Below are 143360 nucleotides of genomic sequence, written 5' to 3' on the forward strand. Positions count from 1 at the left end.
TGTCCAGTCACACCTGACTCTTAGCAGAGCTGAGGTTAGTTAGCCCAGTCTGAAACTTTCTTCTGCTCTCCTGATGGGAGGATTGACAGTGATCCGGGTACCACCAGAGCTGACACAAAAAGTGGGTCTTTTTTGTTTGGTTGGTTTTTTTTTTTTTTTGCCTCATCTCTGCCTTTGATGCTGGGGGTATTTTGAGGGTGGCAAGCCTTGTTGACTATTGGTGCTAGAAGGGGCCCTTAGCTATGGTAGTAACCGGACATACACTTATCAAGGGGCCTCTATGCATATGTAGGGACCTACTCCATGATGGGTTTTATTCTTGGGTTGATGAGATGGCTTAGCAAGTCAAGTGTTTGCTGTGTAGTCTGACAACCTGGGTTCCATTCTGGGGCGAATGAGAGTGTTTTATGACCGCCACGTGTGCACCGTGACACCTGTACTCTCCTATAAATGTCATGAATACAGAATAATAACAAAATTTTTAAAAATAGTGTTCATGGGATGAGAATATAGCTCAGTGATCGTGCTTGCTTAGCACGTATAAGGGCCTGGGTTCACTCACCAGTACTGAATGAAAGAAAGAAAGAAAGAAAGAAAGAAAGAAAGAAAGAAGGAAGGAAGGAAGGAAGGAAGGAAGGAAGGAAGGAAGGAAAGAAAGAAAGAAAGAAAGAAAGAAAGAAAGAAAGAAAGAAAGAAAGAAAGAAAGGGAGAAAGAAAATACCATTTTTATAATCCTTTGCAGTTTGGAGAAAGGCCACCCTTGTCATCACAGTGAAGGTAAAGGGGCCATGCCCAGCCATAAGTGGGGTCAAACCTAAGACATGCCCTCAGGTTCCTCAGTTGTAAGATGAAGAAACAAAGAGTCGTGGCTACTCTATTGTTGTGAGTTCCTATACAGACTCAGTACCTCTCACTTAACAAGGAGAGTGTGTAGGTCCTGGCATCATAAAGGAGCACAACCATGGAGGTAAGAGAAGGGCTGGGTTGCAACCCCAGGCTGTCCCACTCCAGAGCCCACCCTCACTATTTTACAAATGAGGAATCAATGGTGGGGGGCAGATGTGGGGACCAAGGAAGATCAACAATTTTGCTGAGTCCTGGTTTAGGGTCCAGTTCATGAAACATTGAACTTTCAGTTCCCTTGGCACTCAGATGCTGATTGAGGAGGCCCCTCAGACTCTGGACACCCTGCTGCAACCTCTGGGCATGGCCAGTGTGGACAGGGCTAACGGGCTCTAAGCTGCTCTTGCACATTGGCTGGAGTCATCTTGCAGTTAGAACCCTCCCCAACCTTCTCATTACCAGATACTTGACAACAATCAGAGTGACCAGAGGGAAATAGGAGTAAACACTTGGAGATCCTTCTTTCCTGTGATTGACACGGGCATTTTAGCAGCTTTGCATATATTCCCTTCTTTTCTAAAATTGGAGTTTCCAGCACAGGTTGGAGTCTAAGGACAGCATTGAACTTCGGCTGCCTCTACCTCCCGAATACTGGCATCACAGGTTTGTACCACCAGGCCCGGTTTATGTGATGTTTGAGAACCCGGAGCGTCATGGGTGTTAGGCAAACATTGTATCAGCGAGCTCTCTATGTCCAGCCCCTTACTGAGATATCTACTTGTTCTTTGCTACCAACTTGGTCATTACATGGAGAGACTTACTGCATCCAAAAGTTTTCTATATGCACCAATGCAGGGATTTATTGCACTTACACAAAACAAAACAAACAAACAATGACAGTTGGAGGAAACAGGGTTTAGTTAGAAACATAAAAGGGAACAACAGAGGAACATAGGTGTCTTGTTTATTCCCCCGCAGCCTCCCTCTCTCTGTCACCCAAATTTCGCTCCTTCTAGATGAATACAAATGTGTTACAACTGACCCCCAGCTTTACTCCCAGCTTAGAAAAAAAAAGAACCACAGAGGTTTGCATGAGACAAAAAGGAACAAACCAGAGCTTCACCGAAGGGAAATGATGTTTTCCAGATGGCCTGACCTCAGTCATAGAAGTCCCCATCACTGCCCTTCATTCGATACCCAGATGTTTCCCAAACTGAACAGCAGATGAAGTCTTTGGTCTAAGATGCTCCAGGAGCTGTGATGCAGACTGATGGCTATAGGCCATCTTGATGCTAAGCATTGGGTGCCTGGTAGAACCCTACCCAGGAGGTTTTGAGATGCTACTAGGTTAAGAAGATCTCTTCATTTTTGCTCCACCCCTACACACACACACACACACACACACACACACACACACACACACACACGGAGCTTCCAGCCTGGTTTATGCCATGGAGTTGATGATCATTTCTGTTGAAAACAGAAAAAGAAAAAACAAAAAGAAAAAGAAAAAAAGAAGCATGGGTCCTTCGGCTCACTGACCATGCAGAGATGGGACAGTCTGTGTCGGCTCTTGAGGGCTGGGAGGAGTTGATGCTTGTCTGAGCCTGAGGCTTTCTCTTTCAAGGGGTGTGAGCAGGTGGGAGGCTGACAGAAAAAGAGAAAGTGAAATGCAGTCCGGTGGATGAAGTCCACTTTGCCTGAGATGCAACAGAACCCAGAGGAAGCTGGGAAACAGGGAAAGACACCCAAGGCCTGGGTAAGATTCTCACCACAGTGAGGGTAGCCATGGTCCAGCAAAACTTGCACGCAGCCCAGGAGCCTCATGGGCACCTGGCTATCGCAGCCTCTGGGGCAGCCTCACTTGGACACTAGCATGTGGACAAACTCCTCATAGTTCACTTGCCCATCACCATCTGTATCTGCTGCCCGGATCATTTCCTCCACCTCCTCATCACTCAGCTTCTCCCCCAGCCTGGTCATCACGTGCCTCAGCTCAGCAGCACTGACGTAGCCGTTGCCATCCTTGTCGAACACTCGGAAGGCCTCCCGGATCTCCTCCTCACTGTCGGTGTCTTTCATCTTCCTGGACATCATGCTCAGGAACTCCGGAAAGTCTACAGTGCCGTTTCCATCCTTGTCGATTTCATTCACCATGCCCTGGAGCTCAGCCTCCGTGGGATTCTGACCCAGGGACCGCATGACAGTGCCCAGTTCCTGGGTGGTGATGCAGCCGTCCCCATCCTTGTCAAACAGGGAGAAGGCCTCCTTGAACTCAGCGATTTGCTCCTCAGTCAGCTGGTTGGCCATGCTGGCAGGCCGTGGGTGATGCGGCAGAGGTGACCAGGCCGGTCTCTGTTCCCAAGCGCTAACTGCGGGCTGGGCTCCTCTTCCCAGGCGCAGTAAAGACAGGTGGAGACTTCAAGGGGCGGCTGTCTGTCTGGCTTTCTAGCCCTGGCTTGACTGGCTGGGGTTTAAGAAGGAGCAAGGTCCTCCCCCATTGTTGGTCTGGCAGGATTGGGCTGCCATCCACAGACGCCGACGCCCCCGCCCCTGTGGTTGCCTGAAGGCCAGGTCCTGTTTAGACAAGAGTCCAAGAGCAGCATCCAGGCTGGTCTGCTAATTGAGCGGATGCCAGACCTGTGTGAAAGGCAGCTTTCCTTGTCAAACACCAACAGGGCCAGCAGCAGTCACGGCAATACCTTCCATCCAGGTATAGGGAAAACCTTTTGTAAAAAACCAACCTGGGCCTTGTGTTTCCCATCTCCCCTTCTGTTTTCTCGATTTTGCACCTGCCCCCAACCCAATCTTGTCTCTCAGTAAAATAAACATTTCCCTTTCTTTTTTTAATATTTATTTATTTGCTATGTATACAATATTCTGTGTGTATGTCTGCAAGCCAGAAGAGGACACAAAACATCACTACAGATGAGGTTGTGAGCCACCATGTGGTTGCTGGGAATTGAACTCAGGACCTTTGGAAGAGCAGGCAATGTTCTTAACCACTGAACCATCCCTCCAGCCCAACATTTTCCTTTCTTCAATGGAGCTGAAGTTTTCTGTAGAATAGAAATTGCCTGTACATTCTTTGTCTTTGATTTTCAAACCTGGTGATTTCCTTAGGTTTTCAGATAGGAATAATGGTTTTTCTTCAGGTAAAAACAGGGTTCAGTTGTCTTTGGAAATGAATGACATGAATGGAGAATTTCCTGCAATGCTTGTACCAGCTCACAGCTGTTTACTGAGTGCCTCGTGGGCAGATGTGGTTGGAGGGGAAGAATACAGAATGAATACAGCATGGAGTCCTGGTCTTCATCAAGTTCAGGCCCTGACTGTGACTGAGTTATCAAGGAAATGAACAGGTAAGCCCAAATGAGGTCACCACATATTTTTTGGCACATGCTACAAAGGAAATAAAGGCAGTGATGGAGAGGATGGAGGTAGTGGTGGGTCATGGTCAAGGACAATTCTTCTGCAGAAAGTCTCTTGGAAGTGGCATAGGGAAGAGGAGGGCAGGGTGGAACTGAGAGAAAGAAAGGTAGGCCGTCTGATTGCCGGCTAGTGAACGATGGGGAGGTGGGCATGAAAACAAAGGAGAGCTTTGCGGGACCCAGTGAGGAATTCCTCCGTTCTACTTTGGTCACAGTACCCTTGGAGGGTTTCAGCAAGCACTTACCTGAGCTCTGGAGCCAGAGCAGAAGGTGGGAGAATCTCCAGGAGGTGATAGAGTCAAGAAGGACCCCAGCTCCTTACTGTCTGGGGTGGGAGTGGAGGCTAAGGAAATGACCTCCCTAAGTAAGAGAACTCCAACCAAATCCCATTTGAGAGAGAAATACAGAATCGGCCCTTTGTTCTCTTACTGACCAGGCAGGCCCAGGGCCAGGACTGCATGGGAAGATTGTCTGCTTAGGAGGAGTTACTGAGGAGAGAATATGCCAGACCACTGCTTGGCTGTTAATTGTTCCCTCCTGGAATTTCTCTCCCTTCTCCACACTAGTATTTATAATACCAATGCAAATGCTTTCTCCATTCAAGTAGATGACAGCTTTGCTTTTGTTGTCTGGAGGGAGAGAATAGGAGTTGCCTATCTGCCAGATGGTTGACTTCCTCCTCAAAGGGTCGCACGAGGCCTAGACCTTAAATGTGTGGGAAGAATAACAAAGGAAGGTGTTCACCATGGGAGAAGAAAAAAGAGGTAACATACTTCTTCCACAAACCATAAAATGAACACCAGGACAACAGGATCTGGACATGGGGTGGCTATGGGGACCCAGGGGTGTAATGGAAGAAACAAGGTGATGGGCATCTTAGAGGCCGCTGTGTGGTCAACCACTCCATTAGCGGTCAGAAGCCACTCTCCTCTCCTCCATACTCAAGTGTTTGGTGGTACAGGAATGCGGTGCTACCTCGGAACCTCCAGGGTAAATTGTTTTCTTTCTGTATTGACAGAGAAGGGCTGAACATAAAACAGAATAGAATAAAATTCGTTTATTTAGGAACAATGAGAAGATACCACCCTTACTGATACTGATTTTCTGTATCAGTTACTCATCATTCCCATATAGCAGAATAGCTAACAAAGGTAATCTGAAGATGGCTCAGAGTTCAGATCACCAGGAACAACATGGTGGAAAGAGAAAACAATCCCACAGATGATCTCCGATCTCCACATGTGTGCTACTGTGCATGCACACACACTACCACCACAACCACCACCACCATAAACAACACCACCACCAACACTAAAACCCAAACAAACAAAACAAAAACAAAACCTCCCAAACAAAAAAAACCTCTGCCCACAAAGAAAATGTAATTATATATATATAATATATATATGCACTTTTAAATTTTTCGTTAAACCATGTGCTTCCTTTAGCAAGGGAAATTAATAAATAAGATTGAAAAGCTACTCCTAATAAACTTTTTTATTGATTTTTATTGAGCTCTACATTTTTCTCTGCTCCCCTCCCTGTCACTCACCCCCTTTAACCCCTCCCAAAGTCCCCATGCTCCCAATTTATTCAGGAGATCTTGTCTTTTTCTACTTCCCATGTAGATTAGATCCACATATGTCTCTTTTAGTGTCTTCATTGTTGTCTAGGTTCTCTGGGATTGTGATTAGTAGGCTGGTTTCCTTTGTGTTATGTTTAAAAACCTCTTTTGAGTGAGTACATATAATAATTTTTTCTGGGTCTGAGTTACCTCACTCAATATAATTTTTTCTAGTTCCATCCATTTGCCTGCAAATTCCAAAATGTCGTTATTTTTTCTGCTGTGCAGTATTCCATTGTGTAAATGTACCACATTTTTCTTATCCATTCTTCAGTCGAGGACATTTACGTTGTTTCCAGGTTCTGGCTATGACAAAGCTGCTATGAACATTGTTGAGCACATATCCTTGTGGCATGGTTGAGCATTCTTTTGATATATACTCAAAAGTGGTATTGCTGGGTCTTGAGGAAGGTTGTTTCCTAATTTTCTGAGAAATTGCCAAACTGATATCCAAAGGGGCTGTAGCAGCTTGCACTCTACCAGGAATAGAGGAGGGTTCCCTTTACCCCACAACTTCTCCAGCATAAGTTGTCATTAGTGTTTTTGATTTTGGTCATTCTTAAAGGTGTAAGATGGAATCTCAGAGTTGTTTTGATTTGCATTTCTCTGATGACAAAGGATGCTGAGCATTTCCTTAAGTGTCTTTCAGCCATTTTAGACTCCTCTGTTGAGAGTTCTCTGTTTAGGTCTATACCCCATTTTTTTTATTGGATTATTTGTTCTTTTGATAACCAATTTCTTGAGTTCTTTGTAGATTTTGGAGATCAGACCTCTGTCTGATGTAGGGTTGGTGAAGAACTTTTCCCATTCTGTCGGCTGCCATTTTGTCTTGTTGACCATGTCCTTTGCTTTACAGAAGATTTTCTGTTTCAGGAGGTCCCATTTATTGTTTCTCTCAGTGTCTGTGCTGCTGGGGTTATATTTAGGAAGTGGTCTCCTGTGCCATTGCGTTCAAGTGTACTTCCCACTTTCTCTTCTACAAGGTTCAGTGTGGCTGACTTTATGTTGAGGTCTTTGATCCATTTGTGTTGTAAGGATGAGCGGAGGGTTGCATCCCACTGTCCAGCCAGCTTAGCCCCGAAATAATTACACAGAAACTGTATTCATTTAAACACTGCCTGGCCCATTATTTCTAGCCTTTTATTGGCCAACTCTCACATCTTGATCTAACCCATTTCTAATAATCTGTGTAGCACCACAAGGTCAAGGTCGTGGCTTACTGGGAAAGGTAAGGTGTAATTCTGATAAGTCTACCTTTATATGTTACTTGGCCTTTTTTCTTTGCAGCTCTTAATATTCTTTTTTTATTCTGTATGTTTAGTGTTTTGATTATTATGTGGCAAGGGGACTTTTTTTCAGTCTGTTTGGTGTTCTGTAAGCTTCTTGTATCTTCATAGGCATATCTTTCTTTAGGTTGGGAAAGTTTTCTTCTATGATTTTGTTAAATATATTTTCTGTGCTTTTGAGTTGTACTTCTTTTCCTTCTTCTATACCTATTATTCTTAGGTTTTATTTTTTTCATGGTGTCCCATATTTCCTGGATATTTTGTGTTAAGCTTTTGTTAGACTTAATGTTTTCTTTGACTGATGAATCTATTTCCTCTATTGTATCTTCAGCACTTGAGATTCTCTCTTCCATCTCTTGTATTCTGCTGTTTATGTTTGCATTTGTGGTTCCTGATCATTCTCTCATGATTTCTGTTTCTATAATTCCCTCTGCTTGTATTTTCTTTATTGTTTCTATTTAAGTTTTCAAGTCTTGAATAGTTTCTTTCATATGTTTGCTTTTTCTTGGTTTTCTTTAAGGGATTTGCTGATGTCTTCTAATTTTTTGTCTTTTCCTTCATTTCTTTGAGGGAATTTCTCATTTCATCTTTAAGACTTTCTAACATTCCCCATGAAGTTATTTTTTAGGTCATTTTCTTCTGCTTCATCTGTATTTGGTTGTTCAAGTCTTGCTGTTGTAGGGTCTCTAGATCTAGTGTCGTGTTGCTCTTTGTGGTGTTGCATGTGTTCTTACCTTGTCTACTCATCTTTTCATCTAATCGGTGTGGTTAGGGCTGTCTGTAACTCTGGTATTTAATCTTCTAGGTGCCAGTGGATCCAAGGCTCAGATGATTGTTCCTTGTGGTACAATCAGTGCCACGGTTCTCATTGGTCACTCTGTGTTCCTGGAGGTCACTCTACACTCCTGGGGTTTGCTCTCCTCCCATGGAGTTTGCTGTCTCAGGCCTGCTCTGATCCATATTACCTGCTCAGACCTCTTTCTGTAAATGTCCCTGGTCTGGATCTGCTCCTGTGGAGGTCCCTGGCTTGGGTTTGGTCCTGCAAAGGTCTCTGGCTCTGATCTTCTCCCTTAGAGGTCTCAGCCTTGGGTGTGCCAGGACCCACAGAGGTTTCTGTTTCCTGTTTACTCCCTTGGGAGGTTCCAGACCAATGCCTGGACCCACAGAGGTCCGGGTTCAGGCCTACTCCCTCAGAGGACCCAGATTCACACCCAGACCCACAAAGGTCTCTGGCTCTAGCCCACTAGCTTGCTCAACATTTGCTCCCCTGTACCTGCTGCTGTGGAATTTGCTGTCTCAGGTCTGCTCGGGCCCAGGTCTCTGGCTCAGTCCTTCTTCCGCAAATGTCCCTGATCTGGATCTGCTCCTGTTCCCTTGGAGTTCATCATCCCGGGCCTACTCTGGCCTAAGGCACTGGATCAATCCTATTCCTGTGGAATGTGTTGCCTTAGGACCACTCTGGTCTAGTTCACTGGCTCAGGCCTGCTCCTGTGGAGTTTGGCTGTCCCAGGCCCACTCCAGTCCAGGTTGCTGACTCAGTCCTATTCTTCTCCTAATCAAATTTATATTTTGTTTTTGTTTTAATTGTTTTACTTAATTTTATCTATTTGAATTCATTGTTTGCACATTTATGTATACAGTGTGTGTGTGTGTGTGTGAGTGTGTGTGTGTGTGTGTGTGTGTGTGTGCCTGAGGAAGTCAGAAGAAGGTGTCAAATCCCTTGAAATTTAGGATCTGGAATCATGGATGGTTCAAGCTGCCATATGTGTGCTGGGACCTGAGCTCAGTGCTCTTAACTGTGAAATTATCACTCTAGCCTTATTTATTAAATTATTATTATTACTTTTATTATTGTTTGTGTGTGTATGTATGTGTGTGGGTGCACATGCTCCAGCACATGTTTACAGATGAGAGGACAACTTCATTTCTTCTCTCCTTTCACCTTTATGTGGGTTCCAGGGATCAAATTCCAGTTGCTAGGCTTGCAAAGCAATCGCCTTTATCCACTGAGTCTTATCATCCATAGACTTTGTTGAACTCTGAATATTCTCTTCTTTTTCTGAGGTTAGTTAGGAATTTGGAGCACTAGGTAATCTGAGCAACTTCCCATTCTGGAGGATATGAGAACATGGTTGGCAGTTGTTATGAAGTAGAAAAAGCAGGAAAAAAATGATAATAAGTGACCCCGCCTCCCCAGTTGATTGCCACAGCAACAATCTGCCCAGAGAGAGACTGTTGAGCATTCTCCTCCCCCATCGCTGCCTGGCTGCTGCAGACAGGACAGACTGTACCTGGATATGTGGTCAACTGCCTCCCGGAAAACCAGGGCTGACATCACCAGAAAACAATTAACCCATAGCAGACAGTTCCACAGAAGATGAGGAGTCACAGCTGGGTGAGACAATTCTGCTCCCTTCAAAAGGAGGACACAGGTAGCTGTGGGTTTTATTTTCTGGAGCATGTTTTTGTGGGTCAAACACTCAGTCTTTGCCTGATTTTTACAAAAAAGGCACATTGAAAGAGAACCCAGGAAAGACATTAAACAGAATTACTTAGTACCCATGACTCACAAAGGGCTGCCTTGTGATGGCCACACTGCTGCAATTCAAAAATTAGGAAACTATGGCAGAGGGAATGTTTCTCATTTCATGGCTTAATTCTCTCCTTGCAGCCTCTCACCCCATACACTGGCTCCTTTCTCTTCAAAAAAAAAAAAGTGTGACTCTCTAGACCAGTTGTTGTCAACCTTCCTAATGATGTAACCCTTTTATACAGTTCCTCATCTTGTGGTGACCCCCAATCACAAGATTATTTTTGTTGCTACTTCATAACTAATTTTTTAATTGTTTTTATTGAGCTATACATTTTTCTTCACATCCCCCTTTCCTCCTCTCTTCTCTCCTACCCTCTTTTGTGATCCCCACACTCCCAATTTACTCAAGAGATCTTGTCTTTTTCTCTACATATATGTAGATCCATATATGTTTCTCCTAGGGTCCTCTTTGTTGTCTAGGTTCTTTGGAGTTGCAGACTGTAGGCTGATTTTTTATTGCTTTATGTCTAAAAGCTACTTTTAAATGAGTACATATTATATTTGTCTTTCTGGGTCTGGGTTACCTCACTCAGGATGTTTTTTTCTAGTTTCAACCATTTGCATGCAAATTTCAAGATGCCATTGTTTTTACTACTGAGTAGCAGTGGAAATGTACCATATTTACTTTATTCATTCTTTTGTCGAGGGACATTTAGGTTGTTTCCAGGTTCTGGCTATTACAAACAATGCTGCTATAAACATAGTTGAGCACATGTCCTTGTGGTATGATTGAGCATCTTTTGGGTATATACCCAACAGCGGTATTGCTGGGTCTTGAGGTAGATTGTTTCCTAATTTTCTGAGAAATTGCCATACTGATTTCCAAAGTGGCTCCATCAGTTTGCATTCCCATCAGCAATGCAGGAGTGTTCCCCTTACCCCACATCCTCTCCAGCATAAGCTGTCATCAGTGTTTTTGGTCTTGGAGCAACAACTAATAAATGGGACCTCCTAAAACTGAGAAGCTTCTGTAAAGCAAAGGACATGGTCAACAAGACAAGGTGGCAGCCTACAGATTGGGAAAAGATCTTCAACAACTTCACATAGGACAGAAGACTGATCTCCAAAACTGTAATTTTGCTACTGTTATGAGTCATAATGTCAATGTCTGTGTTTTCTGATGGTCTTAGGCAAGTCTTGCGAAAGGGTTGCTTGACCCCTTTGGGGTCATGACCCACAGGTTGAGAACCACTGATCTAGACATTTAAAAGTTACTGAGAAATGTATTATATACATCCATGAAGATCTTATATTGAACCCAATTGTTGTGTATAATTGATATATAAATAAAACACTTAAAAAGGAACTGGGATGACCATTCAGTGTGTAAAGAACTTGGCATTTAAGTGTGAGGAGTTTGGATCTCCAAAACCCATGTAAAGCTAGATGCAGCGAAACAAGCCTATAATGCCTACACTCCTATGGCAAGGTGGAAGGCAGAGAGTGGAGACTCTCCAGAAGCTCAAGGGCCAACTAGCCAGTATATACCACCACAAACAACAAGAAACACCCTGTTTCGAAGAAAGTGTATGACAAGGACCAACACCTGATATTGTCCTCTGATTTGCTCATATGTTGTTGGCACATGTGAGTCTTCACTCACAATACAAGTTTACACACACACACACACATACACACACACACACTTTAAAAAAATATGTCTGTGAGCGTCTTGCCTTCATGTATGTCTGTATAGCACATTTGTGCCTGCAGGGACCAGAAGAGGTTGTTAGGTTACCCTGACACTGGAGTTACAGATGGTTGTGAGCCCCCATGTGGGTGCTGGGAATTGAACCCAGGACATATGGGAAAGCAATCAATGCTTCTAACTGCTGAGATATCTTTCCAACTCCAACAAAGATTTTTATTATAAAGTGTATTTAAAAAGTCAATAAGGACTTTGACTTGTGGCTATGTGAGGTACATGTATCCATCTTTACTGTACTTGAAGGTAAAACTGTGAAATACTTAAATATATAAACATAGGACATAGAAACTTAAAATATAATCAAAATACCATGACTTGTTCACATAAGTAATGTCTTTTTATGAAAACAAAAGCCAAAAATACTTCTTTCTCAAAGACAGAAAGTAGGGAAAGTTGTGGCACTCTCAAGAGCAGTTTTGTGGGTCTTGTCAATGCCCGGCTTTCTGAAGCAAGTGATGACCCAGCTTCACAGAGACAGTGGGGAGAGGTAAACATTTAAATGGCTTTGGGTTTCCTTTCAGAAAATTGGGTTATTCTTCTTTGATGTCATATCAAACTGTTGCTTAAACATCATTTGCAGTGTGGAATGTGAGACCGCATCTACCAAAATTCATGATCACACATAAAAATCTGTTGGTCTTGCTTGTACTCTAAAACGGTATTCATGTATGATTTTATAATGCCATGCATTTGTTGCTCAGAAAATTATGGTTCATTAGTTCTGTGGGACTTTTAAATACGAAGCCACTAAGTATATAACAACAACAACAACAAAAAACTCAGAATAATAAATACTAATACCAACCTGAATGGAAAATTCTTAAAGCATTGAAGATTCTTAAATTTACAATGGCAAATATCAACAATCCAAACTTTCAATTTTCATTTGGAAGCTCAAATTTTATTGCCAGCAAATACTGTTAAGTAAAAATAATAAGAAAAGAGACAGCTCGGCCAGTGCAAGAAATACAATTAGGTCAAATCAAACCAAATCAAAATGCCCATTGTTTTATTAAGTAAGATGCTCTCGGGTGGCCGAGTGCATGCGGGGAAACAGGAAAGTAGGGAGCCCATGCAGACCTGAAAACCATGGAGTGGTCCTGACCCTCCAGTTTTAGGCATATTTTTTCAGGTTACTCCTACTGCAAATGCCAAGACCAACCTGCAAAGCACTCCCAGGACAATGCCAAAAGCACCTGTACCAGCTCCAGGGACTTCATTGGTACCAGCTCTTCTGGATCGTGGACACCTGCCAACTAAAATCTGGTTTCCTCTGCTATTATGTCTCATCCCAAAGCTAGTCCCATTTCAAAAATCTAGTAATAACAATATTTTTTCCTTCTAGACACCTGCCCTCTTACCTCCCTCAAGAAACAAATGCCCGATGTCTCCGGAATGACAGCAGACAAGATGCCTCTTCAGCCACACCTCCCACTAAAGGTGGACCTACCAACAGCCAGCTCTCCCCTTCCCACGTTGCTCCGTGCCCAGAGGAAGTAGCCAGACTTGAGTCTATGCCCTTTTTCCAAAGAGAGCCTAAAATGTTAATCATAATTATCACTTCAATCTCCTGTCACCCCTATATCCAAAGAGTCTGGAATGTTAAGTTGGGAGCGTAGCCCCAGCCCCTAGCATCCATCCCAGCTCCTTGGCCTGGGAGTTGTATTGGTCTGGACTCCAAATCCCAGCACTCCCACAGGGTATTTAAGTGGGCTCCCAGAGGAGAAACACGTGGTTTCCGGATCTGCATGGGCTCCCTGCTTTCCTGTCTCCCTGCCATGTGCTTGGCCACCTGAATAAAACGATGGGTATTTTGATTCGGTTTGATTTGACCTATTGGATTTCTTGCGCCGGTGGAACTGCCTCTTTTCTTATTATTTTTACTTAACAAATACCACCTATTGTTTGCTTTGAAGTGATAGGCCTACTCTTATCATTTTTGAGAAAATGTCTGACAAATGTCAAATCTGGTAACCTTGCCTTGCCAGCTGCTCTTCCAATAAAAATAATTCTATGAGGGGAAAAGAAACATCACCTTGGACTCTTGCAGACAGCCACACAAATGTTCTCATGGCAACTGTCACACTCTCATGTTTAGCTGACGCTAAAAACCTGTATACAGTTGAGCATGGTGGTCCATGCCTTTAATCCTGGCACTCTGGAGGCAGAGGCAGGAGGATATCTGTGTGTTCCAAGGGCTACGTAGAAAGACCCTGTCTCAAAAAAACAAGAAAGTGTATGTAAGAACACAAAGGCACAAATGTATAGTTATCAGCTCTTCAAATAAGACTGGCTTTTCTTTTTTAATGAGACATTTAGTAGTCTAAAAGACAGTCATTTGAGTCATGCACAGAGGCTAGCATTTTCCCCATGCTTTTGACCTCAGAGTAAATGTCAAGACACTGTAAGCAGAAAGACACTAAGATTGTTAGGAAAATAGCTCTCCCTCTCTCTCTCTCTCTCTCTCTCTCTCTCTCTCTCTCTCTCTCTCTCACACACACACACACACACACACACACACACACACACAAGTCCTCTCAAAGGGTCTTCATCCCCCTGCTCTGTAAGGATCCACGGAACAAACCAGAAGAGCCACTGTCATGGAGTACTGAGGAGTAGAGGTCTGAACTGTTTGTCCATCCTCCAGGCTACAGTGACAGAAACTGAGGCTCCTGCAATCACGATGGGATGATTTTGGCCAGGTAGAGTATGATCTTGATGAAGACTGTGCGGATGCTCAATCAGAGATACTCACCTGCTGTAAATTACTTCCTTTGGAGGGTAGGGACTTTAAAAGCTAAGAGATTCAAGGAATTCTGCCTTTACAGTCTGAATTAGGATTAGAAATGACTTTTGTTAAAAAGAATGTGTTAAACACCTTGGTCAATGTAGCTCTCCCTCAGGGTGCTACAGAGGGAGGTTTGGATCAGGAATTCCCAACTTTTAGCATTCCATTCCTAACATGGAGCTGGAAGGGTGCATGGATGACTACGGGACTCTTCCTCTCTTTTCTTCTTGGTAAAACTACCCACCTGGCTAACGTTTGCTCATGGTCTTCCTTTTCCTGTAATAAAACCATAAAAACCTCTATCACGAAATACTTTCGGATTCACTTTGCCATCCCTGGAGCAATCACTTGGCTCTGCATATTGCTTTGTTTCAATATGACAGGTAAAAATTTTGAACCGAAGTCAGATAACTGGCTCAGTGAAGGCTTGCGCTGGAATCTAGACCTTCTCATTTCTACCGGCTTAGTCAGCATCCTATCCTATTTACTTTGTATTTATCACCAACTTCCGGGTGCAAACATTTTGGCCCGGGAGCTACAAAAGACATTGATAAGCCCAGCTGTCTCTGTGCAGGAAAAATGGCAGGTCATTTCTGTTAGTTCCGTATGTCTTTAGTTTACTCATCCAGCAAAGAGCAGTTACCACCTTCGTAGGTCCATTACTGTGTTTAATTAGCACCCAACAATTAATATGACCAAGGGAGAATTTGCTTCTCATTCCCCACCAGATCTGCTTCTTCTCCAATCTCCCAATCTCTCTGGAAAACAGTTCACTTAACTATTCAGAGTGAAACCCAAGAGCCATATTTAATTCTTTCCTTCCTCTACCACATCCAGTCTTTCAGCTCTTCCTCCAAGATGTGTCCCAAGGCATCCACCTCACCAAACTCATCTTGAGGCAAGACAGGTCAATACTCTTCAAGTCGGTCTCCCTTGTGTTTGGCCATTTGGTGACTATCATGTCTTTTCCTACCCTTATAAGGACATATCTTTGGCTTACCCATAAAATCCAGACTCCTGACAGTGGGTGGCTACCTTTGTCTTCCTTGACCATTTCCTGCCTTCTTATTCGTCTCCATATCACTGACCTCCATCGCTGAGTTCTAGGCGCTGGCCCGCTTTCTGTTCCTTTAACACTTCTACCCTGATTCCTACTTTGGCGTCTTTGTACAATGTGCTCCATCTGTCCCCAAACCTTAGGCAGAGGTCTCTTCATGACCCTACTTTAAACTGACCCTCTCCTAACTCATCACTTCCCCCACTCTTTTGTTTTCTTCGCATTTATCACTTCTTACTTTATATTGGTCATTTTTTTTCTTGCTTATTTTGTTTCTTCCGATAAATCTGTTGCTGGTTTCTTTTCTCCTGCTGCTCTGTGAGGTAGGACAGGACCTCTGCCTAGCAACAAGTCAGTCCGTGTTTGCTGGCGGACACAGGAAGGCTGCATCATAAACAGCTGCTTTGCTTCCAGCTACATGAGAAGGGTTGTTTCAGTCTTATCTTTGATTCAAGTTAGAGTGCAAAAAATCTCTGTGGTATGCCTCGAGTTGTCTTTCCGAAACGTCAAGTGTATTCATCTTACGAAGTCTAATAGTTTGTCCTCTTTTGTTTGTGCATTTTGTGTATGGCTCCATAGTAATGAGCGAGCTCTGTGTCAGTCCCCAGGAGCAGCTGACGATGCCCACACCTGTATACATCTGCCCCAAGGCCTTTCCGGTTACAGATTTCTGCAATGATGAAAGAAAACCCATCCCCCGTAGAACACATTGTGTCTACAGCCTAAGTTCAAGACTTGGATTTATTCTCCCAGCTTCCTGTAAGCATTCTGGTCACATGGCACTTTTATTGGCCTAGTTTTTTTATTCTGGTTCCTAACCCAAGTAATCTGGCATGGACTCTCTAGGGACAGATCAAGGACAATTGAAGTTATAACTGCTGACAGACTTATGCTTGAGGTGGGAGTTTCCTCCTTAATAAAAAAAAAATCTACAGAGATGACAGATAAGAGACTCCAGGCTCAAATTAGAATTTGAAAAACTAATGGACCAAGCAGAGTCGATGTAGAGTGCCTAGGTGGAGAGATGGCAAGGGGTTCCAGAATTGTTGGTGAAAGAACTGAGGATCTAGCCTAGTTAATACTGGTAGAGTGTTTTCCTACCATGCTTGAATCTCTGGGTTTAACTCCTAGACAATAAAACTGGGCATGGTAGTGCATGCCTCCAGCATTTGGAAGGTGGAGGCAGGGGGATCGAAAGTTCAAAACTGTCCTCAGTAACATTGTGAATTTGAGGCCAACCAGGATGCATAAAACCCTGTCTCAAGCAAAACTAAAGGAAAGCAACAACAACAACGAAAGAATTGAGTGAGGGGAAGACCTTGTGAGGCCCACAGAGCACTGGAATTCAGACTTTACCCACAGTGAGTTGGACACTCCTTGAGTGACAATGTGAGTAGAATTAAGACGGGACTTTTCTGAGTCCCTCTGTTTCTCAGTCATATGTCATAGAGCAAGTTCTTTAGTCACTTCTTGCTTGGGACTGACTTCTTACCTGGTGCAAAACACGGGGAGAGCTTGAGGATTTTTATGTTCAGTCCCCCACAGTTTTATCAGTGACTGTCCATCAGAATACCCCTATAAGTATTCCTTAAGTAATCAGGCACAGTTGAATTTGTAGGGGGTGCGTGGTTTTGGTTGTTGATCTGGGTCGTCTTTGGGTGGCTTTTCGTCTGTCTTGTGTGAATTATCACGACTCCTACGTGGCCTCATGATGGGCTAAGATGGAGACCCAGTGAGATCACTGTATGGAATTAAGTTGTGGTTGGTGTGATTGAAATTGGATAAGTAACCAGGTAGAGCATCTTTTTGGATTCAAAAGAGAATGGCTTCCCATAGCTTGAAGGCTTCTGCCTGATCGTAAGGTAGTGTTCACCAAGTGCTGAAGAACTAAACAACTGGGCTGTGTTAGGAGAATCCAGGTCTTCTGAGATTGAAGTCTGCATGTCGAGGCCTACTGTTTCCTCCAGGAGGTTGGTTTATGTTAGCACCAGGCTGCTCTGCCTAGTGCTAAGGTTACCTTCTCAGCAGTCAAGTTTATTAGGTTACTGGATTGCTGAGTGTTTAGTCGGAAGCATCACCCCAGCTCCCTAACATCCCTTTATACAAAGAATCTGGAATATTATAGTCAGGGGGCCTCATCCCAGCCCCTGGCATCCATCTTTGGAATACTGTGCAGGAACTCCATTTCAAACCCCTCCGCTGGGAGTTGCCTTAGTCCAAACTCCCCTTCTGAGAAAGTTCGCCAAATGGTGATCCCTCCCCAGGGAGGGTCAAGACCACTCCCATAGGCTATTTAAACTGCCCCCCAGAGAATGAACACATGGTCTCCCCCACCTCTCTTCCCCTCGCCATGCTTTCCCAGTGCCACTAGGGAGCATTGCGTTAAACATGGGCATCTTTTATTCAATTTAATTTGGTCTGATTGGAATTATTTGTGTAGGCGGAGAGGCTCATCTAAGACATATTCCTAACACTGAGGTGATCTCTCAGAGCACCTGAGGCACCTGTATAGGGAGTTAGAGCGGACCCCAAAGTGGGCTGTGCTTAATTTCCAAGAACAGGTTTGGATACATCAGAAATAAGTGATCTCTCCAAACAGAAGCAAACTGGTAGTAGGTTTCATTTAGAAAACAGTCAAATAAGTAAAAAGCCAATCTCAGACTTCTTACTTGCCCTGAAAGAGGCTGTCTGTTTTGTGATATTTGAACTTTTTTTTAGGGAAATTGACAAGGGCTCGCTTGCTGACTTCTTCTGTGCTGGGATGATGAGTAAAAGCTGATGGGAGAAGTGTGGACAGACAGCAGTGACGTCAGAGGAAGGAGAGGAATGGCAGGTCTTGGCAGCCGTTCCCCTGTGTGAACTACTCGCCTTTTAAAACTGACATTGGAGATTTCGAAAAAAAAAAAAGAAAAGAAAAGAAAAGAAAAAAACCAGAAATATTAAATAGGATGATATTATTGGGCCTCGGGGCTACTACAATTATCTTTTTTACCAAAGTATATTCTTTCATTCGATTCAGGGTCTCATGTAGCCCAGGCTAGTCCTGAACTCTTAATAAATTGAAGATAATCTTGAACTCCTAATTCTCTTTCCTTTAACCTTCTGATTTCTAAGATTATAGACAATGCCACATCCAGATGTTAGGGATTAACCCCAGGCCTTTCTGCATGTTAGGCAGGCACTCTACCAAGAGAGCAGCAAGCTTCTGATGCAAGCTCTTGATGCATAATTGGGATAAGTAGGATTGCCCATTGATGCAAGCCTCTGCAGCCAAAGCAAATTGCCACCAAGAAAACAAGTTGATCTTCCCTGGGGCAGACGGCTCATTAAGAGCTCTTGTTCTAAACTCCAGGTCTTTGAAGTTTGTGGTTATGATAAAAGCTTTAGCATTTAGTTCAAGAGTCTATGTGTGTATAGATGAGCATCTGTATGTGCACATGTGTGCATACGTGCATGTGTATACAATCCCGTGTGGGTCAACTATCCATTTGGGAGTATGTTTCCTAGAGGTAAACATGTTGATGAGGGCAGGAAACAGGACTGTGTGGGGCACAAACTCACTGCCTGGGTGAGGGATTTGAAGGAGGCAACATGACTCAACAAGGTGCCCCATTTTACCCGTGCTCACTGTAGCCAACTACCCAGCAGTTTTCCACCATGTCCTCTGAAATCATGGACCTCAATAGAGCTCTTTTAGTAAGGACAGGAGCCAGAGGTTCACTCTCCTCCTTCCCTCCCCCCACAGCCACCCAGGGAAGCTCTCATCTTCATGTGTGGCTCCGAACCCTCACCTAAGTAACACAGTCGGTAACAAAGGCAGCATACAGGCCCCAGGGTAATGTGTGCTGAGGCATGGAGCTCAGAAGAGCAACCGAGTCACCGGCACAGCAAGGGTTCAAGAAATGTGAACTCTTGTTTTCAAATACTAGTGATCCATTTTAACATAAAGTTAGAACCATTTTCACGGTGCCACACTTTCAAGGTCTTCCCTCATCCTAAAATGATTTCTCAAAGGACTCATTTGTGAATACCCTTAGGCATTAGGGTTTCACTGTTTGATTTCATGAGAGGTACAATCTAGTTCCTAGTGTCCATAGAAAACTCTGGAATTTCTGTATGCTTTTGTAAAGTAAAGAAAGCAGACAGTTTCTGACTTAATCTCTGAAGCAATATGGAGGTGATCGAGAAAGCCCCACCCAAGAACATTCTATTTTGACAGCAGGCCAAATTTGGTGAGTCAGAGAAAGGATGCCCCCAGGAAAGGAGGTAGTTACTCAAGTGGTGGAAAGGGCAGAGACAGGAAGGAGGGGGGAAATGGCATAAGAAAGGCTTGGAGGCAGGAGTAGGAGTGGACCCTGAGAGGAGAGGGTAAGGGGGGGGGAGGGAGGGAAGAGGATAAGGGTTCAGTTTCACTTCTTGGTGGCCCAGGGAACACAGTAAAGTAAACAAGACTAATAGAACTTGAGCAGAAATGAGGTTGTCAGGGATGCAGACACCTGAGCTGTACCCTTACTTGGTCAAGAGCATGCCATTATGTGTTTCTGCAGCAGGGGAGGTTAGGGAGGAGGGATAAGACAGAATGAGAAGGAAAAAAGGAAAGAGGAAGGGAAAAAGGGGGCAAAGTTTGTCTGAAGGAGCTATTCACACTGTCTTCTGTAATGGCTGCCTTGTGGGTCTCAGATAAGGAACAAAGAGAAATTACACACTGCTTTTCTAAGGACACGGAACTAGTGACGTGTTTCTAGAGACTCTAGCATGAGTTACACTGAGATGGGTCCAGGCCTAGACTCAGACAGCTACATTTTTGGAAAAGAGAGAGAATTTGCAAGGACAATGGAATTAGGTTGGGTAAAAGAGGACTCGATCCACCAGAACTTTGTATTAACTTAATCATTCTACCTGTCTATCCATAACCATCAGGTCACTTTGTACCGTGAGACCATCTTCATTCTTGTTCTCAGGACATTCAGACAGTTTCAACAGGCTCCCACTATCAAGGAGCTGAGGCTGGCAGCAGTTCTTAGAGTGCCCACAAAAACTGTGGCTGCACAGGAGGGGGCCTGACACTATGGAGCAGTCGAGAAAGGGAGCTCATATCTGCGCTCTGTGAAATACTCACAGATCCCCATTCTTGAGGTCTCTGTGTAAAAAGACGGACTGCATCTTCTGGAAGCTGGTATGTCTTTCCCATCAGCTCTGCAGAGCAGCCTGTGTGAGCAGCTCCTGACTTCTACACCAGACAGGAAAAAGCAGTTACCGTCTCTTCTAGAGGAAGGACTCAGAGAGAAGGTCCTGATGCAATCGTCATGAGATGCCATGGAAAATGTAGGACAGGTCAAAGCTGGATTTGAGCTCATTACGCTGCCCTTCCCTCCAAATGCCTTTCATTAAGCAAGTCGGAACCTGCAAGCCTGTAAATCCTATCTCTATAAAGGACACTTTTTGGAAGGCGTTTTCCATGCTTCGGGAAAAATACTATGGCCTAAGGAAACCGCATGACTGTGAATCCACATATTTCAAATTGATTTGGAAGATTCAAGTTGTAAAAGTTTATTCCTCTATAAATGACAATAGCTTGGAATGCATTGGCAAAGGGGGGTCGTACTGGAATGAATCATGGGGTTTATTGGGGAAAAAAGTCATGTCATGAGTAAAAACAAGACATCTGTCTGATCATGGAACATGCGTAGAAAGGAACTGATGTGTAGAGTTGATGCGAGGGTCTGTGGGGGTGGTATGGGGTTGAGGAGGATGAGAAAATTCCCATCATATTAGAAAGTTATTAAAACAGAGGATCAGTTCTTCCTGAAGGAGAACTAGGCATGACCCAGGTGGTGTAACCCATGATCCCAGCACGTGAGAACCAGAGGCTGGATCATCAAGGTTACCTGAAGCTACAGAGCAAATTCAAGGCAACCCTGGGCTATGACACCTTGTCTCAAAAAAGAAAATGGAGGAAATCTGTTGTCTTTTAAGATATAGGGATACCTTTCTTAAAGAATGAGTGCTGGGCTAGAGAGAGACGGCTCAGTGGTTAAGAGCATGTGTTACTCTTACAGAAGACTGAGGTTTGGTTCCTAGCATCCACATGGTGGCTCACAGCCATCAGGTTCCAGGGACCTGATGCCCTCTTCTGAACTCTCAAGGCACCAGGGATTTGTATACATGCAGGTAAAACACTCAAACACATCAATCAATGTAGATAAATCTAAAAGGATTTCAACCAAACAAGAAAAAGGAAATTCCAAAGCTCTTCAGGAATCGACTTATTTTCACAGGTGTCACAGCCCAGACACTGAGAAGCAAAACTGAAGAACCGGGAAAAAAAATTAAAATGAAAAGTAAACCGAGCATTGGCTAAGTTGTCAAGAGGAGAGGATCCAACAAGACTCCATGGTGTTTTCTCACAGAATGTTCTAGACTGCATACATTCAGAGATGATGATTGATGAAGTGATATTATATAAGTTTTTTTACTTCTCAAAAAAGTTGTTTTAGGAGACAGGCGCTCACTATGTAATACTGGCTGACTGGAATTCCTTATATAGACCATGTTGGCCTCAGGTCCACAGAGACATGCCTGCCTCTACTTCCCAGTGCTAGAACTACAGGCATGTGTCATGGCATCCACCCAATGATAAAGTTCTTGATGATAATGCTTCCAAAGACTTCACAGAGCTGTTTTGAGAACCTTCTACCTACGGACTATATTTACCAGATCATTGAATTTAAACTGACTCTACACAGATAAGTGCATTGCCAAAGCCCTGTATGTACTGGTCAGGAGGCAAAGCTGGGGCCACATGGCCATCTCCACATCCCAACACCTTACCATCACTCCACAACCATCTTCTAAAAGTTTCTGGTCAGTACCAGGGTCCTGATTAGAGTTATGGAAGTATATGTGACTAAGGGACAGTGACTATTATGTGTCAGGGCAGGAAGCTTTATTGCCAAGTCTTATCTTGTGTGTGTGTGTCTTGTCTCTTTCCAGCGATTTAAGAAGGAAGTTGAAGTTATAAGATGAATAGACTATGCTGCCAAGCACAGGAGACTAGATTCAGTTTCTCAGGCCACCACAGACTAGTTCTGTGACATCACTAAGCCTCAACGGCTTAGCCTGTAAAACAAGCATAAATTAGGACGACACAGTGGGGTCACATATAAAGCCCTTAGCATGGCAGCTGGCACAGAGAGAGTCTGTTCACTTCACCTCTCTCTCAGGTAAATGGGACAGCAGTGACATCAGTGTGGCCCTGCCCAGCTCAGTTAACGAGGTGTTGCCAGGCTGGAATGAATACTTCGGTAAAGGGTAAAATTGATGGCAGCTCATATTCTGGAACACAAGCTCAAAAGGTTTCCAGAAACCCCCTACAAAGGGCACCACGAACACTAGGGACCTCGTTTACGTGAGGTGCAGAGGTGCGCCGCAGGCGGTAGCGAAATGTCGCTGTCAGTCATTTACCACAAGCTAGCTAAAGTTGACCAGAAGCTCCAGAGTCACTTCCCCAGAGAAGGAAGCAGGAAGGAGCAACAGCTCTGATTGTAGCCGGCTGGGCGAAACTGGGGGGTGCCAGGGAGGCCAGGCGAGGATCCACGCAAGAACATTGAGAGTTTCATCATGTGGGAAAAGGAAAAGGGAGATCTGATCAGCTTTGCCAGTGAGGTTTAGGTTCTCCGGGCAGCAGAAAGGGGAAAATACTTGAAAGTATAAACTAGTTGAGAAGAGAAGGCAGAGTAGAAGGAGGGGAAAAGAAAACAGATGGGGTGGTGACAACAGACATTTAGATTTTTAAAAAAATTATTATTGTAGTGTGTGTGTATGTGTGTGTGTGTGTGTGTGTGTGTGTGTGTGTGTGTATGTGTGAGTGCGTGCACATATGCTCATGCTAAGAGTATTCAGGTATCAACGGCAGCCTGAAGAAAGCACTGCATCATCCCCTGGAGTTGGAGTCACAGGGGCTATGAGTTGCCTGACATCGGGGAGAGCACTCTTAACTGTGGAGCCATCTTTTCCACTGACATTTGGGTTTGTAAGAAAGTGATACAGAGCTCTTTGTAAAACTTTATGCAAGCCCCAGTCTCTGGCCTCCATCTTTGGAGGTCCCGTCCCTGTGTTGGCCGCATTTGCGGCTTCCAGGTTTCCCTTAGGGCCCACCCGAGAGCACAGGAATCCCATTAAACCTGAATATTTTTTAATTTGGCTTGTTGTGATTTGGCTTGATTGGGATTTTTGTGTCGGCAGAGAGCTTGTGTTAGGAAAATTCCTAACACTTTAGTTGTGGGTAAAAATTGGCAAACACATGGCATGGCATATTGTTTATGATTGTTTTAGTTTGATTTCTGTTTCTGTGATAAACACTGAACGAAACCACCCTGGGGAGGGAAGGTTTTATTTGGCTTAAGGGTTAGGGTTACAGTCTGTTGTCAAGGAAAACCAGGGCAGGAACTAGAGCAGAGACAACAGAGGGTGCTTCTTACTGGCTTGCGTCCCCATGGTGTGCTCAGCCAGCTTTCTTCTCCTTCCCATGACCACCAGCCCAGGGGTGACACCACCCACAGTGGCCTGGGCCCTCCCACATCAATCATTAATCAAGAAACCTCGGTATAGACACGATTACAGAACTATCTGATGGAGGCAATTCCTCAGTTCAGGTTCCCTCTCTTGGTGACTCTAGTTTGTGTCAAATTGACGAAAAGTTATCAGCACAGTTATTAAACATCTATCCAACACTGGGAAAAGTCTAAAAGCTCCGGGGAACAGAAAGATGCAAAAGATTATAATTTTCTGAAATAGTCCGTTACAGAAGTCCAAAGTAATGGCCATTAATGTGGGGAATGATGAGGTGGGGGAGATAGATGGGAGTCCAGAGAACTAGCCAATATCTGGGTAGAAACAGGAGCCATGAGCACACGAGAAAGTTATTGTACCAAATGGGGAGTTTGGTATGGGCCAAATATAAGTTTACATTATACATATGTAAATTATGGTTTCCCCATTGAGGAGTGGATTTTTGTCTCTTTGTCTCACTCTTTTTTACCTCTGCTTCCCAGTTTCTCAGTTTTTGAAGCGGGGCTAATCATGACTACTCCTGGATCTGGAGGGAAGGCTCATTCACACAGGGACATTAGGCACGTTCTTGTGAAGTGAGGGACCATACTCAAAAAACAGATTCCTCCCCTTAAACCCAGACATTGCAAAGAGTAGAGAAAGGCTGGGAGTCTCTATACACCACTGACATGGAAGGGGAACCCTTAGCTGTAAAGAAGAGGCCCATTTTCTGATGTGTTTCCTTGCAGCTAGCCCTAGAACTGCAGGCTCAATTCCACCAAGTTCAGGCACATCCAGATTCTATGAGGCTTAGGCATTTTGGCAAAGGGCTGGCTCTGCCTTGAATCTGATTAGGTTACTTGGTCAATTGACTTGATCCTCTGAAGCATCATCCGTGACAAGGCCAGCCCTAACTACATTAACAGGATTGCAAAGGTAGTGCCCATCTGTCACGAAAACCTTCCTGTGTTACTTCACACCCAAACTGATCCCCTACCGCGTGATGAACACATCCACTAACCTCTGACCTGATCTGTAGATGGATGCATTGATAGGAAATGAGGCAGAAGATGTCCAAAGAAAGGCTTGGGTAGCAGAAGTGGGGCTTCCGTTCCATCGGCTGGACAGGGAGGGGATAAAGGGAAGAGAGGCCACAGAGGGAGGAAAGGTGATGGAGAATTGGCCTTCAGAGGTAGCAGGGTTTCTTTCTTTAGGAAAGGGCTAGCCATTGTATTCCCACAGGAGTTCAGTGCCGGCTCTGTCTGAGCTAGTTGGCCTCCAGCTGGAGACCATTCTTACTCTACATCATGAATCTACAAACTTGTGGCCAGACCTGTTAACTCTCTTCATTTCTTGGTTCTGGGCTGATCTCAGAGAGGAAAAGGCCAACGCACATCCCTTCTTCTCCCTCTCCCCATTCTAGAGAAGGCTGTATCAGCAGTCTCAGGACCCGTACTTCTGAGTCCCTTAGCGAACAGCCACCCAAGTTAGGAGCATGTGGTTTCTGCTGGATGGGCTCAGAAAGTTTGCATTGGAACATTTTCTATACCCGCCCCTTCCTCTACTGTGGGTCCCCCGGTTGTAACCCCCACACAACATCCCTTCTCTGATCACATGGCCATGCCCTTTCTCATTTTCCTGAACCCGTACCAAACTTTAGGATCCGTCTCTTTTTGCTTTGCAATTGTGGAACCCAGGACCAGGCAGCGATCAATAAAGACTCTGATACATCATTCATCCACTCATGGTCAACCCCAGCTCTTCTTAGCAACTGTGGAGAGAAAGGAAGGTCTAAAGGGGTTTGATCTGCTGATGAAGATGGTAAGCCACCCTTCTACCTTTGTACCATAAATTACAGTTACAAAGTGTTGCCTTAATCACCTTTTCAATTCATTTTTCATAATGGCCCCATAATTTATAAAGGCTGAAGATTATTGGCTTCATTTTCAGTTGCCATAACTGAATGAAGTGACAAGAACTGTCATTTCTCAAAAGGCCCAAAGCTAGCAGGCCACAGGGCCAAATCATAAGCGAATCACTCTGACTCCTGGTTAGGGTCTTTCTCAGAAGCTGGGGAAATGGCTCAGTAAACTGCTTACCATAGAACATGAGGACCTGAGTTTAAAAACAAAATCCAGAGGTGGTGGCACATGCTTGTACTCCCAGCACTAGGGCAATGAAGACAGGCTGATCCTTGGTCCTAACTGAATTTGCTACGAGGCTACCCCAGGCTAATGAGAGGCCTTGCCTGTCTCAAATAACAAGGTGTGAATAGCTCCTGAGGAATAATACCTAAGATTTTCCTTACATTTGTGTACATATATGTGTACATGTACCATGCCCAACACACACGTATGTACTTGAATACACATGTAAACATACACAAAATAACAAACAAACATCTTTCCCTGGGAAAGTCTTTCGGAAGTTCAAGCAGTTTAGCTTCTTGGGTCACCTCTTCCTCTTCTTTCTCAACCTTTATTCTCTTTGGGGAAAGCCAGTAAGTACCTTTCTCCATAGCTCCTGCTATATTTCTTTGACTGTGAGTGAGTTCCTTGGTCAGAGGTAATGCTATGTGGAATAGCAAGCCGACCTGCCTTAAATCCCTGCCTTGAATTCCCCCAATGGTGTACTGCGACTCAGAACTGTAAGTTCAACAAACCCCTTCCTCCCTTCAGTTGCCCTTCAGTCAGGGAATTGAATATAGCATCAGAGATGACATGAGGAGAGATATTCTTCTGTTCTCATTTCTGGGGTGCAAGACCCTTTTCTTGTTCTTCGGAAGAGTCTCCCCTGGGTTGGGCGAGGGGTAATAGGAGGGAGGGCTGCGGGAGGGAGGACTGTGGAGAGGCTCCTCATCCACCAGTCTTCAAGCCACAGCAGCACTGAGGGTAAAGAAAGTAAACTACCACCCCCCCCCCAACTTAACTGAGTTATTTTTAATATGGAGCTTTAAACAAATGCCTCATCTCTGAGGCCCCCTCTTTTCCCCACAGCTGCTCCATACCTCAACCACACAGTCTCAGCTAAGCCTTGACTCCATCCTAGCAGATACACAGCAAAGCCAGCATGGTGCCATTTCATGGAAATTCGTGTGTTTTTCTAAGCTGGGCTCATGAATTCTGAGTCCTGGGGAATGTGACAAAATTGTGGGGTCACTGCGTTATTACAAGACAGGGAAACCAGACCACTTCCCACATGCCTGTGTAGGCTACACATAGTCTATACTTTGCTTCTTTAATAGACCAAGAATTTCCCCAAAGTGAGTATATTGCCTGACTTAACTTTTGTGGCGCTTCCATGACATGCTTTGTCTTCTAAAATATGCAATAAAATTGCTAAAATTGCCTTAGTATATATAGAGGATTGGTTCTGGGACTGTCTACCCCATGATACCGAAATACAATGATGATGATATTGCGCTATATATAAAATGGTATTGGGTGTGTATATAATTTAAGTGTGTCTCCTGTATTTTTGTTTTAGGTTTTTGAAGGCAGGGACTTCCTGTGTAGCTACAGCTGCCTTGAAACTCACTGTGGAGATCAAGCTGGCTTCAGACTTGTAGGTCCTCCTGCCTCTCCCTCAAAAGTGTGCATATCACACCAGATATGGCACTTCTATATGCTTTAAATTACTTCAGATTTACTTACTACACATAATACAATGCAAATGTACTATGAGAACCAGCTGTGTGTGGTTGAATGCATTAATAGTTGTCATCCCTCATTGTTTGGGAAATAAGGACAAGGGAAACCATCTCTAAGTGTTCAGTACAGATGTAAGTTTTAAAGAAATATTTTTTGGCCAGGGGAGGAGGTGGGGTTAAAAGAGGTCTTGTTCAGGGCTCAGCACTCAATCTTTAACTCTGTGTCTGTGTTGACTATTGTCCACAGCTTCTTATGAAGAACTAGAGCTAGTGGCATTGATAGATGCTGGGCCAAGGAAAAAACTCATCCTTCTTAAAATGTGTTCCCGCTGGCAGTTCCTGTGCTCAGTCTATGGCCCCACCCCCATGCATACATGGACAGTGCTATCTAGACTTAGTAGGTTATATTTTTTTTCAAACGCACATACACACACCCCCAAAAATATGAATTTAGAAAGGAAACCTGTTGGGGAGAATATTGAGGAACTTGGAGGAGTGGAATGGGGGTAGTAGATATGATCATATTTCATTGTGAATCTATATAGGAAATTCTCAAGAGTAAGGAAAAATTATAATTAAGAAATATTTCCTCTTGTAGTTAGTTGACTTCTTGATCATAGAAGCCACGGGTGAGGTGAGTCAATTAAGTAGGGGCAGATATTATAACCTTTGCTTTTATAACTCCTGAGTTTCTAATTACTTACATCTATTCCCTGCTTATACGTGACTTTAGGAGTCTGCCTACTTGCACCGAAGAACCTTTGCGCCTATGTCACAGTAACCAGTATGATGTGCGCATCCCCATTTTCATCCAGTGTCCTGGTCCATGGCAATCTCCATGTTTCTGAACACGATCCTGAATCCATGATCTGTTCCTAGATGATTCACAAACTGTTTACCGGAACTTTCGGTTATGCTTTGAATTTTATCATTCACAGAACCCAAGAAGACAAGGCTCACGGAGAGAAGACCACGGAAGAGGGGCAGGTGGCAACAGTCCCCTGGAAAAGCCAGTGGACTAGGACTGTTCCAGGTGTGGCCGACAGACCCTGCAGAAGTCTGTGCACGATGCTGCGGTGTGGCAGAACTGAGCATGCTTGGCTACTGTGGTGCTGATCCACCTGACTCCCTTTGAATGACAAGGAGTGAAGCACATGATCTACCCCAGAGAGTTAATCTAGATGATTAGATAAAATAGTTATTAGGAGGACGCTTAACTCGAAGCTGGGAGTGTGGCTCTGTCAGTAGAGTATTTGCCTGGCTGTCATGAGTCCCTGACTTCAGTCCTCAGCACTGGACAAACCAGATCTGGTGGTGCAGACCTAAGACTAATATTTAGACAGCAGAGGCAGGGGGATGAGAGATTCAATGCCATTCTAAATGAGTTTGAGGTTAGCCTGAGTACATTGGCTCCTGTGTCAAAAGAAATAAGTAAAATTATATAAATATACCATCAAATATATATATATGTATATATAAAAGATATCTCTAAAAACTTCTCACAGAAAGTCCTAGGGTGACTAGGGACTGTGTCTGTGGGAAGGCAGCCCATACATGAACCCTGGGTTGGGGACACAAAGCAGTGTGTGTTCTGCCAAGTTCCCAGGTATGCCACTGACGGATAGGAGCGGGAAGGACTGCTCTTACCGACTAACCCAACAAGTCCAGGCAGACCTCAAGCACGGAATAAATAGCAGCTCTGACCAGCCCAAGGCTTCTCCTCACCTCAGAGCCGTAGGCTTAAGCTCCGTGAGAGCAGGGCCTCAGCTCCCTTCCCAGGGGACTCCAGATGACACGCTGTTGTAGCCCAACTGTCACCAACAATGCAGCAGGGGACCAAACGTCTGAGTCTTCACCTTGAGATAGCTTTCTGTCACCTGTCAATTCCATTCAGCACACACACATGTGGCAGATGTTGCGAGACAGGAAACACCACCCTTAATAGCTGTAAAATCAGTGCTTAAGAACACTGATGGTGATGGAGCTAAGGAAGCTGTGCCCCATTCTCTCCCATAGATCACGTCCCAGAGAGATGAGGTGACCCCACCCAGACTCCTTAGTTCCCTGGGGGACAGCCTGTTGTGTCCACATCATGGAGGCTTAGGTGTGAGGAGGGTGAAATCAGGTTCCTGCAAGTCCCAGGTCACAGAGGAGTCTCTGCCATGGTCTGTGTTTCCCAGCCTGTTAGACCGGTTTCTTTGGGAGGGTTTCACACACAGAAGCCAACCGATCATGGAAGGATTGGGTATTCTGTGTGTCTGCTCCTAGGATAAAGCCGTGTGGATGCAGGAGTGGACTTCAACCATTTGTCCTGAGCACCTGAGCAGGAATATAGCTATTCAGACACCTCCTCCCAACACCTGTACACACAACCACACAAACAAATGCAAACATATATGTGCATGTGTAAGTATGCACACATACGTATACAAGGCACACAGATGAATACATTGCATACATACTGTTCTGCTTTGCTTTTTCTTTCTTTGATAAAGACTGTGACCAAAAATAACTTGGGAAGGAAAAGATTTATTTCAAAGTGTAGTTTCTAGACCATCTTAGAGGGAAGTCAGGGTGGTATCAAGGCAGGAACTGAAGCAGAGATCATGGATGACAGAGAGCTGCTTACCGGCTTGCTCCCAGTGGCTTGCTCAGTTTGCATTCTTATACCTCCCAGGACCTCCTGCCCAGGGGTAAAACTGCCCCCCAGTATGCTGGAACCTCTGACATCAATCATTAATTAAGAAAGGCTCACCCCCCCCCAGATTTCCCTGCAGGCCAATCTAGTGGAGGCAACACTGGGCAGGTTGTCATCTCTGCCACCTGCAGAAGCCTTCAGCTGCCTTAATGAAGGGCTCGCACTACTTAGCCAGGGCCTTAGTCATTCTCCCTAGGAAGAGTCCATGTTCTTGAGGATATAAACTGAGGGGACATGAGCTAGGACACACCCTAGGCCAGAGTCCACCTCTACTACCCAAGCCCAAAGGCTCAAGCCTGCCTGTACACCTGCTCCAGTCTCTCCTGCTAACCACAGACTTACCGCCTTCCTCACTGGCTTCCAGATGTTCCTTATCAACAAATCTCACTTGCTCAGTTTAGGTTCTCTCCCCCTTAACACACAGCCTGTGTCGCTCATGAGGGCAGCCACCTGTGTCAGTCGCCGGCTGCAGGGTCAACCACCATGCCTGGAATAGATCTGGTGCTATCTTCTCTTCTCTTAATGGTCTGTCAGAGTTTCCCTCTCACGTGTTCCCCTGCCTTGTGAAGAGGAGCAAGCCCCGTAGCCTTCAGCTGCTCATGAAGGAATAATTTCCATTGTTTCTGTATTACCTAGGAGCCTCAGGTGAGGTGCAGGTGTCATAGTTACGGGTCATCATGAAACCGTGACATTTCTAGTTCCCACTGCTCTCCCTCCTACAAAGGTCCCACCACAGAACCACGCTGGCACACTAATTCAGCTACTGAAGACTGGCCGGGATTGAAGTGGGTTTGGGCAGCAAGTGACACGGTGTCCCCTTGCTCAGCCTATAGTTTGACTCTCTGAGGTTCTTTGGAATGGCTGTCATCACTGATGACTTCCACCCTTGGAAGTTAAGCCATGCAGTTGGCAACTCACTGACTGAGGCAGGAGGCTTGGTGGGAAGGAATAAAGAAACCATTTCCATGTTCAGACACGGTGAAGCATGACCTATCAGAGGAAGCAGCGCCCACGTGGCGGGAGGAGGGAGAAGCCTTTCCTATGACTCCTAGTCGTAGGTCTTTCCTTCTGAGGATACCATTTCTTCATCTGGAATGTGGAAAGTGGGCATCACATAATGATCGCCTTTTCTGTGCTATGACATCGCTCAATGAGATTTTATGTTTTTGGTGGTAGTGGGGATGGGAATCAGGGCCTTGCACATGATAGCTTCACCCTCAGCTTTATCCACCGCTGAACTTTATCCCCAGCCCAGTTAAATTCCTTCCTTCCTTCTGCCCTGGCTGCTTCTTTCTGTGTATGTTGTTTGTGTGTGTGTGTGTCGTGTGTAGTCATTCATATGACATCCAGAGGTCGATGCCAGGTGTCTTCCTCTATCGATCTATTGCTTCCTCTGTTGTCTTATTGTTCAAGGCAGGGTCTCATGATGAACCTGGTGCTCATGGATTTAGCTCTAGCTGTTCAGAAAGCCCTAGTGAGCCTCTTATCTCTACCGCTCCAGTGGTGGGATTATAAACATGTACCTGACTTTTTACAAGGACCCTGTGCTTTCATGGTAAACACGTTGACAACAAAGCCATCTTCCCAGTTTCATAAATTCCTTTCTAAATAGAGTTGACATTTTAAATGAAATGGCATTTTTTAGCTGAGTAGTGATGGTTCACTACTTTAATCTCAGCACTCGGGAAGCAGAGGCAGGCAGATCTCTGAGTTTGAGGCCAGCCTGGTCTACAAAGCAAGTTCCAGGATAGCCAGGGCTACACAGAGAGACCCTGTCTTGAAACACACACACACACACACACACACACACCCCAAACAAACATAAACAAAACAAAAAAAGAAATGGTATTGGTTGATGTTCAAAATCTGCTAACATTCAGAGACTTGGCCTATTTGATTTATCAACAACCTCGAAGTAGATGTGATTTTTGGTGTTTCTGTTGTTGTTCAAATAAGAAAGGTATGATAATGAAAAAAAATGAGCCGTCCGTTTATGTAGATATTGTTTGAGGCTTCCACCAAAGGCAAACCAGCTTGTCCTTGAGTGTGGGGCTTAGCATATAGTAGACATATTTTCTGTTCATCTGAACTTTTTACTTTGGTCTTAATTAATCTCCTTAGATATGGTAGATATATCATCTTTGCTTAGGGATGAAAACATTGGGACATATTTGGCTGGATTAGCAACGAATCCAGAAGCAGAATGAGAGACTCTCCTAACACTGAATGAAAAGTATTACTTAACCAAAGGAACATAATAACACAGCGATTATTACGTATTTGCTTTAATCACAGGCTCTACTAAGAAGATGAGAGAAAAAAGACATTTCAAGTATAGATGTATATCTTCAAATATTCTTTAAAAAAATAAACAAAGGAGCTGGGTTGAAGCTTGTTATTAAAGGCCCCACCTTTCCTATATCTCTCACCAAGCAGGATGCTGCCTTACTCTGTTATCCGGGTTGTCATTCTCCACCCAGAACTGGCTGTCAGCTTCATTGAGAAACTGGTGACTTAATATTTATTGAGGCCGCTGTATTTTTCCAGCACAGAGATGAGACAGCACTCCTTCTTGAAGAAGTTTTTGGGAAATAAACTATCTAACTGGAGCCTTTCTCATTTCCTCTCCCTCTCCATCTGTGGCTCCCTGGACACAAGGCGGGAGTCGGGGTGGAGTGCCATAGGGTCTGAGTATTCTGAAGTGAAGTCTGGCTTCACCACAGAGATGAAGGGAATGCTCAGTCTATTTACCTGGTTGAAGCAGAAAAGATAGAATTTGTTAAGTTTCTCAGGAAGAGAATGATTAAGTTTGTTCCTATGGTTCAGGCAAGAGTGGAGGATAGAAACCCAAAGGGGGCTGACTTGAAATTCATCTTGGGCACTCCATGACAAATGTCCACTCACAGGTCCACCCACCATTGGAAAATCTTAAGACCTCATAGTGTTGAGGTCTTAGTCTAAACCCTCCTGCTGCAGGTTGTGTAGGGATAGGTTTCCTTCCAGCAGGCAGACCACACAGAAGGCCATGGGTAGGGGTGTCCCTAGTAGATTAGTATGCTTAGGGCTGACACAAAAAAATCCCCAGGTGGGCTCAAATTTTGCCGGCCACACATTGCCTTCCAGTGCCCAAGCAGCACCCAGGCAAGATGCTCCAATCTCAGCTGTTTCCCACCCTAAGCACGGAATGAATGTTTCTCATCTTCAATGGAGAACAGTCTGGAGAACACTGGACTTGGCTGTGGAATTGTAGGTCTCACTAGGAGAGATAAAAAGTCTTTCCTCTCCCCTCTAAAGTCACACTTCATATACATGTTTGTTTTTTTATAAACGATGCCTCTACAGCAGAATGCAACCCAGATCTTTCCTTTCTGGGTGCTAAAGACAGTTCTATTCTCTCTTCTTGCCCTGGGCTGCAAGTAGAATGAAGGCCATGGTTATATCCAGAAAGCCTTGGTGCTTTTACCTGCCTCTTTCCATTAACCTCACCCTTAGGTCAAGCTTGAGAGGAGAAATCCTAATTTGAATTCCCATAAGGACTGCTGAGGAGAGCCCTCAAGGCAGCTTCTTCAATACCTGTGCCTCACTCTAGTGAATCTCTGTAAAGTTGGGGAAGCACTCTTGAGACCACCAACTTGGTCAAAGCCTCTATGAAAATTAGTCACAGGGGAAATATGTCCCAGGTAGATGTTTCTGCAGTGAGGTGGTCTGCAATCATGGCCAAGAGTGGCTGGTAGTCTCTGTCCCATTGCCCCCATACCACTTCCCATCAGTTTACCCAGGATCTTCCCATCCATCCCAATTACTTCATTTCTTGTCTGCAGCTGGTCCGTCCCTCCCTGGGAGGAGTATCTTGCCTGAGGGCAGATAGAGGGTGGAGAGCCTCCTCCCTTTGCTCCAATTGCAGAAAAGGAGGGGATTCCCATGCCAGGGCAAGGCTACCTATAGCTCAGTACTCCAACAGACACAGCCTCAGAACCTAGCAGCAGCCCTGTACGCTGGACCACAAACCCGAGGAGCAGTAGATTGACATCTGGTTGACAGCACCTTCAGAAGCTCTGCGAGGTACAAGAGAACACAGTCATGTCTCACGGGTTTCCTAAAGAGCAGGTGGAAGAGTTCCATGCGGCCTTTGATAGGTTCGACAAGAATAAGGATGGCCACATCAGTGTCCAGGAACTGGGGGATGTGATGAAGCAGCTGGGCAAGAACCTCTCAGAGGAAGAGCTGAAGGCGCTCATCTCCAGAGTGGACACAGACAATGATGGCACCATCAGCTTCGACGAGTTCTTGGCAGCCATGGCCAAGTACAAGAGAGGGAGCACCGAGGAGGAGATGCGGGCTGTGTTCAGTGTCTTTGACAAGGATGGTGATGGGCACATCACTGTGGACGAGCTCAAGCAGGCCATGACTCAGCTGGGAGAGGAGATTTCGCAGGAGGAGCTGGACGGCATGATCCGTGAGGCTGATGTGGACAAGGATGGGAAGGTGGACTATAACGAGTTTGTGCGCGTGCTCAAGGAGAAGTGAGACTGCTGGGGCGCAAGCCCCATCCATCTCTATCTGCCTGACTCAGGCCCAACAGGCACTGTGCCTTCTTTCAGGGTTCCGCTTTTGTGTTGGGGTTATAAAGGAAAAGTCTGTGTTGGTGTATGGGAAACTACCTCATGAATGAGGAAGACTCTACTGGTCCTGGATGCTGTACCATCGGAGCTGCTCACTAGTCCCCTCTCTGTCTGCTGAGACTCTGGGCAAAGGATGGTATCTTTGGGCTGGTCCTTCCTCTTCCTCCTGCTGTGGATTGGGTGCTTCCTACCTCTCAGGGCTCTCATAATGGTTTAAATAAAAGGAATGCAAATTCTGTGTGCTTGGTGTTTGATTAAATAGGGAATTTCCAAGGGCTTCCAAAAATATACTCTTTGGAGCGGCAATCCCTTTCACAGAACTGGTGGAAGAGCTGATCGAGAGGCCCTTTGGTCTAGTTCTTGCCTTCCCTAGTTTCCAAGGAGAAAAGGTGAGTAGTGGTGGGGGGTGTCAGATGGAGGAATCAGGTCTTTTGAGGTTTAAGGTCTGCCTGAGCCACTGGGTACCAGTGCCTGGCCTGGGACAGGCAGAACCAACTGCATGCCCACCCAGGAAAGACACTAGCCTTCTCACATAGCCTGTTGTGCATTAACCTTGAATACAAAGGTGGTGAGAACTGTTTATATTTATGCTTTGTGCATGTCTATGTCCATCTGCATAAGCCTGTGTGTGTGAATTGTGCATGTATGCATTTGTCTATATTATCCATGTATGTCCACATGGGTTTATACATGTGTGCCTATATGTGTGTAAGTATATATGTAGATGCATGCATATGTCCTGGTGTGCATCTGTTTATGTGCATGTGATTTTGTGTGTGCATGTATTCTGTATCTGAAGTGTATCAGCCTATAGGTATTTTTTTAAAAGATGGAACCTTAGTAATGGGATCTACTTTTAAAAAGCTACAGTCGTGTAGCTGGATGAGAATTGATCAGGGCCATACATGGTGGACAGAGGGTATAGAGTGGTGCTGGAAGGAGGTGGGCAGTGACAGTTCCATGGTGAAGGCAGAAAAAGCAAGGAGGGGTTCCCCAAACCGCTAGTAGGACATTCATGTTCCCACAGGATAGAACTCTATTGGCCAAGACTGTGGCTCCCTCTTGGCCATGTTTGTGAGAATCTGATGCCCCTTTCCAGGATTCAGTCTGAGGGGTTCATCCAGGTGAAAAAGAAAGACTGAGGGCTGCAAGGGCTCCTCATCCGCGCGTTCGAGACAAACAAGGTCACTACGTGAACTTGGGTGGGGATTCCGCTGCCTAGTTTGGAACACAACACTGAGTCTTGCTTGTTGTTTAATAAACTGGGCTCTTATTTCTTCCTCCATGAAATGGGACTTCTCTCTCTCTCTCTCTCTCTCTCTCTCTTTCCCTTCCTTTCTTCATTTCTTTCTCTCTCCTCTTTTCCTCCCTCTCTCCTTCCCTCCTCCCTCCCTTCCTCCCTCCCTTCCTCCCCCCTCCCTCCCTCCCTCCCCCCTCCCTCCCTCCCTCCCTCCCTTCCTTCCTTCCTTCCTTCCTTCCTTCCTTCCTTCCTTTTTTCCTTCCTTCCTTCCCTCTCTTTCTCTCTCTTTCATTGTTTGGCTAGTGGAATTTAAGCTCAAGTTGTCTGTGACAGTTGCTCTTATCTTGTCCCAGCTGTGCCAACTCAATGGCTCTCACCCAGGGTGGGGAGAGAGACAGAGCCGGCTTCTCTGGAGAGCTATTGCAAAACACTTCAGCCGAGTCAGTCCCTCCACGCCCTCATTCTGGCACACCTGTGGTGGGTGGGTACCTGTGGAGATATGCATCTGTCGGGTGAGTGGACCAGCCTCTCTTGTCTTCTTTATCAAGGCTTGAGCACAGAGCTTAGTGGAGTGAGGAACTGTTAAGTTCACTAAGGGAAGTCTGCCGTGTCTTTGAGATAACTTTTATATCTTCCCGGGGGGGGGGGGGGGGGGGGAGGGGGGGGGTTACTCCAGTCTCTTTGGTCCTTACACACCTTGTCCCTCACCTCTCTGTCATCAGATATCTGGCCCCTTTGGATACCTTCTAGCCTGCTGGGTGGAGGCCTGGTTGGCAAAGGAGGGAAAGACCCAAGGCTGGAGTGTGGTGGTGCCCCGTGGGTAGAGTGAGCAGGGAGGTCCGAGCAGTCTCCAGGCTTGCTCACCTGTGCTTCACGTTTGGGAGGGAAACACCATGGGCAGAAGGGCGGGCAGAAGCTCTGATGGGAGGATGAAGGGATGACGCAGGGAGATTGGGGCGGGCTAGTCACAGGCTGAGTGTCTTAAGTGGGATTGCTCCACGGTCAGAGGGGAAATAGCACAAAGTTCCTGGGGAAAGAAAAAATATAGATAGACAAAATAGGCTGCAGATGTTCTTGTCAGGAAAGACCATTGTGCTGTTTGTAGGAAGCACTGGTTTCAATTCCCAGGGTTCAGTGAAATCCTGTGTGGGGATATAGGCCCGACGCTTGGGAGGCAGATGTAGGATTAGAAATTCAGTCTTCCCTGGCTACATAGTGAGTTAGAGGCCAACTTGGGCTATAGGAGACACTGTTAAAATAAACACAAGAAGCCAGAGAAAGGCTTCGACTCATTCAGCTTTTGTCTAAAACTGAGAATCTGTTATTTCTGAGCTTGCAGTGTTGGACGTCTTTGCTGTCGGGAAGCTGTCAGGATAGTAGAGGGTCATTTGGGGTTTGGGGTGTGTTTCCTGTGTCTCCAAGTCGATTTTGAATGTTACTGATCCGCGAAATCTAAACACCTGATAACTGCTTGAATCTAAGGAGGACAAGAATCAATTTTCTAAGAATCAAAGTTCCCCTTTCTCTCTCAAGTGTGAATGGTTTTGTCTAGTAGGGACAATAGACACGAAATTCAGTTGTCCCTTCTAGTGGGAGGGAGTGCCTTAGAGAAGGAATGAGAGAAGCCCCAAGGTTCTCCTTAATGCTTTTTTTTTCCTGGTCGGGGTGAAGGCTACATGGATGTCAAGTATTTTATTCTCTATACTTTTGCCTATTTTAAACTAAAAATAACACCTGCAGATTATAGAAGATTAGAAGTTACAGAGGGGCACTTAGAAGGAAATCACCCTCCAGCCTAAACCACAGCTAGAGAGAATTATGTGGCTTTCCCCCCCCCCCCAACTATCCAAGCTCTCTCTAACCCTCACAGAGGGAAAGCTAAGTTAATTCTCCTACTCTGAATCTATGACCTATTGGATACGTGGGGATAAAAGAACTTGGATTTAACCAACTAGGCATAATCTTTGAAACCTTTGTCACTAAAGAGCTGAAGGCCCAGAAATCAAGGCATTTTCTACAGCACCCTACCAACAACAGGGCTTGTGCTTCCCAGATTAAATCTACTTTTCCTTTCCAATAGTGACCCAAGGTCCAAACATTTTAACACGAAAACACATTGGAACGGAAATTCTTGGGTCTTGCAAGGGAAAGCCTTTGTCCCAGAGCCTACTCCGTGCTGGAATTGTACATGTACAACCACCAGACACCATTTCTACAATGCTATGATCAAACCCTGAGACCTGTGCATGCTCACCAGACACCCTACCTACCAACGGAGCTCTGCCCCCAGCCTTTCTACATTTTATCATGTAATCTGTGTTATGGAGAAGAAAGCCTTCCCCTTTCCAGCTTCAGAGACTGGCCTTTACAAATTAAACTGACAGAAGACAGATTGTTGGAAAGGAAATTTACTTTGCGTCTATACGAAAGAGTCACAGAAAAAAAAAAAAAAGGAAAAACCCAAAGAAATGCTTAGGCTTGAGGGTTCATATACCATCTTTTTAAAATTAACTAATTGTTTTTTTAACTGTCTTTTTTCCTTTTACATACCAAATCCAGTTCCCACTCCCTCCCTTTCTCCCCCTCCCTCCACATTTCCCCTCCATCCCACCCCTCATTCACTCCTCAGAGAGAAGTCAACAAAGTCCAGCACATTGCTTTGAGGCAGGGCCAAGGCCCTCCCCAGTATATCTAGGCCTAGCAAGGTATCCCTCCAGAAAGAATGGGTTCCGAAAAGCCAGAACAGGCAGTAGGGATAAATCCTGGCCTCACTGCCAATGGCCCCACAGTCTGCCTCAGCCATATACCAAAGGGCTGTATGTTGTGGTAAAATAAGACAAAGGAAATCAAGTTTGAACTTCTGGGGGACAGTAGAGAATGGGAAGAGTTATTTAAGGTTATTCAGGTATATTATGTCATTCAAAGCCCACTCTTAAGCGGATCTTCAGATAAGCAATGCTGAGTGTTCCTTCACAAGCCTGGAGGGGCACACAAGTGATCTCACACCATCTCTGCCTTGCAGTAAGTAGGTGCTGAGTGTTTCAGACAAGGTCCTCAATTACAATACCACCTTGGGTATGGTTAGTCAGTGTTCAGGACTGTAACAAAAGGCCTGTGACAATCAGTTTAATGGAGACAGTCAAATTAAAAGAGGTACGGTTTATTTTGGTGTATAGATTCAGAGTTTTCAGTCAATACTCTTTGGGCCACATCTCTGTGAGCCTGGAGCTGCACATTATGACAACTTACTTTACTCCAGCCTGGGAGCAAATAAGGAACTAGAGGAAGAGGTGAGGGTTCAGATATCCCCGCCAGGGGCTTATTTCCAATGATCTAACTTCCTTTCCCTAAGCCCCACCTCTTAAAGAGGCAGCTACCTTTAGGCAGTGCCTTTAGTGCATGGATGTTTGGGCATCTAAGTTCTAAACCACAAGAGTAGAAGTGGGGTGTGCATAAATCCCTGCCAGAATGTGGAGCCTTTCTTCCTTCTTTCTTTCCTTCCTTCCTTCCTTCCTTCCTTCCTTCCTTCCTTCCTTCTTTCCTTCCTTTTTTAAGTTTCTTGAGACAGGATTCTTTCTTTCTTTCTTTCTTTTATTGTTTTTATTGAGCTATGTATTTTTCTCCACTTCCCTTCCTTCCTCTTTCCTCTCCTTCTACCCTCTCCCCCATGATCCTCATGCCCCCATATTACTCAGGAGATCTTGTCTTTTTCTACTTCCCTTAGATCCAAGTATGTCTTTCTTAGGGTTCTCTTTGTTGTCTAGGTTCTCTGGGATTGTGAATTGTAGGCTGGGTTTTTTTTTCTTTATGTCTAAAAGTCACTTAGGAGTGAGTACATATGATATTTGTCTTTCTGGGTCTGGATTACCTCACTCAATATGATGTTTTCTAGATCCATCCATTTCCCTGGAAATTTCAAAATGTCATTATTTTTTCTGCTGTGTCGTACTCCATTGTGTAAATGTACCACATTTTCCTTATTCGTTTTTCGATTGAGGGGCATTTAGGTTGTTTCCAGGTTCTGGCTATGACAAACAATGTTACTTTGAACATAGTTGAGCACATGTCCTTGTGGTATGATTGAGCATCCTTTGGGTATATACCCAAAAGTGGTATTGCTGGGTTTTGAGGAAGGTTGTTTCCTAATTTTCTGAGAAATCACCATATTGAAATCCAAAGGGACCAGTTTGCACTCCCACCAGCAATGCAGAAGTGTTCCCTTTACCCCACATCCTCTCCAGCATAAGTTGTCATCAGTGTTTTTGATCTCGGTCATTCTTACATGTGTAAAATGGAATCTCAGAGTTGTTTTGATTTGCTTTTCTCCAATAGCGAAGGATGTTAAACATTTCCTAAGTGTCTTTCAGCCATTTTAGACTCCTCTGTTGAGAGTTCTCTGTTTAGGTCTGTACCCCATTTTTCTTATTAGATTATTTGTTCTTTTGATAACCAATTTCATGAGTTCTTTGTATATTTTGGAGATCAGCCCTCTGTCTCATGTGGGGTTGGTGAAGATCTTTTTCCATTCTGTAGGCTGCCATTTTGTTTTGTCAACTATGTTCTTTGCTTTACAGAAGCTTCTCAGTTTCATGAGATTCCATGAATTAATTATTTCTCTCAGTGTCTGTGCTACTGGGGTTATATTTAGGAAATGGTCTCTGAGGCAGGATTTCTTTATGCAGCACTGGCTGTTCTAGAACTCGCTCTGTAGAACAGGCTCACCTTGAACTCACAGAGATTCTCCTGCCTCTGGCTCCTGAGTCCTGGGACTAAAGGTGTGTGCCATCACCACCCAGCTCACATGGATCATTTCTTAGGAGTTAATTGGAATTCCCAGTGCCCCAGTCTTCTTCAGCCCTCTGGTACTAGAGAGGCCCAGAGGCCACATCAGGGCTGTGACCTTGCAGTTGGAGGAACTGCATTAGGGATGAGCTCCATTTACACTGGAACTGCAGTAGGGATGAGCTCCATTTACACTGGAATCCCAGCACTCAGGGGTGGAGGGAGGAGAATCAGAAGATGGATGCAATTTTTAGCTACACAGTGACTCAAAGGCCAGAAAAACAAAATCCTAAACTAGGCAGTGGTGGTGCATGCCCTTAATCCCAGCACTTGGGAGGCAGAGGTAGGTGGATGTTCAAGTTCGAGGTCAACCTGGTCTACACAGAGGCAGTTCCAGGACAGCCAGGGCTTCACAGAAGAGCCCTGCCTTGGAGGAAAAAAAAAATCTGTCTCAAAGAAAAATGAAAGAAAGAAAAAAGAAAGGAAGAAAAGAAAAAGCAAAGGAATGAAAATTCATCTTAGAGGCGTAATTTTGACAGTGTTTGTAAATTTCTTTGAAGTTTTATTTATTTGGTTTAGATTTTGGGGTGAGCTTAGTAATTATTTTAACTGTAGTCAACTCACATAACCATTGTAGCACCACCTGACTGAGATTAACGTTCTCTGGGGTTTTATTTGTTTTTGTGGTTTGGATCTATGATTTGGGGAAAGAAGAGTTGCTGGCTCATTTCGGCTGACTTGTAACCTTCCTGTCTTCGACTCCCGAACGCCGAATTGCAGGTGTGTACCAGCCTACCCGACTCTTACTGCTCCACCAGCCTACCCGACTCTTACAGCTCCTCTTAATTTGCAGGTGTTTTTTTTTTTTAAGCCTCTTTGATCAGTAGGCACTTTTCATGCATTTTAATTATTTGGTAGGTTCTCAGTGTCTGAGACAGTGAATCATGCATGCACCACTGACATTCAGCTGAGCAGAGCTGACCTGAGCGGTCTACTGGAATTGTCTCTGGTGAAACAGCTGTGGTGAAAATGAAACTAATTAAACTGAAAGAAAATTTCCCCAGATCTTCCAAGCCCCTGGTCAGTAAACTGATTTGAGAGAATCGTTCTGCATGTTTTAATTTCTGTGTATGGAATAGTATGCTGTGTTCACTGGGTTATCCTACAATTCTTTAATCCTTATTTTTAGGTTTTTCCTTTCCTTATTTCCAGGGTGTTATGTAGCCCAGGCTGCTTTCTCATGCAGTTTAATCTTCCTGCCTCTAACTCTGAAAACTAGGATTATGGGTGTGCTTCACCACACCAAGTTTATGCCGTGTTGTGACACCTCCAGGGCTTTGTGTATACGCCAGGCAAGCACTCTACCAATTAACTGAGCTCCACCCCTAGTGTCTATATCCATTATTGACAAGTCTGATGACTCAGTCCCCATCCAAAGTCCCTGTCTCGCATCTCCTCCTGGCAGCCTTTCCAAGGTGGGCCTGGCACACTTTCGGTGCTGAGTGAGGCCTCTCTGAATGAAGTCTCTTGTTCTTCGCACACTTCTTAGCCAAGTGTACCTGTTTCGTAATTCCTGGTTACGCCAAATAAAGAAAAGCTCCTCAAACCTAACCTAGACTGTGAAGTCTCTAGCATGTTTGCTGTAAAACAGCCTTCCCCGTGCACGCACTGTTACAGCAGGTCCCCCCGGGCTCCAGTACCTGCAGGCATGCTCTCTAGTCTGATAGGGATGGATTTCAGAATATTGTCAAGGTTAAAAGAGATTGTAAGACAGATGAACTCAACAAGGAGGTGAGTTTTGAGACGAGAGTGGAGAGAGGGGCTTCATTCTTGTTTTCTAGGGTTTAAGAGCCGTGACTATCACCATCCTTGTGTAAGCCTCCATTCCCAGCAGGTCACTCCTCGGTTTAGCAATGTGGAGATTCTGCGCTACGTGGGATAGATAAAACTTAGACGTCACACAGCGGGGTGTGGTTGTGCAAGCCTGAATTCTAGCACGCCGGTAGTCGAGGCAGGAGGACCGAGAGTCTGAGGTTAGCCTAAGACTACACAGAGGGAAGATCTAAGGAAATTTAAGGGGGGCAGTCAGATGGCTGAGTGGCTAGAGATGCTTGTCAGCAAGCCTGGAGACCCGAGTCAGAGCCCTGGAATCTACAGTGTGAAGTGGGTGCTGTAAACTGTCCTCTGCCTTCGTGAGCACACGCTGGGACACTGGAACACTGTTCCGATAAACATGTGAAACACAAACAGACATGATAAATCCTACAGATCGGACTGCTTGGACCCATTCATAGAATTTCAGCTGTTGTTTTTACTCCCCACCGCTGAAATTCTTTGTGTGTGTGTGTGTGTGTATAACCTATATGTTTGTCATATATGTGAATGAGTCTAAGTACCTGTGTGTTCTTGCAGAGGCCAGAGGAGGTATTAGGAACCCCCATCTATCATGTCTGTCCTGTTCTTCTGAGGTGGAGTCCCTCACTGAATGTGGAGCTTTCTTCTTTTAGCTAAGCCTGCAGCCAGCGAGTCCTCATGATCTTGTCTCCACCGTTCTCAACGCGAAGGTTGCAGGCATGAGGGGGGTGATAGTCAGCTTTCGTGTTGACTCTGGGATCCAAGCTTCGGTCTTCACATGTGGGCAGCAAGCATTATTAACTACTGAGGCGTCTCTCCATCCTCTGAATTATTTTTAAATATTTTATTTTTTATTGTGTGTGTGTGTGTGTGTGTGTGTACCAGATGTATGCAAGTGCCTGTGGGGGCCAGAAGAGGATGATGAATCCCCTGAAGATGGAGTTATAAGCCATTGTGAGCGACCGCTGTGGATGCTGGGAATTCACTTGTACTCCTCTGGAAGAGCATCAGGCGGTCTAACACTGAGTAATCGGTCCAGTTCCTCACCCCCAGCAGATGTTCCAGATTCTCAGGAACAACTGAAATAAAATATTCTCTTTTGTTTCCACTGAAATTGTAAGGTCATTAAATGTGGCTGTCGTATCCTGCATTCCCTAAGAGCAGATACAGTCATCCTGTAGGGGGCGAAGATGAAGTCTCTTCTCGCGGCTCCACCCTGCTCAGTCCACAGATGACCTCACCTTGCCCCTCCCTGGGTTTCTCTCTGTGTTGACAAAGATCTGGGAAAGGGTCCAAAGGCCACCACTTCTGCAAGCAAGTTCTTGCTTATCTACAGGTGTTTACTATCTCCAGGGATGCACAGCTGCTCCCTCATCCCAGGTGCTCCTGCCTCTACACTGGGGGTGCTTACTATCTCCAGGGATGCACAGCTGCTCCCTCACCCCAGGTCCTCCCACTGCTCCCCTTTTCAGCCCAGCCTTTCCCAGTACCCCCTGCCATTGTGCTATGCTTACTTCAAAACATCACAACAGCTTGGTGGTCAGGGGGAGAAATTGGCAATCCTACAATCTTGGTGAAGCTACTCGCTGGCTGACAGCTTTGAGTAACTCTGTGAGACTCCTGTGCCTCAGTTTACTCATCTGTTAAACAGGATAAATGTCATAGGCTTTAGTTGTGAGGACAGCCACCTGTCATTATTGAGTACATGGAAGCACCCAGAAGCTTTTAAAAATTGCCACCCGTGTGCCCACCCCTACGCTGACCACCCCCCCAACAGTGGGTATGGGAGAGGCCTGGGTGTGCTGGGTGTGGTTGTATTTTTTAACCTCCCCAGGTGCTTGCTCAGCCAAGATTAAGAAGCCAAGATTGAGACATTCTGCTCTAACTTGCCCCTGGAAACTATGACTTTACTAGGCACTCCCCCACAGCCAGCCTCTCTTTCGGTTCCCTGGGCAGGTTGCCTCCAAGGGGATGGAAAGAATCTATGGGGCAAGCGTTCAGCTGCATAGCTCTCCAGTAGTGGGAGGCCTGTGTGTTGGCCAAACAACTGCTTGACTCGCTTTGGGAGTTTGGGGTGTTAAGGATTGGTGACCTGTAGCCGATGCCCATCCACCAACCACCTGCCGACAGGTTTGTGCCTGGCATTTTCACTAATCCCAGAGTTCTGTCTTCATACCCCAGCTGACTTCCTACCGAAACGGGCATCGGCGCTCAGTGCTCTCGAAGAGCCGTATTTAGCCGTACCTTCCTTCATTATTGTAGCCTGGCTCATGGCAGCGTAGCGGAGGTGTTGGTGACCTCCATTCACTTCTTTGGTCACCCCACAAGTGACTTCTTGGGTGCTGTTCATTCTTGTGGGACTTGGAGGAAGGCAGTACACAAGCCCGTTCCCTTTGAGGGAGGTGAGATGCTTGGTAGCTATAAACGACCACATGGGGCAGGGGGGGGGGGGAGGGTTGCGCGCGCAGGCACCTGGTTCCAGAGTCCAGGGCTGGGACTAAAAGCGAACACCTTTCTAAGGGGGTTACAGATAAGGCCCAGGGTGGAAACCACTGCAGAGAGTCTCAGTGGTCAGACGCGTGGAATTCTCAAATCTTGATAAAGCCATTGACCAGCTGTGTAGCCTTAGGAAGGTCAGTGACGCTCATGTGCCTCCGTTTACTCAAAGCTTGACTTTATGCAGAGGAAATAGGCAAAGAGTGGTAAAAAAAAAAGTAAGGGTGGTGAGTGGACCTGCAGAATGCACTCTGCCATTTCTGCATGCCGTGAGAAGATGTTCAGCGAGCAAAGCGCTTGCTGCCAAGCCTGAAGATCTGATGTTCAATCCTTAAGACTCATAAGGTGGATGGAAAAAACCAACTCCTGCAGCTGTCCTACGACCTCAACACTTGCAGCACAGGGCGCGACCCCTCCCTCCACACTGTGCACCCAAAATCAATAAATAAACATGCAATGAAAATTGATAGACTGATTAAATAAGAAGCGTATCGATTACATTTCTTGTCCTTCTGACAAAATGAACAAAAAAAAGCAATATGAGGGACCAAGGATGGTTTTGGGCTCTTGCTTGTAGAGGGTTGCAGTTCATTATGGAGGGGAAGGTAAGAGAAGGCTAGGTCGTATGGTGTGCGAGCATCGGAAGCAGAGAATGCAAGTGGGAAGCGGGGCTGTGTGACCTTCCACAACCTTCAGAGTAATGCTAAGAATTGAAGACCGGGGTTCAGAACTTTAGTTCAGCTTTAGTGGGAAGTCTAGATTCAAGCTATGGTGAAACTCAGAGCCTTCTGCATGCTAGGTATGCGTATGCGTGCCTGTGTCTGAGCAGGCGAACAGCTCCTGGAGGTTAGAGGAAGTGAAATAGCATGAAGCTAGCCTGGGGGGTGGGGGGCTGCCTTAGTAACCTGTGGCCATGAGAGCTGAGAATGAGTCAGAGGTAGGGCTTCTAGGAATGGGCTGATTTAGTAACCAGCTGAGCCCAAGAGAGCCTCTGGAGTTTGGAAGGAGGCGAGTGGGGACTAGGCATTTAGGGACCAGGCTGAGCCCCACCCCAGCACCCACAAATCAGGTCAGGTGTTACTGTCACTGTTTGCTGTCCTGGCTAACAGGACACGTGGCCTCTTGCCTCACCAGAGTTCTCAGAAGCCTGTAGCCACTGAGCAGCCAATGGGTCTCTTGTCCAGTTTGTTTGTTTTTTTTTTTTTTTTTGATAGAAACAGGGCAGAACGTACTGTTTCTAAGCCTTTGAGTCAAGCCCAGGATTTCCCTGGTGCCTGGACAATGTTGGCCAAGAGCTGGGAGCGTGGGAGGCACATGTTCCTCCACTCCGTTCAGGGGAGCTGGCTATCAGGCAAGCCTGTCTCATCTCTCCCCACAAACCCAGGGTTTTCCAGCTCTCCCTCACATCCTACCCAAGACAAGTTCTGAATACCTTACTCTCTCCTTCCCCCAACTGAACATCCTTCGAAGTCAAGGGGAGTTTCTGAGCTATTGTAGCACCTGGTCTGCGGCAGGCTGACCAAGGAGAGCTAAGATTCAGGAGTTTTCCCAAACACCAGGACAGAAAGCAATGCCCAGCCCAGAGAGGCGAGCCCGTGTGGGAGGGGCAGTGAGCTCTTCCACCCCTCCCCGCTTCTCCCTCAGTCCCTTTGTTCTCCTTCTTTGCTTTTCTTCCCTCAGTAAAGACTGGCTGCAGCCGTAGAGATGGCCACCTGGGGTGGCTAGGCCCCGCAGATTCAGGAGGAACTCCCTGCAGGGGAGCTGGACACAGCACGATCGACTGGAGTTGGGCAAAACGACCAAGATAAAAGTTTCAAACTGATACTGTTGTTGAACTGTTGGAGACTTCAGGTGGTCCCAGGCTGGCGTCAAACTTGTTACGTAGCCCAGGATGACTTGGGGCTCCCCACTTCTACTGCTTAAGCGCTGGGATGAAGGTGCCACTGTGCCCAGTTTCTAGGGTCCTGGGGATTGAACCCAGAGCCTCACATTTGCTAGGTAAACACTCTAGCAACTGTACTTACTATACATCTCCAGCCCCTCGGCTAGTTCTTAAAGCATCTAACTGCTTTAGAGACCAGGTGGGCACTGCTGGCTTAGGGGAATCGGAGTCTCAAGTTTCCTAGAGACTTGGGACTGCATTGCACTCTGTTTCTATCCAGTCCCTCAGAGAAGATGGTGAGCAGAATGGTGTGACTTTGAGAAGACTCTCTGGCTGTATGTAGGTGGGAATGGGTTGCAAGGCCTTTAAGCTACCTAATCCTTTTTTTAAGCTCATTGATATCCTAGTCTGAAATAACTACCATTAATGGTATCCAGAGGGCTTGTAAAAGATGAACCTCCTTTCCAGGGTGATTATCAGGGCAGGTTTGTACCTAGTTCAGCCACACCCTTCTGGGTTGGTCTTGTTGGGAAGAGGCCAGGCAGCCTGACAATCTGGAGGACTCTTATCCAGGCTGGCCCAGAGGGTGAGCTAAATCGTCAGGAGGGGCAAGGGTGGGGTGTTCCCTGATGCCTCAGGTTCTCTGTTTTAACTGGCCTCACCACCCAGGCTCCTTCTTACCTCCCAGATCTCAGCATAAATGCCAGCCCCCCTAGGAAGAGCTGTTATCTTGTCGCTCTTTACCACAAGGCCTTCCTTAACTCTTTCTCACTCTGCTTTTCTTCTCGTTCCTCACTCAGTTTCTCAGTTCCACTAGCATGTGAATGAGCGCAGCATTGGGACAGCTGGTCTGGCTCACTCCGTTTATCTCAACACCAAAGGTTCTGCTCTGTGTGACAAAGAACTCGGAGATCTCCTTTGCTCTCAGTTCTGGGCACAAGTGAGTCTCCCAAGCCTGTCCAGTCAAGAATGACAAGAAGACCTACTGTGTGTGCAGCAGCATAGATCTGAGAGGCCATTGCACCAACACCTTTCGAGAAGACCTGCAGCACAGTAATGGAACGGATTGAAGAGCAGCTAGCTGCCTTTGAGAGCGATGCCTACCTGCTCCCAGGAGCTTGAAGGCTAAAATTAGGGCTGTGTGTGGAAGCTTCAGAATGCTGCATTCTAAGTCAGCAAGAGGTCAAGGGTATGACAGGTGGGAGAGACATGCAGAGGAGATTTCAGCCATGCCACAGAGAGACTCAACAATCTTTCCTTCTTCTGAGATTTGTAGACTATTTCAAGAGCCTTGTTTTATTGGAAATAAAGATTTTGCTCGAATTCTCAACATTGGGTAGCTGAGGATTTCCACTCATTATCGTGTCTCAAACATGGCCCTCTTTATGATTAATGGATGTTAGAAAGGGATTTTTTCTTTTTTTTAACTTTTGTAACTGAAAGCACTGCGTTCATACCTCTCAATGGATGCAAAACCAAAGTTACACACAGTCAAGAAAAGTAGAGAGTAATTTATTACCTTCAGCAGGTGAGGAAAGCATGGGGCTCATTTCCAAAACAATTTCTCTCTCCCGCCTCCACTCAGTATCATGAAGGTCAGGCTGTCCTTAAACAGTCTACGTACCTGAAGATGACCTCGAATGGTGTTCTAACCACCTCTACCTTCCTAGGAGTACAGGCACAAGTCACCATGTCTGGTTCATGTGATGGTGGGGATGGAGCCCAGCCAGGGCTTTGTTCCTGCTAGGCAAGCACTCTACCAATGGAGCGCCATTCCCAACTTGTATTCTTATTTTATAAATGAAGTATCTTGGATTACACAACAATACACTGTGTACTCTTTCCATTGGGATAGAAAAGTCCACATCAACCTTGAGAAATTTCAAGATGCCTATGAGTGGAAATTCTCATACTTGAGAATTTAACAAAACAAAACAAAAAAATCAGTTTTAAATTTGTAGGGAAGCTTTATAAAATTGATGTGTTTGTAGAAAACAATGCTAGTTATTTTTCATGTTGTTATGGTTGTTTTGTTTTTCTTTTTCCTATCATCTACTCTTCCCCTACCTAGCTGAGAAACTGAGTTAGACCTCCACCATGCATTCCTTGCCGATGTTCAAGACCAATCATATAGTCTGACCTGTTGCTCTATAGGTTCAATCTGGTGTGGGCAGGAAGATGACAGAAGTGAAGAGAAAGGAAAGTGTTGGATAGGGGATGGAATGGGATGAGGTGTCACCAGCATGTAACATGAGAGGTTGTTTGTTTGTTGGGGGTTTTTTGTCCCGTCCGGCCCCCCAGCTATTTAGTCCCAGAGAAAAATCACACACAGATCCCTTTAAGTTATAAAGCTGATTGGCCCATTAGGTCAGGTTTCTTACTGGCTAACTCTCACATCTTGATCAACCCATTTTTCTGATCTATTTTAGCCATGTGGCTCAGTACCTTTTTCAGTGGGCAGCTCACATCCTGCTGCTTTGGTGATCTGGGCAGGAGTGGGAGAAATCAACTTCCTCCTCCCCAGAATTCTCCTGCTCTCCTTGCATCATTTCCATTTCCTGTCTGGTTTTCCCACCTACACCTTCTGCCTGGCCAATCAGCGTTTATTTAAAACTTGATTGACAGAATACAGACAATTCTCCCGCACCACCAGCAGGTTTCAGTACAGGAGCGAGCTGCCCCGTGTGCTCAGGGCTTGATGTGCTCCAATAAACATTTCTAATGCAAAGATGCCCAACTGCAAATATTCCCAGACAAGGGAAGAAAAGGATGTATGTGGTGTATTATGTATGATATGCAATTCAGGGTAAACAGACGGCCAGCATGTGTGTTCTTTCCTCAGCTAGAAGACAGTTGGATCACCACCATTACTAACATGAACTCACTGGTCTTGTCATGTTAGGACTTGTTGCCTGGACCCACTCATCCAGATGAGGTGGATGTTGATAGTCTCATCTACTATGATCCATCATTCCTCTATTCTTCATGGTGAGGTCATGGATGCCAGGATAAATGTTTATTCTGAGTCCCTTTAAAAACAACCTTGGGATTCTCATCTTTCTGGTACTGACACTCCCAGGGATATAATCAGCTACATTTTAGAGAGTCTCTTTGTCCACTTGTTGCCATCATAAAATACACAAGTGGGTTCTTTATAAAGAAGAGAGGTTTCTTCCATTCATGGATTTGATGGTTGAAAAGAGGCCAAAGTCAGGCAGCCACTTCTGCTGAAGGTCTTATGCTGCATCATAGCACGATAGATGGTAGCGTGGTGGGGGCATGTGCGAAAGCATTAGTGATGCCGAAGGAAGATGCTGAGCATTTTGTGACAACCCACTCTCAGCCCTAATCCAATCCCAAGAGACGTAACCCACTCCCTTAGGATGGGCATTAATTCCTACTGAGCATGGAACCAAATCAGGCCTTAGGGAATTTTGTTTGTTTGTTTGGCTTTTTTTCATATGCATATGTGTACATTGTATATGCATACTGTACATGTGTATATGCATGTTGGCATGTATGCAAGCCCATGGGTATGCAGAGGCCTGAAGTTGATGTCAGGTGTCTTCTCCATCACTCTCTGCTGTATTTATTGAAGTAGACCTCTCACTAAACCTGGACCAGAGGTTAGCCAGCTTACCTGGGAACCCTTTGTCTCTGTTCTCCAAGTGCTGGGATGACAGGATGTCTCTGAGCCTATCTGGCTTTGTGCAGATGGTGGGTATTCAAATTCTGGTCCATTTTCACTGTCAGAGCTCTATTCACTGATCCACTTCCCCCACCATTTAAAGGGCCCATCACCTCTCCATATCATTACACGGGGGCCTTGCTTCTACCATAGTAGCTCTGGGCTATAAGCTGCATTCAAACCATAGTAGAAGGCACAGCAGCAACTTCCTGCATCCAAACAGAATTCGAGCCTGTACTGATGGAAAATTTTCACATACGGGAGCCTGGGTGGAGGCTGGTCACCTCCATTGGGGCTGCTCTGCTTCTTTCTCTGGTTTTCCATGAGGCAGAAGGGGATTTCCTATCAGGAACCACCATGGTATCTGTCTCAGCCAGCAGGAGGGGATTTTGGAAACAGGGTCCTTTATCTCTCTCAAAACACAATGCTGGTCTCTTGTTCTGTGCGCTGGCTGTGGAAAAAAAATAAAGGTTATTTAAAGCGTGCACTTGCAGACCAGGGAATTGTGTTTTTGCGTGTGTTCTAATTATTGCAGAAAGTGTCGAGAGCAGCTGGGAAGGAGTCGTGGGGTGCATAGCCAAGATGGTATCCCCAGAAAAGACGGCAGAGCTGTTCAAATGCAGTGTTTTCCTAAACTGGAGACATGTTCTCCTGGTGGCTTCTGAGATGATCTTAGGGCTTTGGTGGGCAAAGAGAAAGAGGAGCACAGGCCTTCCCTAGGAAGTCAACAAATGCAGCCTCAGATCCCATGAACACGATTTTACTTGCAGTAGCTTATTGTTACTCTTTCCTTCCATTTTCAGCAAAGGAAGCTGGTTTCCCACTTATAACAATGACGTAAGGTGCTCACTTAAAATACACTTCTTAAATACGGGAAGTGTAGATTAAAAATGTCAAGGAGATAATGTATCTTAAATGTGAAAGTGTGATTATTCAATAAATGAGCTTTGGAAAATAAGCCTAATCTCTCATGCTACTGAGAAAGGTCAAGGCCGTGGTCACAGCGGTGACTGACCAGCGTCTCCTGCAGAGCTCATAGGAGAGACAGGATGTCTGCAAACTGGAACAGCTAAGATCACAAGTTCCCCGTTTCTGTTCCTGGTCCTGCACACTATACTCTGGCTTGGCTCCAGCCACACCTCCAGCAAGGAAGTCACTCAAAGGGGACAGAATACCACTTGCTTCCCATCCGTTGCTCAAATCCAGACAAGAGGTCACGGTCTGTGTCAGAGGTGCAAGCCTGGCCCCAGCCACACCAGGGACTTCCTGAAGTTTCTATTGCAAATTTTCTGATTCATTTTACCGAAGCTTTCGCAGGATTCCTTGAGGTCTTAGAACCGCTTTCTTTGCTCATCAAAAAAGTACGGGGAGTCACTTCTTATCTGTGACCTACAGATTTTCAGCACAGCCAAGGGGAACCAGGGACAAAGGGAGACTTTGGGGACTTGACACTCTTTGACCTAACTTTAAAAATGAGAGAAAACTTTCTGTTCTTGAGATCCAGGGAAATTTGACTTGAAGTTCAGCTTAACTGAAAGAAGAACCTGGGGCCCATATTCAATAAAACTCCACAGCTAATCGAGTCATCTGGCAACGTGTGGGTTCTAAAGCCAGGTAACTGGACGAAAAGCCTCCTACAAGTCTTACTATGCCCTAGAAGTCTCTCAAGAGAGAAATGTCTGACAGAAGTGGCTGGGAGATACGTTAGTCAACAAAGTGCTGGCCATGTGGGCACAAGGACCTGAGTTCAGTCCCCAGCCGCTGTGTGGAAGGCTGGCTGTGATGCTGGGCACAAGTAACCCATGCTGGGAAGGTAGACAAGTGAATGCCTGGGACTCTTTCACAAAACAAGGTGGGTGGTAACTAAGGAACAACACCTATGACTGGTTGGTTGAACACACACACACACTCCTGTAGGAGGATGTGATTTTCTCCAAGGCCAGTCCTTCTCTCCTCTTCCCCTTTCCTGCAGGGGGAGGGGAAGGACTAATAGCCACTCAAGGTGTGAGGCCTAGTATGAGGTGGCTAAGACAGTATACCTAAATTTACGGGTTTCCCAGGTGCCTCAAGGTAACACTTGTGGAGGACTAATAACCTCTCAAGGTATGAAGCCAACACCCCTTTGAAACCTGAGCCTTGGATAGTGTTTCTCAACCTTCTTAAGGCTGCGACCCTTTAATATAGTTCCTCATGTTGGGGTAACCTCCCAACAATAAAATTATTTTGTTGCCACTTCATAACTGTAATTTTGCTGCTGTTATGAATCATAATGTAAATATGCAGGATATCTGAGACCCATGTGAAAGGGTCGTTTCACCCCCAAAGGGGTTATGACCTCAGCCTTGGCCTAGGACCAAGTGAACTGCATGCTTTCCCAGAGGGATCCTGAAGGACAGGCAAACACAGGGGCCATGACCATCCCTCGAGGCCTAGGATCTTCAGATGATAGGAGTCTATAGCCCAGTCAGTGTTTCAGGCCCATATTTAGTTGTATGGATTTCCCTCTAGGGAAAGAGGTCGCTAGGTCAGGGAGGTGGGAGCAGGAAGGGTTTGTGAGGTAGAAGGGAATCAGTGAGCCCTCTAATCAGAGAACAGAAGAAACTGAACACATCTCAGGTGAACTGGAGGGGCAAATGGACAGGAAATGGCGATCTTGCCTGAAATTCTTGCAGTCCCATCATCTCTCATATGTGACCCAAGCAGCCAAAGAATTTTGCTTAAATTTTGGTAAATTCCCTTAATTTTCTATATACAACACCCTTTTCAGATAATAAGCATCTTAACAGTGGTGAACCTTAAAAAAGTTCAAATAAGGTCTGGTGAGATAGCTCAGAGTAAAGGTACCCATTGCCAACCCTGATGATCTCAGTTCGATTCCTGGGACCTCCATGGCAGGAGGAGAGAAGCAATTCCTGCAGGCTGACCACTCATTGCATGTGCACCCTGCTTCCCTACAAGAAATAAGATATGTTTTTTTTTTTTTAAAAAATCAAACCATATGTAGAAGGACCCAGGAAAAAATGGTTAGGGATTGGCTTAAATTTATTCCTAAAATAAACACAAACTTGGAATGAGCTGGCTTCACTGACCTTTTCCATGCTAGTCATTGGATGAGGCTAAAGGATAGCTTTCAACCTGACATGCTAGAGGGAATTCAAAGTCATCCTGGCCATCCAGAGTAGAGCTCACAGCAATGGGAATTCAAATCGAAACTTAGATTGGAAGCCCTACTTTGCTATCTCTGTCTATGATATCTTGACATGTAAGTCACATGTGTCTCCATCACTGACCCTTGAGGGGGGTGAGGTATAGAGAGTCACTGTCGATCCCTTTGACACGCCCTTTAGGCACCCTCCTGGCTTCCCAAAGTGCATGTCGAGACTATTTCATTCGTGAGCTTAGGTCACATTATTCCAACACTGATTTCAAAGTTCGGAGAAAATATTAATTTTATAATAAAGACAATTATACTTAGGGATACAAGTTAGCATTTGGGCAGTGCAGAGACCTAAAATGAGAAATAATGAAAATGATCACAGGCTCCTACCCGTCACCACATCCCCAGCTTGACACCTACACTCCTCCACTACAAGTGTGTGTGTGTGTGTGTGTGTGTGTGTGTGTGTGTGTGTGTGTACGTGCGCGTGTGTGTGTGGTGATGTCCCGGCAAGCAGACACCACACGGAGGTTTTATACTTTAAAAAATCCGCGCGACCCAGGAGAGTGGCTTGCAATCTGCCGGTCCAAGACTGGTTGTGGGTCCCTGCAAGATCCCGGCAAGCAGGCCATGTGGCGGCAGGCAGACACATGGCAGGCGGGCAGTAGACAGAGATGTGGATAAACACAACATGTAGAGTGAGATTGAAATATTTATTCAGAGGGTTATGGAGGGGAAGGGGAAAATAGGGGGCAGAGAGGGGGGGGAGAGAGAGAGACAGAGAGACAGAGAGACAGAGAGACGCACAACCCCAAGAAGAGTTCCAAGATGGCGGGGAGACGGGAGAGGTGAGGGGGTCGCCAGGAGTGGGCGTGGCTTGCCCCTTAAAGGGCCAAAAGCATCACAGGTGAACACTCTGAAGACTTGGAATTGTGAGAATTTTGGGGGGGTTGGCTGCAGTAGCCACTGACCATCTCAGGCCAAGACTAGAGCAAGCAGGGCCTTGAAGAGTCTGAGATGACACTGTTGGGCCACATTTAGGGAAGCTTACGTAAATGTAGTTAACTTCCAGAGTAAACTCACAGTGGGGTGGTTAGTTTCAATTATCAACTTCCTACAGCCTAGAATCACCCAGGGATGAGTCTCCAGAGACAAAGTCCAGGGCAGGGTGACTTGTGGGCATGCCTGTGGGTGGCCTGTGGGTGGCCCGTGGGTGTGCCTGTGAGGGGGAACTGTCATGATGACTGTAATTGATGTGGGAAGACGACTCTGCAAATAGACAGCACCAGTCCCAGTTTGGGGACCTGACTGCGTAAGAGAAGAGAAAGTCAGTGGAGTACTAAGAATGCATACATTTGTTTATCTCTGTGTTTGGATGTGACGTGACTGGATTCCTCGAGTTCCCCACAATTACAGAGTATAACCTGGAATTGTAAGTCAAATAAACCTTTCTCCCCAGAGTTGCTTTTTGTTAGGGTATTTTATCGCCGCCACAGAAATGAGACTAGGACACACGGCTTAGTCAGGAGGGGGCAGGAGTTGACGACTGGGGCTTTCAGGACCTGACGATGAATGTCAAGGATGTGTCTCTGGGAAGAGCCTCTTCAGTCTTCTCACGTGGCTACGTGGCTGCCATTCACATGCTGAGAACAACTTTGTATCGCTGCTGTGCTTTGAGGGTTAGGATGACCAGACGACTCTACTTTTGGAGAGAGACAGGCAGCAAAGAAGCAGGGAGGGAGACAGAAGAATGGGGAGGCAAGGGGGAAAGAAGGTGGAGGAAAAAGAGGCTCATTGTAATAAGTACCTTCAGTCATCAACTTGACACACAATTGAGAAGTCACCTCCGTCAGACTGGCCTGCAGGTGTATCTGTGAGGCATTTCTTTCACTGTTGATTGATGTGGGAGGTCCCTGCACACTACTGGAGGTGTCATTCCTGGGCAGGTGGGCCTGGAGTAGATAAGAAAGGTAGCTGAACAAGCCAGAGGGAGCAAGTCAGTAAGTAATGTTCTTCCATGGTCTCTGCTTCAGCTCCTGTTTCTAGGTTCCTGTCTTAAGTTCCTGTCCCGACTTCCTTTCCTGATGGATTGTAAACTGTATACTGAACTAGACCTGCCTCCCCAAGTTTTCCTTGGTCATTGTGTGTAACACAGCAACAGAAAACAGACTAGGACATGCTTTCAGCAGGGACCAGAGGCAGTTCCACTGTCTCCCAGGAGCCATATGTCCAGGGACAAACTGACTCCCTTCAAGGTCTGCTCACTGTTACAAAAATGTAGACAGATTGAGTACAATTGGGAAATTTCAGGTCAGGTCAGTTGCCTGTGTCCCTGGGACATAGGATTTGGCTCCAGAGTATTTAGGCCTCAGGTTTTAGGCCATGAACAACACCTAATAGATCCCTATGTGGCCTGTTCCTCTATTTCAGGCCTCAGGAGACAAGGCCTCTGAGTCTTGTCCCGACATTTACTTCTTGTTCATTTCCTCTGGTTTGACCGGTATAGTAGGGGACGGATGCCTGGCTTTCTGTAGTTCTGCCACCACAGGTACAGCCTGGTATAGTCTTTAGGATATGAATTGTTAGCCCACACACATGTATTATAATCAACATTACAAAAGCTTCAGGGCTTAAAGCAATAATAAACACACACTTTCAAACACAGCATGGAGCAGTTCCATCTTAACAGTTTTCATGAGCAGCAGCCGAGACCCCAGAGGGTGGGGCAATACTGAAGGCTTGACTGGGCCTCCTCACCGTAGCATCTACTGGCTGGCTGCTGTGGGCCTTGGTTCCTGGCACAGACCTGTACACAGGGCAGCTTAATGTCTTCATGACATGATGGCTTGCTTCAGAGTAGAGAATTAAAGCCAGAGTGGCAGCATTTCTTTGTGACTTGGACTCAGAAATTTCACTGTCACTTCCCCACATGCTGTTGGTCTTATTCTAATGCGTTAGCCCTAGTGCATTGTGGGGATGCCCAAGTCTCTGGAGTTGGGAACCTTGGGGACCTTTGTGAAGGAAGGCTACCTAGGGTCATCTCAGGTATGGAGGGCTGCGTCTTCGATCCGCTGGCTGTTTATGATATAAACTCCTGTTAAGGCACAGCTAAAATCATGCAGCCTCTGTGGTTTGTTCACAGAAGAACTTGAAACGTATTCTCCCAGTCAGGAAAAATACTAAGGTGGAGATTCAGAAAGGCCTATAAACTTGTAGGCTAGTAGAAGCAATGCCTTGCCTGAAAAGTAAGATCACAGCAGTAGCAATGGAGACCTTGGCAGGGCGAGAAGGGGCCAGTATAGGCAGTGACCAGCTCTGCAGCTCACTCAGCGAAGGCTGCTTCCAAAGAGCAAGGGGCAGCTGGGTGCTGAGGGAGGGGCAGATCACTGGACAGTGGCAAAGAGAGAACGGGCGTGGATGACTTTCCCGGCTGGAGCCACAGAATGAGAAAAAACTCTATGACCATCACTACCCTGAGCCTGGCTGGAGTTACCAATCTCTGACTCTAGAATCATCTCACGCAATAGATTTATCATCCTGTAAACCCAGCAGCTGCTCTTGTCTGTTGTTGCAAATGAAAAACTCATCAGAAAGCTCTGGAGTGTTTCCACCGTGGCGGACCTGCCTGTCAAGTTAGAACAAAAGAGAATGTCACAAACAGTTTCCATTGTGGAAACGACAGCCCCGTGTTCCTTGGCTGGAGGCAAATGTAATTCCATAAATCCGGACCCCTCCCCGCTTGCTCTCAGAGAGGGAGTGTATATATGTGTATTTATAGGCCTCAACATTATTTTCCTTTGTTTTGGAAGAGGCCTGTACCTGCTGGGACCAGTGGAGGTCTGCAAAGAGCACGTGGGGCTCACAGGCCTGCTGGGACCGGAAAGTTTGAAAGGTGTTTTGGGTTTCTGCCACCTCAGAAGTGCACTTCTACAAGTCTTTGACTGGATAGAAAATATCATGTGCTCTCATCCCAGCGTTCAATGTGCGAGCCTGCTCAAGGCTTGCCCTGTGGCCTGCTTTGTGGCTCTCTTAGCTTGTATATTCCTCCAAGGCAGTGGCTCCACCAAACCTCTTCCCTCAGTCTTGTGTACCAAGAGCCCTTAACACACTTCTGAAAGAGATAGAAAAGGGAAAGTAAGTGCAGGCCGTGGTCTGCCTCCCCAAGCCTACTTCCCTACTGGCTGGAGTCAGCATGGCTTCACCTGCTTCCCTCTCCCTCCTGGCTTATTTACATTACTCTCCTTCTCCTTATTCTTCACAGAATCTCCATGGCCCCCAGGGTGGGGAGCTGGGGAGCTGAGAGCTGAGCTCACACCTGGCAGTCCCCCAGGATAGAGACTTGTTCAGGCCTGAGCCGTGGGTGAGGAGATGTGGAGACCAGCAGGCCTGCACTCTGTGGTTGGCAGAGGTAAACAATGTCAGATAACAGACAGCTTTTTCCAGCCCTGCAGCACTTTCAGCGTGTGCAGAGAGGCCTAGTCCTGATGCCAACCTCCCCAGTCACATTCAACTGACAGGCAAGGTTTGACGTGCCCGGCGGGAAGAGAGATGCCTGAGAGAGGCCTGGTGGGAAGAGAGGTGCATTCAACCACAGATGGTGGTCTGCTGGCTCATGACCTCACCATACATGCCTTCTACTGTGGGACAGGGGTGTGCTACTGATCTAGTCCAGTCCCAAAGGGTGTCCTTGACTTCGGTGATGTGGCTGCCTCCCTCTCCCTTCCTAGGCAGGGAAGAGAAGGGAGACACAAAAAGCAGACACAAAAGCTGCCAGAATGAGTCAGACAGAAACACAAACAGCCCAACTCCTGTTCGATTCCGCTGGGCCATGGAATCTCCTCACCCAGATGGGATGCTGTTCTGAGACTCCCAGGAAACCTGTCTCTTCCCTCTCCCCTGGTTGCTCTGTCCTCTGCCTTGTAGACTAGGTCCAGTCAGCTTCTGCACTTGGAAGGATGACCAGTGCCTACTGGTTGTTCTTTCAAAAGCTTCGCCTGGCTTAGGCCCTGGTCTTCTGGACAGAATTCCTTTGAGAGCCATGAGAGAGTGAAGGCTGAGACCCAGACCACCAGAACAGGCTCAGATCACAGTGCTGAACACTGGCATTCAGTTTCTGCCTATAGAGTTTATACAGCGTTATTACAGCTGTGGAGTTAGTTAACAGAAATTCAGACATGGCTTCTGAGTCTGGATAGTTTCTATTTGTTAAATAGAAACTGTTTTGGGGGCTGAGGAGGTGGCTCAGTGGATAAAATGCTCTTTGTGAATCATGTGAGTTTAATCCCCACACTCATGAAAAAGAGGGGTGGCCCACGTCCATAATCCCAGAACTGGAGGGGCATAGATGGGTAATGCACGGGGCTCTCTGGCCAGCCATACCAAGTCAGTGAGCTTCAGGGTCAATGAAAGACCATTTCTTAGAAAATGAGGTGGAGTGATCGAGGAAGGTACTTAGCTTTGATCTCTGGACACACACACACACACACACACACACACACACACACACGATCATGTTTCAAGAACAGGTTTATAAGCACAGCTGAGTTGTGTACCTAGTACAGGGAATTCCCATATGCCCCTGTCCACATACATGCACAGCCTCCTTGGCACTGTGGAAGTGTTTGCTTTCACACACAGACTGAGCTTATTCCATCATCGTCACCTAGAATCCATGATTTACATGAAGGTCTCCTTGGTGAAGAGTGTTCCATGTGCTTTGATCAGTGCGAGAAGTTCTATATCGACCACTGCAAGCGAATCATGTTGAACTCTGTCACTGCCCCATAAACCCCCTTTCTCTAGTCCCCCTCCCTTTCCAGACATCTGCTGATCTACTGTCTCTGTGATTTTGCCTCATCTGCTGTGTGATATAATTGCAATCTATCAGTAACCTTTTCCAGTTGACTTTGGGCCCCTGATATATCACACAATTTATGTTTCTTCGTGTGCTTTCTCATCTTGCCAGCTCATTTCTTTTTAGGGTGGAATAATATTGTCTGATACATTTACTTAACTCATTTGCACTGCGGTTACAAAATTTCAGAGACTGGATAATTTATAAAGAACACAATTTTGTTTCTTATCACTCTGGAGGCTGTCGACAAAATGCAAACAGATCTGATGCTCCAGAGGGTTGCTGTTTGCTTTCAAGATGCCTCCACATGGAGTAACTACATGGCAGGAGTGACCCTTCAAACTGTGTGTGTGTGTGTGTGTGTGTGTGTGTGTGTGTGTGTGTGTGTGTGTAGGTCAGAAGTCAACTTCAAGTGTTGTCTCTCAGGAATGCTTTACCTTTTTACAAGGTAGAATTTTTTTTTTATTGGGCTCTGAGGATCACAGTAAAACTAGGCTGGCTGATCAGTGAGCATCATGGATCCTCCTGTCTCCTCCTCCCCCATGCTCAGTGTTCACCACCACGTACAGCCTTTTTACATGGGCTCTGGTGACATGAACTCAGGTATTCATGCTTGTATGACAAGCACTTTTCTGTCTGAGCTATCTTTCCAAACTCTCTTATTACAAGCTTTCTTTCTTTCTTTCTTTCTTTCTTTCTTTCTTTCTTTCTTTCTTTCTTTCTTTCTTTCTTTTTCTTTCTTTCTTTCTTTCTTTCTCGAGACAGGGTTTCCCTGTGTAACAGTCCTAGCTGTCCTGGGACTAGCTCTTGTAGACCAGGCTGGCCTCGAACTCACAGGATTCACCTGCCTCTGCCTCCCGGGTGCTGGGATTAAAGGCGTGCACCATCACGGCCTGGCACAAGCTTCTTTTAATTGGAAACTTTAAAAGCGCTCGCAAGTGTGTGTGTGTGTGTGCTCGCGCGCGTGCATGCCTACCACTTGTGGGAGTGGGTTCTTTCTTTGACCATGATGGTCTTTGGGATCAAACTCAGGTAAAGCTTGGTAGCATGAGCTTTTGCCCACTGAGCCAGCAGACTGGCTCACAGACTTTGAAGTAATGACATGAATCACTTTGTAAAGACCTTTTTTCCTTAAGGCTATCAAACTGGCCAGTAAGTTTCATCAACTGAATACCAAGAGATAAGCTCACAAAAGGGGCTGTTCAAGAAAAGGTGCTGGGGAGGAAGGAGAACTTGGAGAATGTGCAGGCACAAAAGATAAGAAGAAAGCCTCCCACAAAGGAGTCAGGCCCCTGCTGCTGGGAGAGGAGCTGAGTAAGTGTCTTTGGAAGGTTGTAGGCTTCTGAAGAGGGAGGCATGGTGAGTTTCCACTAAGTGTAGGGGTAGCTGGACATTTGGGGCTCTTGGACACAAGTGAGAGGCAAGTGTAGTTGTGAAAGCTCAGTGGGGCTGAGGGAGAGGCACAGATTTAGAAGGCTAATCCTCAAGTCCTGAGCAGTAGCAGCAGAGGAGATCCTGGGTGGGAGGTATGCTGGTCCCTAGAGCATGTGCCAGGATGGGGCTCACCTAACAAACAGGCCATTTGCCGGCTATCTATCTGGATATAGTAGAGTAAGGTTGGGAGGACGATTCACAATGAAAACTTGCTAGACTCTACACAGCAGGACAGGTTGGGGAGAGTGAGGGTATGGATCAAACTTTGGGATCCAAATCTCGAGACAAGTTTGGTCTCCACCAGTGGCCAGTGTGTAATGGGACCAAGAAACCACCTAGCCAGCCTTGCTGACTGACAGCGAAAGACCCCGAACCTGTCAAATGGAGAGTACAAGGTTACACAGAAACCCCTCAATGTTTCAAGAATTTGATTTAGCTCCAAATAAGGCTGATTGATTGTAGTTGTTTGATGTTCCTAAAGTCTACGATTTACTGCCTACGTCCCTGTTACCCACCCACCCCATCTCTGTTTTGTTGAAGAAATTCTGATTTAGTTTTCTTGGCCTAGCAGGACTGCTTAGATGCTGCGCCCTGTTGGCCTGTGTCAGGCCCTTTATTTATAAGTTACACTGAGAACCATTATTCATGAAGGTACTAGACGGGGATATTACTTCCTCCCTTAGTCAGCTGTGCAGATCTTCTCTTCCCTTCCCATTGGATAAGTGATAGTTCACAAAGGAAAAGGCAGGAGAGATGCTCCTTTCTTTTCTTTTCCTAAACACACCTGTTTAGGAAATATTAGTGCATTGAAGTAGTCAACATGGGAGTAAAATGTTTAACTAAAATTTACATTTATTTTTATTGTGTATGTACATGTCTATATATTTGAGCACGCATCTACCATGATGCATGTGTAGAAGCCAGAGGATAACTTGTGGGAATTAGTTCTCTTCTTCGCCTCTATAGATCTTGGGGATCAAACACAGGTTGTCAGTCTTGGTGGCGGGTGCCTTTACAAACTGAGCCATTTCTTTGGCCCCACATTCGTTTTTTAAAGAATCATGAAGCTGTGGATGTTGACATGTTCTTATTCACTGTAATTTCATCCTAACTGATGCTCAGCTGTAGTCAAATGTTTGAAATCAGTTCCTGCTCTTGTGGTTGCCAGGCTGTGGCTCATTGTGGCCAGGGAGAGAATAAGGTTTTCTTCAGATCCATATTTATCACCCTCTGAGCAGTCCGTCTTCCGCAAAAGCAGAGGGCATTGGTATCAGATTCAGTTTTACAAAATAAGAAAAATGTACTTCTATTTTTATGTTATCTTGGAGAAAATCTTATCTAGGACAGTCAAATGTGTCACAAATGACTTAGAAGACCAAGTTCGATCGTGGAAGATGATAGATTTCAAACAATTATTTATGAAGTGAGGGTAGGACAATGCTTTGAGAAACTATGGGAAAGACAAATACATACTCTACAGGTTCCTAGAGTCCTACCAGGAAAGACATGGGCAGATTTGAACATGAGTTCAGAGGGATTGTGGGAAATACCCAAGGCTCTTAAGCTGTCTGTATGGTTACACGTTTTTCTGGAAACGGTCAAGATAAACAGGTCCTTAAGTGATTTTAAGTTATCACTTCATATGAGTAACCACGGGCTGGTTAGCTTCTGTCCACTTGACACAAACTAGAGTCACCGGGGAAGAAGGAACCTCAGTTGAAGAACTGCCTCCGTCGTCAGATGAGCCTGCCAGGCATTTCTTGACTAATGATTGTGGGAGGGCCCAGCCCACTGTGGGTGGCGCTACCTGAGCAGGTGGCCTGGGTTATGTAAGAAAGCAGGATGAGCAAGCCAGAAAGCAAGCAGTATTTCTCCACATCTGCTTTAGCACCTGCCTCCAGATGTGGGCTTCTGGTCTGGTTTCCCATGATGGCAGATTGTGACTTGTAAGGAGCCCCAAGGTGCTTTTGATCATGGTGCTGATCATACTGACAGAGAAGCAAACTAGAATACCATTTGCATATGAGGTCCGTGTCTTGTGGTTGGTTGGAGATGGCGTAGATGTGTGGAAATTAAAACTCTGTATTCAGAAGCTCTAGCTTCCCTCCAGATCTAGGGAGATTCATATTCTAGTGCATTCCTCTCATGGGAACGAGGTGCTCTGGACAAAGGGGCATTAGGTTTCTAGGCTGAGCTATCACCTTGCTTATATATCTGAAACTAAGTATTGTGTTGGATTTGCATACTCACAATATTAAACACAAAATAGACTTAAGTAGCACAAAAGTTGCCCATCAGGTCAGTAGGAAAGTCTTCAATGATTCCGGGGTGACTTGGGGATGCTGTGATCACAACAGCTGCTAGATAACTGGTTTCCCATTATCATTTTGTGTGCACACACCCTGACAGAGTGCTGAGCACCTAGGAAGAGATTATCCTTATAGTAAGTGAACTCACTGAGGGGAGCCAAGAAAGAAACCTCAGCTTCAACTCTAAACAAGTTAAGGTAATGTAAGAGGACAGATACATTAAGATATTATTTATCGTTCATGTATAGAGATTGACTAGGTCATCATAGTATCAGCATTACTAGGAGGAAACAATGGAAAACATACATGATCAGAGCTGCGTATGGTGGCATGTACCTGCAATCCCAGCACTTGGGAAGCAAAGGCAAGAGGCCCACAATAGCTTAAAAGTAGCATGGGCTACATAGTGAGTTCTTGGCCAGTCAGGGATCCCTTGAAAGACTGTCTTGGAAAACCATCACATATACTTGAATGAAAATGTCCTTATGTAACCAAAAAAATCCACGGCCAGCTCTCTCTTCCAGCATCTGGATCTAGTGAAATAATGTGAGTGAGGCCTGGTCACTTTTATTTCTTAAAGCATCCCTGACTGCTGGTGATGCTCAGACAAGTCTGAGGACTGAGCTGAGGTCACTGAGTGTTGCCCAATAGAGGAGCTGGTCATGAAGAATCCTCAGCTCCTGTTATTAGTGTTTATTTTCTCCCGTGAGAGAAGCAAAGCAAGACACCCTTAAATAAAACATCACTCCATTTACAACATCTGAACCACTTGCTTCCTTCTCTAACTCCGGAACTGAACAAGGCCACCGTGACAGGAGTTAAACTCCATGATACTCTAGATGGGACCAGTGCCTTGCTTTTGGGTGTTGCAGATCCCACCACAGGAATAAGAGACATATCTGAATTTGAATTTCCACAGTGAGGAGGCTGAGAAACCTAGACATCAGAATCCGGGCTTAATCAAATGAATGAAGACATTTGCTCTTGGCTTGACTACTATATCCGGAAGATGTCAGCTGTCTGCAATACAATGGTGACTTCTGATTCCACCGTGTCCTTTGAGATCACACAGCTCACAAGATTTCAGACTACTGTCCTTTCTTACTTATCAGTGAATTTCAAAAGGGTAAATTATTTGGGATTTCCTTAACCATTGTAAGGTTTGCATGACCTACCCCCCAAGCTAAATCATCAAGTTCCACTGGATGCCCCACCCCACAAATATCAACAAGAAATGTTTTGGGTTATTATGTGTGTGCTTTTTTTTTAATTATATAATTCATTTATACAAAGAAATCATTTCATCGATCTATTTACAGCCTTTTCCAATTTTCATTTCCACTGGATATATTTCACATAATGGTTAACGATGACTTGAACTGATCGCCAGTTTAAATCTGGGCTTACATGGGACCTCAGTCCTCCTCCCTCCTTTAAAGAGCATGACCACATTTATAACACAAACATTTTGCAGTGAAGAATCACCAGCTTCTTTTTTAAATGAAGAAATTCAACCAGAATTAACCTAACATGGTCAAATTTCCAACACATTTTACAGTTTCTTTTCAAATTCAGTATTTGCAGGTATGAGAAACCAAAGCAAATACAGTTCGCGCCCACTCTGGCCTTCTACAACTTCCTACACACCCTCAGTCACTTTTCCAGTCTCCGCTCTGCTCCTCCGGCCCAGCCAAATAATTTTACTTCAGACAACTCCTCTTTCCCTTCCCTTCTCTTCACTATTCCAGTCTCCTGCCTTCTCTTGCTTTCCAGACAACACAAAAACTTTCACCAAAGTCCTTCTTGTGGTTCCTCTCAGTAGTCTAGAGTACACTAAGTCATCCCATGGGTCTTTACTACCCTGACAACATGATACACTGTAAAAACTGCAGTTTTCTTAATTGGCTCAACAGTATGGCTTGGTTTCACTTAGTAAAATTAATACGATTACACACACACACACACACACACACACACACACACACACACACTTTAATCAGGAAGGAAAACTTTAAGGACATGCCAATTTTTAAAAAGGCATCAACGTAAAAAAATAAAAGCAATACTAAAACTACTTTACAATAAAAAATTAAATAGTTGGCAGAATAAATGAATGAAAACTGAGGAATGTGCAGTGAAAACCTGACACAAGGCATTCCAGTTGACAAAACGGAAAACACACCAAGTTTGATGACTGTTTTCCAAGGAAGCAGTGCTTCACTGTAAATATGGAAATATTTCAAACTCAAAAATCTTCCATGTAGATTGTCGGTGTCATTATTAAAATTTCATTCATCATTTGAGGTGTAACAAGAAACACTGATAGAATTTCAGCATTTACAAAACTAAGTTTGGCAAACACTGTAAATATCACATTTGGTTGCAATTGGGAAGTCAAGGTGAACCCAGAGTCAGGACAACACTGGTTTCATATATATTTCTTCTGATAAAAAATACCAGGTTGGTATGTTCCAAATAATCTATGAAAATACCTCTTTTTAAAGTCTGCAATTTAACAGTAATCTGTATATCTTTAGCTGCCATTAACAACAACAACAATGACAATAACAGGGGGGAGGGAGGGGGAGAGAGCAAGAGAGAGAGAATCCCAAACCATGACCACATTACAGCTGGTACAGAGTAACCCTAGGATGCTCCCATTACAAGAAAAAAACTGTACAAATTTATAAATAAACAGCCTTCCACCAGAGAACACACATTTACACCAGAGTCTCTTTCCTGTTGCCACCTGACTGAGCTTTGTCCCTTGCTCTTCGCAAGCCAGGCTGTGCTCGATGTGCCTTCCCGCTCTTGGTGTCTTCGGTCTGCACACTGGAGCCACATTCCAGTGCACTTTCACTGTCTCCCTGCACGAGCCCTGGAACCATGGACGAGCTTCGCTGGGCTTGGAGAGTCCCAGCTGGGGGGTTCTCCTCACACTCTTCATGCAGCTCTGGGGGGCTGGCAGCCCGCTGGAAAGGGGCGATGGCGGAGCGAATACAGTTGAACCATTGCTGCTTATGGAACACGTCATTGGCCTGTAGTGTGTGGGACTGGCCTGGACAGGGATCTTGGAAGCGGACTCTAAAGATATTTTTAGCTGAAGGGAGAAAAAAGGAATTAAGATTTAGAAAGTGGTCATATAATCTAAGGAAAGTTCTAGTATTTATGAGACACACACTCTTAAGATGGCCACTAGCCAGAGGTCCCCGACCAAGTTCAATTTTGTGCCAATACATAACTGGGGAATGAGTTTATTTTTATACTTCTTAAGGGTCAAGTCTAATTTCATTTAGGTACATTTGTTTCTTTCATTACTGCTGTTTTTCGAGATGGGGCTCTCACTCTATAGCCCAGAATGGCTTCAAATGTGTGGTAATTATGCTTCAACCCTTTTCTCCCCACCCAATCTGGGTCCTTTGCGAACCTATTCTAGAACTTTTATCTTACCTTTGTCTGAGTTGCCAAAAGCCCCTCGGAAGGAACCACCCATGCGCACATCTCCATCCTGCAGGTCTTCCAGCACCAGCTCCTGCACAGGGATTGGCTGCCGGTAAACCTGGTAGGAGTGACGCTCATTTCGTGTAACAGGCCGAGTCAAAACCAAGATGTCTTGAAACAGGAAAATGTACAGTTTCTGCAGAAATGAAGAAAAAATCCAAACTTCTTAAATAAGGAACTTGACTGTTAAAGAACTGGATTTGACATTTAAGAGTTCTGATTTCTCCTTTATAAATAGCATCATAAAATAGTGGTCTCAAGGCCATGTAGGTTTTACTTGGAGCATTAAACTTCAGGCTACCTAAAGTTCTTTTCTTTCATTGGGTCACAATGACCAGGTCAGGCGACAGCTGAGTAAACACGATGCATAGCCAAGACCTGCAAATCAGCAGGAACAGGTTTGAAACGCCAGTACTGTCTGCATGCTGCTTCAGTGTTCATGGTTCATCTGTCTACACAAGCCTAAGCCTGTACAGAACAACTAGGCCCTGGGACAGAAATCAGATAGGCTGGATTTCAACTTGTTCTTGTTCTTCAACAGCCCCCAACTTATACATGCAACACTGAAAAGCACTGACAAAACAAAAATACCATTCCTGACTCCTTATCCAGAAGGTTCTTTTGTAATTAATATTTAAAAAATAAAATTGCTTTATTTAATCTGATGCAGAATTTCAGTGTTGTTAAAACCACTAACATCACTATAAAAGATCCATTTCCTGAGGTGTGTGTTTATGAAACATTATGAAGCATTAACAGGAGACCCCAGCCACACACATTGTTTTACAGTTCACAACTGGATATGAACGACTACTTGCCAAGGTGTTTAAGTATTATTTTATTCTTATTTATTCAGAAACCAAATGCTTGCTTTACCAAAGCTGGTCACATAAACAATCAGCAACCTTCTTGCGAGCAGTGGGCTTATTTTGACAAACCTGCCTCATAATTTTGTGCGGAAAATAAAGCAGGCTGGGAAAAGGGAATAATGGTTTCCTTCTGGTTCGTATTCTAAGCACTCACATGGCCACTTTTGTTCTTCAGCTCCCCATGGCACAGCAGCACTTTGCTCGCTTCGATTCGGGGGTCCTTCTGCTTCTCGTCCAGGTACTCCAGCTTGTCGATGTAATACTGACACTCGGATTCACCTTTCTTCAAGTTGATGTCAGAAAGAACTCCTTGTATTATCAATACCTAAAAATGATAGAAGAAAACAAACCAGATGGAACAGCTGCTGTATGTCAACCTCCCTCCCTCCCTCCAGAGAAAATATTCACAAAGGACGGAATCTAAAGCCTGAATATCCATTCAAATATCCTAGAAATCAGTCCAGCCAGTCTCTTCATCATAAACGCAAGGGCTCAGTCCCAGCCACACTGAGTGACTACTCCACAGCCTCTGGACAGTGGAAGTAACCAGATTCAAGCCCAGTCTCATGACGACATGAGAACTGAGAGGATCCTGCTATGCTTTTCTAAGGCGATTGATGCCAAACTTGGAATACATGTTTATTACTTACTGCTTCCTCCAGCAGCTGAACATCCGGGTGGTCTTTTGCAGTGTGTCTAAGGATTTCTTTTAACAGTAAAGGGTATTTGACGAGGCGACTTCGAGGGATATCCAGGAAACTCCAAAGGTCTAGTTTTCGACTGAAGGGAGACTCCAGACAGCGCTGGAGGAAGTCCTGGACTCTTGGGTCTTGTTTCTTCTGATCCAGAAGAGCCTTGGCTGCCAGTTGGTTACTACAGTAGCCTTTGTAGGCATTCAGGCCTGGTAACTAGAGATTAAAAACAAAGCATGACACAATGCTGTTATGACTGGGTGCGTTAGCAAATGACGAGCACAAACCACAAAGATAGCACAGCTACGTGTGTGTCTCACAGGCTGTGGCCATTTTCCTGGCTCAACTGAAGACTCCTGACTTTACTTCCATGCCTCACTAAGATGTCAGCTATTTGTGCTCCCAGACACCCGAGCTGCTTCTATCACAAGCCTCACAATCCTGACACTCCATGGGCCTGCTCCTTCTCCTGTGCAGTCATAAACATAGAAACAGCCTTCATTTCTGAGTCCCCAGGAATTCTCCTTCAACAGCAGGCACTCAGGCATGTACATGAGAGACTGTAACAGCTGACACATAGCATTATGGGAATTCTGCTTAATCAAGGACATTATTTGCAAGCAGGTCTGTAACACAATCAAGCTCTGTATTTTTTACAAGATTATAAGCTCGTATCATCACAACTTTGCTGGAGATCGGTGTTCCACAGTTTTTAGAATCTAGTGGAGTAATATCCCAGGCTGCAGCACGGCCTGTTCCATATGATGACCTGATGACATACCCAGTTCACGAGAATGTGACCGATCTGTTCCACTGTCCCATCAGGCTTGGTTGCTTCTCCTATTCTTGCCAACAAATCTGAAGTGTACAAGAGCAAAAAGAGCAATGATATACTTATTGAAAAAGAACTGGTAAGTACCACATTATTAATAACTTAAAATTACATGTATTTAGTTCTATTCAGAGACAAATGGAAACTAAGAGCAAAGCTGACCTTCATGCAGAGGTATGTAAGCGTCCAAATCACCAAATATATGTGTGAGTTCCTCTTCTGACATGATAGACAACTTTAACATGGGATCATGGTAGGCCTATTAGAGAGGAAGAAAGCATCACACAAAGAATGGGCATAGAAAACACTTGAGCAACCTGTCTTTGAGTGCACCCTAGTAACTACATAGCAATGACACAGTTTTGAGAGACTTCAGTTATGTTCACCCCTAAAGGCTTACTAGAAGTCACATTTGAAAAGCTGTGTTTCAATCCCAAGTCAGAGATGTATTCAGCAGTAAAATGCCTGTACTTTCCACTTCAAAGGTTAGGAAACCACCCTCTAGAAGCCGTGCAATGTCATTTGTAAGAACTGCCACGTGTCAAGTGCCCACTGACCTTCCTAGCAAGCTTGAGGTCCTCGATTAAGTCCTGTTCGCCTCGGGACAATTCATATATTGCCTAAAAACATCCAGAAACACAATAAGTCAGAAATGAAAATGATGCAATTGATATTTACAGTGCTTGATGTTTTAAACACCTCTTTTAAGAGACCTGGTCTGAAAATTCTAGTTCAGGATGGACTCTCAAGTAAATCTGTAATTTTGTTCTATCATTTACCCACCAGAGTTCCTGAATCTGATGAGCACCACCCATTACAAATTGTTACAGACTGGGTGGCTATGAACAGTTGCTTAAATAAGAAAATTAGCTTCTATTTCTTCTGGCAAGACATGCATTTAAAAACTCTTTTCTTTCTTGGTGTAACTTAGTAAACACGGTTTGGGTACTGAGTGCTAGCATACCTCCTGACGTTTGATCTCTCGAGTGGTCAGAGACTCCTTCATACTGATGTCTAGCATCTCCGACCATAGCACACTACTTCTTCTCTTGGTGGGTGTTGGGACTGTAGACCTGCTGAATGACTTCTGGGCAGAGGCTGGGGATCTATGGTCACCACGAAGGGTAAATGACTTAAAAGAGGCAAATGAAAGAGAAAATGAGATTTGGAGGCTACAACAATTATCCTATATTAAAAAATGCATTATAACAAATTAAAACACATTTTTTGAGAATATTTCAGTATGTAAAGCAACCATTTAAGTTTTAATCTAACAGGCAAAACTACTTATCAACTCCAGTTAGTTTGGGGGAATTAAAATGGTCTAAGAGGAGCCTTTGACAAAGGATCCAAGTGAACAGAACTTATACAAACACTGCTCTGGTAAGATGTGTAACAACAGAAACATGTTTGTACAGCCCAAAGGAAAACAAATTGTAGGCGTCTATAAAAAGCGTCCTAAGCACACTCTTCCTTCTCTCCTTTTTACCTGTATGGTTTGACCAAAGCGCCTGACTGCTCCATTTCTGACGGGAGAGATTAAGTTTGCCAAGGATGTGACCCGGGCTAGAGGCCGAACTCTTTTATTGCTTGGCTCCTGGGAAAACAAAACCAGATTACAATAAATATGTGTTGAGGTGTAATGATTTCATACAAGCCCGGACAAAATTAAACCCTCTTACGAAACTGTTTGTATAAGACAGAGAGACAGGGAACTACAAAAATGACTGTTGTTCTTCATGTTAAACTAGAACAATACCAAATAACAACAGCTTAAGAAAACCAATGTCTCATCCCTGTCCCATTATTACGTGGTTCCATTCTTAACTACTTTAGCTGGAGGATCACCTTTAAATATGTCTGACGCTGATCAAAGTCAAAGAATGCTCAAGTCCAGGTAGAGGGGAGGTTCAAAGGACTCCTAGGTTTGGACAGGCCTAGAATCCTGGCTCCAGCTCTTGTAATGGCCCAGCCAGAGCCTCGCTTGTCTGGGCTAACAACCAGCAAAGCCTTTAAAATATCGCATAGCAAATATGCATTAACATTCATGGATTTCAAAACTTCACAAAGTTAGTGTGAGATACACGGGACATATCATCAGATGACTTTAGACAGTCATGGGAATAAGGAACTCCTGGTAAGGGGATCTGCAGGGGAGCAGACACTTTGCATTTGGGGCCTTTTAAGTGTCACACATGATAAAATAATTCTGATGAGAGTTCAGAAGGATAATTTAAAATTACATTAAGATCACCAAGGCTATGCATGGTGGTGTACACCTTTAATTCCAACACTTGGGAGGCAGACTCAGGTAGATCTCTTTGAGTTCAAGGCAAATTTGGTCTGCAAAGGGAGTTGTAGGCTAGCAGGGCTACAGAGACCCTGTCTCAAAATGAGACTATTATTAAATTAAAAAGTGTAAAAATAACCTTATAGTGTAAGAACGAATTGGGAGAACAGTTTGAAAGTAGGTAGGAACTTAGTGAGTCAAACAGTCCAAGCGGCATGTGGGCACACACACACACACAAAGCAACGCCAGTGACCCAAGAGACTTCAAAGGGAATTCAACTTTGGAGGCTTTAAGAGACAGAGTTGGAAACCACTCCCTCCCTCCTCCAAATACTAACTGCGAAGCAAAATGTAAACTATAAAACCACGATGAGCTGAAAAAGAAGCCTTTGAGACATGCAGTAAAATGGCACATGCTGCATGATGGAGGACATGTGTGAATGTCTTCAGCACACATCTGTGCTGACTGAGTGACACAAGCGTGTGCAGGGGCAGCTTGAGGCATTCCTTTCCATTTAGTAAAGACAGCACAAAGAGTCTCCTGTTTGAATGGAGATAGAATTACCTCACAAAGCAAGATATGCCAACATTAACCAGACACAAAGCAGCTGCCACGACTTTCTTGTGCTTTGGGAAGCAGAGGTTAGCACCTCTTCCATGTTCAAAGCATAAAAATTTCACTTCCCAGTAAATCACCAAATCTTTAATTTCCAGTGGAAGGTCCTTAGAAAGGTGCACCTCCCGGGGAGTCAGAAAGTAAAAGTCAGTGTAGCAAAGAGGAAAGGGATTTTGACATTATTGTACTAAATAAAATTACTGATAGATTCTTGTTTTTATAAGACTAGTTATTATAAAACTACTAATTTCTTAGTAATGAAAAGTTATATCATATTTAAAATGAAGGAGGCATTATTATCATTATGATTATTACTGTGCTGAGGACTAATCCAGGCCCCTGGGAGTGTCAGGCAGGCATCCTCCCACTAGAGACTTAAGCATTCAGACTTAGGTAACAACATGTTGATTGATGTAAAAACACATTTATAGTTTATACAGTTTATAATTTATACCGATTTCGCTTATGCATTTCTTTAGGCTAAACACATTCATAGTTCTTTAAAACGAACTACAATCTCTCTTCTTTACAAAGGATGCCATTATTCAGTCTGTAAAGTCTAAAATGATTTATAAGAAAGTATATTATACTTGGTGGGTCTGGACAGAGGACTGCCAGGAGTTCTAGACAACCTAGCCTAGCCTGGGTGACCTGAGAAAAAACAAAACAAAATAAAACACACAAACAAAAAATGGCAAACATGGTGGAACAACCATTTGGGGACTCCTACACAGATAAAGAAAAATTTAATGAAAGGTAAAGCGTAACACCGGCAATGGCCTACTGTTAGTTTCTGGATACAGATACTGTTTGAAGAAAAGAGCATACACAAAGTTTTTTTTGTGGAGAAGTGAAATGGATTAGGCACTCAAGAGTCACCAAAATGGCAGGGGCAAAAATCCCTATCTTTAGGAACATGGGTTGTAACGTGGGCTGTGTAAATCACAAGCAAAAGTAGTTTTTCTTCTACAGGTCCAAGTGAACCACTTTAGTTATATGGATTCATTAAGGACATGAACATCTGTATTATAACTGTTGTTAGACCCACATTCACCTCTCCCCATAGACAGGACCCAGCAGGAACATCTGGAGGTGATAAAAGTGCACACCCACAGGCACCCACACACAGGGACACAGAGACACACCCACACCCACATCTCCAAAGGCAAGGCTTAATTATATAATGGTGGTGGTGGTGGTGACTTGCTTAGAGTGCTGGAAGCTCATTACAGCAAACATAAACAGCTTAGAGACATCCACGGACACTGACACCACTCTCCCCTCAAGACAGGCAGCAAATCTGGGAACCAAAGAGTGTTAAGGAGGCTTCTCTTCAAGGAACTCCTGTAGGCAACCTTTTATGAGGGCTAAGTTCACTTGGAAGGGAAAAACACTGCCCTCAGAAGTCTATGCTGTTTACGCAGGTTAATCTTTAACCAACTATCTTGTTTTGAAAGCCAGGGCACCCATCACCTTAGGAAATCTGCCTGACCCTGGACTTTTAAGTTACTGATTTTCACAATTCACCTCCACTCACATTATGTCCTGAAATATTTTCCGAGTGTCTACAAACAGAAAATGAAGTCTCCTTTAAAGTCTGACTGGGATGTATCTCTATAAACACAGCAGCCTGGATGAAACCCTTCAGTAAAGTGGGCTTTTATAAAAGTTTTTTCCTAATGATGCCATTACTGGGCACATTTTAGAGTCAGTCAAATAAAACTTTAAAAAGAACGAGTCTCGCTTTATTCCTTTAGGATCGCTTATATATAATTTCTCATTTGGTAATAACTTTAAAACCAGAAAAAGAAGAATAAAAAAAGTTTTTGTTTTTTTTTTCCGAGAAAGACAAAGACAACATTTGATCACACAGTATTCTCTCTTTACACTCAAGTCATTAAAACTGTGTTGACAGTTCTAAAGTCTGAACCCCATCCCTGGTGATCTTAACGCTCCAATTAAAGAGGCCAGGAGAACACTGTGTCTCACTAACCAAAAGGCTCATCCTTGATGGCCCAAAAGATAACTACTTTGAGTATTTCCAGTCATGGCATTGTATGAAGCAAATTCTCTTCCAAAAAATGCTTATTCATTTTATAAAACGTAAGTACATAAGAAAATCCAAAACCAAATAACAAAACTATCAGCACCCAAATAAAGGTACATTTTCTGAAGATGGTAGTTTAATACACCAAATGTATGTATAACAAATAGCTTCCTTGAGACATGAAACAAACTGCTCACGCTTGAAACAATTACATCTATTTTGGCAAAAAAACATCACTACCATTAAGAGATTTGGTTAGTTGAACCCATAACCATTTCTACCACATAAGTGAGCAGGCAGCAGGACACTAAGAGATACAATCAACTGCTAAGATTACATAAAATGCATAAGATAACTTTTTTCATAAACGTTCACAGAGACTTTTGAAAGTCAAAATGATTTCAAAGCAAGGCAGGCTGAGCATCAGGGTTCCACTGGCTTGAATCTTCTTCCAGAAGGAAAAAGGGCACAGGGCAAACTTAACTAACTACATGTGGAAAGGAAAATGAACACGTATCCCGGGCCAGGCTTTACTCAGTTGTCCACCAGCGTTGAGAGGAAAATATTCTTATTTTACTTCCTCCCCTAAAACAGTCCCTTAGACTTAGTAATGTAAGTTAAAAACAAAGACAACCCATAAAAGTACAGCCATATCAAACATGAGAAATGTTTACTCAGCGACGCATATGTATTTTAAATCTTCTTTGTATGTAAGCTGTACACAATCTAACGATGTTACATACAAAAAAAGCTGCCTAAACTTAGACCACAGTTCCTAAACACATTTCAAGTTTGCTTAAAAAGTTACACATTTTAAGATTTAATACGATTAAAAGTTTAAAGTGAAATTTTAAAGTCTTAGAAGTTCTGCGGAGTTGGAAAACATTCCTTTGATCGATCTGTTTCTCTTACCTCCTGCTCCCTGAAGGGCTGGTTATTAACATCTAGGACTCGGATCGTCCTTTTAATGGGCAGAAGACCTCCGATCTCATCATGAGCCACCATGCTTTACAAGTGTCCCTTCAAACCTTTCGGGTTAGTCCACCTGCACGTCAGCCCCGCAGGGCAGTACCTCTAAGGCGCCCCGGCTTTTCTTTCCAGTGCTCAGCCTGGCCCGGCAGCCATGCGCCCATGCCTCCTACCCTCGGTGGAGCTCCGTGCTTCTGCTAAGGCAGCGAGCACGCACGCAGACCTCAGGACTCCGGGGCGGGGCCAGGCTCCACGTGACTCCAGATAACTGCCAGAGGGCGCACCTAGGCTGCTGCCTGAGCCGTGCAGGTTGCTCTGACTCAAAAGGGCCCTGGAACTTTTTGTACAGGAAGAGCTGAAGCCCACAGGAGGCCTGGTGAACAGAGGAATCTACCTCAGTTACTTCTCTAGCATTGTTACAGACGGGGACACTCTTCTCTAAAACTAATGCCTTGGAAAAAACTAAGAATAAGGTTAAAAAACTATGTAGCCAAGAGTTCTGGGTTTAAAAACTATGTAGTAAAGAGTCTAATTACCCAGCAGTGCAGGCATATGAACGACTGTAAAATTACCCGCTTCTTAGAACATGGGGGTAGGGAGAGAGTAATGGGAGAGGCAAGTATGAAAATATCACAGTGAATCCGTTACTTTGTGCAATGAAAGTCAACTGAAAACTAAAGTGGTTCCTGTCCCCACCCTGCCCGCCAGGGCTGACACAGGAATAAATACAGCAGACACCCCCAGTTCACTTTATTCCTGCTGGAATGCCCCGGTCCTAGGGATACTGGGTCACTTTAGATTTTCAGGTTCAGAGTGTCTGCCACAAGACATTTGCTTGTTTTAAAAATTTTAAGAACTCGGTGTGAGATTTTTACCTTTCCTAAACTTATCTTGATGTGGCTCTAATAGTGCCGAAAGAACCATTTACAAAGCCTTGCGTTTGATAAGGGCCCCCTGGAGATGATGTCACACAGGAGAGGCAAGCCTCTGACTTTACTTTATGGAAGGGCAACATTTTTTGAGGTTGGTCCTACGATGAAGGGGACTTTCTTCTGTACTTGCTTTGCAGAGCAGGCTCATCTTAACAGTGTGCTAATATCATACGGTAGTAATCTGCAAAGCTATTTTTCTTAGTATTTACAAGCATAAAATAAGCTTGTGTGAAAAAGGCACTATTCTAGATACTTGGGTGATAAAATGTAGGCTTTGTAGCTAAGATCCCACTGTGTAAAGGCAAAGGGCAGGTCACATGAAGAGGGATGGATAGAAGGAAGCTTTTGCAAGTTCCAAGAAAGCAGTGCAGCTAGCTAGCAAGCACCACTTGTGGCAACGCTCTGACCCTGACGCGTGGGTGGGAAAGCTCCCAGGGAAAAGTTGTAAGGTGGTGTTTCTGTAGGGCTTGAATGCTGTGCTGCTTCACACAGGTTTGAAAAAGAGTATAAGGATGAGGGACAGACCCTATAAGGCTATAGGTTAACGACAGACAGCAAAGTGCCTTTGCTGTGAGCCAGGTTGCTAATGTCTGTGTGACTGGTGTTGAAGGTGGCTAACGTTGACTGGGGAAACAAGGCAAAACTCAAAAGGCAGTGCCAAGACCTCTGCCTAAGGTGGGGGTACTGGGAAAGAACAGATACATGCAAGATGTCAAACAATGATTTCCCACGACAATGCTAATTTCATTTGAGACACTGCACCTAAAGAACAGTGAACACATGAGTGTTCAGAAGAATTGAAGAGCACGCAAGTGAGGCTATTCAGCCAGCATTTGGGACTGAGAAAAGAAGTTTGCATAGATTTACTTTGGAAAAGTCCGGATGAAAAGAACACATCCAAATGATATAAACACCAGAGGAATGAGCACCAAGGGAAAGAGAATTCCACAAATGGATGTGTGAGAAAGCAAGAAAGTAGGGAATAAACAGTGTTAAACCATAAGGAGGAGTTAAAGGAAGGAAGGAAAAGACCCATGGATCTTTACTGAGGATCTCAAGGGATCTGTCAATAGGGACAAGGGTAAATTCGGGGAGGTGAAGAATGAATGAGTGGCAAATAGTGAGCATTTACTTATTACTGACCAATTTACAGCCTAGTGCCACCCCATTTAGGAAGGGCCATTGCTATCCCTGAGGCTCCCAATGTGGTTTTCCTGAGACAGGGTCATACTATGGCTGGCCTGGAACATACTGTGTAGACCAGGCTCTGCCTCTGTGTCCTGAGTGAGTGCTGGATCACAGGCCTGTGCTACCATATCCAGGCAACTACGAGTTTCTCACAAGATGATGTTATCTTGTAGTTTTGAAACTTTTAAACCTTTGAGTGGTGGAGGCTGTTATAGTCTGCCATCCACTCGTTAATTGGTTATATCTGGGTGACATGTGCTTGGCTTTAAAGCTGGATGACTTTTTGTATAAGATGCTTCTATAAGCACCACTCGAAGGAGCATGGAGACTGTGGACTTTCAGGGTAAGGTCAAAGGTCTGTTTAAGTTTTTTTGGCTAATTAAATAGTATAGGCCAGGACCCACTGAGTTGTCTGGTTCTGTTAGCTTCATCAGTTAAGAAACAATGCAAGTGAGGCCAATACTATGGCCACACAGTCTCATGAGAGAGTAGAGGATGAAGTGCAGTAAGAGTTAGGAAAGAGAAGGCCATGGAGTTCTCATGGGTCTCTTACCCAATGTCTTCTCGAAACTGTTTTTCCATTGGTTCTGTCTGAAGTATGGCCAAGATAAGGAGGGGAAAGGATAGCTTTCCTTTCCTTCTTTCAGCTTGGGACTCAAGAGGCAAAGACCCAAGTCGCAAACAGAAAGTCTACATAAAGCAAATAGGATCTAGCAGTAACAGACTGGTCTAAAACCAACAACAGCAAAACCCCTTGGCTCAGTCTCATTTTAAATGTGCAAGTTTATGGTCTAACCATGAGCAAGACAACTAGGTATCATTCCCACAGGCACAATGTGGACATGCATGTGTTCACTTGGCACAGATTACTAACCCACTTTCCTCAGTTTACTCAGGGGGGAAACGGAAAAAGGGTGATGAACGGGGGGGGGGGGGGGCTTCATGGCCCTACCTTATAGCTCTATGCATGAGACTTTAGTTAATAATGCTACAAAACTCTAACCACTGCCATCATCTTAAAGACTGGGAAAATGGGAATTTTAACTTAAGAAATTTGTCCAAAGGTGTCTGGTGACTCAGTGCCTGGAAAAAGTTGATCCTGTTTGACTTTGTTATGGTGCACCTCTCAGACAAGAAAGCATACACAAAATCCTTAGCATATGTTCTTGTACCTCCAAAGTGTCCAGAAAGCATCAGCTGCAATTCAGTCCCATACTGATGTTCATTTAATAATTGCCAATACCTTACAGAGGAAGGAGCCACAGGCAAAGACCGGCACATTAAGTGATTTACAATAATAGGGCAGGCGCAGAAAATTCTAGTTGTTTAACTTTAGGAGAGGTCTTATTTCAACCAACGCTCGTGCCTTATCAGGCTGCCAATAGCAAGTATTTCATAGCTCTTGACTGATGGCACCATGGAGGTGCAAGCTGGTTGAATTTTCCTTGTATGGGAAATAAGATCAGTAAACTTAAAACTGAACATTGAGTTATCTAGAAATAACAACACAGTCTGGTGAACACGATCAAGTTTCTGATAAAATTACTGGTTTCCAAGGTTCTGATTTAGTTATAGTCTTTGTTCTGCCTGGATGGAGAGGGCAAAGAGAAAGGTCACACTGTATCTACTCTCCACAGAATGGGACAGCTAGGCTGTGCTTATATCCCTCCCACATTTAATGTTAAAAACAGAGTCAAGAAGTAAACTCAATCTTGAAAGGAACCACTACTTTTTGCTGTAGATACTGTTTCCATTTTCTTTTATCTGAAGCAAGTATGCCAAGTTGGAGGGCATGCGTCACAGTTAGCCCAAGACCAACTAAGTTATCTGCTGCCCTCTACAGGAAATACTGTGAAATGCAGAGGCAACCTGTTTTTCTGAACTTGGTAATCATGTATGAGTTGTTACACAGATGATTACATGAAACAATTTTTCTTTTGAAAAAAATATGGATATCAACTAAATTTATACCTCCATCCCTCATGTGGCTTGTATATTTATATTACTAAACAACATATATTTAAATACTGTATGGTGTATGAAATACATTCTACAGGTCACAAGAAATACTTTAGAACCTTTTCTTACTGTAGAGAACTATTTCATTTTAAAACTCTAGAGTTAAAATCACAAACATGTACCATTTATCTAGCTAAAATAGTTAAGTTAAAAATAACACTTAAAATCTTACTTAAAAAAGAAGCACCAATCAAAAAATGGGAACTTTTGAGACTAGTGTTCCAAAGTGTGAACAAGTTACAAACAAAAATGGGTAGATGAATACGAAAGAAATGAGTAATGAAGTTATTTGTGGATTAGTTTAAAAACAATCAGTGGACTAAAAAAATTGAGTGTATCCAAGCTCTAGTAAGAATGTTGCTTCAGGAAAAAGCTCAGTTAAAATTAATTAAGCGCTACTAAACAAGATAGTCCAAAACATAGTGAGTTTGTATCTTGTTCTTTGCAATGACAGCACAAACAGCAAATGAAACGGGCACATATGCTGTTAGTGGTGACTTTGTCTCACATACACAGGATAATAACAATTTCCAGTAAAATATGTCCTCTTACTCTTGTTTTGAAATCTTTTATAATTCTGTATGTATGATACTTGTATGGGTATCCCAAGTATGGGTGCAGAAGCCAGAAGACAATTTTAGGGCTTGCTTCTCTCTTTCTACCATAAGTTCAGGGGAATCAAACTCAAGTTATCTGGCTTGAGTGGCAAGTGCCTTTACTTCCTGAGTCATCTTGCTGGCCCAGTAGATCTTCTTATGCATTAAGATAATGGAATTCCTCCCATTTCCTCGGAGCCTAGCGCTAGGGCCCCAAACTGGCCCAGACTGCTGTGTCTTTAGCCTAGACTCTTCACTCTCCTCACTCCAGTTTCAGCCCTAGCTTCCTCACAGCATCAAGCCTCACCTGCATTATATACTGCTTGCGTTCACTTGTGCTTACACAATGCTGCTGTGTGCAATTTGTGCATGAGCTATGAGGAACAGATGACGCAGAGAGCATCGCTGACTAATGCACATTAGGAGCTGGTATAAGCGCTCCTCTTTAGTTCCTTGAGAAAACAATTCTGTGGTGCATCTTACATGGCTCTTCAGTGTGTCCCAGCAAGAACAATTCTGCCTAGTGTGGTCATTAGCTTAATTACACACATTGCACGTGCAGTCTCCTGCCTCACTGCCCCATCCTATTACCTGTGAACACATCTCAAGACAGACCATCTGTCAGTTGAGTGCTTATACATGGAGGGATCCCGGGTTAAGACACCTAGGGATCATTCAATGATAACAGTAGTGGTAAGGACTATAGAGATGGATCGAGATGAGGCACTACTGATGGAGAGGTGAGACCGTGTAAAAGTGGCAACAAATGAATAGAGGGGCAATGGTAGTTTTATGAGTTGCAGAACTGGTTTTTATTAATTTTTAAAAGCCCTGAATAAATATTTAGAAGATCCTTCCTAATGTTTCAGAATCATGGTGACAATAGCCAACTTCAGAGACCTTGGCACTTCAATCTCTACATTTAGACTAAAATCTGAAGCACACTAGGAATGGACACAGAGAATAGCCATTAGCTAAGGAACTGTTTTCACGGTGGTTCCCTCTATAAACAATCAACTAATACGTGCATCTTGTGGGACTGTGGTGAGTAACAATAAATCATGGTAAACTTATGTGCTATTTCTTACTCCATCCATGTGCAAAATGCTCACTCCTACTGGGACAGATCGTTTGGCATTTGGTCTATGACTATTAATCTGCTCTGTGTTCTTGGAACTTCCATTCGTATGGATGACCACAAGCAATTAGTTTTTATGAGGGAAGGACAGCAGTTCATATTTTCTTTCATGTTCTGAGGTTGTTAATTGTTTTGTTGCTTGCCACAGATTTTGCAGTGACATGGATAGTACACAAACATTATGTTAGTCTACTACGCCAAGAGCATCAATATTAAAAAGGCTTAGTAGCCACCTGTGGCAGGCAGGAGAGCTGGCCCTGGAGTCACCAGAATGGGAGAGCTGGCCCTGCCCTGTGCCTGGGCAACATATTAGAGATGACCCTACTGGAGCGGGGTGTGAGAGCAAGAGAGATGACCCCACCCTTCCCGCATATGCCTCATGGCGGCATGTGTGAGGGAAAGATGTCCCCCCTTGTCACTTGAGGCAATCAGGAGAGCTGGCCTGAAGGCATAAAAACGGAAGAGCTGGTCCTGCCCCTCACCAACTGCAGCATTTGGGAAAGCGGGCTCTGCACCTCACCTGGGCAAAAGCAGCAGAGCTGGCCCTGAGGGAGTGAGAGCAGGAGAACTGGCCTCACTCCTTGTTGCCTATTGCATTGGGTGAGCTAGCCAGGGCAGAGCTGGAGAGTTCACCTGGGTGGTGACGACGGGAAAGCTGGTGGGCTGACCAACCCAGCTACCACCTAGGCCCAGAACCAGAGCTCTGAGTTAGTGCACCCCAACATCCACCTTATCTATGAACTGCTGGAACATGTAAAGAGGCTGGATCTGCAGAGCCAAAGCTGCAGGAGCTCCATGACACTAGGCAACAATAGGATATCCAAGAGTCCCAGCGAGGGCCCAGGATCGATAGTGCAGCAGAAGTCAGAGGCCTCAAACCAGACCAATGACCACTGAACACTTGCAAGCAAAGATGTATGAACTAAAGGGTATACTATGTGACTCACTGGGCTACACTACAGCTTCCACATAAGAGATTTTTTGGTTTGTTTGTTTCTTAGTTTTTTTAAAAAATTTTATTTTATTTTTGGGGGGAGGTTGCAAGGGCAGATATGAAGGGACGGGGAGATGAATGGGATTGGGATGCATGATGTGAAATCCACAAAAAATTAATAAAAAGTTTTCTAAAAAAGGTTTAGTAAACAGAAAGTGCTCTGGATGCCCTAGGAAGTCAAATGCATGCCATGAAAATTCAGAGACTGCCACTGGGGAAGTTTAAATAGAGCCAATGGCCCGAGGCTTTCTGGACTCTCTCCTCTGAAGGACAGGCATGGTCTTACTAGAACACAGCAGCAGACAGGACCCAACATCTTTTGGAAGGGGCATCTGCTGTACCTGGGCTCATCCAAGAATGAGACATTCTCAAAGGTTGAATGTAAGGTCCTTTCAAAGTCTTGAGGTTTCAGTGGGACTCTGAGAAGAAGAAACCTCTGTAGTAGGCCAAGGCTGTGGTTTAAGCTAACCTAGCACAACTGATCCAGTCTAATGGGTTAATGGCAGACAAGAATGCTGGGTGATACCTCTGGCCATATCAGGAGCAGTTCTAGAATGCAGAGCCCTAGGATATTAGAGCAAAAAAGCTGCTGCTTAAAACAGCTCCTGGTGTGCGGGTGCATCAAATAAGGACACACACCCCAAGGAACAGTGTCAGACAGAGTGAAGTTAAAGGCCGGGCAAGTGCCACAGCAATCTATTATACGATGGTCCATGTGGAATCATGCCTGAGCAAGAGTACAGGATATCGGTAAATTATATTAATTCAAGATCCAGACTACCATGTGACCCAGCATATTGATACTTTAACTGTAATTGGCAGTGGAATAGCCATTCTCTATAACAAATTGACAGGAGATAAAAACTTGGGCAGCAATTCAGTGGGTTAGCTTCCCTGTTCCTGTGAGCAGAAAAAGAACCACCACTGCACTGCATACACTGAGGCAATGTCTAAGGAGATGGGCCTAAGAATGCACTTTCAGAAGACAGAGTATGGTGGTCTGAATAAAATGGTCCCCATACATCCACAGAGAGTGGCACTATTAGGAGGTGTGGCCTTGAGGGAGTAGGAGTAACTTTGCTGGAGAAAGTGTATCACTAGGTGGTGGGCTTTAAGGTCTCAGAAGCTCAGACCACACCTAGGGACTCCCAGCCTTCCTGATGGCTCTCTGCTGATCCATATATAGAACTCTCAGCTCCTTCTCCAGCACCATGTCTGATGCGCACCATGCTTCTCACCATGATAATGGGCTAAACCTCTGAAACTGTACACCAGCCCCAATGAAATGCTTTCCTTTGTAAGAATTGCAAAGGAACTAAGGAATAAAACCCTAACTAAGACACAGGGCAATAAGGTACACACTCAGCTGTACATCCTATAGGACAGGTGGGGTACAGGGGCATAAGAACAGATTTTTACAGGCTCCTGAGCAGTAGCAAACATTCAAGCTAATTGGTCAGGAGCTTGAGAAGCCACACCAAAGAGCTAGACATAAGAAACTGTGAAAGACACACGTGGATGGATACATGGGAGTGGTCACAAAATGAGAGGACTTTGTTTTGAGTTAATCAGGGCTAGGGACTAGGAGGACTCTGTAACAGAATAATTTAGCTTATATATCCTAGTCCTGATGCAATGATCCATGATGCTAAAAACTGGACATACAGCATCATTCCAAACAGGAACATTAGCTTATTCCCTTAGGATATTATCTTCAAGGTTTGTCTGTGGTTTAGCATGTATCCTAAGTACTTTCATTTTTATGCCTGAATGTTCTATTGTGTGCATATATCATTTATTTATCCTTTCCACTCATTACGGTGTAGCAATTGGAAGGCTCTGGATTATGTACCCTCTCCCTTTCATTCTGTTAACTTGATGTGTTCACGGACGGGTCTTATTTATTGAACCTACTTTGTGCTCTAGCAGTGAGTCCCTCATAGTTATTATTGTACAAAATCCTTTTAATATGTGACTGAACCTACTTTGTAAGTATCTTGTTGTGAACTGCTACAGATCATATTTATAAGATACTGGTTTATCATTTTTTTTGTATCATCTTCAGCTTTGGTATCAGGGTGATTCTGGCTTTAGAATGAATTAGGGAATATTTCCTTCCTTTCTCTTTCAATCTCTCTTTCTGGAAAGTTGGAGAGTTTGAGTAAGGACTTGTGATAATCTTGAAACACTGGGCATAATTTATCAGTGCAACTGTCTTGTTCAGGCTCAATCTTCTTACTGGCCATAGGCATATGCAGCTCTTCTCACTGCTGTTTGTGTTGGCATGTCTAACACCTGTCATTTGTCTAGCTGATCGACATGCTAGTGTAGCTTCTCACAGTGCTGCTTTAACAATGCATTTACTTTTATATAACTGGTAGTAATGATGGCACAGTAACAGTTTCTCAGAACTTTATCAGTCTTTTATTTAATTTATTGTTGGCTAAGAATCATCACTTTCTTGCATCTACCTCCAGGTTTTCTTTACTTTCTTCACTGGTACCAGCAATTGGCTTTACTTTCTGAACCTTGTCACAAAGCAGTAATATTCTGTATTGTACAAGACGATAGAGATATACCAGTTATATCAAAAGGCAGATGGCACAAGGCATTTATCAATTGAAAGTGGCTAAATTCCTAGCTTTTGTATGACAGCTACCTTCAAACTATTCATATGTGTGCCTAGGAATATTATCAAATTACTTACCATGGTTCCAAGAGGTCATTTATCAAAAGAAGTGTTTGGAATGTTAAGTTGAAAGCTGCCAAAACATTATTTTCATTCAAAATAATCCTGTTTTTAAAATAATTCTCATTTATTTATTATTTTATTATGAATAAAGGAGAAAGAAATCATTATTCTTAATTCCCAAATGGCAGAGTATACTAATACTTAGAATGTAATTTCCGACACACCTTTAAACTTTTAAAAGAGCCAGAGCCAGGCTCCCTACATATGAACAACATAAAAAGAACTAAACATTCACATGGATAAAGATGTTTTTAAATCACCTCTTCTACTTAAAGAACACTTACATAAAAATACAGCTCAGCATTGTTCACCCTAGAACCTTCCTTAGTAATGAAGTCGATGGCCACTTTTGACTTAATGTCAAAAGAAAAAGGCGAGTTTATAGTTGGTAGCAATATAGATGTGAGAAATGCCTTTAAAACAAAACAAAGCATGGGGCTAGGAAAATGGCTCAGAGGTTGAGATCACTATCAGCTCTTCCAGAGGTCCTGACTTCAATTCTCAGCAATCAGGCTCACAACCACCTGGAAGGAGATATGGTGCCCTCTTCTGGCCTACAGGCAGACATGCAGGCAGAATATGGTATACATAGTAAATAAATTAATCTAAAAACAAAACAAAACAAAAAACCCAAAGCAAAGCATTTACCCCTTTACCTATAATATAGAAGAGGCTCTTTAGCAACATTTTATATATATATATATATATATATGTAGATATATGTATGTATATATGTATGTATATGGTTATGTGGTATTTTATTTGAAGAAGCATAATAAACAATCAGTTATAGAATAAAATAAACAATTTCCAACATGAAAATTCAACTACCATCAATATCAAATTAGTAATAAAAGATGTCCAAAATCAAAAGCATAACCTAATGATCATACTATCTTGAGACCACAGTTTTAGTTCATCTGACATTTATTACTTCATACATTCATCTGTTATGTCTGCCGATCACTGACTACACATCAGGCAATATGGCTACATTACTGAACATAGAGGTAAATAAAATAAAACAGATCCCAGCAACAGGACAGGCATCAAATAATACACACTGATTACATTTAGTAAAATCAAAAAGTGGACAGCTGCTGGCAGAATACCATTTTTAATGTGTTTTTCTAGAAAGATAATTTTGAAAATGTCATATTCCAACTCAGTGGTTATCTATCTATTCTGGCTACTAAAAAAAATCATTTGGACAGACAAAAAGAAAAGTAATTCCCACTCCCCAAAAGCAGGTCCATATCACCCATCCCCACTCTCTACCCACACCCCAGCATTTACTGACAAAAACTGGTTTATTCCAAGGACACTAGGCTTTGGATCTAAGAATACTTTTACATTAAAAGAGTACCTAAGTATTTTATATATAACGGAGTTTCAGTTCACTACAGGATGCATATTTGGGGCACCTCTGACTTGTAGGTTTGCTTAGTTTTTGTTTTAAAGAAAAGAAAAAAAAATCCTGCCCAATGTGGGATGCTCATCTGTATGGTATGAACATGTTTTACTAGCAATGGTTAATAAAGAAGCTCTTTTGGCCTATGGCAGGGTATAATATAAGTAGGCATGAAAACTAAAAAGAATGCAGGGAGAAATTCAAGGTATAATCAAGCAGATGCATTTAGCTGCTGAAGGAGAAAGACTCCTTCACTTTACCAGTAAGCTAGAGCCTTATGGTGATACATAAAATAATAGAAATGAGGTAATTTAATATGTAAGAGCTAGCTAGAAATATGCCTGAACCACAGGCTAAATGGTGTTGTAATAAATATAGTTTCTGTGTGATTATTTGGGTCTGGGTGGCTGAGAAATGAACGTGTACTCTCATTTACATAATGGCACCCAATGTGGGAAATGAACCCATGACCCTGAGATTAAGAGTATTGGGCTCTAAAATGAAAGTGCAGTCTCTGATTACATAATGGTGCCCAAATGTTTGGGGCTACCCAGTATGACCTGCGACCTACTTCAGTCTGGGTGCTTGTACGTCCACCTGGGATTAGAAGAAATGTAGCTGAGAGCACACCATGGCTGAGCACTCTCCACCTAGGCAAGTGGTGGATCAGGTCTGCTGGGCGTGCACAGGCAGGAAAAGCATGGCGTATTCCTGCTGTCATACACAGAGACATTTCCAGGCCATGCAGTGTGCTGCATGGCAGATTTAGCTTTTACTCAGAAAAAAAAGGCTTATGTGTTGCATGCTGCTTCCCAGAGTTGAGGTGGTAAGCACGGCTCCCACCCAGCAGTTCCAGAGATGGTGGTGAATGTACCTCTGCCATGTTAAAAGACTGAAAGAGGCAGACCCAGCCTCCAGCACCACCATGACCACACTGCTTACTATTTTAAAAGTGCTCCTTATCAGAAAAGGATTTCAGATACACAATAGGGCAGATTCAGACAAAAGACCTCTAAACAAGGCACAGTGTGTTTAAAAAGTGTACTTAGGCTTGGGAGAGAGAAGAAAAAGAGCATAGACAGTTGCAAAAAGAAATAGTTTTAAAAAATAAAACGAAGTCTTTAAAGAGACAGTAAAAGTAATATGAAAACGCCACATAAAACTAGCAGGTGGTGCATATACCTGCAGAGGCAGCCAGATTTCTGTGAATTCAAGGCCAGTCTGGTCTACAAGAGCTAGTTTCATAACAGGCTTTGGAAGCTACAGAGAAACCCTGTATCAAAAACAAAACAAAACAAAACAAAACAAAAAAAAACCAACCAACTAACCAACCAACCAAACAAAAGATGAAAAGTACTTCACCCAAAACAGCAGGAAGCAGTTTGGAGAAAGCTATACCCAAATTCCCAAAATGATTATTCATAAATGTTTATTTTCATTTAAAAGGGGTTGGGTATAAATTGTTAATGGTCACAGTCAATCTTTTTTTTTAAAAAAATGGGGAGATATCATATAAAGATGAATACTTTACATTGGTATGAATCTTGGTTTATTGATGCAAATTCAAGGCCCATTTGTTATATGTATATTTCTACTCTTGTTTAAGGTATTAAGGTTTTACAGCTCATTTAAAAATGCAATGTATAATTAAAGATTATGGATTAATAGACAGTCATTTACAATAGTCAAACTTTGTAATTATGTTTTCTAGATATACAGAGATATATTTCAGTTAGATGATCTTCAACACTTCAAAGACCTACAGAATATGGCATTTAAAATATTTTAAGAACTTAGACTTTTCTTGACAGTGAGACATGTCTGCTTCTGGCAGTACTAATCTGCTTCAAGAGGATAATGGGCATTGAAGAGGCTCCTTATGGAGTTTACTAGCCATTTGGGCAAGACACTGCTCTTGCCTGGACTGTTTGATGGTGTGTTGTATAAGCTGGACACCCAGGACCCACAAAAAATAACTACTGAACTTGCCAAAAGAAGGCAAGACAGTCCTTCAGGGCTCCTGATTCATGAAAGAGTCTTCCAGACATTCTGCAGGACACAGAAGAAAGTGACTGATAAACTGCCAATATAGGCAAAATAGTCTTTCAAATTTCTTGCTTCATGGAAAAGTCTGCCAGATACTATGGGCATATAGGCTGAAGATGGATGACTCAATGTTACAAAAGAAAGTTGGGTGACTGCCCAGACAAAGAGATGTCTCTGTCATTTCTAGATCTTTGGAAGTTGCTTATAATGTACTTCCTGTTTACTTAGGTAATAGTATATCCTTCTGGGGTCTCTGATGGAGTTGAAGACATATAGTTTTCCTTAGTTATGATAAAAGATACATTTAATATGAAAATTTTGACTCACAAAAATAGATAGAATATTTTCTTTAATTATGCCAGATACAAAAGACTAAATATTGTAACTGTAATTCTTGCTTGATACCTGTTTTGTTATATGTAATTTTACTATGTTAAATTTAAAGTCTTCCTTTTTATTTAGACAGAGAAGTAGAGATGTGGGATTGTCTTCTGTTTGCTATGAATATGTTTTATTAGCATTGGTTAATAAAGAAGCTCCTTTGGCTTATGGCAGAATATAGGTAGGCAGGAAAACTAAAAAGAATGCAGCGAGAAAGAAGGTGGAGTCAGGCAGATACCATGTAGTTGCCAAAGGAGAAAGACTCTGGAACCTTACTGGTAAGCCAGGGCCTTGTGGCAATGCATAAATGAATAGAAACGGGCTAATTTAAGATGTAAGAGCTGGCTAGAAATATGCCTGAACCCTTGGCTAAACAGTGTTGTAATTAATACAGTTTTTGTGTGATTATTCAGGTCTGGGTGGCAGGGAAATGAACACGCAGTCTCCATTTGCACCTACCCAATATTTAACACTTGGGAAGTTTACCACAGTTTCCACTCTGATGAGTCTTGCTCATTGCAATGGGCTGGAGCCCAGAAGTAGTGCTCCCTTGTTCTTATGACTATCTCCGCTACTACCTTCTTTGTTTGCACAGATCATGCCTAGCTCTTTACTACTTATACCTTACCACTGTTTTGAGAACGCTATTCCTCTCATACTTAACCAAGAAGAAGAAGCACAAAGAGGGTGTCTTAGGATTGCTATGAAAAGACACAACGACCAAGGCAATTCTTGTATAAGAAACATTTAATTGGTGCTTGCTTATAGTTTTAGAGTGTTAGTTCCTCATCATGGCAAACAACATGGTGGTATGCAAGCAGGCACGGTGCTGAGAAGTTGCTGAGAGCTTTACATCCTGATTAGCAGGCAGCAGAGAGAGAAAGGGAGGGAGGGAGGGATAGGAGAGAGAGAGAGAGTGGGAGGGAGAGAGAGAAAGAAGGGAGGGGCTAGTAAGGGCTTTTGAAACTTCAAAGCTTACTCTCAATGACACACCTCCTCTAACAAGGTCACATCTTAATTTAAGCTTTTCAAACTGTTCATTAACTGGGGACTAAGAATGAAATATTTGAGTCTATGGGAGGCATTCTCATTCAAACCACCAGAGGGTACCTGTAGACAATACTGTTCTGTTTTGTATTTAAAAAGATGCAGTGAATGCCTTTTCCCCTCCCAAACTCAACCCTCATCATTCCCACAGCATAGGAATGAAGTGCTATTGGTACACATTAAAATGTTTTTCTTTACATGGCAGCATGGCTTACCTTCAGATCAAGGCTGCTAAGGCTTACAACATCATCATCTTTCTCTCTTCGCTTTCTTTTCTATAAGGAAAAAAAAAGATTTGATTTATACATAGAACTAAATGTTACTGTAATTAAACAAAGATTCCATACAACTAGAAAAAAAAATCATTCCAAGGAGCTGCAGCAGTTAAGAATGCTGGTTGCTCTTTCATTGGACAGAACTTCTGGTCCCAGCACCTATGTCAGCAGCTCACAACCACCTGTAACTCCAGCTCCACACTGGACAGGGACACACACACACACACACACACACACACACACACACACAATAAATATTTTAAAAAGGAAAAAGTATATTGACTAGGGAAACTTACAAATTATCTCTGGAATATGCACTGCCTAAACAATACCAATTACAAGACTAATTGCTCTCTTGTTGAAGTCATTCCACAACACTAAAACCTTACGTGTATTTCAGACTAGAACTCATGTAAGTTATGAGACATCTGCTCAGAAAAGGAAAATATTTTATATAGAAACACAGCAAGTTTTATGAAAGGAACTTATTGTTTATCGAGGGGTGAGGGAAGTGTTTGTGTGTGGGGTGTCTTCTTCTCATAGCCCAAACTTGAATTTATTGCCTGAAGCAGGATTTATCAAATGGAAGAGGAACATCTATGTCCTGGAATGGCCCGGGTAATCATTTAGCTCTGCCAGGTGCCAGGGGTAGCATAACTGTGTACATGTCTATCATTTATAGTTCTTAATCAATTATGCAAAAACATCATTAAGTTGCATTTCATCATTCCACATCTCAAAATAATTTAATAAATTCCTTGGGACCCAGACTAGCTCTTGCAAACACCTAAAACTAACTATCTAAGGTTCTCTTCAGTTCCTGGCCCCATGAGAAGAGAAGGCTTGGAGTTCAATTAGAATTGAACAAAATAGTTAAAAGAGAAAAGAAAACTTCTGAATAGATGCAGGGGGAATAACAGAGCCAGAGAGCAGAAAAAGCAGCCCCCATGGAAATGAGAGGAAGTCTGTGATGTTAGAAAAGTCATCTAAGCCCTTTTCAAAAGGGAAAGAAACAAGAGAAATTAATTTAAGTGGAAAAAAAACAATCTCAAATTCAAATCCTATAAAAATCATTCTGTGGGAAGTAGAGAGATGGTTCAGCTGATAAGAGCACTTGATGGTCTTGTAGGGGACCCAGATTTTATTCCCAGCACCCATACGATGCTTTATAACCATCCATAACTCCAGTTCCTGGGGATCTAATACCCTCTTCTGACCTCCATGGGCACCAAGCAGGAATGTGGTACATATGTAAGCAAAACACACATAAACAAAATGAACAAATCTAATTAAAACCAACCTCCCCAAACTAAAATTACTCCAGGGTGTGGGAGGGAGGGAAGGAGCAAAATACCACACTATTAGGCAGTGAAGGCACGTCAGATTTTTTTTTTTTTAAAAAAAAATCACCATTCTCAACTGAGTTTAACAGGCACTGGAAAATGATATAAGAAATGAAGGAACATTATAAATCAGAACTGGGAAAAACTTCAGAACCAAAGTGATAGATTTTAAGTCTTTATTTACTTGAAGATCATGTTAAAAAAAAAAAAAAGAGGAAGGTATGAATGATGTGATCATGGCTTTGCAAAGCCAGCTAACCCCAAGTCCTAAGTATTTTTACCTGTTTGGGGAACCTGTATATTAAAAGGCAAACAATTGTAATGAAAACTAGAGCAATATGTGTGGAGTTGCTGACATGGGTCAGGAGACACTGAGATGCACAAGCCTCCATGGGGAAGTAAAGGAAGAATATGAGAGAAAAAGCACATGACCATTTGAGTTGGCACATTTCAGGTGTGCCCACAGGAACAGAGAAAGCTAACAGGATTTGATATGGTGTACTGTTGCTCTTTTCAAATACCTTCAGGTTTTATTTATTTAGATCTATCTAGAAGCTACTTTTGTTAACATGCAGCATGTGTCATACAATCAGCTGCCTCTTCCTACCCTAACACTGTTTGCCAAGAGTCCTATTCACTGGTTATCATACCAGTGGATAGAGAAAATCCTCAAACGTTTGGGTGTTGTGGTTTGGGTATGAAATGTTCTGTGCAAGCTTTTGGCAATAAAGGACTAAATAAGGTTGTCAAATAGGGCTTTAGAAGTTCTGCTTCATGGTATACTCAGAGCACAACTGAGCTGTGCAGGAAAATGAAAGACAGCCCAGGGATAGATCCCAATGTTTTGAAAATCCAGTTATCTACTCACCAAAGTGAAGTCCCAGTGAGGGCCAGGTGTTAAAAACGTGAAGGAGCTGCCTCTCCGAAGGGAGCATCTATTGACAGAAGAGTCAGATAAACAGAGTAAGTTCAATGTAGTAAGGTGACCAGCAGATAAAAAGCCATCATGTTTGCAGTCTCCAAACTAGTTAAAACAGTGATCCAGGGTCAGCAGGAGAGCACACCGTCCTTCTGGCCAGCATACACACATAACAAGGCATATGCTGTCCCCAGAATCTCTACACTGAAAAAAGACTATATAAAATTAATGGAGGGACAACTATTAAAAAATAATTCTCCAAAGCAAACAGAGTTCATCTTGGGAATATATACACAACTCAACAATATAAAATCTATTAATATACAACAACAGTTTTAAATTTTATTAATAATAAAAAACAGCAAGTGAATTTATAACTACATTTGGTACAATTCAAAACTTATGTCCATATTTAAAAATAAATGAAAAACTAACATATTAAAGCCAAAATATTATTTACATGAATGCAAATTTTTTGATTTTTAACAATTAGAATTAAAGCAAGAGAGTCCCGTTACAGAATCTACCTTTACTTTTCTAAAATACAGGCCTGTATATACACAAGATAGAAATATCTGTATTTACAAATATGTTTAAAAAAAATCACAACACACAGCACAGGTTTATCACTTGAGGATATAGAATGTGGAACAAAGATGGTTTTCCTCTCATGTGGATAAACGGCAGCCAAATAAGGAGAACAGAAGCAAGGGAGTTAAGTTGTCATCACTTGCCCTTTGGCAGAGGCTCAAAAAAGTAAGAGGAGTGTGACCTTTATATCGGAACAAAAAGGGGGGGGGGGGAGGGGAGAGCTCAGGTATAAAATGGATGGAGCTGACATGGGGAAGCTGTTGGTTGAAGTGCTAATCTATTGTGACCGGAGAGAAGGTATGTATTTGGCCTTTTTTGGTTATAAATGTAAGGCTGAAGAGATGGCACACTGGTTAAGAGCACTTGCTACTCTAGTAGAGGACTTGGGATCCCAACACCCACATGGTTCACAACCACCTGGAACTAGAATTCCTAGGATCTGATGTCCTCTTGGCCTTCATGGACACTAGACACATAGTGCGCATACACACATGCAAGCAAAATACAAATTTTATTTTAAAAAAATCTTAAAAAACAATTTAAGACATAACAGGACAAAAATTGAATGTAGACGGTTACTAATAAATTTCTAGCTATTTTAGACCAATTGTTATACAAGTTATTATTTAGCTTCTTGGCCAGGTCATGATCTATTTTTAAATATGACTCTTACCATGCCTCTCATGCACATTCTTTTTTTACCATACATTTCCATAACATTACAGATGGCCAAAGCTTCAAGCTGAAGTCAAGTACAAGGATTCCTATACTTTTCTATGTTAAATAGAAAGCAGAAGTCTGCATTTCAGAAAGGACAATAAAGGAAACATGGCTAGCAGAAAAGCCTCACCAGAGAACAGTACAGTTGGCTGTTAAGATAGTTTAGCCTGTAAAAGGCACCAGTCACCAAAGTTGTCACTCTACGTTTGATCCTGGATGAAGCTGTCAGATGAAAAAACCTTTTCCTCCCTAAGGTGCTTTTGGTCATGCTGTTTATCACAGCAACAGAAAGCCAACTAGGAAAAGTATGATGGAGAATTATAAGACCAAAGCTATAAATTAATTACATACAACTATACTAATTTTAGAATTTGATGTCTGACAGTTGGAAACAAAAACTAGCTCTTGAGAATCTTTAAAAAGCTAACTGGAAATTACATTCAGTCTGATGGGAAGATTCTTCTGAGCACTACTGACAATCAGCTCACTGCAGTGACTCCTCTCCCATTTCAATAACACATTTCTACTTATTTTAAACATCATGGACAGAATAAACTGAAATAATAAGCTGTACCTAGAAAACGTGGGTGACAGTGCCAACTTCCAAAATTTTTGAAGAGACATACTCTTCTATTTTCCCCTTCTAAGTAAGAGTTAGACTCAAAATATAATCACTATTTTAAGTCTTTTTTAAAAAATATTTATTTATATTTTACATACATTGGTGTTTTGCCATGAGTGTTGGGTCTCCTGGAACTTTTTTTTTTTTTAAATTTTATTTATTATGTACACAGTGTTCTGTCTCCATATATACCTGCATGCCAGAAGAGGGCACCAGTGAGCCACTATGTGGTTGCTGGGACTTGAACTCAGGACCTCTGGAAGAGCAGTCAGCGTTCTTAACCTCTGAGCCATCTCTCCAGTTCTACTATCTTAAGTCTTGTGGAACAAAATCCAGTTTCATAAAACATTAAGAGCATATGTGGTTTTTCTAGAAGAAACATTGAACAACTCACTTCCAAAGGGACGAAGACTGAAATGCAGAGCTGCGGAGCATCAGCATCTATCCAAAGGACATAATATTATTTTACATACCAAAGTGATTAAAGCATTTAAGGCAGAAGATAAACTAACACATTAAGGAGCCAGTTTGGCTCATTAAGCTGTGTCTTCCTTAACTCCAGCGTGCCTTCACTGGGCCTCTGACATCCTTCCTTTCCTACGATGTGCTCCTGAGCAGGGTAAAGTATAGTACACTTCATCAGTTTTAGCAGAAATGAAGCATACGAGTGTTTCACCTGTCTGTAAGTGCATCACATGCAAGCAGTGCCTGTGGAGGTCAGAAGAAGGTATCAGATTCCCTGGAACAGGAGTTACATCTGTCACATGGGAGCGGGAATCAAAATCTGATCCTCTGACAGAGCAACAAATACTCTTTCACAGCTGAATCATCTTTTCTAGTGCTCTTCAGCCCCACTGGTACCTTGTGTTTTATCCTTTCTTGCCCTTGAGATCCTTGACTCCTTTTCTTCTCACCCTTGCCTTCTCTTTGCTTACTTCCCTCAGCGTATCTGCTTACTCCTGCACAAGAGATTTCTCCAAAGTTGTGTCCCTTTGATCATTCGTGCTTCCCTGTTGGAGTGACATTTCTTGTAATACACACCATGCACTCATTCTCCAACCAGTGCTAGCCACTGGTTAAAATGCTCATCATTTTCCATCCAGGTTGCTAAAGGCTGCTCTTTTTGTTTTTAAATCTGTGTAAACACTAAGCTTTTGGACCATAAATACGAAATATTCTGTATATAAGCACTTTTTAAGGAAACAAGTTTTTATAAGATTTAGAGTGCCATGAACCCCAGATGCTATTTATTTTTTAAATGAAAAATATCCACATGCTTGCATCACTGGCTTGTTTAAAGTCTCCCAGTAGTTCCTATCACCTACCATGACATACTGAACCTCTTCACAATGAGGCTTTTGCCTCAGTATAATTTCTAATTACTTCCTCTTCCATAGCCTTACTTTAGGATCTGCAGCTACAGTGAATGGTTACACACACCCAGAATTCAGCATGCCCATTTGTTTCAGGGTCTTTTACATAAGTGAAGTTATTAATCTATCTACCTGCTTACTTATTAATCTGCTTTGTGTGACAAGGTTTCTTCTTCTTCTTCTTTTTAAAGATTTATTTATTTATTATGTATACAACATTCCTTCCATGTATGCTTGCATGCCAGAAGAGCGTGCCAGATCTCATTATAGATGGCTGTGAGCCACCATGTGGTTGCTGGGAATTGAACTCAGCACCTCTGGAAGAGCAGTCAGTGCTCTTAACCTCTGAGACATCTCTCCAGCCCGGCAAGGGCTCTTCTAAGATGACCTTGAACCTCTGATCTTCCTACCTCTACTTTCAGGGTGCCATGATTACAAGAATGTGCCAGCATGCCCAGTAGTAGGAAGTGCTGGGGATCAAACCAGGGCCTTATGTATGCTAGACAAGCACTCTACTTACCGGGCTATCTCTCCAGCCTTATAGTCATCCACTCATTATGCACCCCAAACCAACAATCCTCCTGGACTCAGGGATTGCAACAGAGTTATTTCCTGTCTTCTCTAGGCAGGATGGAGTATTCCTTTTATTTGCATCTATGCCACTGTCTATCACTAGAAGCTCTTACCAAATACTACTTAGCTTCCTTATTTGTTCCTACTAGATTACTTCCCATCTCTAATTCTTTATATCTGGCATTCATTTATTTTCTGAATAAATCACACATTTTTTTTTGAACCCACTGCAAACTATTCTCAGCTCTATATTCAGAGTAAGAAGGGGTTAAAGCCTGACCAATTCTTATTTGAAAGGGCTGAAAGCAGCTAATCACGGTAGTACACATTGGTAACCCCAGCACTCTTGAGGTAGAGGCAGGAGGCTCAGGAGTTCAAGGTTATCCTTGACTATATATTGAGTCCCAGGCCAATTTGGGGAGGTTTGGCTTCAAAACAAGTGAATGAACAAAAAAACCAAACCCAAAAGTCTGAAAAATGTATAAAAGAATTTAATACACTCAACCAATTTAACACTCTTAAAAATATGAATGGATAAACACTCTCTAATGTAGTGTTGAGTACGAACACCTGTATGCACAGCCACTAGCAACATATACCATACACATGAGCGTGTGTTCATACCATTTCCTCTAACTTCCTTCCTAATTTGCTAAATTAAACTTGAAATTCTTTCAAAAATATTTTTACATTTCTGTATGTATGTGTGTACAGGCTAGAGAACAACTTGGAGGTGGACTCTCTCTTTCCACTATGTGAGTACTGAAGATCGAACTCAGGTCAGTCTTGTCAGAACATGCCTTTAGCTGTTGAGCCAGCTCCTTGGCTTGGATCTGAAGGTCTTACAATGACTATCCACCAGGCACTAACTACTACAAGATCCCCTCTGTCACTCCACTTCCCACATGCCCCCCTTGCTTTACTTCACCCTCCTCACCTGTTTGGAAGTTCCCTGAGGTACCCAGAATTCTTCTTCCCAGATGAGCACTTGCTGCTCCTCTATGCTCAGAGAAGTTTCTTCCAAATTCCCACATCTCCATCCCTCCCTTCTCTCCAACTGCATTATCAAGAAACTTTCCCTGTGATCTCCAAAAAATAGTAGTGATCTCTATGCCTCTCACGAGGCTTTCATTCACTTCATGTGACCAGCCTTCCCCAAGAGAATCCCAACTTCCCAAGAGCAAGAGCTCCAGCTATTTGTGTTCTAGAATCCCCACTATCTACAATAGTGCCTTTGTCTGGGCAAGTGCAACAGTATCACTGAATGAGTGCAGAACTGCCTCCATCCATCTTTCGGAATCTCTCCTCTTTTCCCCCCCTTTTAACTAGTCTTTCCCGATTTTCCTAACTCTCAGTCTCAAGGATGACTTCCTCTGCATGCTGACTTCTTCTTAAACACAGGATGAGAGGACATTTCAGAAGGTAACAATTCAGGTAAATATTACCTTAAACTTCAAACTAATAAACAATTTGCACCAAGTGAAAGAATCTAGCTCTTTACGGAGTTACTTAACACACTGGGTTTACCCATGCGTTGGTAATGAAAGTAAGGTATTCCTCAAAACCATATGGCATAACTGGACAGAAAGTTATATAAAAGTTTAAGATCATATCAAGTGATCTGGGTGTGGAGGTATACACTATAATTCCTAGCACTGGGGAGGCCAAGGAAGAAAGACCAGCTTTTAGGCAGAAAGGTTTGGTGCCTGCTCAGGTGACAATTCTCCTCCTCAGCATCATTATCCCGAGGTTTGGTCTGAGCACCTGCAGCCTGCTAGTTTTAGTAGAGAACAGCTCGGTGGAGAAGGACGGTGTGAGTTTCTGCTCAGCTTCCTCACATGGTGAGTTCTGGGATGATCAAGTTACACAGTGAGAACCTGCCTCAGAAACAAAGCCACCACCACCAAACCTAAAGCTATGGCAAGTGGGACGTGGGCTTCTGAAAAGATGGAGCAGATACAGGATGGTCACCTTCAAAGATAAAAACTGACAGACAAGATTTGTGTGGAGAGTTCTTCGTGAAGGCCCATGCTAAGCACTGAGGTCCACCAATGACTTATGTGAAGCAGAAACTATGGTATCCTCACTGAACAGACACCGAGCTCATACAAAGTTATGTGATCCGACACTTCATCCGAGTCCCTCATTATGATGGCAAACACTATATTCAGTAATTTAAAACAATTTTCATATTTCACAGGTCAAAATAATTGCAGAGCAGCACAGACAAATGCCATTCCAATTTGATAATATTGTGATTTCCATGGCCTCTCTTTCAGATGCAGTTTTCTAAAATCAATCTAACGTCCACCTTTTCCAGACATACAGAAATGAAGACACAGAATATGGAATGTGCTAATAATCGAAAAGTCAGGGAGTGTCTTTCTCTAATCTCTTCGTTCCGGGAGCCTGGCCTATTCTGGTCTGGAAAAAAAACCATTTCATTTCAAACAGCCGCTTTTAGGCTTAAAGGGCTGGTGCCTGTTCAGGTGACAATCACTCCCCTCACCACAGGTTCCAAGACAGTCCGGGTCTGCTAGAGTCGCGTAGAGGACAGCTCTTGTGCAGAAAAGTATGGCTTCCCAGGAAGGGGTTAAAGGAGACTGTCAACAAGTCCAATGGGTCCGCCCCTTCTAAGCAGCGCCGAGCAGTCGCTGTTTGGGGCCTCAGCTCAGGGCTGGCGAGTCCTCGGAGCCTCCGGCCTGGCAGCAAGCAGCACACTCACCTCCCGTGGGTTCCCGCATTTCTGCCCGGCCTTCCCCTACCTCCCTGCTCCATTCTCAGTGCGCGGTGAGCTCCCGCCTCCCCCGGAGCGTCCACCCCTTTCAGAGTCTCTAGATTCCATGCCTGGTGCTCCCCATCCACCCACTTCCCGGGTCCCCGGGATCCAGCTCTGGCTCTCCCCAGTCACTTCCTGCACACTCACCTCCCGTCCGCCGCCGGCCCGGGTGTGTCGGCCGGAGGCCCTGCGGCTCGGTCCTCGCAGAGCACTGAGGCCCTGCGGCTTCTCCTCCGCGGCCGGGACTGCTTCTGAGCCGTTGGCTCTGGCTCCATGTCCGGGGAAAGGGGGTGGAGCGGTGGCCCAGTGCCCGGGAGACCGACCGTGGCGGGCACAGTGCCCGCCAGCTTCTGCGAGGCAGTATGTTGCCTTCTAGCAGAGAGCTGCTACCGCCATCATCCGGGGATTTGAAAATGGCGGCGGCCCAGCGGTCAGCCAATCAGAGAGCGGGTAGCGGTTGCTAGGATATGTTGAGTCCCGCCCCAGTCCCGAGGACCTCACAGTCCGCTCCTGGAAACCTGAGGCGAAAGGCAAGAGAAATTAGCATTAGCAGGGTGAAAGTTAGGGGTTTTCTGAATCTCCCAAAGTCAGTCTTTATTCACTTTTGCTGCAGGCCAGAAAAACGGATAGAAAGCTGTTTACCAGATGTTGCTTAGCGTTAGATAGGTTGAAAGGAAAACAAGGTGCAGTGGTCTTTTAAAGACTAAGTTATTCTTGTGGGATATATGCCCACTTGCCAAAAGAAGTACCCGTGTCCTCACTTATGCCTCCAGATAACCAGTGAAGTCTAGCTATGTCCTCCTGTCTTCCAGTGCTTCCTCTGCTAGCAAAACTGAAAATGTGCGGCATGAAACAAAAGGACAGTTCTCAGGTTATTTTATGAAAACTGGTAAATAAAAAGTTCTTTATTTTAAATATTGATAACAGCCTTAAATGTAGTCTCTTATTTTTGTGGGAGGTTATCCTAAAAAATAACGCCATATGTGCAGGAAGATGTTAATGGCTTTGTATATAATAGAAAAATTAACGGCAATCCAAGTGAGTGATTGGGAGATGTCCAAATACAAATCATTGACTGGAAAGACTATCTTCAGCCTCTGAAGAAATAGTCTTCCCCAGGGAAGAACACACCAATTGGCCATCTAATACCAAGTAGTCAGCCCTGAAAACATATACAAGTAACATCATACAGACTGAACAGGCTATATTTATGTATTTAGGAACATATATGTATATATGTATATATGTATATGTATGTAACAATAATTAATGAAAAAAAGAGACCACAAATTTGAAAGAGAGCGAGAAGATGTATAAGGGAGGGCTAGGAGGGAGGGAAGGAAAGGAGGTAAATGATGTGATTATAATCTCAAAAAATAAAAGAAATAATTAAAAATAAAAGGTATGACAGGTGATGGTGTCATGTGCCTTTAATTCCAGCACCCAGGAGGCAGAGGCAGGTGGATCTCTGTGAGTTTATAGCCTGCCTGATCTACAGAGTGAGGTCCAGTGGAGCCAGATCCAAACAGAGAAACCTTATCTTGAAAAAAAAAAGTATGTAATAAAATTAAACATTTTAATTTTAAGTAAAAACATGAACTATAGAACTGTGCTGGCTAGGTTTATGTCAACTTAACACAAGCAATAGTCACCTGTGAGGAGAGAACCTCCACTGAGAATATGCTGCTATAATATCAGGCTTTAGGCAAGCCTGTAGAACCTTTTCTTAATCAGCGATTGATGAGGGAGGGTCCTGCCCGTTGAGGGTGGTGCTGTCCCATGGCTGGTGGTCCTGGGTTTTATAACAAATCAGGCTTAGCAAGATATGAGGAGCAAGCTAGTAAGCAGCAGCACCCCTCCATGGCCTCTACTCAGCTTCTGCCTATAGGTTCATGACTCTCTTGAGTTCCTGTCCTGACTTCCTTTGGTGATGAACTGTGATGTGGAAGTATAAAATAAACCCTTTCCTCCCCAACTTTGTCTCAAAAAAATCAAAACCAGCCCCTTAAAGAAAATGGTATTTTTTCTTTCTTTCTTTTCTTTGGGGGAAACCCAAAGGTGGGGTGGGTGTGGACCTGGGAAGACTGGGAAGTGAGTGTGATCAGGGTGCATTATGTGAAACTTCCAGACAATCAATAAAAATATTATATCAGAAAAAGCAAAAAACTAAACCAGGGCTGGAGGGATGACTCATCAGTTAAGAGTATTAGATGATCTTGTAGAAGATACAAGTTTGGATCTTAGTACCCACATTGGACAGCTCACAGCTATCTGTAACTCCAGCTCTAGCTTAATTGGATGCCTTCTTCTTACCTTCGTACATAAGGTACAGATTAGTGGAGATGGGTTAAATTAAGATGTAAGAGTTAGTCAATAAGAAGATAGAGCTAATGGGCCAAGCAGTGATTTACTTAATACAGTTTCTGTGTGGTTATTTCAGGAGTCCTGGAAGCTGGGAAACGAACAAGCAACATGGCAGTGGCTTACTGGCAAAGTTTCGGCATGCCTGTTTCTGGCAGTGGCTCCATGGCTTCTCCTTAACTTCACCTCTTTTCTCCCAGCATTCAGTTTAGTTTTCCCTGCCTAGCTTTACTCTACCCTATCACAGGCTTAAGACAGTTTTTTTTTATTAACCAATGGCATTCAAAGCATACAGAGGGGAATCCCACATCACTTCCCAAAGAAAATAAATATAAAAAAATAAAATACTATATTAACAAAATAATCACAAACATCTAGAAATTTCTCTCATGTCTGGGAGTACTACTGGATGAGGTGCATGTGTGGAAGATGATGGTAAAAAGAGTACATCTGACCAAGCACGGTTAGCACTCAGGAGGTCAAGGTAGGGTGACTGTGAATTGAGTTTCACATGGTCTACATAGTAATATCCTGCCTTAGAAAAGAGAGAAGACAAAGCAAAATGTTTGCTTTTTTGTTTTTTCTAAGTACTTAGTGTTGACCTATATAGCCATACCGTACTGAATGTGTTTGATTTTGTCTGTATTTAAAATAGTTTGAACCTGTTTCAAGGAGAAGGTACTTGTGAAACATGTATGAAACAGAAAGGTTTGATTTGGTTCAGTGGTTAGGAGTGTTAGTTGCTCTTGCAGATGACCAACATTTGGTTCCCAATACCTTTCTGACTATTGCCCCAAATGTTCTCATTTTCCCCATTAATGTTGACTCAATTCTTAATATTAGAAGAAAAATTTTGGAAGACATTTGTGAGGGCTGGGAAGATAATGAGCAAAGCGCTTACTGCAAAAGCGTGAGAGCTCGAGTTGCACCCGTGTTGAACTTGTTATACCAGGGGGGTGGTTTGAATAAAAATAACCCCCATAGTCGTATAGACTGGAGTACTTGGTCACCAGGGAGTGGCACTATTTGAGAGGATTAGGAGGTATAGTCTTATTAGAGCAAGTATGTCACTGGGGATGGGCTTTGTGGTTTCAAAAAGCCCCTTCCAAGCCCAGAGTTTCTCTCTTCTATTGCCTATGCATCTGGATGTAGAACTCTTGGCTACTTTTCTAGCACCATGTCTGCCTGGGTGCTACCATTTTTCCCTCTGTGATAATGGACTGAACCTCTGAAACTGTAAGCCAGCCCCAGTTCAATGTTTTCTTTTGTAAGAATCCCTGTAACACAACCAAGATGGGAGGCTCCTGAAGACCAACACCTGAGGCTGTCCTCTGGCCTCCACATGAATGTGCATCCACACCCACACCAATACACATGTGCATGTGCTCACACAGTAATTTATTATAGTCAACGTACATCTAGTTTAGAAGCAGTTGCAGGTAAGCTGTCACTACTTTAGTAGACTAAGCTGGAGTTGGCATAAACTTTAGCACAGCCTGTTCAGTCCCATCATGGCAACATTGTCATATGAGAACTGAAAGATTAAAAATTGGGTGTGTTGCTTTAAGAGAAGAATGTTTTCGGTCCTCAGGTGGAGTCATTTCCGGGCCCAGTGATAAGGCTGGGCTAGAAATGACTGCTCCTCAATCATCAGCACAGGGCTGTAGGGACACCTTCAGATCACCATGGTAAGTGGGCAAAGTATGCAATTGACAGTGTTGTGTTGGGATGGTGGTGGATTTCATAGATTGTATTTAGGTACTTTCCTCTACCCTAAATCCTTAATAAATCAAAAATGTATGGCAGGGCAAAGGACAGAGCACTGTCTTTAGTTCTCTGTGAGAAGGAACATAGTTACTTGGGGCTGCCTTAGAGAATTGCCTTTAGAGAATTAAGGGATTTTTCCCCTATGGAAACCACAGTAGTTTTCAGTATCTTAGAATTTTGAATTCTTTAATGGAAGAAACCTTTCAAACTGCCTTTTCATCTTTGTCTCCCCACAGTGGACTTTCCTGCATTCAGGTTGCTTAAGTTGCTTTTACCTTAAGAACCAAGACTTCCAACACGAAAGATACTTATGGTAGAACGTCCTGTGTCTTGACTGGACCAATGTCAGCATTCTGGGTGGGATGTTGTCCTGCAAGGTATTTCCCCTGGGAGCAAATGAGTAAAGGGTATGAAAGGTCTTTTGCTTATTTCTTAGAATTGCATTTGAATCTGCAGCTCTCTTCACATTAAAGGCTTAACTGAAAATTATCCTTTCTCAGTAACTCAAATCAGTTTTGGAACTGCATTTATTAGTGTGCTGGGACTTATCAATGCTGACATTTAGTGTGTAGTTTACAATCTTAGACTATTTAATACTACGGCTAGTGTTCTAATAGAGAGTTTTGAAAGATGGCAGAGGCTAAGAGAAGAATAAGGTCTCTACCACCAAATGTGGCTATTTTGTAGAGTTAGATGTTTCTACAGCCAAGAACAGGGTTTGTCAGGCCGAGTTATGCTGTGTTGAGAGGCCTGCTGTGTCGAGAAAGAATAGTACTACTTATTGTGTTGTTTGAGCATGCGAAGGGCAGCAATTTATTCCTGTTAGTGATTGTTTTTACTGTGACTTACTGTCAGTGAGTATGCCTCTCAATAGAGTTCCTGGTGTGGCCACTGACAGCTGGAGAAGGGAGTCATTGGGAGCTGTTTGCCTGTAAATTTTGTAGAGTTCCTTTCAGGTACAGACACAATAAACAACCTTCCTTTCTAAATCAGTCTTTAAGCTTAGAGGGCAAAGGTCTGATTTGGTTAATATATTTACAGCTTTGAAAGTCCAAAAGGAGGGAGAGGAATGGAATTGTCCTTTGCAGATAAGGGTTTATGAAGCTTGATCATGATGGAAGGTACTGCTTTGATTGTCATATGCCAAGAGATGTAGGGCTATTAGTTTGTTCAAAGTGATGTTGAAGTTAAGGTCAACATCCATTGTCACCAGAAACTGATAGTCGTGCAAATAAACAAGATGAAGTTCTAAGTACTAAACCTGAAATTCTCATGGAGTGAAGAAGTCTATGGTATGGCATGTCAATTGAGACAAAGTACAAATGCTTGATGCTGCTGAGCATGGCAGAGTCCGGATCAGATTGCTGGGGTGTGGCAGGTCACAGCTCTTGACCTCATCCTCTGACTTCTCATTCACACAGGCATGGCCAGCAATTAGTGGGAGGTCTGAGGTCTATAGCTGAGTTCAGACTTTGAGACAGTGCATGTGTAGTTGTCCCCACCCCCAGCTTACAAGGCCAAGCACCTTGAAGGATTTGAGAAGGGAGAAGGCAGGGCAGTTCAGGATAACCAGCCTACAGCTCACAAGCCCAGAGAACCTAGACAACAAAGAGAATCCTAAGAGAGGCATACATGGAGCCACCTAGGAAGGAAAAAAAAAGACAAGATCTCCTACATAAATTGGGAGCATGGGGAGCAAGGAGAAGGGTAGTAGTGGAGAGGGGAGGAACAAAAGGGATTAGGGAAAATGTGTAGCTCAATAAAAACAATAAAATAAAAAAACAAAAATGCCCATTTACCACACCCACATTTTACGCTTAATGACAGTTCTGTGTAGGTCATATAAGACTATACATATACAGCCTTAACTCAATTCTCCATCTAACACACACTAGTAGGGACTTTATAGAGTAAGAAAGCTTTTAAGACACTTTTGTCTTGTTTATCATGATTGCACGTATGCATGCGTATGTGAATACATGAGAATTTGCTTGTCGCCAGCCATGTGTGGAGGTCAAAGTATAGCTTTGGGTAGCCTGCTCTCTCCTTCTGTCTTTGCCTGGGTTCCAGGGATCCAACTCAAGTCCTCTGGCTTTCAAGGCAATCAATTTTACTCACTGAGCTGACTCGCCAGCATGACAGAATTTAAGCACCATTTCAGTCCTTGGTTCTGTTTTCCATGAAACATGTCTACTCCTTGGAATTTGTTAATCATGGAACACTTTTGTGGAGATGATTATCTTCTTCCCCTTGTATGCGTGTTCTAGGGACTGTATTCAGGCTGTCAGGATTGTGTGGCTGGCAATTGCTTTTTACCTTCTGAGATACCTAGCTGGTCCCCTTTGTAGAATACTTTAGATTAGTGCTTCTCAACCTGTAGGTCATCACCCCCTTGAAGGTTGAATGACCCTTTCACAGGGTCACCTAAGACAATAAGAAAACACAGGTATTCATATTATGATTCATAACAGTAGCAAAATTAAAGTTATGAAGTAACACCAAAAATAATTTTATGTCTGGGGGGGTTATTACAACGTGAGGAATTGTATTAGAGGGCCGTAGCATTAGGAGGGCTGAGAATCACTGCATTAGATTACAATGAACTTCCCTTATGATTTCTAAGCTAGTTTGGCCTTTTTAGTTGTAATCAGTAGTGTTCATGTTATCTAAACTCCTACTCCATTCTAACTCATTATGGCTTATTCCAGAGGGAGTGTCTCTCCATTCACATTGGTCAAGCTGGTGTTCAGATTGGGGATGCTTGCTGGGAACTGTATTGCCTGGAACATGGAATTCAGCCAGATGGCTTTATTCTGGACAGTCAACACGATCATTTGGAAAATGCTAAGACGGAACATAGGAGTGCATCTTTAGATACTTTCTTTGATGAGACAAGAGCCGGAAAGCATGTGCCAAGAGCTCTTTTCATGGACCTTGAACCAACTGTTATAGGTAATCTAAATTTGACTTGCTAGTGCTTTAACCAAGTCCCAACTCAAACAAACCAGGCAGGTAAGATTATGAGATGGTGCTCATCTATATGAATAGGATTGTGTAGACCTTTTCCAACCTCAGTCTATACCATGACAAACATACCCAAATGGACATTAGCTTCTTTCCTGTGGGATGAAATAAGTAAAGCTTCTAATCTATCCACCCACATACTTCAGCAGAACACTGAATCCTTTTCCTGGTCTGAGAGCAAAACTAGAAGCTATTGGCAAAGAACCTGAAAATTTGTCATTATCTCCTACAAAAGAATAGAGTATTAGAAAATTATTCCATAGAAATAAGGTACCATATAAATCTTAAAATTATGGGGGAAGCGAATGCTATTTTAAAATTCTGCTTATTTTTCTCTCTCTTTCTCCCTCTTCCTTTTGTCATTTTCTCTTTATAGGAATCAATCCTCTCTCTCTTCCTCTCTTTCCCTTCCTCTCTTTCTCCCTCTCTCTCTCTATCTCTTGTGTGGAGGTCAGAGAACAACTTGAAAGATCCCAGGGGTCCAGCTCAAGCTACCAGATTTCATAACAAGTTTTTACCCATTTCCTATCTTGATAGCCAAAAAGCTATTTTATAATTAGCAATGGAAGACTTCACAATATCCTGTCATAAAACTTCTAACATGCAGCTAGAAAAATATTGGACACAGAAAGGAGGCATTGTCTTAAGAGAGGGTCTAGAGAGGAGGGTAGATTTAGATCTGATGTATATTAGTTATCTATTTCTACACAATAAGCTTCCTTCAAATGCAGTGGTGTAAGGCAGTAGTAGCCATTATTTTGTTCATGAGTCTATAATCTGTGCGGGGCTCAGAAGATACAAGTGCTCACTGTTCCACATCATTTCAGATTTAAAGATTCAGATGGGAGCCAGGGGACTCACTTGGATAGTGGTCCACTCACCTATCTGTCAAGTTGGTGTTCTGAGTCCTGAGCCATGGATGCCGTTGGGGCTTTGAGTCCTCTTCATGTGAACTGTCTTTGTGAAGCTTTGACCTCATCATAGCATGGTGGTCAGGTGCCGAGGCCAAGTATCTCATGGGTACAAAGCAGATGTTCATGGCGTTTGTTACCCAGTCCTGGAAGTTACATAGTTCCATTTTAGCTGTTCTCAATGAGTGAAGACAGTTATGAAGACACAGGGAAGGAATATGAGCCCCTCTCCACCTTTTAATGCAAGCATAACAGGCTTCTAGAAGCAATGTGTGATAGGAAGTGTTTTGTGGTTATCTTTGGAAAATCTTTTGTGGCTATCTTTTGGAAAATAGTCTGCCCTACTAGAAAAAGTGCAATTTGTCTATACTAGATTAGAGTTGATTTCCTTTTTAGAATGGCATTAGAATGCATAATAAATTGATGGGTCAAAGTGGGTTGATGCCAATGAATGTTAATATAGTACAAATATTAAAGGTTTTATTTAAGTGGATAGGGTGAAAAGGGTAAGGCTAAAGATCCTTATATACAGGATATGCACTGCTCTGCTAGGTGTTATGAACAAGTAAAAACTAAGAAATTATTGGGAATGTAGCTCAGTTGGTATAATGCTTGCCTAACATGTAGGAATCCTGTAATCAGTTCCTAAGCTCAACATTAGAGCAGATATGGCCATACACAACTGTAATTTCAGCTCTTGGGACGTGGAGGCCGGATGACGGACAGTTCAGGGTCTTTTGGAATACATAGTACCTTACCAAAAACAAACAAGAAGACTTATTTGTTTTTCTAGACTAAGAAAAGCCGTTTCTGCAGAATAAATCCTGTTCCTTTGCCTTAACACAGGAAAAGGACAGGGATCAGAGCATAGAGTCCTGTCAGGGTTAGAGAGGAGCCAGAAGTTACTGACCACACTTCCCTTCCTGCAGATGGGATCCGTGTGGGAAAGTACCACTCACTCTTCCACCCGGAACAGCTTGTGAATGGAAAAGAAGATGCGGCAAACAACTACGCACGAGGTCGCTACTCCGTGGGCTCAGATGTCATCGAGCTTGTGTTAGAAAGGATCCGGAAGCTGGCAAGTAGCCCCTCTCCAGCTATGAACAGGCTGGATACTTCTGAGCTTGTGGTAGCGGTCACAGCCTTGCTTGCTTCCATCTTCTCTCCCCAACCCTCTCATTCTGGGCATTCAGAGATACTTGGAGCATCCTGATGTTGACTTTAGTTACACTGCTACAAAGGAGGCTTTTACAGTTGTCAGGTGGTGCCTCTTTACCCTTGTTTCTCCTATTGCAGTGTGTGTGTATGTGTGTGTGTGTGTGTGTGTGTGAGAGAGAGAGAGAGAGAGAGAGAGAGAGAGAGAGAGGGAGGGAGGGAGGGAGGGAGGGAGGGAGGGAGGGAGGGAGAGAGAGAGAGAGAGAGAATGTGTGTTAGCAGAGACTTTCAAAGTTCTCTAAAATGAATTATTTCCCAATAGTCACTATCACTTGTGAAGGTGACAAGGGGCAGACCTTTTGTGAAGGATACTTACTGCTCTTTCTCATAGTTCTGTAAGGGTTTGACTCTGTAGATCCTTTGTTAGGTAAGTGGTTCGGTATAACCACTGGGAAGAGTACCTTTCATATCTTCCTGGATGTAGTGTGTAGCTTAAGAGGTACTTTGTCTACAGTGGAGGGGACTTTATTTTACTTCTGTATTTTGATCATTTCTTTTCTTTATTATTGACAAAAACCTTCAGATCTCATGTAAATTCATGGAAAACAAGGAAAGACAGCCAATTGCATCTATAGGCTGAGCTTCCCTTAGCTTAATGATTGGGACCAGAATGATTGGATGGGTATTTTCTCCAGGTTTTGGTATATTTGTATACACACACACACACACACACACATGCACACGCACACGCACACACACACACAATTTTAGGGGTTCAAGCAAGACAAATGTAAAACTCATTTAAATTTTGAATAACCCATATAGTCATAGGCTCCAGGCAGTTTTATGTGGCACTTTCAGTGTGCCTGTATATTGACTGTTACCCACTCACTGCTCCAAGTGCAGATATGGAATTTCCATTAGTGGCATCATGTAAGTACTCAAAATGAAAAAAAAAAAAGAGAGGATTTTGGAGCATTGTGAAGTTTGGGATTAGAACTGTTCAAGCAGTAGTGACATTCTAAAGCCTTCACAAACTCCAGAAGGATCATTCAGGAATATTTCAAAGTAGCCATGTTTGTCGAGTAGCTGATAAAGACCGAAGAGGCCATTCTGAGCCATTTTTGAGGAGTATATTCCTGTGTGTCTTTGTATACACAGGTGCATGTGGGGACCAGAGGACCCCCTTGCCTGTCGTGCCTTTGATACCATCTACTTTGTTGTTTGTTTGAGACAGGGTGTTGTATGACCTGGTACTGGCCAGCCAGGAAAAGATGGACCATCATCCAGCCCTGGTGATCTGTCTGCCTCCACCTCTTCAGTGCTGGGGTGATGACTGATGATGACACCATGACCGGCTTTTTTTTTCTTTCCTTTTTTACAATGCAGCTTCTGAGACTCAGACTCAGACCTGCATGCTTATACGACAAGCCCTTTGCTGAAGGAGCCATTTCGTCAGCCTTGTTTCTCAATCTTCTGTTCCTGGGTGCTTATATTCTACCATCACCATCTAGTTCGTTAGTTTGCATATATCTGGTGGATTTTTCACATTGCTTGTTCTTTCCGCAGGCAGAACAATGCAGTGGACTTCAGGCAATTTCAATTTACCGGAGCTTTGGAGGAGGCACAGGGTCGGGATTTACATCTCTCTTGATGGAGCAGCTCTCGGCAGAGTATTACAGGAAGACAAAATTGGAGTTCTCTGTCTACCCATCTCCTAGACTCTCCACCGCTGTAGTAGAACCTTACAACGCCATTCTCACCACTCACTCTACCATAGAACACTCAGACTGCACGTTCTTGGTGGACAATGAGGCTCTCTATGACATCTGCCGTCACAAACTTGGTGTTGAACATCCTTCCTATGCTAATATCAATAGGCTGATAGCTCAGGTGTTATCTTCCCTTACCGCTTCACTCCGCTTTGAAGGGCCTCTGAATGTGGACTTAATCGAATTCCAGACCAACCTAGTACCTTATCCCAGAATACATTTCCCCATCCCATCCCTTGCCCCCATCATCTCTGCTGACAAAGCCTACTATGAGCATCTCTCTGTGCATGACATCACTGCTGCTTGCTTTGAGTTCTCCAACCAGTTGGTCAAGTGTGATCCTCGGCTTGGGAAGTACATGGCTTGCTGCCTATTATACAGAGGAGATGTGGTCCCTAAGGATGTGAATGCAGCAATTATAGCCATGAAGTCAAGGACCTCTGTTCAGTTTGTTGATTGGTGTCCAACTGGTTTCAAGGTGGGCATCAATCAGCAGCCGCCTACGGCGATGCCAGGAGGGGATCTAGCCAGGGTTCAGCGAGCTGTGTGTACGTTGAGCAATACCACAGCGATTGTGGAAGCCTGGGCCCGCCTGGACCACAAATTTGACCTCATGTATGCCAAGAAGGCATTTCTGCACTGGTACATCATGGAAGGCATGGAGCAAGGGGAGTTTATAGAGGCCAGGGAAGATCTGGCTGCTCTGGAGAAAGATTATGAGGAAGTGGGACTGAGTTTTTGATGTAAAGATGACAAAGCAAATGGATACTGAGTTAAAATGTCATTATTTGTTTTCAAGCTATTATATACTTAATGAATAAAAGGAAAACAGAAATCCAATCATCAAGGTCACAAATTGTGCATTAAATTAAATATATCAATATCAACAATACAGTCATATTTTCTTGTGCACAGTAGAATTCAGCTCTGCTAATTGAGAATCTTCAGAGGATTGCAGTCATTTGATAAGTCTCTTCTAGGTAGAGTTATTTTGTTACAAATTCTTATGTCACAGCAAAAACCTGACTTTAATCTTTGCCCCTCCAGTTTAAAAAACAAAACAAAGCACCAAGCAAGTATGGAACCTTAATGTGCTTTTCCTTTTCTGTATCTAAGAAGGAAAACAACACAGATTATGAATGTCATTTCTCTATTATTTATGTATTATACATCAATTAAATCACAAATGTTTTCAGAATATTTCTTTTCCTTTCTCCAAGTGTGGGCTTTAACTCCTTAGTTTTATTTCCAAACAAACAAATGAGAATACTGTTGGGCATTTTTAGAATTTAGGTGTGAGTATCCTGCAGGTAAGAATCTGTGTGTCCCTCTTTAGTTGATCTGTCCAGGATGGGCAGTTGTATTTGTTTCGCATGTGTATACTTGTATGTAGTATGCTCATATATGTGTGTGCATGTTTGTATGTCTTCTAGAAGTATGGATATGTGGGCATGTTCATATGGCAGCCAGAAGCTGATGTCATGTCTCCCTCAATTTCTCTCCACTGTATTTGTTAAGGAAGGGTCTCTTCACGAACTGGGAGCTCACTGTTTGAGCTAGTCTGACCCCGTCTTTGCTATCAGGCACTGGGATTATAGGTGAGCAACCATGCCCCATTTGCATTTATGTGGATACTGGACATCCGAATTCTGTGTCTCACCCTTGTTCAGCAAGCCCTTCATTCACTGCGCCATCTCTCCAGTCCTAGAAGACTTTATTGATTTCTCTTAGTATTGCTATGAGACACATTTGACAAAAGCAACTTACAGGTAGGGTTTAGTTTGGCTCGTGGTTTAAGGGGATAAAGTCTATCATAGCAGGGAAAGCCAATTGCAATTCATGTGTCATGCCTAGAGGATGGCATTATGCAGCCCTTCTCCCTATCTTTCTGCTCCTACGTTCTTCCTACTTGTTCATCCTAGCAAAGGGGATGGTTTAAATGTCTTGCTTAGAATTGTGTGTCCTATCACATTCCTCTTCCACACTGTCTTTCCCCAGTGGAGACATTTCCAGCCCTCTCTTGTTGTTTATCTCACAAACACATGATTTGAAATGTGACTGCCCACATTCTTACTTCTAAGTTTTATTTCTTTTTTTTCACATTGCCCCACTTTATTTATTTTATTTTTTTAAATTTATATATTAATTAAAAATTTCCACCTCCACCCCGCCTCCCCTTTTCCTCCCCCTCTCCACCTCCCCCTCCCTCTCTGGTCCTAAGAGCAGTCAGGGTTCCCTGCCCCGTGGGAAGTCCAGGGTCCTCCCCGCTCCATCCAGGTTCACAAAGGTGAGCATCCAAACAAACCAGGCTCCCACAAAGTCAGTCCATGCAGTAGAATCACAACCCAGTGCCTTTGACCTTGGCTTCTCAGTTAGCCTTCATTGCCAGCCACATTCAGAGTATCCAGTTTGATCACATGCTCCATCACTCCCAGTCCAGCTGGCCTTGGTGAGCTCCCATTAGATCAGTCCCACTGTCTCAGTGGGTGTAAGTTTTATTTCTCAGTTAAGTCTTACACTGAACTTTCTATTTTCTAGACACATTCTCCAAGATGCTTTGTGTACACTTAAATGCTTTTTTTTTCTAAAAATGTACTCTTTACCTAAAATACATTTTCCCTTTAGTGATCTTTATGTCTGTGTGTCATTATCTTCCCACTATGAAGATTCTAAACAACACTGTTTTTTCTTTTTGCTAACTTCCATGATTCCTTATATTTTATATAGAACCAGTTTCTGTTGATTCTGCTTCTGTAATTTTTTCAGAGTCTACCTCTTCCTTTTGGAGTCATGAAATTCCCTCCTTTTAACATCTTTTTCCACCCTGTCTTCCTAACCCCTCTTCCAGTGCTCCATGATTGAGCATTCCGAAGTACATATTGCATAATCTTGCTCCCTGGTCCCAGGATTTAATGACTCATCATTTCTTTGACATAGGGTATAAACTTCTGCACATGGGTAGTCTTTCCCAACTCATATCAACTACATTTCCACTCCTATCTGTCACAGTGCTCTCATAAACTACAACCGAGACAGTCCCGCCCCATTTTTTAGTATATATTTGTTTATGGCTGGTGATATAACTCATGCTTTAGAATTCAATTCTAAGATTCGCTGAAACTGTGGAATTCTACTGTCTTGTGTCCTCTGAGTAACCAGAGCAATCTAGAGCCTCCATTCACTCTTGCTCAGGATTTAGGGATAGCTGAGCTATGCTATGGAATTTCTCTCCATTTTAATATATGATATTAAATAATAGTTTATGATTCTTCCTTTTGAATAGACTATACAGTGTTTTACAGTTTTGTTACATTGTTTTTTCCTTAGTGTACCTGTTAGCTTTTTTCTTTAGCCACTGGAGGGCACCAGTGAAGTGCATTCTCTCTCCCCCTTCTCTCTCCCCCTTTTCTCTCTCTCTCTCTCTCTCTCTCTCTCTCTCTCTCTCTCTCTGTCTCTTTTCTCTCTCTCCTTCTTTCCCCCTTTCTCCCCACCATAAGAACATTTGTAGATTTTATTTTGTTTTAAAATGTAACAGCATAACAATATTCAAATGAACATTGTTTCTTAAGTTTTAAAATAAACCTTGTTGATCCTAAGACTTATTTATAAGTCTGGTTTACCTTTCCTCATGTGTATGTGTGTGGTGTGTGTGCTTATATACATACGTGCACTTGTTTGTGGGAAAGCATGTGTGTGTAAATGATGTTCCCATGTGTACCCTATTATGTGGAGGACAGACCCTGCATGTGTCTTCCTTCACCACTCTCTCCATTATTTACTGAGATAAGATCTCTTAGATGAACACAGAGCTTGCTGATTCAGTTAGTGTGTATTTGGCTTGCTTTGCAATCCCTGACTTTATTTTCCAAGTGCTGGGATTTATTTTTTGAGTACAAGCAACTGCTACACATGTCCAGCATTTTAGTGAGGCAAACTTACACACTTGCTTTTAAATAGTATCCACTATTTTGATACTTTTTTATACCTTGGTATTATTTTTTTATATTTTGGTACTATTTTTATACTTCAAAAAATGTGTCAAATATTTGAGGTGGGCTATAGAGTGACTTAATATATTCCATTTCCTTTAAGGGCTGTAGTAGTGTGACAAACTTTCTCACAAACCCTTAGGAACTCTTTTTAAATTTAAAGATTTAAACTATAAATATGGTGAGGACTCTTAACTGTCCCAAGAATGTTCTTAAACTAGAAAAATCGTGATTTAACCTTATAAACTTTAAGTTACTTACAAAATGTCCATATCTAAAATAGGAACTAAAGGGCTTAATGTGCTTCTTCTTCTAAGTCAGCTGCTCTGAAATGTTGTAAATACTATAGTTTAAAGTCAAATATGTATAACTTCTTTATCACAAGAACTTTGAGACATAATACTTAAATGCCATATAGGTGATTATCCAAAGCTTAATCACTTAGCAAAGCTACTGGGGACACAACACTGAAGAACAAGGACATAGCGACGTAATCCTTGTTCTCACAGAGCAGACTGTGGTGAAGGAGGCGAATGAAAGAAATAAATGGAATTCTAAAGCCTGCTAGAAGGTCAGAGAGACGGCTCGGCTGGTTAAGGTACTTGCTGCTGAGCCCAGTGACCTGAGTTCGATCCATGAGAACTATATAGTGAAAGAAGAGATGACTCTTGTAAGTTGCTCTCTGATGTCCACCTGTGTGCTGTGGAATCTCATGCTTGTGTGTGCACATGCACACAATAAATGAAATGTAATTTAAAGGTGTGTTATATCGCATAATGAATGAATTGCATTCAACTGGGTACTCCTTCTTATTAACCCTTTCTTCCATATCCATGCCGCAGTTGCAGGGTTTTGAACTAGACATGGTCATCTAATACTCCCCTAAAGCATGATCAACCAAAACATGCTCATAGAGGGGAGGCCTGAAACCTCTGTGCATTTTCTGCATTGATCATTAATTTCCTTCTGCTTGATTGAAGAAAATCTCAGTGACCCCCTTCAAACCATTAATCAAAGAGGAAGCATGGCTATTATTAGAGAGTGACACAGTCTCAAAGATGACATAGACACAGAGTAATCTGTGGGGCTCCCTCACCAGATATCTGAATTGCTCATGCACATCTGTCTTGGAGAATAATTTTAAAAATGTATCTTAGGGAAATGGCAAATTATTATCTGACAAGAGCTCATGGAAGTTCCGAGAGCAGTGTTTAATTCTTGTGCACTCAAAGTTCCCTTTGACACCTACTTATCACCAGGGCTGCTAGAGTACTTTAAAGCTCTTTAGCCTTAGCAGCTTGCCATTGAACTTCTATGTTTTTGCAGCTAGTAAGGCCATTCCTCACCTGTGCACCTGCTGTCCTCTGACTGGGGAGAAAGCAGGAGGACTAGGCAACTTCCTCATGTTAAGACAATGATGCCTGTCCTCCAAAGTAACACAGCACAAAAGTGAAACTTGGCATGATGAAAAGTGATGGTGGTTTGTTGGATATGGCCAGCTCTCCCTCTCTTGTATTGAAGGCGTTATGACTAGCCTGCTTAGAGGCATTATTAAATCTCAAGACAGGGTTTGAGTGTGCAGACAGGCAGGCAGAACTCTGGAATGGAAGCTCGCCACAAAGAATCTTCCTGTTTATCTTCTCTCAGTGATGAGTTTCAGATTTAGACAATCCTCCTAGTTCATTAATTATCTGAACATTTTATCATCATGTTGGAGACATACTATTAAGCTCCAATACCCATTTGGGGTTTTTTTGATGGCTCTACACTTGCAGCTCATTTGAGTGTCATGATAGCTCTATGACTTGGGGGGTTGGCTGATGCTTCTAATGCTTGTAATGCTGATTAAGAGAAAGTTCATGAACAAATGGATGTCTGTAACATGAGGGGCCGGCTTGTTGGAGTTTCTGTCCTGCCCAGTACCCCACAGCTTGAAAACCCCAAAGAAAATCACACACAAGACTCCATAAGATTATAAACTGATTGGCCCATTAGCTCAGGTTTCTTGTTAACTCTTATAGCTTATATTAACCCATTATTCTCATCTATGCTAGCCATATGGCTTGGTACCTTTTTCAGCTGGGCAACTTACATGCTGCCTCTTCGGTGGTCTGCGCAGGAGTGGGAGAGGGAGCTTCTGCTTCCAGAATACTCCCAGTCTCTTCGCTCCACCCCTACTTCCTGTCTGGCTTTCCCGCCTATACTGCCTGCTTGGCCAATCAGCATTTTATTAAAATATGATTGACAGAATACAGACAATTCTCCCACACCAGATGTGACTCTGCCACTTCATAGATAGGAGACCTTATCATTCTGATTACATTCTCTGGTCTTCAATCTCTGTCTTCAAAAGTGAAAAAATTATATACTTTGGAATATACTTGTAAGACTTGAGATAATATTCATATATACTTATCACAGTTCCAGGAACACTAGTGACCAAAGAACTTCCAAGATTTGATCATAAACCGGTAATATTCAGAAAAACATTTGTTTCCCTGTGCTTGGAATATTGATCTAAGAGATAGGATGATTAAATTTAAAAATGTTTAAAGTTTAAATTTTCCAGTAGGGCTTGCAAGAGGATGATTGTTAAATCCAAGGATGTAAAACTTTGTAATTTCACTAAGTATTGCCAATTTGTCTCTCTCTGGCTTGCAGGGACATGGTGAGTAACGGAGGATAGTGAATGCTAGCACCGCCAATGCAGTGTGTTGTGAAGCTTACAGACACTTGCCAGTATGACAGATGAGAAGTTGTATGTGGTAGTTATAATAGTGTAACTGTTAGAAACCGAACACCTTTTCATAGTGGTAAAGCTCATTTGCACATGTATGTGTGTTTATGGGATCTGTTGTGTCCTTGCTTGTTTTTCTTTTGTATTAGTCCCTAACAAGCTTATTTTTTTAAGTAGCTCTTTGTGTATTGAACAGGAAGCTGTGTGCTTTTTACATGGGTGACTGACTTTTTCCAAATTTGTTCTCACTTCATCTGTAGGTCTATCTGTCTTCTTCCTGTCTGTCTTCTATCTGTCTGTCTTCCTGTCTCTATCTCTTTTTTTTTCCATTTGGTTATTCTGAGATTCAGGTTTCTAATTTGTACAGATAAGGCATTATTATCTGCACTGAAAGATTCTCATAAGAGTTAGAAGATGATTACATGGTTATACACTTCCACCTTGATCACCACAGTTAAAATAACATTTTTTTTCTAGTGTTCCAGTAACCTAACAAACTGGGTGGCTTAAGAAAGAGAGATTCACTGTGTTACAGCTCAGAAAACTAAACATTAGAGACAAGGAGTCAGCAGCCCAAACTCCCTAAGTTCTTAGGAAGGCTCTCCTTCAGACCATCTTTCTAATTTGTGATTATGTCTTGGCTTGTGACATAACTTCAGTCTTCAGATAATATTTTCTACCTGTGTGTCTCTTTGGCCAAAATTCCTCTTCTCATAGGACACTGGTCATACTGAATTAGGGCTTATGCTACTTCAGTACAACCTCATCTTAAGTAATTACATGTGTACCAATTGAGGACCTAGGGAACAGGAGTTCAAAATGCCAACAGGGGAAGTAAGAATCACAGTTTAACTTAAAAATTAGAGTGAGAAAACTTTGAGAGTCTAAAGATTTGATAAAATTTGCTTACGTACCGAGACTCCAAAGAAGCTGTACAATGGGCCATACCTAAATCATTCAGCAACATTTCTAAGCTGATTTGTTTGTTTATTTATTCTTTGTGTCTTTCACATCATGCCTCCCAATCCCACTCATCTCTTGCCCCACCTCAAAATAAAACAAAATAAAATTTAAGAGAAAAAGAGGGAAGAAGAAAGAAAAAGGGAAGAAGGGGGAAATCTCATCATGGAAGCTGCAGTGTGACCCAGCGAGTCATGCAGTAAACCCCTTTATCTGCATATTTTTACATTTGGGCATTTTTCCAGAAGAACCACTGGTCTGGTTTGAGGCCCCTGGTCTCTGCTGCACCATCGATGCTACGCTTTCACTAGGAGTCTTCCTAGACAACCTGTTGTTGCCCTGTATTGTGGAGATCCCGTAGCCCTGGTTCTACAGGACTGAACTGTGTTTGTCTTTTTCTCTATGCATGTATTGGACATTTAATCAAGGGCTTTGCACATAACTAGGCAAACAGCTACCATTGAACTACAACCCCAGTTTCATTTTTATATTTTGACTTTACCTCTGGTAGTGGTGCTGATGTTCAGTGTGTGTGTGTGTGTGTGTGTGTGTGTGTGTGTGTGTGTGTGTGTGTGTGTGGTGTTATGTTTTCTCACTCAGAAGTTCATTTTATGTATTAATGGTTTGTCACTGTATGGAAGTCTGTAGCACAATGGCTTGTTTTCTGAGAATCCAGCCATTGAGTCTCACTGCAAGGAGTCCGTAGAGGTTTTTTTTTTTTTGATGTGGTCCTGTTTTAGAAAAATTTTATTCATATTAAATATTCTCATCTTTGAACTCTTCATATAAATCAATGTATATGTATGTAAATTTACACAACTGCTCTCTTTCTCAAGTTCACCATTTGTAGCACTGTGGTAACACTGGCTTCTTTCCAAATTTGCTTCTGTTTATTTCCTTAGCTTGTTGTCATTCAGACAGCAGAAGCCTCCCCTTGCATCACAGAAACGTCAGGATCTGCCACAGTGCCCGGCACAGTACTGGGCAGGTATGTGGGTTCAGGGAGGGTTCAAGCAAGGAGTCAGGGAGATGGGTCAGTGGGTAAAGGACTTGCCACGTTTGGTGGGTGGAGTTAGAATGTCTCATATGTTTGAACACTGGTCCCCAGCTAGTGGAATTGGTTGGGAAGGATTAGGAGGTATGGCCTTATTGGGAAAAGTGTGTCATTGGGAGCAAGCTTTCAGGTTTCAAGACACATTTTGCTATCTTTGCTCTCTGCTTGCTGGCTGGTCCTGTCTCAAGATGTACTCTTGGCTACTGTTTTCAGTGCCTGCCTGCCGCCTGCCTGCCGCCATGTTCCCCACTATGAACTCTCTCCCTCTAAAACTGTAAGCACCAAATAAGCACTTTCTTTCATAAGTTGTCATGGTCATAGTGTCTTATCATGGTAATAGGAAATAACTAAGACATCATGCAAGCTGAAGGACAAGAGTTTAGATCCCCAGTGTCTACATAAACATGCAGGGTAGGCATGGCTACCTTCCTATAATCCCAGATTCTGGAAGGTGAAGACAGGGTCCCTAGAGCGCACTGGATGACTAGACTATCTGAGTCATGAGCTCTGGGTTCAAGTAAAAGATCCTGCCTCAGTATGTAAGGTGGGGAGTTATCTAGGAAGACAAGTACATCAACCTTTACCTTCACCATGCATACGCACATGCAGGTACACCCACCAATATACAGGTGACCTTCAATGCTAACGTGCTTACACATAAGCATGCATACCGCACACATACATACAAAGGCAACAAGAAACTAAGAAATTAGTGACTCCATACTCTACTGAGCTATGGAAGAATTTGGAATGTTATGGCCTCCTGCTCATCCACAGCCCAGGGCCCACTCTGAAACAAATCCCAAATTTTGCCACTTTTGTGGGACCAGCTTGCAGAGGTGGCTTGAGATGGAACCACAAAAGTTGACCGACTCTTGAGATTTTCTTTACTCTTCAGCAGACGCGGCTCCTGGGAGGGATGGGGAATTGACCCCTCAGCAACCTCCCTCATTAGCAGTTCCTGTCTTAGGATTAGTTTGAAAGAAGAAAAGCAGAGACAAACAGTTCAGAAAGCCATTGGCTTTAATCCAGATCAGGACAGAGTTGACATATTTGGGGGCAAGAGGGTGAGCAGTGGCTCTCTTTGTCTCTGCCGAGGCAGGGGTGGAACAGGGAGGGAGCCTCAACAGTCTCTCCTTAGAGGTGTGGATAATGGGGAGGAGCTTAGAGAGGAGGGGCTCTGTGTGAATTTAGCCTGTTGCCGCAGGGAACCAGAAAGCAGACACAGGACACAGGGAGAGATGCTAACCTCCATCATCTGCACAGGCTGTACCATACTGTGCTTAAGTGAGTATGTACAAAGGAGAGGGGAAAACAGGCTGGAAAGAAGAGAGGATCAGAGGGGCACAGCAGTCCTTTGAGAGTCAAAGGCATGTCCTCAGTTTCCCTCACCCTCTACTCGGGGGCTCCTGTCTAGAAGTGCTGCCCTCCCCTGGCCCCCGCTTTACTTCTTCCCAATCTGTGCCATCAGCTGGGCGTTGGCAGCTGCCTTGGCTCGCAAATTCTTGGCCTTGTCAATGTTGAAGAGGATGTTCATGATATTAGTGGGAACATCAAGGGACAGAGTGAACTTGGTGCCCCGGTCACTTTTGACCTTGTCCTGGTACAGCTTCCCCTTGTGCTGTGCTTGAGACTGGTATCTGTAGCGGAGGCTTCCAGCTCCACTCCCACCCACTGGGCCTGAGAAAGTTCTTTTGCTCTTGCCATGCTTTTGTTCCTCCTCTTCCTCTCCCAAAGAGTCTTGTGGGGGCAGGTGGTTGAAGCTGGTCTTGCTCAGCAAGGGCACATCCTCCAGCTTGTTCTTCTTGACCTCAGACAGGGCCATGTTGAGGCAGCTGAAGACTGGTCCAGTGTTGGAGAACTTGCGGGAGAGGCTTGTCCCTGGGGACCCCAGAAGCAGCAGGAGGAGCAGCAGGAAGTACGTGGGCACCAGCATTGCTCCCTGCAGCGGAAAAGAAGGACATGGAAGTGGGTGTGAGAGGGACTTAGGTCTGAGAAGGACAAGCAGTAGGGCCAATAGATCATTTCTAATGTTCTTCTGGGAGGCCTTCTCAAAGGTGATCCCCAGACCAGCAGCATCAGCATCACCTGGAAATTTGTTCCAACTGCAAACCATTCTCAGGTCCTGCCCTAGAACTGGGGAATCATAATAAAGAGCCTGGCTGTCTGTGTTTTAGCACAGTCTTCTGATTCATCTGGATGTGTACTGTGTCTGGAGGCTTGTGGATCTGAAGGCTTGGTCTCATGATTGAGCTGCTTTTCAGGAAAGTTCTGGAAACTCAGAAGGAGGAGAAAGTAGGTCACTGGGGAACAGGGGTGTTCCTAGGAAGTATATTATGCCTGGTTGTGTCCTGCTTGCTGTCTGAGTCCTCTCCATCGTGATGGAAGCTTCTATAGTCTGCTCTGTCATGATGGACTGACATCTGGGACTGTGAGCCAAAATAAACCTTTTTTCTCCTCTTAGGTTGCTCACGTCAGGAATTTTCTCACAGCAATGCAGAACAGTTCACCTGTTGTTAGTTCTAATGTCTCTACAATCGGAGAATTTGCCAGTATGGTATTTCTATCTTGTTTAATTCAGCTTTGCTACTGGGCCAAAAAGTGAATAACAGATGTACTAAGTAAGTGTGTGGCCGCCTTCCTGGTCTTCAGAATTTGTCATCTATTCTCGGTCTCTACAATAATGGTAAAGTGGGCAGAAGCTGCCTCGTGCATACAAGATCTGATCCCATTTCCACCCTATCCCCTTTTGCCTGGTCTATGGATGTATAGTCTCCCCCGCCCCCAGAAATAAAGACATGGGCTTAATTAGCTTCATTATAGTCCCCCACCATTCATAAGAAAAACTGATGTGGAAATGGCTGAGGCTTATCAATAGCTGAGATTTGTCTAAATACCTCACAGAATAATCATGGCCGTCTTGCACTCTTGACATGCTGACAACCAACATGTGTGTTCTCGACCTGTCGTCAGAACACACTGTTGCCAGAGAGCATGCAGTGCATACTTAGCACAGGTTTCCACTGCTTTCATCTGGGTGTGCTCCTGAACTTTACTTTCGGCTAACTATGAAACGTGGGTAATTATTTTCTAGTGTCAGCATTTGAAAATTCAAGAAATATTCTGAAAGTGAATAAACACCAGGATCCTGCTGAACACTCAACAGTGAGGAAGGCTGTTTCGTTAGCTACAGTTATGGTGCACAGCATCTCAGCTGCCATTGTTATGGTGCACAGCATCTCAGTTGCCATTGTTATGGTGCACAGCGTCTCAGCTGCCATTGTTATGGTGCAGAGTCTCAGCTGCCATTGTTATGGTGCACAGCATCTCAGGTGCCATTGTTATGGTGCACAGCGTCTCAGCTGCCATTGTTATGGTGCACAGCATCTCAGGTGCCATTGTTATGGTGCACAGCGTCTCAGCTGCCATTGTTATGGTGCACAGCATCTCAGCTGCCATTGTTATGGTGCACAGTGGCAGGAAACATGTAATCAGTGGCCTGAACTCTAAATCACCTTAATGACCAATGTGACCTTGGCCATGCAGCTTCCCAGCTGATGAGTGGGAATGAACCCAAGGCCACCCTGAACTTCCTTAGGCTGTAAAACTGAGTCTTACTCTTTAGCTTAGGCTGGTCTGTAACTCAGTACATTGCCCATGCTAGGCCCAGACTCCTGTTTCAGACTCCCAAGTACTAGGATACTATGTACAAACCATTCCCCACTCCCCAACTCAGACTGCATTTACCCAAGTTCAGTTCTCTGAAGAAATCTGAAAGTCCCACACATGTTCATCACACACACACACAAACCCACACAGACACACGTTAACACACATGCATCTATATAATGCATACAGGTTCATTCATCCACACGCATATACACCTGCACACACATGCACATGTATACACATATGCACATATAGACTCCCACACTCACTGCAGTTTCCTGTAAAAGTTGCTCCTTTCGTAGGTGTCCATTGTAGCTGCCACTCTTCTTTTATTTTAAAGTAACTTATTTATTTGCTTCCCCTTTTAACATCTCAAGCATTTTATCATTTTTTAAATATTTCACGACAAAATATATGAACTTTGCTTTAAATATTGCAGATCTATACACAGACCGGATATAAGCATGTCACAGGCTGTAGTGACAAGCACACATTTTGAAATTAAACAGAAATTGGCTCAGATGCTATATGGTCCTTTACCTGAAGGCCTTGGGCAGATTCCTTCACCTCTGTGAAATTCAATTTCCTCATCAGACAAATGGGTGACAATAAGTATTCCATAAAAGTTAAGGGATGAATTAAAGTCAAAATACCAGTGTGTGAAAATGTATGCTCTAACCACATACTCAATAGGCTGCTTCATCCTGTTCACACACATCTAATAAGACAGAGGTGTAGTCTGTACACAGACTTTCACTCATGTGTTTTAAGCAACAGAGCGTGCCAGATATTCTGAGTCAATAATTTGATCTTCCAGACTAATATATTTGTTTCAGTCCATCTCTGGCTTATAGTTTTTGTCTGCATAATGCTCTTTCTACCACAGTCTATGCAGGCTTGGTTTGCCTTACACTTAGTTTAAGGAAGTACATTGCTCCGAGTTAGAGTGCTTCAAAAGTCCATGGAAGGATCATTTCACCACACACCATGGACCCGGGTGCTGAGACCGAGAACTTTCACCTGCAGGTGATGCTGATGCTGTGGACTCATCTCTGTTCTATTCACTTCAACTCCTCTTTGTGATCGTTAGAATTTCTAGAGCTGGATGTGGTGGTGCCACACACTTGTGCCCCACAGAAGTGACTAAAGCTGGAAGCTTGTGAGTTTGAGGCTAGCCTGGACCACCTACCCATCAAGAGCTTGATTCAAACAACAGCAGCAGCAGCAACAACAACAGCAGCAACAAGCTTGCTGGAGTTCCTGGGGAAATATTTTACAGAGCTGTATCACTGTTCTCTGTGAACAAAGACACACTGTGTTCAATAGCCAGACCTTTGGCTTTACCGTGTCCTGAGAATCCAGCTAGTCCTGTGGAGAGTTAGTGAATGTTTGTTGTCTGAGGCCTTGAAGACATCTTAAAAGTTAGGAATAATTTTAATTCTTCATCCTTAAGAAATTTAAAAAGTAAAACAAAGCAGACAACAGTTCAGAAAGTGTTAATGCTGGTGGGAAAGTGGTAGAGAAACGCCCATCTGTTCCGTGGCTTTGTTCACTGGTTCCTTCCAGAAGACTGCAAATGAACTCTTGCCCAGGTGCCCAAGAACCCCAGTTTCACCTGTGACGTCAGAGGGCTGAGTCTGAGGATCTCTTTGTCCTGATTTCTTTCTTCTTTCACTCTTGAAAGCAAGAGGTCCTCCTCCACAGAGGATGTGGAGGTGAGGCGACCCACATCAGTTTAGAGTTGGTTAGACCCTTGAGTGAGTGTATGCTCTCGAGGGGATACCAGGCACACACAGCCTTGACACAGTCTGAGTCCTTCCTACATCGTGAGGCTTCTCCTGCTCTGCCTAAAACTGCTGCAGCTTAGTGGCAGGGACCACCTTAGATTTTTATACGAGAATCATAAATATTGCTGAAACTCAATGTATTTTGTGTGTAAGTCCACCTTGAGACCGAATTCACCAATACTGGCTGCTCCTTCAGTGTGAACTAAACCATGAATGTATAAACCAACACCTTTGATGGGACCACTTTGAACTCTGTATTTCTTTGGCTTGTCTAGTTCTTCTATGGTGTGTCAGCTTTTTTGTGATGCAGAGATTTTTTTTGTCCCTGTGCTTCCTTGGGGGCTCTTGAGATCCTTGGTAGCTGCTGATAGAGTCAATAGAGCCTTATATTAAGTCATATCCTTAATAAATATTTGTTATATAAACTAACATACAGATTAGCATTCAGGCACTTAGTGAAATTAATTTCCCCTAAGGCAGAACAACTTGTTTTCAAGTCTCTTTTTTTGATGTATTTTCTCTGTGCATATATATGCTATTATATATTAGTGAGGAAAAAGTACTTCATGAGGCACAGGGGTTTGTTGTTCTTATTTTGAAGTCATGCATGTATGTTTACATGAAAAACGTTATGCCCAAATTACTGTCTACAGTTTTCCCAGGAAAAACTTTAAATTTTTTCTTGCTATGGCCTGGCCTCCATGGAACCCCTGCTATGGAATTGTGTCCTGCTCATCTCAATTACAGTTGGAATTGATCCTGGACTGAGAGGTGAGATCCCTTTTTATCTATTTAAATCCTCTGTGTGTGTGTGTGTGTGTGTGTGTGTGTGTGTGTGTGTGTGAGAGAGAGAGAGAGAGAGAGAGAGAGAGAAAGAGAGAGAGAGAAGAGGAAGAGAGAGAGAGAGAGAGAGAGAGAGAGAGCACTTTTCTAAAGTAAGTTATTTTCTTATTCTTTAAAACCTGTGTTTCTATCAGAGAAGAAAATCATGGATAGGAGACCAAAGATGTCTGAATGAAACCTAAGATGTGTCTGCAAGCAAATATCCTGTATGGGACTTCATTTGCAGACCCTGGGTCCTAGTGTGTGTGTATGAGAATGTGGGTGTTTTGGATGACAAAGAAGCACTAGCCTGACACTGATGAAAAGCTGTTACAAAGACAATTATCCAGAACATTGTGCATTACAGAGAAGCCTCACTCTAGCCCTGCATTATCTAAAATATAAGGCTTCTTGACCATTCTGGGTATTTTCACCATTAAAGTCATGGTTAGCAGTTGGGAGACAGAGTGACATATCTCTTCAGGGATTTTCTTATAATGGTTCATTTATATTTTTCTGAGGCTTACAGAATCAAAGGAAAAATGCTTTTTGTCAGGTATAGATAGTGGCACATAACTCTAATCTCAGTACTGGGAGGTAGAGATGGGGTGATCAGAGTTCAAGGCCATACTTGGCTACATAGGGAGTAGCAGGCAACCCAAGACTATGTGTGACTCTGCTTTGAAAAGATGAAATAAACAAATAACCAATCAAAATAAAGCAAAACTACAAAAGGTGCCCATGTTCTCTAGGTAATGCATAGTTCTTGAATAAATTTCTCCTGTTAACTTCTTCAGGACCATTTACCTCAACTGAAGCAGCATCAAGTTTCAAGATGCCTCTGTTCCTTCTTATGGAAACATCAAGCCCCAGTCAGATTTACAGGGTAAATTTGTGCACTTATTTTTTTAATCTTCAAATGGCTAAAGCTCCTTGAGGTTATTTTAGCAGTGCTTCCCCATGGGACCTTTAAAGAGATACAATCACTTTAGACAACTGTAACAGAATCAAGCTAAATATGAGGCAGTGAAGGACCTGGCCAGACCGAGGGAAAAGCACAGGACAGAGAAATCGTGGATTCCACAGCTTCCCAAGTGTAGCAATAAAGATAGAGCTGGACCTCTGTGTCTGCAAACACAGATAAGAAACTCAACGAAGAAATGAGCCAGCTAAAACCTTTTTATGAATCCATGTTGCAGGACTTAGGGAACATTCAACATTTCAAATATAGGATGAAGTTTTTTGAAATATTTTACTTTTGGAATAGTTTGTGTGAAACACTCTCCAACCTAGATCCAGACCTAAGCAATTCCCCTGAGCATGAAAAGGGAGTCTTATGGATGGCAGGCTTTTCTCTACCCTGAAGACAGAGGATACATTTGTCATGTTATAAACCAGTAATGGGTGTATCCTAATTATTCCATTCCTAGAAGAGCCCCCACCCCCTTTACGTAACTGTGTTTAGAAAAGAATAAGGCAAATGGAATTCGCAGGAAACCTGAACATAAAAGGTAGACACGAAGCATTCCTCTCTATGCGTCCTTGCTCTTTTGCTCTCACAGGTGGTAGTCACTCAGCCATCGCACCCCAATTCCACCCCCCTCACATTCCCAGCCTTGCAAGATGGAAATCATTCCAGCCTGGGAGAGTTCTTCATTTTCTATGTTGTATTGGGTTAGCCTCTTAAGCTCTTGGGGTGGTTGTAGTAACTGCCCCTCACCCCGGCACGTCAGGGAAGGGAAGGAGATGCCACAGGCAAGACGCATGTACAAGTGAATGACAGATCTACGCATCCTTGCTGCTCTGAGGCAGTGTGTCATATGGGACTCTAGCTTCTGAGCATTAGTATCCCCACCTAGGTGTAAACTATCACCAAAGACTGCTTTTTGTATTCATAGGTGGACTGTATTCAGAAGCAAGAGGTGTGTGTGCATGCGTGTGCGTGTGCATGTGTGTGTGTGTGTGTGTGTGTGTGTGTGTGTGGTTAGGACAAACTGTCCTGGATATGTCACCTCTTCAAAGCAGGGCTCTGTATACTAACAAAGGAATGGTCATTTATGCCCCCTGAAAAACTTCTCCTGATTTAAAACAAGCCTGGCCACGGAGGTCAGCACTCCCTTCACATGAGCTCCCACTAAGGGTCCGTATCAACTCTCTCAGCCATCTAGCACCCAGCCCTTGTGGAGAGAAAATTCATTTACACTTTCTAAGTCAGTCGCTAAGAACAGCCTTACCTGTAAGCGGACTTTGCTCCGGAGTGGAAATGCTCAGGGCGAGGGGCCCAGCTCCAAGGACCGGCAGGGCTGCTCCAGGCAGGTCTTCTGAACTTCTGATTGCTTGGGGTCGCAGCTTTGTCTTCTCTGGTATTGTTCGTAGGTGGGTTGTGATATTTCCTCTCTATGGAAACCGCTCCACTCCCCTGTGCACATATATATAAAAGTGACAGATCACAGGGTGGATCGTCATCCCAGACGTGGTGCCTACATTAGGGTGAGATTTCATTTAAAATACAACTAGAGCCAGCTGTCTACGTCACAGAGATGACAGGTACTCGGGAGACTGGAACCTCTCCTGCCTCTCCCTCCTCTAGTCACCTCCTTCTTCCCCTCCTGTCCAAGCAACTTGCTTCATTAATTAAATAACAAAAGAAGTCAAACAATAACAGAACCCAGACCTCAGGTAAGCGGAGAAGCAGTGTCTTTGGACAGGGTTTCATTACTGATATTAATTCCGGCTGATTCCAGCTTCTCTTACCTCTTCCTCCTGCTAACCCTCCCATTGGAAATCTGGGGCCAGAAACTGCTTTGCAAGCAGAGAAGGTGGTTTGGAGTTCATTTGCTGCCCTGTCCTTTTGTGGGTTCTGTGAGTGTTAGCCGGCTGCTCACACAGCTCATTATCATTGTTTGTGTTGGTCAAATATTCCGGTGTCCGGAGCGTTTTAATAGGAAATCACTTAATTTTTACTAGTCTGTGCATCCAGTATTTACTGGACACCTACTGTGCTCCTGGTATTTATCAGATGCTGAAAATTAAACTAAGGCTAGTCTAGAAAAGAACGAGAGAGAGAGAGAGAGAGAGAGAGAGAGAGAGAGAGAGAGAGAGAGAGAGAGGAAAACAACCTGATTACCAGGCAGCAAATGCCATTGTTTAGAAAGTAGCAGGACTGCCCACTGGAGAATTTCCTGTGCTCTGTGAGAGGAAAGCAGACGTGTGCACCCAGGAGGGCAGTCGTCAGGTGTGGACTGAGCTAAGGGAGGGAGTCAGCTGGGAAGGAGTCAGACAGAAAGAAGCTAGGAGCTGATCTACACTGAGAAGTGTTTGGAGACTCGTTTAAAGACTAAACATCACTTAATATGTCCTAGGAGGGGGCTGGAGAGATGGTTCAGTGGTTTAGAGCACTTGACTACTCTTCCAGAGGTTCTGAGTTCAATTCCCAGCAGCTACATGGTGGCTCACAACCATCTGTAATGGAATCAGATTCCTTCTTCTGGGGTATACATAAAGTGCATGAATAAATAAATTTTTAAAAAAATATATCCTAGAAGATGTGGAGGGGAAGGATTCAGACAGGTGACCCTTAGCTCATAGATGAGGAAACTGAGGCCATGAGAAAGAACTTATTGCTACCACCTAGACTCTGTATCACAGAGTCAGGATGAGAACTAAGCACAATACTTTTTCTAATCCACCTTAGACCTTGAGTTGAGTAGATTTTAAAGGAGCCATGTGACTGGTTGCGTCTCCATGGTACGTCAGGCAAAACCAGAGGCCAAGACCCAGATGAAGGTTCCTTAGTTGAAATTCTTCTAGGTCAATGGTTTTCAACTTTCCTATTGCTGCAGCCCTTTAATATAGTTCCTCATGTTGTGGGGACCCCAACCATAAAATCATTTTTACTGCTACTTCTTAACTGTAATTTTGCTGTCTGTGTTTTCTGAAGGTCTTAGGTGGCCTCTGTAAAAGGGGTTTGAGAACCACTGCTCTGGGTGATGAGCTAGGTGGTCTTCTTAGATCATCAAGACACTCAGTGTCCTCAGATGTTTAGGGGGAAAGTAGAGAAGGATTCCAAGGCACCCAGTCTCTTCTAACATTCTAAGCTTTATAGAGGCATGAAATTGAGGGCTGGAGTGTAGCTCAGTTAGAGAGCAGGCCCTGGGTCCTCCACAAGTTCCAGAGAGGTTGGAAATTGGACCTCTTTCCCAAGTCCTTTCCCCAGAGATCTCTGGGCTGGAATTCTCAGAAGATAAAATTCTCAGAAAGTAAAATTTTATCAGAAGATAAAATGCAACTAGATTTGTGATTGATTCAAATCCACTAGGATTTGGGAAGATGGAAAACCTGGGGACAGCAGAGCAGGGTTCTCAGCCTTGGCTGCACTGACATTTGGGTCACACAATTCCTCGATGTGGCGGTCTTTATGGATCCCTGTAGGGTATTCAGCAGCCCATTCTAAGTGATGACAATACCACCTCTCCACATACTATCTGTGAAACCAAAATAGTACTGGGAGTCAAGACACTAAACCTTGGCTTCTTTTCTCATGAATTTGTCCAGCTTACTCTGGACTTCCCGGAGACTTTCCTCTCTTGAAGCCAGACCCCTGTGAGGACTCAGGCATCTTTGCATCTGTGGCTGTCTCTAAAACCCAGGACTCCCTTGCTATAGAAAGCAAATGTAACAGTTTCTGTTGACTGATAGGAGTTGGTTTTCAAATTCACCACTAACAGAGTTCTGTATCTAATGACACATAGACCTGGTATCTTAGTTTGGGTTTTTATCGTTGTGAAGTCTAGGACACAGGGAAGCTTGGGTGCCTTGGAATCCTTCTCCACTTTTCCCTCTAAATAGCTGAGGACACTGAAGGGTCTTGATCATCTAAGAAGTCCACCTAGCTCTTCACCCAGAGCAGTGGTTCTCAAACCCCTTTCACAGGGGCTACCCAAGACCTTCAGAAAAGACAGACATCCAAATTACAGTTAAGAAGTAGCAATACAAACAATTTTATGATTGGGGTCCCCACAACATGAGAATGGGTGGGAGACAGATAGATATGCCATGTAGAGAGAGCTTGGGCCTAAAGTTTATTTTAATGAGTATTGGGAAGGGTATAAAGGTAAGGGATTATGGAAAGGGGAGGGAGAAAGAGAGAGAGAAAGGGGGGAAGAGAAAAAGAAGAAAGAGGAAGGGGGAAGGGGAGAGGCAGAGACTGCTTCTTCAGAAGAATGACAAACAGAGAGAGATAGAGAGGACAAGAGATCTGCTTGCCTCAACAGAAAGGGGAAATTGAGAGTGGGTGGGACTTGTCTCTTAAAGGGACAGGGTACCCAGGTAACAGGGTAGGTCAGCAGTTTTATTATTACAACACCTAAGACATATTTTTTTTTTAAAAAAGATTTATTTATTCATGTCCTTTCTGTATACACTAGAAGAAGAAATCTGATCCCATTACAGATGGCTGTGAGCCACCATGTGGTTGCTGGGAATTGAACTCAGGACCTCTGGAAGGAGCAGCAGAGGTGGGTACCTCAGCCTTAATCCTCCAGAATGAAAACTACCAGACCCTATAATTGGTCATTAATTTGGATCTCAAAAACATAGAACAGTCTATACTCAAGTTAGAGACCTCTTTAGATTCCCTGGCTGAGGTTGCCTTACAGAATTGGGAGAGGTCTGCACCTCCTCTTCAAGCAACAAGGAGGCCTGTGTACTGCCCTGGGGGAAGAATGCTGTTTCTATGTCAATAACTCTGGGGTAATTAGAGATTCAATGGCCTTGTTTAAAAAAAAACAGATTAATGACAGTAAACAGAACTCTCACACTGGAAGCTGACTGGTATGAAAACTTGTTCTCCCAGTCTCCTTGGTTAGCCACTTTTCTTTCAGCTCTAGCAGCCCCCACCCCCACCAAGGAGCTTGTTCTAGAACTTCCTCTCAGCCCCTGCCTCATCAACAGACTGATGGCTTTTGTTCAATAGTGTTCAGTTGATGGCCCCAATATCACCCCATTTGAACCTCTGGACAGAAAAGACCCATGATTGGGTCCTGTCATCGGTACTTGTGAAGAAGCAAACGTAGGACCCAGGGCCGCTTGGCACACACGTTCCAAGACAACAGGAAGGTAGCCCTGAGTCTCAGTTTACCATAACGCAATACCTGATTCCAAGAAAGATCACAAACTGAGACCACCCATGCTCCACCAAGGAACAGACCATCCAAAGGAAATTCCTAATGTTCTAACTACTGTAAATAGGATCATTTGGTGTCCCTCAGCCCAGCACACAACCATCCCCTTTTCACCAGGGTACCCCTAGACAAATATCAGCTAACCCAGGATCCTGAACCTTAGAAATCCCTCTACTATTATAAAACCCCACCCCAACTGTGCTCAAGGTTCTCCAATCGCGCCAATATGTTGGACACATGGAGAGTCTGAGTTCTTGAGCTTGTGTATGAATGAAAGCTCTTTGCTTTTATTCAATAAAAGCTTAGTCTCCTTGTTGTTTTTTAGGGGACTCCTTGTTGGTTTTTAGAGAATCTGGGTATAACATGAAGAGACACCATGACCACAGCAACTCCTATAAAAGAAAACATACAATTGAGGAGGCTTGCTTACAGTTTTAGAGGTTCAGTCTATTATCATCATGGTGGAGAGCATGGTGGCTGCAGGCAGACATAGTGCTGGAGCTGAGAGTGCTGCATCCTGACTCAGGCAACATGAAGCCAACTGTCAGTCACACTGAGGAAAGCTGGAGCAAAAGGGACCTCAAAGCCTGCCCCCACATTGACACACTTCCTCCAACAAGGCCATGCCTCCTAATGGTGTCACTCCCTTTGGGGGCCATATTCTTTTAAATCACCACACCGGGGTAACACGGCAGGTGTAGTTTAGGTACACACTTTTGTTAAGGATGAAAACCTCACTAAGTAATTATTTGCTTTACAGCTTGAAGGACAGCCCTGAACAACCCAAGGATGATTAGCGAGGAAAGCTCCCCAGGTGTCACTTAGACATGAAGAAGCAGTGGTTTTCCCTCCCACTCTCTGCCGAAGCCTTAGCGAGACTTGCTGCTGATCTTGCACATCTCTCTGGCCTCTGTGAGCCATTAGGATCTCTTATGAGTTCAGCAACAACATTTAGAATGCTGTTTAAGGGTGTAAACACTCTGTGGAGAATATGTTGGAGGGCTGGGGGGAGAAGAGAAAGCTACCCACTCTCACATATGAGTAGAAATAGCTTATATTTGTAAAGTTCATTTTCCAGTGTGCTCAGAGTGCTTAGATTAACAATGTAACTACTAAAATCTGAGCTTGTCAGTAGAGAAAAGGGAACAAGACATTAGGGAGCTGTAAGAAAATTTCACAGACATAAAAGATTTTTACAATGTAGCCAGGACAGTGAAGTTTCCATTTCTGCCTCTTCCCAGACCAAGACTTAATATTTTATCATAAAAATTGTGATGAGTTAAGGTGATTAAGAAAAGGCCTTAGAAAAGTTCTCTATTCCCTCTGTTATTTGTCTGTCTCTTTTTTCCCCCCACAACATTTTGAGTCTCTGTTATGAGAATATTGATCTTTTGATCACTGGGAACAATATGGAGACTAGTTTCATTATGGAAGCAGAATTTTTTTTAACATTCTAAACGCTATTTCTAAAAAAATTAGATTAGTAACTAGAAAGACGGCTCAGTAATTAAAAGCATTGGTTGCTCTTGCCAGGGACCAGAATTTGGTCCTCAGTACCCGTATCAGGAAGCTCACAGCTACTTGTGTCTCCAGCTCCTGGAGACTGGGCTCCCTCTTTTGGTCACCATGGAGATTATATACACAAGATGAACATACAAAAGCGAGCACAGCACATACGCACAGATAAAACTTAAACCCTGTCTCGAAAAACCAAAACCAAAACCAAAACCAAAACAAAAACTTAAAAAAAATAAATAAATGAATTCTAGAGTAGTACTAACGGAGCAGGCCTTCAGAAGGCGTTCTCCCCGGACATGGGAATCCTGAAGTGAGGTCTCAAACCTACTTCTGCAGTGAATGAAGGAAGATTAGGAATTCCTGCAAAGTCTGGCAATGAGCATTTGTTGTCAGTTGTGTCTTTAGCAGACATAATTCTTGCTTTGATACGTTTTTCTATTGCAAGTGCCTCAAACTCTGACACTTTTATCTAGGGTAAAAAGTTGTAGATAATGGGATAAGGGAAAATGTGAAATTTTGGATTCCAGTATGTTAGGTGAGTGCCTTTTATTCAAAATATGGTGTGTGCCTAAGCAGGCAAGCTGTTTGATATCAATAAACCCGAGCTGGACTTGATGTGGCTAAGATGATGAAGTATGCACAATAAAAACATTAAAGAATATTTTTTTGTTTGCAGAAGACAGAAGTAGACTTTTAAAATAACATGGTCCCATATGATAGAAGTGTTTTTAAAGAATGTTTTTGATGGCAGTAAGATGGCTTACAGTGAATAAAGGTACTCATGGCCAAGACTGGTGACTGGGATGGGTTCCCCAGACCCACACGGTGGAAGAACAGAACCAGCTTTCAAGAGTTGTTCTCTGACATCCACATGTAGGGCATGAAACACACACACACACACACACACACACACACACACACACACACACACACATTAAAAATCCCGAAAGAACCCTTAAAGTGCTGGGGTGGAACCTAGGTCTCCAGCATGCTAAGAAAGCACCGTGTCAGTGAGGTGCAGCTTCCGTTCACTGTTTTTCTATCTTCTGAGTTTATGCTCCACTTTATATAGATTTTTTTGAGGGGGGGGGAGGTTTCAAGAAAGGGTTTCTTTGTGTTGCTTTGAAGCCTGTCCTGGAACTCACTCTGTAGACCAGGCTGACCTCAAACTCACAGAGATCCACCTGCCTCTGCCTCCCAAATGCTAGGGCTAAAGGCATGTACCACCACCTCTCGGCCCATAGAACTGTTTTAATAGAAAAGAATCGCTAAGGAGCAGAATTGTTAGTTATGAACCAATTAGATTTACCCCCTCTCCATTTTCTCTTCCTGGAAATGAGCAACAGTCAGTGGAGACGGGAGCTTCAGGCTTCTGTGAAATATTTCTAGGAGAGAATGATTTGAGATGAGGATTTAAGCGGAGACAGATGGGGCAGAGTTTCAGGCTGCTTTCCACACAGTCAATAGCATCCCGGCTTTTCTCTGTTTTGTATAATAGGATTTTGTACAAAATTGTGTTTGGAACACAGCTTTGACTACTAAATTAAGTTGAATGAAATAAGTCCAAGCCAAACCCAAATAAACAACTCCTCCAGCCACAATTTTAAAAATACCATGGCTGAAAGAACTTTGGAGCAATGCAGGAGAAATATGGTGCTTGGGGTGATTGCATATGTATGTTTGTATGCATGTTTGTGTATGTGTTTCTGTATGTACATGTGTGTGTATGTGTGTGCATGTGTGCATGCATGTAGGTTTTTGTCTCTCTCTCTCTGTGCATGTAGGTGTATGTCTGTGCATGTGTATGCACACATGTAAGTATATGTCTGTGAGTGTGTGAGTGTGTGTGTGTGTGAGAGTGTGTGAGTGTGTGTGTGTAAGACTCTTACTTGGCTCTCACATGGGGTATTAATCACCAAGTGGGAAAGGAGGCAGTTAATTTGAATTTTATGTCTGTGTGGTATATACTTTAGCAAGCTTGCTCTGTGATATGTGGGCTGGGGTAAAACTAATAAAATTACATGTTCACAGTAATCATATCATATACTGAACAGATATTCTGTAGGGATTTTAAATGTTTCTGAACTTTGAAAAAACTTTTCTAGAATTATCGAACAGTTGGCCCTAATATCTAAGTCAATCTTTTTTTTTTCAAAAGATAAAACTGAGAGCCAGGTGTGTTAAAAAAACTTAGACCAGATCATACATGGGTGTGTTAGATCTCAGGCCCTGGACACAGCTGTGTCCTGTATCTTTGTCTTTTGCAGCAGCAGCTGACCATGAGGGAGGAACTGAGCCTTGCTATGAGAGTGAGTGATTGTTTTAGCCATGAAGCCTATAATTGAAGATAATATTATTAAAATAAGGTAAAGATGAGGGATTATTAGATGTTTATCCAGAAAGACAAATGTGGGGAGTCAGATGGCATTGTGATTTTATTTTATCTCTAACAATCCAGGAAGAGTGTAGGGTTTTATTTTAGGAAGATCTGGTGCCAGGTAAGAAAACAGCAACACCACTAAGAGTTTGTTTTTGATAGTGGAAAGCCATGCAAAATTAATTTCTATTGTAGAATTCACAGGAGAATGTGTGTGTCTGCAAGGGCACGTGTGTATACGAGTGCAGGAGTTTTGTGTAGGAGCAGGTGCTGATGCCTGGTGTTTTCTTTAATCACCCTCCCCTTTATGTTTTGGGGACAAGATCTCTCACCAAGCATGTAGCTCAACAATTCAGACAGACTGGTTGCCTTTCGGGTCTTAGGTATCCTGTCTCTGCCTCCTTATGGCTGCAATTACAGGGTTTTCCCACTGTGTCCACTTTTACTATGTGGACTTTGAAGATCTGATCAAAGGTACATATGCTTCGACATATACTTTACCAAATGAGCCATCTCCCCAGCTCCAGCATTACATACCTTTTTTTTTCCATTTTATTTGTCTGTTTATCCATGTTTTCCCTGCATGTATGTGTACCATATGGATGCAGTGCCCACAGAGGCCAGAAGAGGGCATCAGATCTCCTGGGACTAGAGTTAAAGATGGTAGTGAGTAGCCATGTGGGTGCTGGGTGCTAGGAATAAAACCAGGGTTTTCTGAAAGAGTAGTCCGTGCTCCTAAATGCTAAGCTATCTCTCCAGTCCCTGCATGCCCTTTAATAAATCCAATGAGAAAAAATTAAAAGGCTTAATATAAAGTAGTACCTGTGCTATGACTACAAATGAACGTAACTTTGGTTTCTACAAGCTACTAGTCTATGTTGTTCATGTTCCGAAAAGCATGGAATCTCTGATTTTATGTTGTCCCAAAGTCCAATAGGCTATTCCTAGTCATCCAATATGAACTACTAACCAGTGGCTTTTCATTCTTCCACTTCTCGGTATAGACCATGATTCCACAACTTATGCCAAAGCTGAGATGCTACTGGGACCAAGGAAATTCTCATCACTTTTCACTGAACTCAGCACATTAACAATATTTTTATTATATTTAACAAATTTTGTAAACTTGGTTATCAAAAATTTTCAAAGAAATAAAAATATCTCACATCAAAATTAACAGACTCTAAGCCTATATAACTCTATAAACTTCTATACAGGTAGAATAGGTGTTCAGAATGGAAGCTCTGAGACTTCCTATTAAATTTTAGACTTTTAATATGGATTGTATTTTACACATGTAACCATCATCACCAAAAAAAAAATATCTGTGACTGAATTAGAAGTATAAAAACAACTAGCTTCGTATCCTCTTTCATAATTCATGTCCATTACCTGAACTCAGCCCTTCCTCATCCCCTTCTGTTCTGCCTGTCTTATTCTCCTTTAATGTTAGATGGTGCCCACATGCACATTGGTTTACCTCTCTACATATGTATTATTGGCCACATTCTGCATACGAGAGAAAACTTCTCTCTCTTCTAGTTTTCTTTCTGATTTTGTATGACCTCACTTAAAAATAAGGGCCTCATTTCCCACCTGAGTCCACAATTTCTCAGATTAGTCTTCGCAATCATTCCTGAAAGAAGCCACCCTCCTTCGCTACTGCTCACCATGGAGGTTGCGGTTCAGTGTCTGGGATGGGGGCTTCTGACAAGTGCTCGATGCTGCCAGTGTTGCTGGCCTTTGGATCACCCCCAGTAGCCATATCAAAAGTACTTAGAGCTAATCACCATAGTGCCTCACACCTCTGCTTTTCATACATAGTAAGTTTCCATGTTCTGAAAAGAACCTGAATTTGGTGATGGATTCTACAACGGTTGGATAAAGCCAAAGTCCTTACCAAAATATTTGCCCTGGTTCTCTTTATGCTTCACTATTTTCTTGCAGCTATAGGACTATGATTTAGGTGGAGGAAGAAATAGCAAAGGGTCCTTTAGCTTTGGGTCTGGAGAAAAAGAAGAGAAAGAACCAAGAGCCAAGGACGGTATCATCTTGTTTAGAGACTCGACACCCACTTTTCCAAGCTATAGCAGCTTCTGTTTCTATGCTCAATAACTGTTAGTGTCCTAATTTTCAGAATTATCACATGTACAGTTTAACATTTGCCTATTAAAGCAGACATACTAAGAAGCACATATACATATTCACCATATGAACATACTTACACACACATACACACTCATCACACATACACACTCATCACACATACATAGTTAAATGCACATAGACAATTTTTAATAAATACTCCCTTTGAAGGCCTGAAGAGAAGGCTCAGCTCTTAAAGTGCTTGCTCCAGAAGCATAGACACTTGAAATCAGATCTTGGAAACTCATTTGAAAAGCTAGAAATGGCAGTATGCCTGTAATCCAGGCCCTGCCCTGGGGAAATAGAAGCAGTGGGCTCCCTCCTGCTTGCTGACCAGCTAGTGGAGCTCAGGCAGTGGGGTCCAGGTCCAGTGAGAGATGCTGTTTCGAAAAACAAGGATGAGAGTGGAAAAGATGGTACCTGACAACTGTTGATCTCCACACACGCACCTAAAAATGTGCATGTGTACTTGTACACACCCATATATTCTCACAGCAGTGTATATACCGCACGCACACACACACACACACACACACGCACACACGCGCACGCACACACACACACACACACACACACACACACGCACACACACACCCCATGCATGACAACAGTGGGAAAATTTTAAAGACTGCTTTCTTTTTTTTTTTTTTTTGCCTACGCAAGTTTTATTTTTCCAATCACTTTCCCACACTCGTTTTACACTCTGCAGGTCAGGCAGATGACACACTGAGCCCATGGGATCTTTGAGTTGAGTTTTTTGCTGGAAAAGAAGAAACACCAAACCCTGGCAAGCAGCAGGTGTGCTGGTCAGTAGTAGTGTTTGCAGAAGGTCTGCTGACATCATACCTGTATGGACTGCAGAGCAATCTGGGCAGAACTGAGCTGCTAATGAGAACTCCACCGCACTCTCTGGGCAGCTCACAAGTGAGAATGAGATTTCCCCAAGTGATTATTCACCGCTTGCCTTTCACTTGATCTTCCTATGTTCCTAGGCTTGTTTTTTTCAAACATCCAAAGTTCACTTTGAAGACAGCTATCTGCCAGTGATCTGTCTGGTAAAATAAGAGAGTTGACCGTATAATTCCTGGCTCGGGATGTTTTTGCCTCCAAGCTTCTATTTTGGATTTTCTGGTCTCTAGAACAGTAAGGAATAAGATGAGCAATATCGTGCCCTTCCTAAGCCACCACTGTCACTTTGGTTTCTTCTCAAAATAGAGAATACAGTGCGAATGTACCCAGATAAATCTAGATTATACATGTCTTTTTCTAGCCCTACGATTCCTGTGTTTATTGACTGGCCTTCTGCAGAGAAGAATGTTATCTCCAACCTCAAATATCTATTTCTTTCAGCTTCCTCAGCATATTTCTGTTTTTGAACATCATAGTGGGATCAGAATTTTAAAAATCAATCTATTTTCCTTGATTATAATTTAAAAATTCTCTAACAGTTTCAAATGTGTCTTATATGATCTTTGATATGACTTCCCTTTTAAAAATAACTCTTACAAGCAACAATAAATGGACTCAGTAGGATGTACACACACATACACAAACGTAAACAAACGTGTATTTGTATGTTGCATTGCAATTTCCCTCAGTCTTAGAATCCTTTCATCAATACTAAGCCAAGGGATATCAGACATCTCCAACTCCTTTTCCGTCGGCCATCTTTTGACAGTTGCTTCAGCTAACCATTCAAACAAACGTTTGACACTTCCCCCCCTTAAAAGGTGTGAACTTTCATATTAGAGTTAGAATCTCCCTTAATAAACCTAGAATCAGGGGCCCATATCAATGAACTCAGCCTGATCCAGTTTTATGTTTCTTCCACCATTATCTCACATCCTTAAAATCCACTCCCACATATATTCCTCAGACTTCTGCTCAAATGAAGCAACAAACTCTTCAAGCTCTGTAACAGTGTAACACACCTCCTCACGGATGACACCTTCTACGTCCCCCTTCCCCAGGAGACTGCTTTGCTTGAAGTCTGAGTTATAAGTCTAGAGACAACACCTCCTTCGGAGAAAGGAATGTCTGATTTAGCAGACAACGAAGAATCGATTTCTTCAGCCAAAGACGAAAAAGGCAGTATTTCGGTGTGTGTGTGTGTGTGTGTGTGTGTGTGTGTGTGTGTGAGAGAGAGAGAGAGAGAGAGAGAGAGAGAGAGAGAAAACACCTGCTGAGCATAGAGAGATTACTTCCTCAGGTGAGATAAACCCTTGAGAATCTACAAAGTTCTCATCTTCAGTAGGCTCCTCACACACATTTCCACCCCAAATTAACTGCCAACATCCTCAGATTGGAATTGGAATATTTGCTGTAATTCAACCAACCAAATAATAAGGGTTTTGGTTCAGTTTTCCACAATTTAAGTTCTGTGGCTGCTGGAGAGAAGATTCTCTTCAAGGACACACTTAGAAAGCTTAGACTGTTTATGCGCATCTAGAGCCAGTCAATTTTACCACTAAGTTCTTTACTTCCTTCACTGTATTTTGAGATGTTAAAAGTTGATTAATTTTTTAAAAATTTATTTATTATGTATAGTGTATTCTCAGTATTCTGTCTGCATGTATGACTGCAGGCCAGAAGAGGGCACCAGATTTCTTTACAGATGGTTGTGAGCCACCATGTGATTGCTGGGAATTGAACTCAGGACCTTTGGAAGAGCAGACAGTGCTCTTAACCACTGAGTCATCTCTCCAGCTACTGGTTAATTTTTTTTTTAATCACAGAGCTCATTCCTATCCTTTGTCAATTTATCCAGAGATGCTAAGAGCAACAAGCCAACACCATCCTTTCCCTCATTTTTCCACAAACCATCAAAGTTTTCAAACACAGATTCCCTAAATCTGTTGCGCTCACAGATGGCAAACCAGGATAACAATGCATTTATCTCCTTAGATTTGTAGAATGGCCACACCATGGGCTTTCCATTCTCTCCAAGCTCAGGAGGGGCCTTAGCTGGAAAGACTTCAGCCCCTGTAGCTGTTGGCAAATAGGAAAGCCTATTCCAGATACTTAAAATCTCATCATTATGCTTCTGCTGCTCTAGAACCACTTCTGGTAGCAAAATCTGTATTAGTCGGGGTCCTCTAGAGTAACGGAACTTATAGAATGAATCCCTCTCTCTTCAAATATATACATTTATACACACACACACACACACACACTCACTCTCCACAAATATATATATATACACACACACTCAAACAGATATGTTCCATATATATGGGATTTATTAGAATGATTTACCGGCTGTGGTTCAGCTGCAAGACTTACTCTCTATGAACGGAAAGTCCAAGAATCTAGTAGTTTCTCAGGCCACTAGGCTGGATGTCTCAACTGATCTTCAGTGTACACTGGAATCCTGAAAAAGTAGGTTGTAATGCGAGAGGAGAAATCGTCTTGCCAGCAAGCTGAAAGCAAACAGGCAAAGAGGAATGCCTCCTTCTTTCATATAGGCTTCCAGGAGAAGATGTGGCCCAGATTAAAAGTGTATCCTTTCCCGGCACAGAGGATTTGAATTAAAAGTGTATCTTCCTATGTCTAATGACTCTTCAAACTAAGCAAACATCTCTCACAAGTGTGTTCTCCATTTTTGGATTTTAGTCAATTCCAGATGTAGTCAAGTTGATAACCAAGAATAACTATCACATATCTGTAAAATAATAAGAAGAGGTCATGGATTTAAGAGGGGTGTTGAGAGGAGTTGGAGTGGGGAGAAGGGTGGATGAGAGTGATGTCTATACTACTCAAGTATGAAATGCTAAAAAAAAAATCAAAACCTTAATAAGTGTTTTGGAAAAATTAACAACTTGATGTTAAAATGTATGTGAAAAAAATCCAGCATAGCTGAAACAATCTTGAAAAGTGGTTACAAAGTTTAATGATTTACAGTGCCTGAGCTTAAGACGTAATAGAAAACCATAACACTATGTGTTACGACCAGTGTCACAGCAGAAATAGACAGAATAATGTATATATGCATGAAAATGCCATACCAAATTTTATCACTTGATCCACAAGGTTTAAAAATAATTTAAAAGTTGAGAAAATAAGAGTAGGAGTGTAATATGTAATATGTGACCTAAATAACGTAATATGTATGTATGCATGCTGTCAGTTGATTACATGGGTAATGGGATAAATGTTCGAAGTAAAATAAGCCTCAATCCCTACCTCATGTCATATAGGAAAAAGAATTCAAGATGGATCAAGAGCTAACATATAAAAGTTAACATTACCTATCTTCTAGAAGTAAACATAGGATATCTTCATGGTTTTGTGCTATGTGGAAAGTATGAACTGTAGTAAAAAATATGACATCTTGGAACTCATCACATTTGACAGTGTTCATCAAGACAGACATCGAAAAAGATACATGAGCACACACACACATTTTTTGAGACAGTCTTTTTTCTTTATTTTTAATTTACTTATTGCTTTTTTGAATTACTTGTCTTACATCCTAGCCTCAGTTTCCCCTTTCTCCTCTTCCTTTCTCTCTTCTCAGTACCTCTCCCTTCAATTCCCCCTCTGGTACTCCAACCCCCAGTCTACTCCTACTTTCCCTTAACTTTCTGTTTAGGAAAGAGCAGGTCTCCCGTGAGTATCAGCAAAACGTGGCATATCAAGTAGAAGTAAGACTAATCAGCTCCCCATGTATTAAGGCAGGCAAGGCAAACCCAGTATGAGGAACAAAAGCCCACAAAAGAGCCAGAGACAGCCTCTGCTTCCACTGTTAGGAGTCCCACAAAAAGACAAGCTACACAACTGTAACATATATGCGAAGTGCTTAGGTAAGTGGTTGGTTGTCGGTTCAGTCTCTGTGAGCCCTTATAAGCTCTTAGTTGATTCTGTGAATTTTCTTGTGGTATCCTCTGGCTCCTGCAATTATTTCTCATGTCTTCTGCAGGATTCCCCAAATACCACCTAACCATTGGCTGTAGGAATGCATCTGTTTCTGCCAGTTGCTGACTGATGTTTCTCTGATGACAATTGGGCTAGGCACCAATCTGCTCACAGAAGATGGCCAGTCAGGTTACGTGTCTGCTATCACTAGGAGTCTTAACTGGGTTCATTTTTGGAGGTTCCTGGGAGATTCCCTTGGGTCAGGTTTTTATCTGATCCCGAAATGTCCCTTCTTTCCAGTAGTCTCGTTCAGCACTCTTCCCCTTGATCCTCGCAACCCAATCACTCATGTTCCCACTCATTTATTGTTTTATAATTTCACATACACACATGTAATATACTTCAACCAAAGTTCACATTCTTTCTTCTATCTCCTTCCCTCTCCCACCAATCCTATCTTTTCCCCAACATTCCTTCCTACTTTCATGTATTTCATTTTTTTGTAATCTGCTGAATTTAACTAGAGTTGCCTTCATGAGCATGAGTCAGGGATTATCAGTAACAGTGGACATACCACTGGGGAATATAATATTTGAGACTTATGAGAATGGCTCCAGAAAGCTATTTGTTTTTGCTTTGGATCAAAGACACAAAACAGCCAATACCTTAGCTCGATTTATAATTCCGGTTTTGGGTTAAGGACTCAAGCTGTGGTATAATAAACTCTAACTTTTCCTGAAGGGTCTTCATGTACAACTCTTGTGGAGTCACAGTGAACCCCAGACAAATCTTCCCTCTCAACTCAATTAGTGAGTTAAAAAAATTAAAGAAGGAGATTCATCTCTGCATCAGTGCATTTGAAATAACAGAGACTTAATAATTAACATTAACAAAATGAATCGTGCTTTTTGTAGCTATTGTATTGTAAGGGAAAAAAGACTTGAATGAAAGAACAGAATGTAGGGAAAAGACCACTGGACTAAGAAGCAGAAAACTTTGACTGTAGGCATGGATGGACCACCATAGGACTTTGGGTCATCTTGAGGTGCGTATTTCCCATATATTGATTCATTTACTCCTCTCATTATCCCTACAGGGTAGAATATAACCATACTATCTTAAATAGATGGAATGATGAATGATTTCCCAACAGCTTCCTGTAAATCTTTCCTTAACCTCTCTGCCACTTATTTCTTTCTCCTTAAAAGAATCTCTT

At 43.3% G+C, this 143360-nt stretch overlaps 5 protein-coding genes and 4 long non-coding RNA genes across 14 annotated transcripts; 6 read left to right on the plus strand and 3 right to left on the minus strand.

The window, feature by feature from the left end:
• Positions 1 to 1743: 1743 nt before the first annotated feature.
• On the minus strand, positions 1744 to 3276 carry Calml3 (calmodulin like 3). The gene has a single exon (XM_048461175.3). It carries the CDS (start codon positions 3151 to 3153, stop codon positions 2704 to 2706), a length of 450 nt encoding a protein of 149 aa, XP_048317132.1. The 5' UTR covers positions 3154 to 3276; the 3' UTR covers positions 1744 to 2703.
• A 5615-nt stretch (positions 3277 to 8891) lies between these two features.
• LOC125417619 (uncharacterized) lies at positions 8892 to 13302 on the plus strand. Its single transcript, XR_007237178.3, has 2 exons — positions 8892 to 9616; positions 12831 to 13302. It is a non-coding gene; the product is annotated as an uncharacterized LOC125417619 (long non-coding RNA).
• A 20862-nt stretch (positions 13303 to 34164) lies between these two features.
• LOC125417523 (uncharacterized) lies at positions 34165 to 35085 on the plus strand. Its single transcript, XM_048461108.3, has one exon. It carries the CDS (start codon positions 34308 to 34310, stop codon positions 34752 to 34754), a length of 447 nt encoding a protein of 148 aa, XP_048317065.3. The 5' UTR covers positions 34165 to 34307; the 3' UTR covers positions 34755 to 35085.
• Positions 35086 to 36769: 1684 nt separating this feature from the next.
• On the plus strand, positions 36770 to 41974 carry LOC125417525 (uncharacterized). Its single transcript, XR_007237155.3, has 2 exons — positions 36770 to 41651; positions 41790 to 41974. It is a non-coding gene; the product is annotated as an uncharacterized LOC125417525 (long non-coding RNA).
• Positions 41975 to 46901: 4927 nt separating this feature from the next.
• On the plus strand, positions 46902 to 48433 carry LOC146891949 (uncharacterized). Its single transcript, XR_015004949.2, has 2 exons — positions 46902 to 47219; positions 47904 to 48433. It is a non-coding gene; the product is annotated as an uncharacterized LOC146891949 (long non-coding RNA).
• A 16349-nt stretch (positions 48434 to 64782) lies between these two features.
• On the minus strand, positions 64783 to 99350 carry Net1 (neuroepithelial cell transforming 1). 2 transcript variants are annotated; one of them, XM_048460667.3, is made up of 12 exons: positions 99208 to 99350; positions 92352 to 92418; positions 90081 to 90140; positions 70929 to 71036; positions 70404 to 70571; positions 69997 to 70059; positions 69602 to 69698; positions 69389 to 69465; positions 68566 to 68823; positions 68070 to 68240; positions 66996 to 67182; positions 64783 to 66645 (listed from the first exon to the last, which is right to left on the minus strand). In XM_048460667.3, exons 1-12 carry the CDS (start codon positions 99333 to 99335, stop codon positions 66266 to 66268), a joined length of 1764 nt encoding a protein of 587 aa, XP_048316624.3. In that variant the 5' UTR covers positions 99336 to 99350; the 3' UTR covers positions 64783 to 66265. The 2 variants fall into 2 exon arrangements, with proteins under 2 accessions (XP_048316624.3, XP_048316625.3); XM_048460668.3 differs by lacking the exons at positions 90081 to 90140; positions 92352 to 92418; positions 99208 to 99350 and adding an exon at positions 75305 to 75578.
• Positions 99351 to 99439: 89 nt separating this feature from the next.
• On the plus strand, positions 99440 to 101962 carry LOC146891950 (uncharacterized). The gene is made up of 3 exons (XR_015005053.2): positions 99440 to 99949; positions 100501 to 100614; positions 101501 to 101962. It is a non-coding gene; the product is annotated as an uncharacterized LOC146891950 (long non-coding RNA).
• A 908-nt stretch (positions 101963 to 102870) lies between these two features.
• Tubal3 (tubulin alpha like 3) lies at positions 102871 to 111248 on the plus strand. 5 transcript variants are annotated; one of them, XM_085699155.2, is made up of 5 exons: positions 102873 to 103109; positions 103425 to 103565; positions 105897 to 106140; positions 108053 to 108205; positions 109852 to 111248. In XM_085699155.2, exons 2-5 carry the CDS (start codon positions 103551 to 103553, stop codon positions 110790 to 110792), a joined length of 1353 nt encoding a protein of 450 aa, XP_085555281.2. In that variant the 5' UTR covers positions 102873 to 103109; positions 103425 to 103550; the 3' UTR covers positions 110793 to 111248. The 5 variants fall into 5 exon arrangements, with proteins under 5 accessions (XP_085555285.2, XP_085555281.2, XP_085555282.2 ...); XM_085699156.2 differs by lacking the exon at positions 103425 to 103565 and having other exon boundaries at positions 102874 to 103109; XM_085699158.2 differs by lacking the exon at positions 102873 to 103109 and having other exon boundaries at positions 103450 to 103595.
• An 8547-nt stretch (positions 111249 to 119795) lies between these two features.
• On the minus strand, positions 119796 to 127604 carry Ucn3 (urocortin 3). Its single transcript, XM_048461214.3, has 2 exons — positions 127303 to 127604; positions 119796 to 120732 (listed from the first exon to the last, which is right to left on the minus strand). The coding sequence occupies exon 2, from the start codon at positions 120724 to 120726 to the stop codon at positions 120235 to 120237; it is 492 nt and encodes a 163-aa protein (XP_048317171.3). The 5' UTR covers positions 120727 to 120732; positions 127303 to 127604; the 3' UTR covers positions 119796 to 120234.
• Between the last annotated feature and the right edge of the window lie 15756 nt (positions 127605 to 143360).

Source organism: Myodes glareolus, chromosome 14 (assembly GCF_982192425.1).
Source record: "Myodes glareolus chromosome 14, mMyoGla1.1, whole genome shotgun sequence".
In the NCBI taxonomy this organism is placed as follows: Eukaryota; Metazoa; Chordata; class Mammalia; order Rodentia; family Cricetidae; genus Myodes; species Myodes glareolus.

Excerpts from the sequence above, each read along its gene's own strand:
- Calml3 (XM_048461175.3), bottom strand. The coding sequence starts at position 3,153 with ATGGCCAACCAGCTGACTGAGGAGCAAATCGCTGAGTTCAAGGAGGCC.
- LOC125417523 (XM_048461108.3), top strand. The coding sequence starts at position 34,308 with ATGTCTCACGGGTTTCCTAAAGAGCAGGTGGAAGAGTTCCATGCGGCC.
- Net1 (XM_048460667.3), bottom strand. The coding sequence starts at position 99,335 with ATGGAGCCAGAGCCAACGGCTCAGAAGCAGTCCCGGCCGCGGAGGAGA. Across the intron at positions 70,572-70,928 it reads GCTTTGGTCAAACCATACAG|TCATTTACCCTTCGTGGTGA; the intron begins GTAAAAAGGAGA and ends GCCTCTTTTAAG. Across the intron at positions 68,241-68,565 it reads TTCAGCTGCTGGAGGAAGCA|GTATTGATAATACAAGGAGT; the intron begins GTAAGTAATAAA and ends TATCATTTTTAG.
- Tubal3 (XM_085699155.2), top strand. Across the intron at positions 106,141-108,052 it reads CCTTGAACCAACTGTTATAG|ATGGGATCCGTGTGGGAAAG; the intron begins GTAATCTAAATT and ends CCCTTCCTGCAG. Across the intron at positions 108,206-109,851 it reads AAGGATCCGGAAGCTGGCAA|AACAATGCAGTGGACTTCAG; the intron begins GTAGCCCCTCTC and ends TTCCGCAGGCAG.
- Ucn3 (XM_048461214.3), bottom strand. The coding sequence starts at position 120,726 with ATGCTGGTGCCCACGTACTTCCTGCTGCTCCTCCTGCTGCTTCTGGGG.